Source organism: Harmonia axyridis, chromosome 3, assembly GCF_914767665.1.
Source record: "Harmonia axyridis chromosome 3, icHarAxyr1.1, whole genome shotgun sequence".
Taxonomy (NCBI): Eukaryota; Metazoa; Arthropoda; class Insecta; order Coleoptera; family Coccinellidae; genus Harmonia; species Harmonia axyridis.
The window spans coordinates 39,771,407-39,888,335 of NC_059503.1; the positions used below are offsets into that span (position 1 = coordinate 39,771,407).

Sequence of the window (116,929 nt, forward strand, 5' to 3'; positions counted from 1 at the left end):
TAGCGGATTTGTCGTCAAAATATTTAATATAAATGTACCTGCATGAGTGTAACAATGGTCTTTCGTGTTACTTGTGCATACAGCTTACTCATTTATAAGGTTCTCAGAAAGATGAAATCGAGAATATCTTTCTCTTACCCTAATTAGTCTATAGGTATCATGATACCATTGCACATGCATACAACTTAGAGAATAAGAAAAGGAAGAAGAAATTCACGGTGTGCAATATGATTTTATGTTTGTAACCCATGTATAAAACTGGGAAAAGGGGAGTTCAGGGAAGTAAGTTACAAGTGATGACCAATTGAGTTTGTAGAATGTTCAAGGATGTTTCCAAATGCTGTACCACAATAAAGTTCTCGTTCATTAGTGTTTTAATTATCCCCACGATAGCCCAAATATGTATTTCTTATCAAACTGCATAATTATCTAGAATCCTGAAATTCCGGATTAGTCGATTACCAACTCGATCGTTCAGGGTGAAAGTTCACTCGGCAGATAGGTAAATGAAATATGTATAAAGGGTGAATCAGAAAATGTTGTCCTTTACCGATGGTTTCCTCGAAGTAATTACGTTTGATTCCAATTTTATTGAAACATTTCCACAAATATGTTATTTTTTTAGATTCCTTCACCTTCACTCGAGTCGTTCTACTATCGTGTCGTGTTATTCAGGTTTCTGCAATAGTGGGTTTCGCTTTCATATGTATCGGGTTTTTCACCATAATTTGACCCCCCCTTTAACTTTTTTACTAAGAGAGGTACAAAAAAATGTTTTTCACAAAAGTTTCACGAAATCAACTAGTGTTTTTTAAAATGATTTCACAAAACGAAATATATACGGCTCAAAGCTGGTTTTCCTCATCTGCAGAATAGACCAAGTTTGAAAGAATGAATAAATAGAATAGACCAAGGCCAAGCAAACAGGGAACTCCCTAGCTAAAAGAAGAAGAAGAAGAAATATATACAGGGTGGGCATAATATTGATTGCAACTTCATTTTTTCAAATGGAACACCCTGTATATTTTTCTATATTTGACTATATATTTTTCCCCTGATTTCGAATATATAACATATGTTTGGTCTATCCCTCTTATTCTGAGTATCACAGAGTTTCAAAGTTTAAGAACCACCTGGCATGTTCAGTAATCAGTTTTCAAGTGGTAGGCTGCGATAACTCAAAATGCCCTTTTTTGAGTTATCTCGTTGGCAACGATATACGTTTCTCACTATAAATTGGAATTGGAGGATGCAACTCCATATATTCGCTTCTTGTAGCTTTCTTATTTATCTTATTATCACATAAAGTGAAAATATTTCAAATTTTTCCGCTTCTGTGTAATGCATATTCGATGAATAGTTTGATTCAATGACAAACGTACTTCATATATCGTTACCAACGAGATAACTCAAAATAGTATATTGTGCAACAAGTGCGGAAAGTCCAACTTTCTTCACGGGCGTGGAAGTTTGTAGCACGAGCCTGAAAGGCGAGTGCCGCAAACACACGAGCGAGAAAAGCACTTTCTCCATATGTTGCACACTATATTTTTCCTACAACTGCACAAGTTTCAATAATTCAAGTTATCGACTTGATTCAAATCAAAATGGCTTTCGTTGACAGTATGTGTCAATTTATTGCGTTTCCAAAGAAACGACTCAAAAGCCCAATTTGATTGGTCTACCAAGCGAGGTGTCGGCAAAGTGTCGTATGAAATAATTTTTCCCACAGTGTGAGCAATACATAGTTTTGAAGTTGAGTATTCTATGAAGAATACGCTACTTTACATAGCAGTTGTAGGAAAAAGAGATTTTTGAATTATCACAGTCTTCCACTTGAAAACTGATTACTAAGCTTGCCAGGTGGTTCTGAAACTTGAAAACTCTGTGGTACTCAGAATAAGAGAGATAGACCAACCATATCTATATATTCGAAATCAGGGGAAAAGAGCTAGTCAAATATAGAAAAATATACAGGGTGTTCCATTTGAAAAAATTAAGTTGCAATCAATATGTTGCCCACTCTGTATGTATTTCGTTTTGTGAAATCATTTTAAAAAACTCTAGTCGATTTCATGAAACTTTTGTAATAAACATTTTTCTGTATCTCTTTCAATTACCAAATTGAAGGGGGGGGGGGGGTCAAATTATGGTGAAAAACCCGGTACCTGCCGAACAGAAATCTTAAAATTTCCGTATTAAAGCACGTTCGTTGTACTTTCATTTATGCATTTCGGGAATTTATTTAATTATATGTTCCCAAAACAAACAAGTCAACAAATGGTGATTTTCTTAAAGGATCCTTTGTACATTTTCAATTGATTCCAATGCATGAATATCGCTATCATGATGCAAAATATTAAAGATATTTTTCAACAGTACAGATATTATTCAGAAATCGAGGAAATAATAGTTTCGTTAAAGTGCTCAACCAACTTCAAGAAGCAAAATTCACTAGAATTTGAACAGAAAGTTTTTCAACTGAAAGATTTGTCTAGTCAATATTCAAAAATGTAAGTTCCTATCTCATATCATAGCTTGGGGTAACGGTACATTTGTTGGTAAGATTTTTGTGGCCCAAAAAAGATCACTGAGAACCATGCTTGGTTTCACTGCGAGAACATTTTGTCGCGGACATTTTAACAGTCAGGGAATACTTACTAGTGCCAGAACTTATATTCCCGAATGTTCGCTATTATTTAAGAACAACTGTGATCTGTTTCACTTTCCCAGGTGTTTCACTTACCCAGAGAAATGTGGAATATATGTGCTGGAAACCGTTTGATAAGCTCCCGAGAAGTTATCAAAAACTCAAAGGAAACCTGTTCAAAACTTGAATAAAAAAATATTGATGAACATGGAACCATACAGTGTCGAGGAGTCTGAAATTCCGTTTTTCAAACCTAAAAGTTTCAGTTTTGAATAGGTTCTTTGTTTATATTGACGTATTTTTGTATGTTTTGATTATGAAAATGAAGTGTTGATCTCCAATGAAGAATTTCAATGCAGAGAATTCAATACCTGAAATTTTTGCAGAAGTATCCTCATTCCCTCTCTGCATCCAGCAGAGATTAAAAATGACATCACAACTGAACATTTTATCTGAATAATGAACATTATAACTAACAGACGTTGAAAAAAACCGAAACAAAATTTCCAGGTATTATGAGGATATTGACAGCTATTGTTGGAACTTCATTCTACACTATTCCCTTTGAAAATACTCGGTCGGAATTTCACCACTAATCGTTTGAATAAAAATTATGATGATTCACAATTAGCATTAGATCAAGAAACAGTTGTTTGAAAGTTCCTGCAGTTGTTTGAAAGTTCCTACAGTTGTTTAAAAGTTCCTATAGTTGTTTGAAAGTTCCTACAGTTGTTTGAAAGTTCCTACCTTAATGTTTCCAGTTGTGATTTTCGATGTTGAAGATGGTGCTTCAGAAGTTATGCCTATCAAGGATGAAGGGTTGAAAGGATAAGAATATAACTTCCTATCCAATTCAGAAGATAATGAAATTATCCGTAGAAGAATTCACTCACAATGTCTTTATACTTGGTCTATTTAAAATGGTGATATAGAACACTAATGCTTTCGGATGAAAGAATATTTTTTTTTATATGAATTGAAAATATTTTTATTATTTGAAGATGATAATCAGCGCAAGAAAAACTTAATATTGTCACTACAGCCAGACGAACAAATGAATGAATGTCTGATTTGTAAATTTTACGCCGTCTAGGATTGTTGTGTTGCCGATAGATTGCAGCAGGTCATTCAGTTTTTGCAAGCAAACTAACGTTCCGCCCGACCTGAAGAACTGCTTCAGTTATTATAATCCAGTAATGGTGAGCGATCCGAATGCATTCGTTCTATTTCATCGTAAGAATATATAACTTGATGGGTCGTCTAACAATCCCAGAAAAATTTGTGACTTCAGCAACGCGAGTGATGAAGTCAGAAACTCGTGAAACAGATGATATTTTGCCCAAGGACAACTCGATGGAAGGAAGGTTAACGTCTTGAATGACTACAACTGTACCTACGTTGATAGGACTAGATGGTTGTAGCCACTTGTGTAGCTGTTGTAAGGTGTGCAAGTATTCCTGATGCCAACGCTTCCAGAAGTCTTGTTGGATTCGCTGAATGTGTTGCCAACGAGAAAGACGATTAAAAGCTGTAATTCTGTAAATATAACATCGACAACAAGAGTAGTAAGAGGGCGAAAGTTTAAGAAGTGTCTGGGAATAATAGCCTCCAAATCAGATGGATCAGAGGATTGAAATTTGAAAATAGCTCCAACCTGGGTAGAAACGATAAGAAACTCCTCATAAATGAGTATTTGCTTACCGATTACCCGAAGCAGATAATGTTTCGCAGCTTTTACGGCTGCTTTCCAGATGCCACCGAAGTGCGGACTAGCAGGCGGGATGAAACGCCAATCGGTCCCGGAAGCAGAGGCAACATCAGACAGGGACTGTTGATGTTGAGAGCCGACAATAAACATCTTAAATCTCGAAGATAATTGTTAGTTCCGAAAAAATAAGGGCCATCATCTGAAAATATTACAGATGGATGACCTCAGCGTGCTACGAAACAACCATTGCAGCAACAAATGCAGGGGTAGAGAGTTCAGATACCAATTCCAATTTGGTGGTAAAACACATGAACACCTTACACACCCTCTCATCATCAAAGAAAAATTTAGAACTAATAGCCGAACATGAAAACAAGGAAAGACTATACACTGACGCCCTCAAGTCACCTGAGGGAGTAGGATGTGCCTTTGTTTCACATATAGAAACAAGAAAGTTCAGACTTCCAATATAATGTTCCATATTCACAGCAAAAATTATAACGATCTTGAAAGCACTAGAATACACTGATGAACAAAACAATACTCACTCCGTCACATGCACGGATTCGCTAAGTGCCCTACAAGCAATTCAAGATCTCTACTCGAAGAAACCTATCGTCATTTAAATAATAGATTTCATCGCTTCCTTGGACGATAAACACAAAAGCTCCTACCTTATTTGGGTCCCTTCACATATTGGTATAAAAGGATATGAAAAAGCTGATCAGGCAGCAAAGGAAGCTATCTCTGTAGGACAAGAAATTTCGATCATGACATATTATGATTTGAGCACCAAGTACAAGTATTACATAAAGAACAAATGGAAAAATATTTGGCAACAACAAAGATCTAAATTGGCCCTCATTGATCTCACGATATCCTGCCTAAATCCCATCATCCAACATAGAAGAGACTTGGTGACTCTGAGACGACTCCTCATCGGACACGGTCAGGTATCCCACCAACACATTAGCAAAGGAGAACGCCCCAATATGTACTACATTCAACACCGAAATTATCATTCAGCACATTATAACGGAATGCCCAATGTACAAAAACCAGAGAATACAATTTAAAAAAAAATATATAATAGAAGAAGCTCTCAAGATGAACACACCAGACAGCCTCAATACCCTAGCTTTCATTAAATCTGTTAATGTAAAAATTTAATTCAAATTAATGTATATGTTATGTATTTTTTTTCTTTTCTTTCACTTTGAATCAATATTATGTTCTACATATACATGTAACAGATCCAACACCGCTAATAACCTAGATGTCGGAGCGGCAAACTAATAAAAAAAAGTGAACACCACTAAGTAGGCCTTCGTGCTTACTGCGCCCCGTAACCGAGCTCTAATAAATAATAATGCGGAAGGGACCTGCGTAGTCATGCCCAGTGGTCATGAAGGCAGCAGAAGAGGACAAGCGCTTGGGTGGAAGGTTACCCATTGCTTGAATTCTAAATCGAGGTTTAAAGAAAAGCATTTATTGCATTTACGCAGACGATTATGTTCTGCATGGCGTCCGTCGAGTATCGAAAATTGATGATGGATATAGGAATGAGTCACTAGAGAGCCGGCGTGGAGCAGACAAATATGGGCATCATCAATAATAAGTTGTGTGAATTGACTTTTCTGCGGAAGAAGGATAGGATATTTATATTTATATGGCAACAAAGAAGTATGTAGGCGACCACCCACTCGGATGTCCTTATGTTCATCAAAATATAGATGAAGTTTGATGATCAGACGATGACGGGATTAAGGTTTTTGAATCTCAACCGAATAAGACAAGTTTTGGCTTCTAGAAGCTCGAGAGAGGATAGGAGTCCCGACCGGAGTCTACTTGAATTTCGTGCATTGAATGCAAATCTCAAACAGAAGTCAGTAACTCTTTTGAGCTTAAGAAGAGATCAAAAACACTCGAATAGAGTTGGTGGGCTCTGGGTGACTTTAAGTGACCAAGAAGTTACAGGTTTTGATTCAAGTTGCACCTCTTTAAGATTTGATGTATAAACAGAGTTTGGATGAGAGCGTAGCCAAGAGAGTCCACTCCACCATAGGGGATGATGATGGATATCTTTGGGATGTATTTTATTAAAAGCACAGTGAGCTGAATTGTCATCAGAAACGACGTGTTTCCAGCAGGAAGACAAAATTTCCAAAAAAATTTCTATTGGAGTTTTCACCTCGGATCCAAGATAACGCGACAGAGGAACCATCAGAACCTTAGCATAACCTAAGCATTGAGATACGGGAAGACTCGTGTAGTATAATGATGGCGAAGAATGGAGAGAAGATGAGCGCCACAGAGTTCCGAAGATTGTTGAGTTACAGTTTTGCAAGGGACAATTTTGGACTTAGCGGTCAGAAGAGCCCCTAATATTGACCAGAAGGTGTGGAAATGTACAGATAAACAACACCTGCAGACCCATACTTTTGATGCCTCACAAAAACCAACCAGAATATCAGAAGAAGTGGAAGAAGTTTCCGGAATGCAGATTGCGGATTTGAACGTTCGCCAGACCAGGAAGATGAAACTGAAATTCAAGGTTTCTTGAGCTCATTTGTAAGCCCTTGAGCCCAGTCCAAATTGAGCTCAAAGTTGGCGAAAAAAAACCTAGCTTAGAAAGTGACAGGAGCTAACCATCCCAACGGATCGAAGATCTTATCCATCTGACTTCAAACAGTTCGCTTGGTTTGAGCAGTGTAAGTCATGCGAACGGCATAGTAGAAGAAGTAATCCAACCTGGGGTTTAACCCAAGCCCAAGATTTTCAGAACAGGTCCAACAATAGAGGATCAACAAAAAAGAGTTCACGACAATGGTCGTGAAGACGATGTTCAAGACAAATGAACTGACGAGATGCCACACTAAGCGATACTCCAAGATTTTGGGACGTCGAAGGTTAGGTCTACTACATATCGTCTATTTGGAATGCGGGATACTCCTGAAACGTGAATCGTTTCGCATAACTTTTCAGCTGAGGTGAATAGAACGACGTCACTCGTCAGTCACAATGTCGGCTAGACATTGCCATCGCCAGATAGACTCCCAAGTTTAAACATAAAAAAAACAAGTACATCGCTTTGTCTGTCTCGGATATTCATAGGCCGCATAATGTAGATTTGAAAATTCATAACAGATAATGCTTCTACCATAATAACGGTCAATGTGAAATAATAAAGAATGTAGAAAATATTAAATATCTGGGTGTTCATTATACCTATCATCCGAGGTAGAATGAGCACGCCTATAACATCAATGAAAAAATTAGGAACTTGCTCTTTCGGCTCTATCAATAATTGGAAGAGATTTTAAATGTGAAGATGATAAGAATAGTTTATATATATTATGTAATAGGTCGAATCTATACTGAGATAATTTTTGATAGTTTGCTTCAAAAACGCTCTGAAAAATATCTTCGTCTCTCAAAATTATTCATAGAAAAAAATCGACATCTTTTGAATCTATATACAAGAAAGCAAATATCCTTCCTAAGAGAGCACTTTTCGTTCACAGTTGCCTCATCTTTCTACCAAAAATAATAATTAATATATAGTAAAATTATTGTTTATACCTTGAGTTTTCCTCTGGAGGTGTAGCCTCCGGCTTGGTCGCCCCTGCCACCTCTTTTGCTCCACTTCTCATCTGCGTCCAAAATTTGGTAATATTCTGAAGGTTGCGTAACACGGACATGGAATATTTTTTACTTCCAGTTTTAGCCCGGACCAGCTGCCGTTTATATTACTTAGTTTTTAATTAAGAGAAAAGTATTCGAAATATTTGAAATATAATAATATACGCTGTAATTTTGAATGATGAATAAATACTGATTTGAATGTCTCTAGCAAAATTATCCCATTCTCCTACAGGCTCAAGGAGTACCTATCCTTTGATGAAATATGTTGTCCACAGGCAGATTTGTCTAGGTATCTCAGGTGTACTCCTATGTTAAGTGGTCTGCAAGTTCTTCCAGTATAGGTAGCAGTTCAATCATCACTCTCAACTTTGCATAGGTATGCCACTTCTTTAGAGGGTAATCCTTCTATCATTGGCATTGTTTAGATATTTGCCCAAACTGTTAAGCCTCGTTGAAATCTCAACATTCGGACAAGCCTAAAAATCTTGACTTATCCATTCTAGATTGTATTATTAATAAAAGTTTTTTTGGCGGATGCGCTCCTAGCAACGGAAAGGAATTCAATAAGTTTCTTCGCTTTATTTTTCAGACTGAACAGTCCGGTTTATACATTTGGCATTTAGGGCACCGCCAAGGGACCCGTAAGGGCCAGAATCCACAACCATTTTGGTTCATTACCTTCAATAGGCTTTATTAGTATGACGTCACACACCGCCATTTTTGGTTCTCCTGTCAGTGTTTGGAATCCAAACAAATAAATTGTCATTCAAATTAGTACGGTGTCGTTAAAGGAATTGGCTTATTTTCATAAATAACAGTATTTGAGGAACGATTTCAATATCGAGTGATAGACAGAAGGAACGAGCTTAATACCAGTAAGTTTGAATCCTGTATCATTCCCCAGATTTTGTATAAAGCCGGGTTTATTAGTTAAACTTCAAGTTCGAACTTACTGGCATTAATCTCGTGCCTTCTGTCTATCAATTAGTAGTAAAATCGTTCCTTAAATAATCTTATTTATCAAACTAAGCCAATTTCTTCAACAACAGCGTACTAATTTGAATGACTATTTGTTTTTTTGAATTCCGAACACTTACGGGAGAACCAAAAATGGCGGTGTGTGACGTCATCACTAATGGAGCGTATAGCAGAAGACGAACAATTTTCAGAATAATAGTAAATGATTTTTTTTAAATATTAGAGGAATTCTTTATCTACGCTTACGTCTGCATATAAAATTCGGTGAATCGAATGAAATTTCTAACTAGCAACTAGAGAAATACCGCAAAGCTGAGTAGATATTATAATATGGTGGTTAGATTAGAAGTGGCGCACCTTTATTCTAAATACTTATTCCAAATATTGGCGATTCCTCTCACAAACTTGGAGTTGTTGCCGATATGGTAAATCATAACTGTGCGCATAGTTTGTAATAAAAACGTCTATTTAAATAATTAGGAAAGACTGCTTACTTTCCCTTGTTGTAGAAAATTGATTCCAGATGGGGAACAAAATACGAAAGAAACTTTAATATTTCTATTTATTCAAATGACAAATAGGACTAGCAGTGTTTCAACCTTTTGAAATGAAAATGCCCTGAGTGGATGCTAAAAATTCCTTATACAATATTTTTCACAGTAAAAATTTCAAGCACCTTTTATATTGTCAAATTTTCGAATTACTCATTAACAAGATATAAACAAAAACAACGAACAAACTGTTTTTCTTTTTCATATGACATCAAATATGATTGAAATCCATTAGATTTTTCTTCTACGTTCACATAAAGGAGAAGGTGTATTAGAAACCGATTAATACTTAAATGAAATTCAGAGCAAGAATTAATGCTGCAGTTGAAGAACTGAATGCCTCCGGATGCGCAAATCTTATGAATCGATCATTTTTGAAAATGCTTTCAGTCAAGCCAGTGGCAAGCAATTCTTACATTTAATTCAACAAAAATAACACATTGACCATAAATTCTCAGAATAAAAGTATAGAAATGAAAATCCCAAAATAAGCTCCCCGTCTTCGTTAATATGTCAATATCTTTTTTTTTCTCTTTGCTTCAAGCCGAAAAGTATATTTCATCGAAAATTTCACTTGAGAGGCTATAACTTTTGGCATGACATGCCGGGTTAGTCGGATATCATTTTTTCATAGCAGAAACGATCAAAGTTAGATGACGAAATTTGAAAAAATTAAAAAGTTGCAATCATTCATTTTTCTCAGCATACCATAGGCATTTTGGAAAAATCTTTGGTCATGTTGGGTAGGCTGATTCACCTGTAATTTTCAATCGAAAGAAGAATCACAAAATACCAATATTTGTAGATGTGGCAATCAGAAAAATGTCTAAGGTATAGATTTTGAAGATTTTCATAAAACTGTCCATATCTCGAAAACTAAGACACTTTTACTGATATCGAATTTGGAAATTCTGGTCGGGCATGACCTAAACTATCAACATACGCTGGGTTGACGTCGATTCACGGGACACCTTGTATATTGAATGATTGAAAAAAATTATAATCGATGGTATGAAATGAAAATAATTTTAATATTTCTTTAGAATTATAAGATGGAAATGGTGAAACGGAATCGTTTTTCTAATATTTTGAGCCATCAACACCACTGAGGATTTTTATCAACTTGAAAATTTCAAATGGAACAGGCTCGAGCTTAGGGGCTCAAGTGACACAAAGTTTAAAAAGTATTTCAATGTTCTTTTCAACCATTTTTTGTTTCTTCAGTATAAATAGAAATCAGAATATTGCTCGTTAATTTTGCACGCCTTTTTCGTCAATTGACAACAATTTTCCTTTTTATTTTCAACAAAAAAAAATGCTTTATGTTTGATACATCACATTGTTCAGAAGTCCAAATCCGCTCCTAAAAATAATACTAAAATGCAATTTCTGAAAAAAAATTAATGAAATTCAAAATATTTAGGATGATTGAATTCACTTCACTGCATACAAATTTCAATGGTGGTCCAGATGCTTTCATTTAGATTTACCGATCCCAATGTGTAATCAGATAAATCTGCAATGAACAGAAAAAATGTTCGAAATATAACTACTAAACTCATATGTTTCTTTAAGACACATCTAATCATTATTTGCATTAATTCCCTCTAATTTTGAAGAGGATTATTTCAATGGAATAAGGTATCGAGCAATGTGCACATTACTATGTAATATAAAACTATTTGTTCAGAACATAACTGAATGATTTATTTGGATGCTTTACAGAGTTCTTGAGGGAACCATATAAATCAATCAAAATCAATTGAAATTGTTTTCACTGTGAAACGTATTGATTTTTAGAAACATAAATTGTGATGTGAGTATTGACTTTTCGAAGTATTGAATGATTTATAATTGTAATTAAGTTAAATGGTTAAATTATGTTTTCTTGTCTCTCTTGATATGTATCCTACTTTTTTATGTGCTTCAAATAAAACGTTATCATTTCTATAAATGAAAATAAAAATGATCCCATGTTGGTAGATTATATACCCTATATATATATATATATATATATATATATATACTCCGTCGATATTATATTTCGAATCTTGTACAAGGAATTTTATCGGTCCCGACGCTCACTTATTTTCCCTAAACTGCAGGGAAGACAGACATTATTCCTGTGGTTTCGAAAATAGTCAATTCGTAAAAAAATTTCCTTTTCAGATATCAACCTCCAGCTTTAGGGAAAAATTATTTACTGTTCCAAAACTACGTTGGCCATTGTAATCAGTCCTGAATCTGTTTTAAAACTAGATGTAGTATTTTTGAGTCAATATGAAATATTTTGTGTTGATATTGGCTATAACATTAATATATTTGGATTCGATAAATGCTGATCAGTTGAGGGCTGTCACTGCTGTAAGTTTTATGGTTATTTTTCTAACAAACATCGATGATGTTCATAAATTTCTTTTATAAATTAATATTCTTCATTATTCGGGGATATCGGTTGTGGTAGTCAAGCTCTATAAGATCTATCTCATTTATTGTATCATCCCCGAATTATCAATTTCCCGTAGTATATATCAATGTCCAGTTGATATTCTTTTTTGTTATTAATAGTTTGAATGAGGATGAAATATATTTTCAAAGATCAAAAAGAAAATTTTGGATTCGATTTCTAACTACAGAACAAAAACTATAATCTTGATAATTACATATATTAAATTGCCTTCATCAAAGTATACTCGTTCAACTTCTATAATTTATATCACCAAATATTGATGGATTTTTGATTTCGCTATAGTACCTATTTCAATTCGTGGTAATCATTTAGTTATTGTTATTATTCGTATTTTTCATTTTTATTTTTTATTGTTCATTTAAAGCTGTTACATTGATTACATAACCTAATTGAATGTACTTTGTAATAAATACACTTCTTGACTCAGTTTTGGCGATGTGTGAATTTATATATAATAATTTATAACATCATTGATACTCATTTCTATAAAATAAAAAAAAATTCCAAGTGCATAAATTTTTGGAAATTTATAAATGAAATTTAGAGATTTTATTTTTAATTACAGATAGTAAATCATGGAGATACAATACCTTCAGAGTTCTATCCTAGGGACCCCTACCAAGATCCGGATATATGGCAGAAACCTTTGGGACAACTTAGTAATGTAAGATTTCAATTGTCAGAATAAGCGACGATGGTATTTAATTCTTAGGGATCACAATCTATCTCAAAATAACAAACTGAAAGTAGAAGTAGAATGTAGTTGAAGTGAATGATTGATTTTCAAAGTTCAGTTATCAGTTTTAGGGTTTCAGCGTTTCATTTTCTGCTTAAATTTACCTCCAATTTAATTAATGTCTTAGTAAATCACTCATCAGACAGAGCCAATTAAGGAAAATAATTCCTTCAATTCGGATTTAGTTATCAGCCTCCAAATTTTGCAACTGAACACACAAAAAAGCTCAATGCAGTTGTGAATTCGTTGTTTGTGATTGTGATTCATTTTACGACATTACTATAGTATGTAGTAAAAGAGAGGTATGTGATTCCAAAGAAGGAAAAAGTCTCTTGTTGTTCACACAAAGTCAGTGGCTTCGCTAGAGGGGGTCAAGAGGGCCCTGGCCCCTTAAATAATTGCTGTCGTATAAGCAAAAAATACAACATGTATTCAACGTAAACTAGATAGACCTCGAAATCTTAGCCCCCTTTAAAAACCCGACCTCCCCTTGCACCCCTTTTCTTGAGAGCTGGCGTTGCATCTGCACTCAAAAGACCCTAGTTAAGCTTAGCGGTAAGATACTTTTTCGTTTTTCATATCCGTCTAATCTCTCACAAGCTTCAAGAATCTGAATGAAATGAAAATTATTTCGATAGTCAAGGAACTGTAGATTACTCCATGTGCAGTGTACATGGAAAATAAACTAAATTCTTATTGGATATATTAACTTGGATCTACCAATACATTTTCAAATTTCTTACATTAATTTATGTTCACTGAAAGTTTAACGATGAATATAAATAACACTTCACTGAGTAAAAACACAGTTTTTTCTTGAAAATTTTTATTTCATTCGATATTATTGGACATCAGCATACATACCTAAGTCAACTAAGAGTAATACATCAACTCCAAAGTTCCCCTTACTGTCCAATACCTTTTTTGTAGGAAGATTCGTCTTTGCTTCCAAATTAGGCTTCAACCTCGGCAATAACTTCTTCGTTAAAGTCAAATTTGAAATCAGCATCCTACCTTTTAACCATTATAAAAATGGAGCAGAGTCTGAATAACACTTATCAAGTCATTGCTTTGCTTGTACAGTATTTTTCCCCATGATAAAAAAGTTTTTTATGGTTGCACGACCCTGATTTTATCCCTTTTCCAAACAACAAAACAAATGTAGCAATAGTTAACCTGTAATATCTATCCGGAGACATCTTGAGTGTCTTGTTATTGAAATCTCTCTCGAAAAAAGGAGTATTGGGAAAAACCTAGGTAATAAGTAAATTAAAAGGCTCCGATTGAAAATATAACGTCAAAATAGTTATTTACGTAACAAGTCCGGAAAATAGGGTTTTTTTGGACGAATAGACAAAATTCCAGGACGAGCGTAAGCGAGTCCTGGAAGTCTGTGAGTCCAAAAAAACCATTTTCGGGCGTGTTGCGTACAATATTTTTTCGGCAACCATGTAAAATAACACTATCGCTGCTGCTTTCCATATTTTATTGCGGTTGCGATAAAAAACATGCAAATTTTTGACAACTAATTTCATATGAACTGTCAGCCGTTATCTCGGTTGCTATGGATTCTATGATGCTTTTCCGGCCTAGTCCGGGAAGTACGTACTTTCCGGACTAGGCCGGGAAATGCTACTTTCTCAGAGAAAAAGCGTCCAGGAAGTGACCACTTCCCGGACGGTTGCCGAAAAAATATATTTCCAGAAACTGTCAGCCACGATCGTTATTAAATAATTATAGTACCAACTAACTAGTTTTTTTTTCGTTTTTATTATCAAAGTTATAGTTTCCCTTATAGTTGCCATACTCTAATCCACAGAATCGTAATAGAACGTTTCGATAAAGATGATATTTTGAAACTAAAGGTTACTAACCACAGAAATATCTACGAATATGACTCAAACTTCAACCCCTTCTCCAACTTAACCTTTTACAGTTTAACCTTATCATCAATCCCATCACTTATTACTGGTCTACTTAGAATAGCTATTTCCTCAATTTTCATGGTAATTTTGAGCGCATGATTTACGTTACTTTTTCAAATTTTTCATTAGTTACTTGGTGGAAAGCCAAAGCTTCGAAACCGTTATACGTCTTGGTTATTTTGTCCACAGTTTCTATGTCCAATTTGAGTTCGAACAAATTCATATTTTCATCGCCATATCATTGATATTTTTCTGTGATTCATCAACTTTATCGCCCATAGCAAATTTTGTTTCAAAATGATCTTCATCTATTATAGTAATTTCAAAATTCAATTACAGCTTGGAGAACAGCAATCGTTCGGAGTTGGTCAATGGTTTCTCAAACGTTACATCCTCAAGAACCCTTTCCTAAGTCTTCACTACAATGCTTCGCAAATATATGTCTATTCGGAGGATCGAGATGAATCTCTCATGTCTGCAGAATGTATAATGGCTGGCTTCCTTCCACCAGTGGGTGATGAAATTTGGAATGAAAAACTACTTTGGAGGCCCACCCCAGTTCACAACGCTCCTCTTTACTTGGATAATTCAGTGGGTCGAGGTGTATACTGCCCGAAGTTCGAAGAAGAAGTTTTGAAAGTAGTGCAAGGTAGATTTTTCAGGACCCACAATAAGGCAGAGAAAAATCTTCTGGAATATTTAACTGCTGAGACTGGAATGAAATTCCAAAATATCGGTCAGATCCAAGCTCTGTTCCAAATTCTGCAAGTGGAGCAAAACCATAATCTGACTCTCCCTCAATGGACTGAAGCAGTGTTCCCAGACCTACTCGGAAAAATAGTACTAGAAGATTCTGTATTAAGAACAAAGAATCCTAAATTGGCAAGACTTTCTATCGGGCCTTTATTCTCCCACATCCAGAGGCAATTCCAAGATATCCTCGATAACAGTCCGGTTGTTGGTGCTGAACTTGGAAACATAAGAAAATTCAAGTTGTTCGTTGCTAATAATAGTTTGATTTATGATAGTCTACACGCCCTAAAAGTGCCCCCAGTTGGTATTGTACCCTTTAGTGCTAGTCTCATTTTTGAACTATGGCAAACATCAGAAGGAATGAACTATGTTAAACTAATCTACAGAAAGTCCCCTGAGCTCCACACTCCTATTCAAGCACTGAAAATAGGTGGATGTAAGACAGCTAAATGTCCGTATGAACAATTTAATACCACGATCAATCAATTTGCTGTCGGATTTAGAGAATGGAATAAGCTTTGCAACCGTACCAGTCCTTCACCTTCTGCAAACGACGTTTATTCTAAAGTCAAACTTGATATTTGAGTTGGGCATAGATCTTTTAGGTATTTATTCTTGGCTACCTATAAATTAGATATGTACTCTTTAATTGGCTAATTATAAATATATCGATCGAAGAATTGATGGTTTTATTTCTTTATTTCAACTGATTCTTCATTCAGAGGTAAAAGACAGTGCCACAAGATTTGTATTAATTGTAAATTGCTGATTTATTGTTTTACTAGATGAAATATTGGGTTTTTTCATCTTACATGTTTGTATCTTATAAGAGCGAATTCAGGTACCATAAAAAATAAGCCAACATTGTTTGGTTTCGAGACAAGGTTTCGGTACATTGTGTATCTAGTTGAAAGCGGATGACAAAATAAATTGTTTGTCGAGGTGTTAAGACAATCCAATTCTTTATTCATTTTGTAGTCTGTCCTGTGTCTATAGGATCTTTTTGTCTCATGTTAATAGCACCAATATGAATGAAGTTTTGAGAACTTTTCATTACTTTTTCACAAGAAAACAATTGAATTTATGAGGTTGCGATTTTCACCTAAATGATTCTTTCAAAAATCGAGCCCGAAAATGTGCCATTCATTTTTTTTTCCAGCATAAAGGGATTATGAGATCCCCTCACTAGACAAAGAATTTGAGACATCCGATACAATACGTCATGAAAAATGATTGATTCGCAAAACACATTAAAATTTCTTATTTGATTTATTGAATGTATATAACAAAATATTATCACACGAAAATGGAACTATTCAGCTCTATATGGATATAATATACCCAGAATTGAAAATAACTAAACATATATTAACTATCATAACTAAAATATTTACAAACAATCTGATATTCTCGTTCTCAATATTCAGGTCTTCCATAATAGGTACACAAAATCATTTAAATTCTTTAGAGACTTTTTATATTATATCTTTATCAAAATATGGGCGTTCAATAATTTCAATTTCATCGACTATAGTGTCAATGTCGGAAAGACTATCTTAGAATTGATTATGCTGAGCCCATGAGCAATGATCATTTATTTAAGAATATTCAGGATCGCTCTTGAGCTTTCAAGACTCAAGCATTTGATGGTACTTTCCAATTTTTGTGCAGGCAGTGAGTGAAGCAAATTAAGCTTTCAATATTCTATAGTTTTTTTGATAATTCAAAAATTTCTATCAAGAGATAGCCCTGCCTATTTATTTGTTCAAATTTGACTCGTGTTTATTACATATAATATAGTTTTTATATTGCAATATCACATATGCGTTTATTTTTCTTTATTTTACTAAGGTGATTTATTGAGTTACTCACAAACTCAAATACAAAACAGTCTTCTATTGAACTATGCTAACTGTACTCAATTAGACTGGAACTAATCACGAAGCAAATATAATTTGAATATCAGTTAACTAAGCCCGAAAAATAAAAAAAAAATTTTTTTGAAGCCCCATGTCATCATATCACCAATGTATCCATATCACTACTTCACTGAGGGTTAATGAGGTTAGGACTAGAATTCCTTGAGAGGGATCTATTGTTTTTAATATGTTTCAATTCCCTTGTTCCATTGAATGTGAAAGCGACATCACAATTACTGAGTGGGTGGTTATCTAAGCTCTTGGTATCTGTAGTTTCTTCTAGAGTTTGAGTTGGTATTATCAATGCTGGTGTATTATTGTTGGGGCTACTTGGCGTGTTACTAATAATTCTTGTGTTAATATCATTAATATTGTTATTTTTCTCATTTTCCTCATTGTCCGTTTCTTGAATAGTTATATCTATATTGCTCAAATTCGGAGAAACATTATGATATAGTTTTTGTTTCAATATATTGTTGTGTTGGTTTGAAAAGAAATTTGACGTCCTCTGCACATTCCTCTGCAAGTCATCCCTAGTTTGTGAGTTCAAACTATTAAACCGTATTTCCTCATGATAAGTATTGGTGTTTAGTTGTAATCTTCCGGTACTTTGAGACTTGATCAAAGGCTTATTGGGTGGCATGTTGTTCCTTGATCTTTGCAGTAGATTTCCGTGTTTTCTTTTCTCTACGAAAATTATCTCCGATACTATACGGCGTACATCTCCTGGTATTTCTGTGACCTTTTTCTCTTCTATTAAGTCGTTTATAAAGTGCCCTAAGGTCGATATAGTCACTTCGAGACCTCTTTTTTCTGCATCCTGTCTATTCAATTCAGACTGTTGTACTTTCCTCATTGTTTCTAGTCCTTGATAGTTGGCCATTATTTGATCCAACTGTGCTTGGAGTTTCTTATTTTGTTCTTTGAGCCGTTTGTTTTCCAGGTCTAACTTATGAGCTTGATCTACTTGAGGTTGCACGGCCATCATCTCCTCTTGAATAACGTGATATTCAACTTTATATTCGAAAAGTTGCTTGCTGATATCCGTGACGTATACCTGAAAAATAAAATTTTATGCGGATTACGGAACTACTGAGAAAAATCAGGATATTTTTACCATTTTCATTATTTTCTCCAACGTTGTATTATCTACTTGAGTTAGTGTAATTTTCAGATAATCCATGATTTCTTCGAAACTAGCACATTTTATTAAATTCTCTTTGTGGATAGAAAGAAGAGCCAAAGCAACGTTGAAAACTACGTCCAAACCTTCCATGAACAGAAGATCTACAAAAAAAGATAGTAACACTGTAGTGATCCGAAGATAATGTCAAATATTATTCATTATCAAAGCAAATTCCAATTCCATTAGTTATATTAAAGGTTGAATTTTCGAAAATACTCACAAATTATGGTTATATATTCACATTCATTATTCAAAGATGAACATTTCTAGCTATACCTAAGTGATAATGCAAAATAGTAAGGGACTTCTTATAGTAAATTTATGTCCTGCAGTCAGTTTTCAAAATACGCGGAGTTAACGGATCATGTTTTTTATTTGATTTTCATATTCTAAACATTTCATAAAGATAGGTAGAAAATTGGAACATCGAAAACAACTCAAATGAAATGCATCCATTCGAAACCCATTATTAATCTTGGAAACTAAACTTGATTCCTGGTTTTACAATTGAAGATTAACCAACTAAAAAAACGCTGCAAATTTTTTGACACAAAATATCTCTCAACTTCATGTCATATGTTCCGAATTGCTAAAATGTTTAAAATTCAACCTCGGAAATATAAGAGCTAGTACTTTGTCACGGAAACTTGTGGTAGATATTAGTGACACAAAGTTAAATAGTTATTATCATCATTATCATAAGAAAAAAAAACATATAAATTTCAGTTAAATGGTGGCAATGAAACTTTCCGTTTTTAAAAATTTATTTGATTGTTCGATCATTGCTTCTCTTGAAATAGACAACATTTGATTCATCAGATTACCTATTCGAACCTTTTTTTGATTAAAATCATAATTTCAAGATTTCCTTAGATTTAAATGATAAATCGACGTATTGCTTGAACCACAGAATCACTAATTAAATAATGAATTGCTTTGATTTCAATACCTACCAAACACCCTGGTTACGAATCCCAGTGGAAATTGAGATGCAAATATAGTGAGTATCCAAGGAGCTGCATATAATGTTGGTGATATGTCATAATTATTGAAATGATCGTACAAGTCTGGTAACTTATCATGTAGAAGTCTAGACAGCTGAAAAAGCCTTATCTGGAGTCCAGTCATGTCTGGAAGGTATTGCTTCCGCAATTCTCTTCCAAACATCAAATGTCTCAGCAGGAAGAATGCTTGAGCTTCCTCCATCTGAAAAGAAGGAATTGAATATTTGAATTCTATTCATTAGTAAACACAATATTTTTTATGAGGAGACACCTAATCACTTGAAATTTAGACTCTGAGTTAAAAATAACCGAAAATGATATTTCATATTTTGTGAAAACTGGAAGAATGTAATTCATTGAAGCGACTTGAAAAAATTTGGGAACTTGAAAAAACTTTCAAGTGTCCAGGCATACCTTTTGGAAAGTTTGACGAACGTTTGAAATGGTCACAGCTATCTAAATCTAAGTGGTTGGTAAACTTATTCTGAGATTGATGATGCAGCTTATTGTAAGTAGATAAGGTATTGTGTTTTATCAAAAATTAAATATCTGAAAAATTGGTCAGTGACGGTTACTGAAATTTGAAACATGCTGGATTTTGATTTTTTTGTAAATAAATATTTACTTTCGAATATGTTTTGGAAACATAAAATAACGTCAATTTCGAAGCTGCTCAAAAAATCTGAGGCAAAACTTGTCATTTATAATAAAGGTAGGTAGCAATTTTATGTGAAACACAAAGAATTCCTTTAATTGGTAACAGAGAATTCGGTCCATTCGATATTCAAGAGAGACCAACTGAAAATGAGGAAAATTCGGGGCATTATTACACCAGAGAATAAATGCCGGAAATTTTTACGAACGGACTTTCCAAAATAAAAAAAAATGCTATATACATTAGTTGGAATATCAAAAATAAATAATAATTATTCCCGAAGAAATAAGTGAAAATCACATAATATTTAGAATAGGTTTATAGTTTGTTATTATACATATTACTTTTATAATGAAATGATAAGATATGTCATAGCTTATGTTAGAGTTGCATTTCGATTATATTGTGATCTAAATCTATATATATAAAAGGAGAAACTGACTGACTGACTGACTGACTGACTGACTGACATATCAACGCACAGCCCAAACGGCTAAACGTAGGCACTTGAAATTTGGAAGGGACGTAGCTTAGGTACCGTAGGGGTGCACTAAGAAAGGAATTCCCGAAATTCCCACGGGAACGGGAATTAGCGGGAAAAAACTTTTGTATGAAAAAATCTAAACCGCGTAAGTTAGATGATTGAAATTTGACATGCATATACCTTAGTGAATGCAAAGTTAAGTCATGATTGGATTTTCCAAAATTCCCATGGGAACGGGAATAGCGGTAGCGAGGCGCGGAGGGGGGCGCAGATACCCGAGTGAGCAACCGGAACGCGGCAGACGCGTGAGGGCAGACGTCGTTGATGGTCGTGTCAAATATTGAATTTTGCGGGCGAACTTTTTACTATTCTTGGATGGTTTAAATCTTTAGTAGGTAGTTTTCTGTTGTAGATTACTGTTGAATTTTCCAGGCGGACATTTCACGGTCTTGGATTATCTTATAATTTTCTGTTGTAGTTTCTAAATTTTGTTCTAATAATTGTAGGTTATAAGTCTTTACGATTTCTTAATTTTGTTCTTATAGGCTTTTCGCCGTTCTTGGATGCTTTTTTTATTTTCTATTGTAGATTCTAAATTTTGTTCTTAAAATAATTGCAGGTTATAAGACTTCAAGATTTTTTATTTTTGTTCTTATAGGCTTTTCGCCGTTCTTGGATACTTTAATAATTTTCTGTTGTAGTTTCTAAATTTTGTTCTTAGAATAATTGTAGGTTTTAAGTCTTTACGATTTCTTAATTTTGTTCTTAGGCATTTCGCCGTTCTTGGATGCTTAAAATCTTTATTAGTTTTCTGTTGTAGGATTTCTTTATTTTGTTCGTAAAATAAATTAAAAAATTACTATTTTTTTTCTTATTTCGGTTATTACGATTTCTTATTTGATTCTTAGTGGTTTCTTATAAACAACATAGGTTGATTTAGTTATTGTTTCTTTTATTTTGTTGGAATAATTGTCATCTTTTCGTATCTTTTAAAAGTATCTTTCAAAATGAAGGTAGAAAATATAAACATTATGTCGTCAGAGATATCACCGAGGCTTCGGTATATAACCAATACACATTGCCCAAACTTTATGCCAAGTTGCACTACTGTGTGTCTTGCGCCATCCACAGCAAAGTAGTAAGGAATAGATCTAAGAAAGACAGGAGGATCAGAACACCCCCACAGAGGAACTTCCCTGGTAGAGACCAGAGAACCCAACCTCAGAGGAAATGAGCATTTTTCTGTATTGAATTAACGGAGAGATAGTGCCACAATTAGCAGTGGAAATGGAAGGAGATGGGGCTTGCCTTTTCAGAGCTCTTTCATTCCTGATGTACGGCACTCAGGAAAATGCTTTTGCCACACGGCAAGAAGTGGTCGTTTATGTAGTAGAACATTGGGATGAATTTTCTATAATGTCTCACGACATAAACGGTGACAATTACAGTTCCGCAGAACAATATTTTGCGGATATGATTAAACGCAACACATATGGTGGATTATGTGAATTAATCGCGGCAGGGAGAATATACAATTTCGTTTTTCAAGTTTATCGCAACGGTGAATTGTATGTTGAAGTTGGTACTCAAGGTCGCCCAATAAAACGCCTTCGCTTCAAAAATAATCTATCCGACGGGCATTTTGATGTTTACCTACCTTATGAAGAATTTAACCCCATGGTGGTATTGAACGTTGTGGAACTAAGGTCCAATCAACCAGGGCTAAACGAACCGAAGGCGAAAAAGAATAAAAATAGTGAAGCACTTGATGTTGTGCCTCCTATTTGTTCTTCCGAATCAGAATCTGCAGTTTCTGCTGACCTGTCTTTAGAAATGAGTACATCATCTGTCAGGAAGACTAAGAAACGTAGGGCTAGATTTACAGACAAAACAAGAAAGATGCAAATTCATCGCAATCAGAAAAAATATGTCCAAAATAATCCTGTGCCACACAGAAACGCTACTGCTAATTACCAGCGTAAAAATCCTGAAGTACATCGAAAATCTGTTGTTGTTTATCAGGAGAAGCACCCTGAAGTGCACAGAGAATCTGTTGCTACTTATCAGGAGAAACACCCTGAAGTACACAGAGAATCAGTTGCCGCGTACCAGAAGAAGCACCCTGAAGTACATAAAAAATATGTTGCTACTTATCAGGAGAACCATCCTGAAGTACACAGAAAGTCTTCCGGTACTTATCAGGAGAAGCATCCTGAAGTACACAGAAAATCTGTTGCCGCTTATCAGGAGAAGCACCCTGAAGTACACCGAGCAGCTCAAACTCGATATAATACAAATGTAACAACACGCCCATGGAATACTAAGTGTCAATCGGCAATGTCTTATCAGCCCGAAATAGATTACGAATGTGACAAATTAGTAGCAATAGGTAATATGAGTCAGAAATGTCAATGGTGTAACGCGCTTAAGTGGAAAGACGAGACCCCTGGACTTTGTTGCGGCAGCGGAAAAGTTCAACTCAATTCACTCAGTAAACCTCCTGAACCACTTCACAGTTTACTGATGGATCTCCATCCTGATCATAAGCATTTTATGGCTAATGTCCGTAAATACAATAATTGTTTTCAGATGTCGTCTTTTGGTGGAAAACAGGTTGGAGGTGATGGATTTACGCCGACATTTAAAGTACAAGGGCAGGTGTATCATTTAGCAGGTAGTTTATTACCAGAACCTGGAAAAGCAGCACAGTTTTTACAGATTTATTTTGTCGGAGAAGATGAAAGGGAAGCAAATTTAAGACTAGCCAACTATCCGCATTTGAAGCCAAACATTGTCAAGCAGCTTCAAAAATTGTTACACGAAGTCAATCCCTATATTAGAGACCTAAAGTGTGTTATTGACAAGGTGCCTGCTTCATGCGATACGTTCAAGGTAGTTATACATGCGGAAAAAAATCCACAAGGTGCTCACAGAGGACGCTATAATAGCCCTGCTGTCAATGAAGTAGCATTAGTGCTATTGGATCAACAGTTTGAGCAACGGGATATTATATTAGAAAGTCGCAGTAGTCAACTACAACGCATAAGTGAATTCCATCGGTCATACGATGCTTTACAGTACCCGTTAATGTTCAGCCACGGAGAAGACGGTTATTCGATTGGTATATCACAGCGGGACCCCAACACTAAACTACCTCTGAAAAAGACAGTTTCAGCTGCCAGTTTCTATTCATATCACATAATGATACGGGAGGGGGAAGAAAACTACCTGCTTTACTTCGGTGCTCTATTTAGCCAATACATAGTGGACCAGTACGCCAAAATAGAGACTGAGAGACTTAATTTCATTAGGTACAATCAGGCAAAACTCCGAGCTGAGAGCTACATACACCTAAAAGATGCGATTGGTCAACAAGATGTAGAAGCTAATCAGTTAGGTCAAATTGTTGTACTGCCATCCTCATTCACCGGTGGGCCAAGATATATGCATGAGCGGACCCAGGACGCCATGACATACGTCCGACACTATGGCCGCCCGGATTTATTTATCACCTTTACTTGCAACCCTAAATGGGAAGAAATTACAAAGCTACTGCACCCAAATCAAAAATCCTACGACCGCCATGATTTAATAGCAAGAATATTTCGCCTCAAAGTAAAAAAAATGATGGATTTGATAAATAAGGGCAAAATCTTTGGTGAAGTTCGATGTTACATGTATTCCGTGGAATATCAAAAACGTGGTCTCCCACACATACACATTCTTTTATGGCTAATTGAGCACATTTCTGCTGACATGATTGACAATATTATTTGCGCAGAGATTCCGGATCCAGATGCTGATCCGAAACTTTATCAAATAATCAGATCGAACATGATACATGGCCCCTGTGGCAACTTTAATAACAAGTCTCCGTGTATGAAAGATAGCGTGTGCTCTAAACGGTTTCCAAGACCTTTACTTTCAGAAACACAGACCGGTGATGACGGCTATCCCCAATATAGGCGACGATCTCCAGGGGATGGTGGCTTTACTGTACATATCAACGGGGTAGAGCTCGACAACCGCTGGGTTGTTCCATATAATGCGGTTCTTTTGAGAACATTTAATGCTCATATTAATGTTGAGTACTGTAACTCCGTAAAATCCATAAAATATATTTGTAAATATGTAAATAAGGGGTCGGATCAAGCGACTGTTACACTGGAGGATTCGAAAGATGAGGTGAAAATGTATGAAAGTGGAAGGTATATAAGTAGTGCTGAAGCGGTCTGGCGAATACTTGGGTTTCCTATTCATGAGCGATATCCTACAGTTATACATCTGGCGGTGCATTTAGAAAACGGTCAAAGAGTTTATTTTAATCCATCTAATTTGGCTGATAGGGTATCCAGTCCACCAAAAACAACACTGACCTCATTCTTTGAACTATGTAGATTCGACGATTTTGCAAAAACTTTATTATACTGTGAAGTACCGGCATATTATGTTTGGAACAATAATAAATTTGAAAGAAGAAAACGAGGAGAAAATGTAGATGGTTGGCCAGGTGTTAAAAAAGAGCACGCGTTGGGTAGGGTTTACACCGTACACCCGAATAATACAGAGTGCTACCACCTCCGATTGCTCTTACACGAAGTTCGAGGTCCAACATCGTTTGAATCACTAAGGACTATAAACGGTGTTGTACAACCAACATTTAAATCTGCTTGCAAGGCCCTTGGATTACTTGAAGATGACCAACATTGGCGTACAATACTTCAAGAGGCAGCCCTTTGTCAGTCTCCGTTCATGATGAGAGAACTCTTTACTATTTTGTTAGTGTTTTGTCAAGTTGCAGATCCTGTCAGTCTATGGAATGAATTCAGAGAAAATCTTTCTGAAGATTTCAAAAGACAGATTGAGAGGCAAGCAGCTTGCGATGTAAACTCTCTCATGGATGAAATCTTCAATAGGTGCCTTTTGGAGATAGAAACAGCATGCTTAGCTCTAGGTGGATGCGCAATAGAAGGGTACGGATTACCAAAGCCGACTAGATCGGAAGGATTTAATAATGAATTAGGAGTATATATTAATGAACTAAACTATGATGTCCCTACATTGCAAAGATTTGTTAATACAAATGAGGATTGCTTAACAGATGAACAAAAATTGATATACAATAAAACTATAGCAAACATCAATACAAACGACGGAAAAATTTTCTTTTTGGACGCCCCTGGAGGAACTGGTAAAACTTATCTCATTAATTTGATACTTGCAAAGATTAGAAGCAATCGTGGAATTGCCATAGCTGTCGCTTCATCGGGGATTGCTGCAACTTTATTGGAAGGAGGTCGCACTGCTCACTCGGCTTTAAAGTTACCGCTTAATTTATCTATTTCGGAAACCCCAATTTGCAATATTCCAAAGCAAAGCAATCTTGCCAAAGTTTTACGTAAAGCTGAAATCATAATCTGGGATGAGAGCACTATGGCTCATAAAAAATGTTTTGAGGCGTTGAATAGGACTTTACAAGACTTGAGAGATAATAACTCTCTGATGGGTGGCTTGACACTTTTGTTAGCCGGAGATTTCAGACAAACATTACCGGTTGTACCAAGGGGAACTCGGGCAGACGAGATCAAAGCATGTTTAAAAAGATCAGTTTTATGGCCATCTATTGAAATTCTTAACTTAACTAAAAATATGCGAGTGCTCTTAAAAGGGGATATCAATGCAGGTAACTTTTCAAATATACTACTTAAAATAGGAAATGGCATATACCCAGAAAAAGACGGTTTGATAAATTTACCAGAAAATTTATGCACTGTAGTTACAACAGTCCCGGAATTAATAGATAAAGTATATCCAAATATAGCTCGAATTCAACATAAACCTATAGAATGGCTGCATGAAAGAGCTATTTTATCACCCACAAATGAACACGCCGCACTAATAAATGACGTTTTGCTAAATTCATTTGAAGGTGAAGAAATGATATATAAATCAGTAGATACAGTAATACATACAGAAGACGCTGTTCACTATCCGGTTGAGTTTTTGAACACTATTAATCCAGCTGGTCTTCCATACCACAGTCTTAGATTACGAGTCGGTGCACCAGTAATGTTGCTCAGGAATTTGAAACCACCTAAATTATGCAACGGCACGAGACTTCAAGTCAGGGTCTTGCATCGTAATATTGTCGAAGGTATTATTTTAACTGGGTCTGCAAAGGGAGAAACGGTATTTATACCGCGAATACCGTTAATCCCAAATGATCTTCCTTTCGAATTTCGGAGACTACAATTTCCATTGAAGGTATGTTTCGCCATGACCATTAATAAGTCGCAGGGTCAAACACTCGCGCTAGCAGGAGTTGATTTGCGACAGCCCTGCTTCTCCCATGGTCAGTTATATGTGGCGTGCTCCCGCGTAAGTTCGCCATCCAGTCTGGTCATTCTCGCACCACCCTCCAGAACGACCAGAAACGTTGTTTATAAGGAAATTTTATAAATATGTTTCCTAAATACATTTCTGTCTAGCTCTTATCCCGGTTGCACCAGCCACCCACCAACCGAACCACTCTTCCATGCTACTCTTTTTAGGGTTCCGTACCCAAAAGGTGAAAACGGGACCCTATTACTGAGACTTCGCTGTCTGTCTGTCCGTCTGTCACCAGGCTGTATCTCATGAACGCTGATAGGTAGGCAGTTGAAATTTTCACAGGTAATGTTTTTCTGTTGCCGCTACAACAACAAATACTCAAAATAAAAATATAATTAATATTTAGGGGGGCTCCCATACAAAAATCGTGATTTCTTGCACGTTTTTACAGATAAGGCTGTATCTTATGAACCGTGACAGTAAGACAGTTGAAATTTTCACAGAATATGTATATCTATTGTTGCTATAACAACAAATACTGAAAATAAGAATAAAATAAAAAATTTTGTACGGAACCCTTCGTGCGCGAGTCCGACTCGCACTTGGCCGGTTTTTAGTTTTCATGTGGTCAAACTTTTACTTTCATACCGACTGACATTCACATTCACACCTCTGAACTCCAGACGAAAGCCTATAGGTACTTTAGGGTTATAATAGCCTCCCCTGATCGTTTTATCCTAAATTTATAAGAAACCAAATTATCCTAAACTAATAATCTAAAAATTAATAACAATACATTATTCAGCTGAGCTACTTATACTATAACCTAATTTAAAAATAATAAAATTAAGCATTTTTTAAACTTTTCTCCAACACCCACAAAGATCTCTCTTTTATAACACGCCACGCGGACGAAGTCGCGGGCAAAAGCTAGTATAAATATATTTATTGTTTTGCAAGAAATGTTTTCATATCTTTTCGATGATCATATTGAATTAGTTATTTTCCTACAACTGCTATGAAAAGCAGCGTATTCTTCATAGCTTACTCAATTTCAAAACTATGTATTGCTCATACTGTGAGAAATATTATTTCTCACAGTACTTTCACCACACCTCGCTTGGGAGACCAATGAAATTGGGCTTTTGAGTCGTTTCTATGGAAACGCAATAAATTAGCACATACTGTCAACGAAGACCATTTTGATATGAATCAAGTCCATTACTTGAATTATTGAAATTTGTGCAGTTGTAGGAAAAGTATAGTGTGCAACATGTGGAGAAAGTCCTTTTCTCGCTCGTGTGTTTGCGGCACTCGCCTTTCAGGCTCGTGCCACAAACTTCCACACTCGCGAGAAAAGTTGGACTTTCCCCACTTGTTGCACAATATACTATTTCCTAACAAGTGTGGAAAGTGATACTTTTACGTAAGGGACTGCGTGCGCTGCGCGTCGTTCGGTCAAGCTGTCGAGTGCGGAAAAGGCACTTTACACATGAGTTTGGAGCAATATTTTTCCTACTAGCGTAATTGAAACACTTTCTCGTAGAGATTTCGTCTTGATACTGACTGACGTTATAAGAAATTATATTTTTGTGCGCTCAGTCGCATAGGGAAACGTTTGAATTTAATAATTGACGCATAGAGATATGCCAAATTGATTAATGCCTCTCTTCAATATTTACATGCGGAAAAAACGCTTGCTATTCACTTTCCGCATGCATATGCGTGCGGAAAGTAAAGAGCAGGTCTTTTTTCCGCACGAATTTGAAAAATTACTATTTTCCAATGCGTGTGGCAAGTAATACTTTCGAAACGCTAGTAGGAAAAATGTGTTTCAACTGTTAATTTTTTTGGGTTCTACTAGTTGAATCAATGGAATCCAGGATATATTTGCAAACGTTTAACGACGTATCTTCAACTTTATTTTGTAGTAATTCCCAATACTGTCTTAACAAATATTTTGGAAATCACTTGAAAAATTACAAACTTACATGAAGAAGAAGAACCCCCACTACGAAGCTGAGACCTTGACAGTAACCCACTTCGGGATCCAAGAGAGAATAAGCCTTCAGCAGGTTGAACAAAGCTAATTGACCAGGTCCTAATGGACTGCTGAAGTAAGAGTGATTCGGAAAAGTTCTGCCTGTAAGAATTGAATAATTATTTATTATTTCGATAATTTCATATAATAATAAATTACTCTTACCAAGATCGATTAAAATTGCATGTTGATGCAATGTTAGTTCTTTCAGTAAAGTTTCATATGGAGTGTTGTAATGAGGGAATGGTGCGGTATCTATTGGTGGTTTGGTCATACAAAACTGATAGGCGAGGAACTGCCATGCATCACCTCGCTTTCCTCTTGGTATACCTGTCCAAAAAATATGAATGAGAAAAAACTTGTAGTTTCTCTGACTAAGATGTCAGTAGATAGGCCCAATAAATATAGTAACTGTCAATGAAACTGCAAAACCCAGAGAGAGGAGTTAAATTTTTTTTCTTAAAACATAAATAGTATAGCAAGGAGTAAATTATTGAATTAGGGGAAAAAATCGTGAAGGTTTCTTCATGTAAATAATTTTTGGTACTTGAATATTGTAGTCACTTTTGCAAGTTTTTTAAATTTTTCAACAAACCAGCTGTTCGGGGAGATCCAAAGTCGATGTTGAAATGCCTAGAGCACGTGTACGCGGAATTTATCGCCAGCTAAGTGAATTTGAAAGAGGTCGAATTATTGGCTACGGGAGGCGGAGTTGTCATTTCGAGAAATCGCCAATTGTACGAACACAAATCCATCTACTGTTATGAGATGTTGTCAAGCAAGGTTTGATAACGCCCGACTATAAGAAGAGTAGGCGCCGGACGTCGAAGGGACGCAAATGAAGTTCAACATCGACTTATGGCCATTAGAGACCGATTTGCGACAACTCAATCTTTGGCTAATAAGAGGTTAGGAGAACAAGGCCATCTTGTAACTGTCCGAAAGGTTTCCTGCCGGATGAGGACTTGGGTTTCCTCGGATGGTTGAGCATCGCCGGCAACGATTACAATGGTGCAGAGAACGTCAACATTGGAACGTGGAATGGCATCAGGTCGTCTTTTCTGATGAATCTCGATTCTCCTTGGATGCACATGATAAGAAGGGTTAGACGACGTCGGGGAGAAAAACGTGAACTTCAGTTTGATGTTGACCGTAATGTACACCGGACAGTAGGCGTTATAGTATGGGGTGCTATTGCACATGCAAGTAGGTCACCTTTGGTTAGTTAGTTAGTTGAAACTTTTTCGAAGCGACTCATGTGAATCTTTTAACATGGCCTCCCAGATCCTTCGATCTTTCGCCCATAGACCATGTTTGGGACATCATGGTAGAAGGCTTGGAAATTTACTCCAGCCCCCGCAGACTTTGGCGGCTCTGAGACATGAAGTACAGGTAGCTTGGAATAGTATCCCTCAAGAAGAAATCGACCATCTTATTGCATCAATACCGAGACGTGTTGAGCAGCGTATAGATAATCGCGGTGGACAAACACATAATTAACAAACTTATTAAAAAAAGGTAAACTTTCGTTTTTTTTTTCCAAATTTCAATCATTTACTCCTTGCTATACTATCTATGTTTTACCAACCAAAAAAAATTAAATAAAATTTAAACAGCTCCTTCTGGGTGTTGCAGTTTCTTTGTCAGTCAGTATATATTATGGTACATATTAGGAAATATAAGTCTCTCACCTTGACGAATAGCGTTGTACAGAATGATTTTATCTACTTTCTTTCCAGTTTCTTTGTTTAATATGAGATCCCAAACTTGTGACACTTCCCTCTGACTCGGCCTCATTTCATCGTACTCCAGCTTGATTCTTTTCACTTCAGATTCCTCTTGTTTAGCTGGAACAATTAAAAATATCCTCTTTCACTATCTCATTAGAGAATTTTTGATTCGTTGGTGAAAATAATGATAAAACGCAATTTCAGCGATTATTGGTACCAACAAAACAGCAATGGTTCCTCCACAATATAGATAATCAGATTCTCATTTCTGCTGTTACTGAAAATGTATTATACTGGAGAAAACGAAAAGAAACATGTCAATGTGTTTTAGCATTCCGAATGTATCTGAAAGTGTTGACTTATGTTGACATACCTATATTTGTTCATTGGAAAAACATTTGGAATTGGGATATTGTTTTTGTTACCCAAATCAAGAAATACCCAATGGAAATTGAATGACAGTTATTCTATTTCCACTAGTTCCACTATTTAGAGTTTTCATAAGTGGTAATGGAAAACTGTCATTTAATTTCTGTTGAAATGAAGTTCCATCAAGTGAAGACCGAATCAATCCAATATTCAAAAATAACCAATACTAATTTTTGAAATTTTTACTGGATTTCACCGACAACGAGAATTTTGAAGAAAAGTATGCTTGTGAAAAGGAATCATCTTCAGGACAGTTTGATCATGACAGATTCAATTATTCAAATCATTGAAAATTGTAATAATTCATACGTTCATGGGCGCCCGCAGGGGGGGCCATGGCCCCCCCTGAGATTTTGATTGCCTCATTTTTCAGCACAACACCCTCAATATTACTTCCTCAATCCAGAGGGCATAGAAAAAAGGAAAGTAATGGATTCTCAACAATTTTTCGGTTTTCAATGACAATCATGGACGCCTTATCATTTTCAATAATTTTCATTTTGCCCCCCCTGAGAAAAATTTCTGCGGGCGCCCATGCATACGTTTGTTGATAAATCTATTAATATTTTGATTACAGTTATAGACTGCCATAGATAGGGTTCAGAGTTTCAAGAATGAAGTATATTTTCCATATTCAACAATACCTATTAAAACCTGATAAATCTACTCCTGTATTACCTCCAATACTACTACTAATTCAAATGTACTCCTGACAAATCTATAATGACAAAATAAATTGCTATTTGTATTGAAAATTGAAGGTCCTCATTGAAAATAAAAATAATACAAGGTGGACCACTGTCAATGGTACCATAGACTTTTACGGAGAACGGAAGATAAGATTTTATTGAAAATTTGGTTTCTTGGGTACACAATAATACTCTATCGATCTAAAATATTTTCAGTACTACGGTGTTGCTGCTTACATCAAAAAGTTCTAATAACGTCGTTATTTCAAATAGAACATCCTGCATATTATTACTTTTTTTGGTTTGCCGTAGCCTCTTAATTATTTATGTATCAACTGCCTTGTTCCGTTCTCTAGCGGTTTTCGAGTGATTTCAAATTTTGACTGAAATCGTAACTTCCATTCTCCTTAAAAATATTGGGTACCATCGATCGTGGCCCACCCTGTATACTTCAATTTCCAATTTTCATAGTAATATAAAATATCGAACGTTGCATTTTCCACCATTTTGAATTTTTTTCAGAGTTGTGCATCTTTTCTGAATTGATCACTTAAAAATATTTTGATGTGATCAGAAATCTTGACTTCAAAGTTCATACATAACTGACCACACTCAATAGCACACCATGTATCTCGCTCATGCTTCGAAAACGAGGTATTGTCAAAGGGCAAAAATTATTCTTTGCAGTTTATAACTAAACACCCTGTATATGCACTAGTGCTGGCAAATAACTCTTTATGAAATATATAGAATGCAGGACTTTTTTATGATTCGAGAAAACATAACTATATTATTCATAAATTGGGGTATATTAACTATTGTCGTAGTGTCATTCCATACAATTTAACGTATGCATTTCATTTTCTCAAAATTAGTTTGGTTTGATAATTTGCAGTTGTTATAAATAATGAATTCTTTGAATTGATTATTTTTAGAACTACAGTAATTTCAAGATTTCGAAGCATCAGAACATGGTGACAACCAATTGTTGATATTAAATTCATTATTATTCACTTCTTGCAACGATACTGAATAAAATGAACGACGTCATGTCACAGCTAAGGCGAAGGACTAACTTTTCGAACAAAAAATTCATATAATGCTCAATAGGACGCATTTGATAATTGATTCACCTAAATAACTCACCTCTTAGTCTTGCATTTTCTTTTTCCATCCTAACCAACAGAATTGCTTGATGTATAGCTTTCTCCCATAGCTCCCTTAATTCTTCTTTAGTTTTCTTCACTCTCATTTCGGTTTCTTTGTTGTTTGTAGAAACAACTTTTTTAAATATTGCTTGTCTCCAAGAACCATCCAAGTTCCTTGGGGATGGTTCGTCTTTGTTCGGTTTGGGAGAACCAACTTTGAAAAATCTGGAAAATTTTAGATTTCATAGTCATCTAAACTTGCAACAGAACAATAAACTTCATGAAAGAATCGAGATCTAGCCTCACATTGATTCTCAGCGATTGTGAGAATATCGACCGATTTCATAGAAGTTGTTCGACGTCAATGCTTTTAATCAGTTGTCAATTTTATCAATTGAGACCCACAAAGTATGATAATTATGATCATCATGTTATCTAATCGACTATCGAATCTTTTTTCAACTGATTAGTTAACTAACATTTTGGTTGAGAATCCTATCAAACACCAGACGAGATAAATAATAAATTCTACTTACATATCCATCATGGGTGATTTCAAAGATTTTTCTGTCTGCTTATCAGAAGAACTATTTTTGTTTGCTGTTAAATAAAATTCCGAATCCTGAGAACCGATGGTTGATGATCTAGACCTCATTCCTTCTGATTCCCTATCTGATTGATCGTTATTGGAGATTCTCGAAGGGGAATAGGAAGAGGGTTCCTAAAAAGTATGGTATTAAGATATGGATGATCATAGTTACTCCTGATTATATTTATAATAGTGTTATTTCAATTTAATCAATGGAATTATCATTTCTCATGCTTATATCATATCTTGCTACATTTGCTTCTACAGCAGATTATTTTCAATAACTATATTGGAACACTTATATCAGTAAAGAATATCTCACGAAAAATATCTATAAGCATCATTTTCTACGAATGCAGTGAAAACTATCCATTAACTTGCCAGGATTTCTCAAAAGAACAAACCACAAACCACTACAATATTTGAGACTCTTCATTATTCATTTATATCGTCAGAGCATTCAATAAAAATTAAAAAGTTCTCGAAAATCGACGATAACTCTTCTTGATTATAGAACAAGGATGCTCTATTGTTTTTCATTATTGGCAGATGAAAATTCCTCTGAACTATCATACGCAATATTTTTTTGACTTATGCATCATTGTGTAGTTCAAAAAATACTCTTCAATTTCAGGGTTTAAATCAACAGAAATGGATTGTTGCACTTACTTTGTTCAATGGAAGCTTCATTTCTCGGAGCGTAGCACTGAAATCGTCTCGACTTGCCCTTTTCTTCAGCATTTCGAATGAATTACTTAAAGATCTCTTAGCTTTCGTGAATATGGCTGTTCCACCGAGATATTGGTTCAGGAATTCTGACCTAGAATTAAAATCAAGATTTCCTTATTAGCGAAATATAATACACAGACTGACTAAGAAATTCAGTTTGAATATTTCGAAAGATGTGAATAATAAAGAAACATGAATACCTTCTAATGACGATATTTCAAATTGTTCAATGATAAAGATTTTGGTGAAATTATAAGACCTTTCAATTTTCAGAACATTTTTCAGGAAGAGGAAAACGGGACAGCAATGCTGCATTCCATCTTATAGAGAGAGAGAGAGAGAGAGAGAGAAAGTATATTTATTGCTTAGCAAATGGCTAACGACTTGCGTCTTTCTGCCCGTGTGAATTACATTTTATACAATATAACGTATGGTAAAATAACTAAGATATACTGTTTGACAAAAAAAAAAGATTAAATGTATGAGTTCACAAAAAAAAGGTATTTATTTCAATGAGTTAACAGCTACAGTGTTTCTGAGAGGTCCTTTATTACATCCATTAGTGGTTTAGTTGGGTACTTTCGTCTGTGTTGTCTGCTATCATTTTCTTGTATCGTGTTGCATTGTAGGATTTGTAGGTTGTGGGGGTTGTTTACAAATTTTTTCCCTAATGTTCTGAATCTACTCAATATTGGTTCTATCTTAGTTTTTTCATACAGTAGGGTGTTGGGTGGGTAATAGAGTGGGTTTTCGGGATGACGTATCTTGCTCAAAGTTCTCAAACTACTGCGTTCTGCCACTTCGATGTTGTTCAGGGTGGGTCTTCTAGCGTTGCTATACAAAAGATGTCCATATTCAAGCATTGGTCTACATATAGTCTTATATATCTTAGAGGCTGTTTCGGTGTTTATGCCACGATTTTTGTATGTGAGAGACCTAAAGTGCTTTGATCTAGCAATTATTTCTTTCTTTTTATTGTAGGAATGCGTTTCGAAGTTTATTTTATTATCAAGAGTAATTCCTAGGTACTTAACATGTTGTGTTGGTTTTATATTCTGTTGGAGCATATTTATCCCTGGTGACATGTTTGACAGTTTGTGACCAAATAGTATAAGTTTGGATTTCTCCGGGTTTGGCAGGATTCTCCATTTTTTCATCTACATCATAATTTTGTCACAAAGATCTTGTAGTTTTTTTATTGCTTCCAATAGGTTTCTGTTGTGTGCGATGATTGCTGTATCATCGGCATACTGAAGGATATAGCTTTCGAGATCATGTTTTATCTCTAGGATGTCGTATACATAGATGTTGTATAAAAAGGGGCGATAATGGAGAGCCTTGCGGTACGCCTTGTTGGGGAGTAAATGGTAACGAGAGATATTTGTTAATCTTGACCATGATGCTTCTGCCTTTCACATCTTATAAATATCCATTGTTTTCGTTATAAGATTGAGCAAATAGAAGTTTTATGTCTAGATCATGATGTAATTTTGTTGATATGAATGAGGGAGCAGGAGCATGTAAAGTTGCATAATTGTACAATTATTTCCTACTATTCTCGTATGTATGGTGGTCAAGGTGCGTAGCATCCGCTAATAGATTTTCTGATATTGACCAATTTGGACCCAGAAATGATATAAACTTGTAAACAGTGAAAATGGAAATTGAGGTTCATGTGATCCTCTCAATCAAAGACATTGATTATAAATTATAACTATTTATCTATGTCCACATCGTGACAATATTTTTCTAGATGTAGGTAATTGCAAGTATCTTGAAATTAATTATTGATTGTGTGACTATCGTATTTTCGTTCTGGAAAGATTTGAAGTTAATTTTCTCATAGATAGCAGTATTAAATCTGCGATCTTGGATCTTTTTGCTTTTTATGGGCTCCATGACATTGTGCCCTCCGCTACTAGAGGAAGTGTATGTTGAGATAACATTTTTACGAATGTTGATGAACGTGATTGATCTGGGTTTCTGAAATCACTTGGACATAGAGACTGAATTTGATTATGACGTAGGGACATACAGCTCTAGTGAATTAATTGAATGTAGACCAATTTCTCGGGTGGGAATGGACGCTATCAAGTTCTTAGTGGGATTTCAAAGAAGATGCCAATATTGGTACGGAGAGCTTCTATTCCTCAACTATACAACAACGATCTTGTGAGCTATGATCCCGAACCGAATTTTGTTCTGTTCCAAACTAAATCTCTGAATACAAATCCACCAATCCATATCGCTTTTTGCTCAGTACAAAACCCCAAACTTGCAAGGGTACCGACTTGTATTTTTTCCGGGGCGGCAGAAACGCTAGAGTGGGCCCTGGAACCCGATTATCCAATAATAATTATTTAGTATTCTGTAGAGTTAGCTTCTGTAGGGCGGCAAAATAGGTCTCTGCCTAGGGCAGCAGTTTAGCTAGCGATGACCCCGATTCTACATTATGCTATCATTCACCAACCAGCACAACAATATTGACTAAGCTTTGAGAATTTGCAATTTAAAAATTTTTTTGTAAATTGAATGTGAGATTCCCTTTAAGAAAATGATAATCCTAACATTTACGCAACCTAACTCACCTATTTTCAGCAGAATCGTGAACATGCCTACCCTGCTTCATCTCACAATGCGTCCTGAGAAGCATCATCAAAAACTCGTTTTGTTCAACTACTGAGTTTGTTTCAGCTCCGTTGAATTTTGTCATGATTGTTTTTTGCTCCTCTTCATCCAACTGATCTATCCTGCAAAATAGAAGATTATACACATTCAATTTTTCGCGAACCGTTAACTTACTTCCGAATTATTGCAGCTTGCGTTTTCTTATCGGATAGGTTTTCTATTTCTGTACATAGTTTGTGGAACCAAACCATGGGGCAGTGATCACAAGAAATTATGGTTGTTTTGGGCCTTGATTCGGCAGTCGTGAATGCTTGATTTATAGCTGGAAGTATAAATCAGAAAATGAAAATGAAGAAGATTTTACATCATTGCATGCAAACATTTCTATGACTTTCATTAAGTTCTAGCTTATTTAATTGAATTATTTCCGAAAATGCATCCCTCAGGAGATAAAGCCTTAAAATATGACTATCAAAAATCTATTCAATAATCTTGTTCACATTTTGTTTAAGTATTCTTCTTCTTCAACAGCCTGTCTGCATCCACTCCTGGACATAGGCCTCCCCTTGAATTTTCCAATTTTCTCTATCTTGAGCCAACTGGTGCCAACATTGTCCGACCTTTGATTTAATATCATCTTACCACCGTTTTGGTGGTCTTCCTACACTTCGCTAATGTTCTCGTGATCTCCAATGTACAACTTTCTTAGTCCATCGATCGTCTTCCTGTCGAGCTACATTTCCCACCCAGGCCCATTTAATTTCCGCTATCCTACCCATTACATCTTCTACCTTCGTTCTTCTCCTTAACTCTTCATTCCGAATATGGTCTCTCAATGATATCCTTAACATAGCCCTTTCAATAGCTCTCTGTGTCGTTCTCGTTCGATTGGCTGAGTGGACTGGGAGTGTAATTGTTTCTACGCCGTAGGTCAGAAGAGGGAGTGTACAGGTGTTGAACACTGTTTAAGTATTAAGCCATAAGAAACTACTCAAAATATTTTCTGTGACTATGTCGGAAAACTAATTTCAAATATATATTCAGAGCAAATCCCTCCAAACTAGCCCTTCAGGCCTGGATGAAATATAAACTTTAGTTGAAGTAATAACTTTTCTCATAACTCCATGCCGGTTTTCCAAAAGCCATGAAGTTTGCTTAAATAGTTCCGGTACTAGAATTTTTTACACAAGATCAAGCGAGGTACCAGGGGGGGGGTCAAGGGGATTATGACTCCCCCCCAAAACTTAATCTGCGTTTCCCGCAGACAATGTACGAAATAGTCTCATCAAAAAACTTGAAGCCCATAATGGTGACCCCCCCCCCAAATTTAAAGCTAAGACCACCGCTTGCACAAAATTATATTACACCTTGTACCTATATAAAAATTAACTCACCTGCTACTGTGTCACTAGTGATAGAATCTGATTTACACCTAAAGAAATATCCCACATATCCTTGGCCTTTCTTGGTTTCCTTACAGATAAAGCAAAAATGGTCCTTATTTACAATACCCTGAAAAATCACGTGTTTAATTTGGTACGATTCAATTGAAGACAATAGATGGTCAATTGATTTTTTCCAAATGAGGAAAAAGAGATAGATAAAAAGAAGATTATATGATATTGGTATAAAATCGATTAATTCCAATAATATTGTAATCCATCGATTTGAATGCAATGAGCTAACCGTTTAGGATCAATTTGATACTACACTTTAGTAATCTATTTGGTTGCATTCAAATAATCGAACATGTCTATAAAAGGAGAAAAATATAAAAAATGAAGTTGTACATAAATACAAATATGTAATCTATGGTACCTACAATAAACTAACTTTTGGATTGAATAATTCCTATGTCATAGGAAGTTAGTTAAAACTATTGTAAAGAATTTTAATGTTTCTCTTTCACAATTCATGATATTGATTTTGATTATTATTTTTGATCAATGAAAATTTATTTGGGTATGAATGGATGGTTTATTATAGTTATATCTAGTAATAATCTAGTAGTACTTCACATATCCCATTACATAAATTTCGGTAAAATCTTGCAAAATAAAAGCAAATCCAGTTGAAGGAATTATTTGATTTTGATTTGTTAAATTTCACAACCGTGTTAGATGCTCAAAGATAAAATAAATCAAAATACTCATTGAAACTATACGGAATGACATATGATATGGCTGAGATGTCTAAAATACTGTTGTGTTCGCCATAAAAAACGATGCGGAAATCAAGTAGAAAGGGATCAATACCATTAAAATCCAAGAAGGTTGCTCCCTTCAAAAGTCACCACTAAAATTCATGAAACACTGGTGTGCTCACTCACTCTTAAAAAACCTCAAGATTAAAGTGGAGAGTTTTGAAGGCACAAGCTTTCTTGGATTTTAATCGTATTGGTCCCTTTTCACTTGATTTCCGCATCGTTTCTAATGACGGCGGTCACGTCGTCCTTCTGTCAATGCCGTTTTGAGGTTAAATCAATAATAAACTACTTTGACAGAACAAATGATAATTTCTAAATGATCACATTGTTTGTTAATTCTTTGTATAGCACCACCTTAAGGAAGAAAAGGAACCAAGTCGCAAAAATTATCTTAAACAAAATCTAATCGGTGAACACATCAGTATTTAAGACATCTTAGTCGCCACATCAATCTTAAGATTTTCAAGAGAAAGTGAGCACACCAGAGTTTCAGATATCTTAAATATGGCGGAATAAATTTGTTGATCTTATAGTTCTGCATATAATTGCTCTTGTGGATCTAATAAATATTTAAGCACATATTCATGAATTTTTAGTATGAATTTAATCTACTTGGCTCACCTGATGGCAAGAAACACTCTCCCTGTGACTTTTATGCATTAATATTTTTTTCCTATCTGGACTTATGAGCCTTAGATCAGTCTTATCCACTTGTAAAAGCATGGTTCTATTCTGATCTTCATCGTCCTTGTTCTCTCCTTTACGACTGGCTTCTTCTACCCTAAACTTTTCAACCTCGTAATTTTCATCTGACGACTGGATCTCTGGGGTTCTACCCCCTAAATTAGAGGCTGAAGAAACAGAACGTTGGAGAGGTTGGAAAACTATGCTATCTGAAGAACTCCCTTCACTTGCTGCTGAGTCCTAAAAAAAAATTCGATCTATATTTGATACTTTGCTTTCGCCTATTTGAACATAATAATTCAGGAAAACAATATTCGTTTATAAAAGTTTTATACTCACAGCAGATCCTCTTCTTATCAACAAGTCCTCACTCTTGAGACGTCCAATATTCACTAATAATTTTTTCTGTCTTTTCTCTTTATCATGATCTCTAAATTTTTCTACTGATTCATCTATAAAAGATTCAGGTACATTTTTGTCTTCTATTCTTCTGTTTCCAACATAAAGAACCTAAAAATATTTCTCATAGGGAATTTATCATCAACAATTTCTCTTGAACTAACCTCGAAAAAGTTACTCAAACTTGGAGAAATGTCTGTACATAATGAGGTGAGGTTGGTGCTACTCAATGACTTCGATGTATGCATATTTGTTTGGTCATTCATTTGTTTGTAGAGTTCGGCAACCTGAAAATCCATTGAACAAGTCATTAGTTCCATAATATTTTCCGACAATGAACTAAAATAGGGGGAGAATAGCTTGTTTTTCTCGCAGTCGAAATTAATTTATTCATAGAAATCTCTTTCCCTGAACAGATCGCTGTATTATTTCGTCAAGAAGTTTTTCAGTTTTGGACCGGGAATGATCTCTAACGATGAGGAATCCGTTGTTAAATTGAATTCAGTCTGTTTATCCGACCGTCCGTCCTTAAATACCGAAAGACCTAGAAACTTAGAATTTCCATGTGCTTAAAGGTCCAAATCCAACTAGGGAAAATTTCATTTTCTTTACAGGGTGTCCCATAAGTGGCACGTCACAGTGACACCGGAGGTAAGTCAGCTAAAGAGGGACCTAACCAGCCTAACATGACCCCAGTAAAAGTTGCATGGTTTTCGAGTTATTACCAAATTACGTTTTTTAGTGAATTTTCACCTTTTTTAACATTGTCAGGGTCAGAATTCTGCTGGAAAGCTCTCGAAGCTTATTTTTTTGTTGTAATGGAATCTTAAATAGTTATTTAAGATGACATGAGTATGATTCTGTCAAAAAGTTATGTGGATTTCCGTAAATTAATGGATAAATCTTGATTTCAATTGCTAGCAAAACGAGAACTTCGACTTTGGACACCTGCTGTGAAAAAAAAATCCTTGAAACAAAACGAGCAAGTAACATCAAAAAATTGGGCATTTTAGACAGATTTAGAAATGGTACAATACACGAATCTTATGCCCATAAAACTAGGTATTTTCATCATTTTACCGATGCCTTACTTAACTAAGTTGAAACTAGGAACCCCGCTATCAGGTAATTTTGCCGCTTGCTATGACATTACATTTGATACCGGGCTTTGTTATTATTTGTAAAAGTCACAATAGGGAAAAAGATGGATTAGGGGAAGCGAAAAAGGAATATTATTGAAAAAAAAGGTAAATTAATTAAAAACAGACTTAACTTTCGATTATTTATTTAATTCTTAAATCTAACTTACAGTAAATGTTCAAACTGTTTCCCTCGGACTCTAATGCATAAATGACACCGTTTTATAAAATTACGATTCAATTTTCTTAAACTAATTTCCGATATGGTCCGGGCTGCGTCGAATACGCGTTCACGCAATTCTTCCTCGCTTCTTATTGGTTTTGCATACACTTTAGTTTAAGAAAATTGAATCGTAATTTTATAAAACGGTGTCATTTATGCATTAGAGTCCGAGGGAAACAGTTTGAACATTTACTGTAAGTTAGATTTAAGAATTAAATAAATAATCGAAAGTTAAGTTTGTTTTTAATCAATTTTCTTTTTTCTCAATAATATTCCTTTTTCGCTTCCCCTAATCCATCTTTTTCCCTATTGTGACTTTTACAAATAATAACAAAGCCCGGTATCAAATGTAATGTCATAGCAAGCGGCAAAATTACCTGATAGCGGGGTTCCTAGTTTCAACTTAGTTAAGTAGGGCATCGGTAAAATGATGAAAATACCTAGTTTTATGGGCATAAGATTCGTGTATTGTACCATTTCTAAATCTGTCTAAAATGCCCAATTTTTTGATGTTACTTGCTCGTTTTGTTTCAAGGATTTTTTTTTCACAGCAGGTGTCCAAAGTCGAAGTTCTCGTTTTGCTAGCAATTGAAATCAAGATTTATCCATTAATTTACGGAAATCCACATAACTTTTTGACAGAATCATACTCATGTCATCTTAAATAACTATTTAAGATTCCATTACAACAAAAAAATAAGCTTCGAGAGCTTTCCAGCAGAATTCTGACCCTGACAATGTTAAAAAAGGTGAAAATTCACTAAAAAACGTAATTTGGTAATAACTCGAAAACCATGCAACTTTTACTGGGGTCATGTTAGGCTGGTTAGGTCCCTCTTTAGCTGACCTACCTCCGGTGTCACTGTGACGTGCCACTTATGGGACACCCTGTATAACTCCAAAATTCATTTAAACTAATATGAGTATCAAGCTTAGTACGAAATTTTATTCAGATCATGTCATCAGAACCAAAGAAAAATCGAGAAGAATAACGAAAAAAAAACCAAACAAAGTTGAACTGACTCGTCAAAACATTAACAGGATCATATTAAATCCAAAAAGAATATTGCAAAAGAAATACCCAATATTCTCGCTTCGTGCGGTCCATAAACGTCGTAAGAACCTGAAACCTTTCGAGCAGAATATGGAAAATTTAAATAAACCTATTATTTTGATGCAAAATTTCATGTTGACTGCATCACCAGAAAATTTGGGCGAAATTTTTGCGAAATATAGAAAAAATAGAGAAGATACTGACGTAGACCTACTTGGGAGCTTATGAGCACTCTCTCATACGTCAGGATGGAAAGACAGGACAAGCAATAAATGGTGGCAGCTAGGGTCTACGTCACCATTTGTTAGTCGTAATGATTCTCACTTGGATGGGAGATCACAGGCCCGGTCTGGCCAGGTCGGCAGGTCGGCAATCGCCGAGGGCCCCGGCCCGAGGGGGCCCCAGCCGAACAAAACTAAACTAAACCAATTTTTAAAAATATGTTTTTTTGACAAGTTTATTTCATTTAAACGTTTTAAAATGAACAACAAATAGACATTATGGGCAAGGTTCTGTATTGACATTTTTGTCAAAATCTTTTATTTGAACAAGTTAATAAAAACAATTGATTCGATAAAACGCAATATAATTTTGAAAGGCTTCCACGATAGCATTATTCATAACGTTATGGTAGACTTTACCCAAGATATAGGAAGCATTATGTACCAATTGGCTATTTCTGTGCGATATGTCATTCGATGAAAAGTTTATGAAAGGCTTCTAGAAATTACTGTAGTTGAAGACTCGAGTGGTCTTGCATTGTACAAGCGTGTAACTCCAGAATTAACCAAGTAAGGAATTCTGGAGGCGAATATCGTTTCATGCTCATTCGACGGAAAAAATAACATGAAAGAATTACAGGCTCACCTTAAAAAGGTAAATGAAAATATGACGTATCTATCACGTCTTGAACCTAGTAGCTGATTCAGCAGTAAAGGTACTAGAGACAGAAAACTTGTTTGGATTGGTGGAAGAATCTGCAGTTTTTCTGGATTAATGTTACACGCGAATGGTAGTATGGGTGAAAGAAACAAAAAACAACATACAAACTTTATAGACTGCAAAAGTCTCTAAGGCTCTATCTTCGATAATTGATGAAAGTGTGTTGAAGGAAACTGCCAAAGATAAATAATTGACGTCAGTAAACCGTATTAAAAAAAAACATGATGGTCAGTTTGATTGTAAATCCAGACATATGGCCAGAAATTGGGTAGTTACGTAATTGGTCTCTCATTGAACTCTCATTCTTCTTCAATTATAACTACTTCCAAGGAGTACTGAATGCATAATCAGGTTCTTTCAATTAGAGATACAATAATAAATTAATCTAAATTTGCTGCTGGAGGCAGAATATTTCGAGATTCATTCAAACCTCAACAACCATAATTTAAAATTATTCAAGAGCACGTTTTGTCTGCCGTGATAGGTTCTTGTCTTATTTCCTGAAAGGGGGCCCCAAATCAGCATCTAGCCGAGGGTCTCCAGTGAAGCCAGACCGGGCCTGGGAGATCATTACGTGTAAAGATAAAATTTCCATTTATGACCATAATAGTGAATTCGACAGTAAAATTTCTTGCGAATGTTATTTTTTCTTTCCTAATCTGATGTAACATACAAAAACGCGAAAAAATTCAATTGAGTAAATTGTTCTTCCTAAATGCCATATCACACTGGGCCTTTTTGTGTAAGTATTTCTGAGCCTGATGGTCCGTGCTTGAAATGCGCGTGATTTCCGGCCCCTTTTTGAGGCTTGAATTAAGCATGAAATTCAACAGTTTCCTTTAATGTTTTTTTGCTTGTACAAAGTTAATGAACAGAACGTGTGATAATAATCTCTCGAATATTCATGTACAAAATATAGATATAAACTTGATGGTTTGCAATGAGCCCTCAAGCGAGCATCAAAAGAGCATAGTACAATAGTGCCAGACATCTTTTTTTTTTTATTTTCCGATGAATTATGATGAATGAATTTTCAGAATAGGCTAAATAAGATTGGCATCTGCTAGGCTTGTCGATACTGTACCTAAAAGCTATTACCTTCCACAAGCGTCAAGCTTAAATGCAGAGGTTTCTGATTTATCTGTGAAAAACTAGAAATTTGTTTTGAGTTGATAATCAGTAGGAACAAAATTTACTGTTATAATCGCATAATTCAACTTTTTCACCACATATCGAAATATTTTTCAACCTTCTGGGTATTTTTATGAGAAAATTGAGGACATGGTGCGGTTGAACCAGAAAAAGATCGACAAACTTTTCATTTAAGTAGTAAAATATCGGTATCTGAACTGAACACGCAGTGTCGTTATATTTACCGAAACGGTTGTCTCAAATTCGATGTTGAGTTAATTTTGAAGGCATCTCATGTAAAATGGGAGAAAAGCACTCAACATTTGCAGTAACGAACACTCATACTTGATGATAGAGTTTTATTATTTGTACGTGCTGGTAAATCGAGAAAGTTGTCATGATAATTTAGCATCTGTGACTGAAAAATGAACAACAAGTTAGATAAGTGCTACCAAAACAAAATGACTGCTTCAGAGAGATAAATTGACCAATCCCAGAGGAAAATATTTAGTAGATTATTCTGATGTAAATGTTCTAATGGTTTTACAACACCTTTTACTGGAGAATAGATTATATGCCGAATGCAAAATATTATCTCCGCAAAATGTTGTGAAAAAACAATTTTTTTAATTATAATGATAATAATAAACTTTATCTGCAGATAATATGAAAAAGAAAATACTCAAACAATTGAAAAAATTATATTCAATAATTTTCTCTGCAAAAAAAGGACTTACGACAGTAAGACTGTTTATATGTAAGCTTTCAAAAGTCCGCCAAGAATACAAAAAAAAAATTCCTGCACTGAGCATAGTTGGATCATTGAAAAAACAAATGCTGATTCATTTCCCTATACCCAAGAGATCTGCAAGAATTCTGTCAAATGCGAAACATTTACCTTATATGAGAAATACTTTCGTAAAAATCTTGCCTACAAGAAAGAGTTTCAGGAGGAGGAAAATACCGAAAGAGAAACACTCTGGCGGAATCTTCCTGGTTGGGATCACTCCAAAAAGTTTTTTCGAAACTTTGAAACTACGAGATCCTAAAAGTATCTGGATCTTAGCAAAAATATATTACACCTCCTCACTGGTTTCCTCACAGGGCATTGGCGCCTTACGAAACAGCTCATGAGAATGGGTGTAGCGGTGTAGCAGAAATTGACGAGTGCAGATACTATGGGGAGAAGAAAGAAACTCCGTATCACCTGATGACGGAATACCTCGCCATGTCTGGCCAACGCAAAATCTGCTTTGGACACGTGATTTCAAGAAGTGAGGAATTAGCCTCCTTGAGGCCATCCTAGATACTGCAGTTTATTAGAACTCTGGAACTGGAAGGCGAGCGGTAGATCACGTCGTAGAAAGAATAGCTCTGATGAAGTGCACAATAGATCATTAGGACGCAATGAAAGGGAACCTCCTTAATTAAATCTTAATCTTAACAATCTTGCCTTTCAGTGTATTTCCAATTCATGTAATTCAAGAAGAATAAAAACTACCTGATGGGCATGATAACAAACTGCTTTTAATGGAAGTCTTGCGGATACATAGATTTTCCGCTATTCAACAGAATTACAAATCCTATTATATCAGAATTCATAATCAGAAAGTCTATGCATCTAAAATTTGTCATTTCTGTCACGAGATCATCCTGTCAAGATTCACATTCATTCCGGCAAGTATCAAAATTCCAAATTTCCGTAAAAATGGGTCGATTAATGGTAAACTACCTCTTCACCCGCTATCACTTATCCTGGGCATTCTATAAGAAGTACTACGAATGCATAATCCCATCAGCTTTGATGGTAGCCGATTGTATTTGGATGGCTACCTCCACTTACCATGGATTGAAACATTATGACATCATCGTCAGCAATTCAACAAGAGACAGGCACGAGGAGTATGACCAGTTCCTGAAGTTCCACCATCACCAATGGTGGATCGCTCCAGGTTTGAGAGAGGACCATTCAAAACCCAGACGGGACCTATTTGAACTTTATACAGAAATGGAGAAAAGGTGGAAAGCTCTAGAGACCAAAGATACATGCATGAATTCTGAATAATAAAGCTACCCTTGTTCGATCCCATTATACATGTAATGTATTTTAGATTTATTTAAATCAGAGTGATTTTTCCCACAAATATGAAATAGTTTATTCGAAATTAATTCTCAATCCGATTTCTGATTCACTTACGAAGTGTCTTCGGCAAGATTTTCCATTGAGATCCAGCGTTCTGTCAATATTCACCTTTGTCAAAAAAAACTTTTAATTCGGTATCGTAACTAGATGATCTCAATAGTGTGATGATATCAATAGAACCATGGTTGTGTATACAAAACCATTTCAGACCATCAAGAAAATTCTAGCAGTATATCTAAACAAAAACCTGATATTACAGTGACAAAAGATCCGACCGAATTGGAATTTTGTGTGTTTATATAGGAGGAATTTCAAACTTCGTGCAAAATTCCGTTTGAGCCATATTCGGACGAAAATTCAAAAAAATACGGACTTTAAGACGAAATGACCGAGTTCAGGGAATGGCCTTCAGAAAACGAGACTACTAATGATGTTTGAATATAACTCCCAAGTTATTTACTCGAAGTTACATGTTCCACTAAATGACAGAAGAGTAAACAAAAAAACAAGGAAAGCACCATAGAGTAATAAACATGTTTATTGCTCTGAGGAAAGCACACACCTAATGTCACCTTTAGACATTTGTTTTTTATGCGTTCTTGAAGACCACGGAACTGTATATATGTATATTCGGTTCTTTTGGCAAAATCCGACTAGGGGTTCCATATATCAATATCGCCTTCGAAATATTATTTAGCTGATAATTCCTTGGTTACAGATTTGATCGAGTTGAAAATTTGCATTTTGTATTATTAAAACAATTTCAAGGCATCACTGAAGAATTTCGTAGAAGAATATTCAATATTTCAGTGCACAGGAAATAAGCGAGTTGGAATTTTGCATCTTCCTATGTATAAAATAATAATTTCAAGCATTGTCCGAAATTTTCTGTTGACTGCTTAGTTAGAAACAAAAAAAAATCGAAAAATAACATAAAATCTCTGTGAGAATAGAACAAATCCAGTTGAAATTTTGTTTGTAGATTGATTATAATAATTTATTATCACGTTTTAAGAACCATAGATTCTATATCTCCAAAGAACATATTCAACTAGGTTAGAATTCAATTTTGTATGTATGTGTAATAAATCAAACGAATATTTTAGCCGAGTTTTAAGATCATATATTTTCAAGAGGACTATATCTTCAGAACCCATTATATAGGTAAAATAACCACAACAATGTCATCATATTGAATCGAATACAACAATTCTGTGGGATCCTAAATGGCATATGAAAGGCGAGTACATTGTCAACATCCTTGATCCTCACAAAAATGTCACTTTTTTTGAATACGGAAAAAAGCTATAACATTGTAGTCGGATAAAATAATGATCTTAAAATGGATCACAAGGTTACCGTCCTAAATTTTGGTGTCTCCTCTAAAAATACTTCATGTATTTGAAAATATTATTCGCTTTAGTAAATAAATAAATGATGTTTTGATTTTAGAATACAGAAGAAATAAATCGAATTGCTACAAAAATTCAATCGGCTTATATGTTATTCACTTAGTAGGCATGTAGATATTTTTTGTAGTTGAAGTCATATAATCGATAATCCCATAATAAGTATTGTTTGAAAATTTTGTTATGAAGATTGAGAACTGTAAGTACAGCGACAACATATGAAGTGTTAATGTGAGTGTTCTTTAGAAACGTTGTGTTCAATTATCTTTAGGATCAAAAACGTCAAATAGGTAGCTACTTTATACTTTCCAGCAAATCTGGTTGAATCAATATAAGATGTTTGAATGCGTGTTATTTCTTTTAATTTCAGATTATTAATGGTGGTTTTACCAAAGCTAAAACTTTTTAATGAAAAATATTGCATTCGTATGTTCTGTGCTGAAATTTTTAAAACAATTTCCTATTATTTTATTGATTTATTTAGGTTATACTTGTGCAATAGTCAATGAAGGAAATATTTTTATTTTTGAATTATTAATTATCAACTACAAATTTTTTAAATGAATTTCATGCAATTAGATCTTCTAGTGCTAGACATTTTGGCGCCCCGGCAAAATAAAATTTCGCCGCCCTGCTTTGCCTTTTTATCTGGATTTTCTTTGAAGGAGCCTTTGTTTTTTTCTCAGGCATCTTTTCAGTTACATATGAAAACGTATTTTTTAACTTGAAACCATCTTCTTAAATTTATCAAAGGACGTTTGTCGATTTCGTCAAGAAACTTCCTGAATTGTTTGAAAGTAAGGCAGTTTATAGCAAAAAAAAGTGGGATTTTAGTACCTACTTAGTATTTTCATTGCTAGTTGAGAGCGTCTATTCGATCTCTTGAAGGTGCATTTTAGGACCTACAGGGTATTGTCATAACTATAGTTAACTATTATTTCACTAAAAAGAGTGGTATTTTCACTCAGAAAACATTTTGTATTAAAAAGTATGTCTGCGCCCCTACAATTTGGCACCCCGGCAAAATGCCAGGTTTGCCGGTCCTGGCGGCGGTCCTGTATTATGATAAGATCACCTCAGGCCCTACTAATTCGAAAGAAAACAAATAGAGCAATTATTGCTCTGTTTGTAATAATATAATAACTGTATTTTTGAAGGCCACACTATCCAGCAAGTCTCTCTGCACTGAAGCCAGTAACATCGGCTTCAAAGTTGATATGGGTAATTTCGGTATCTTGAACATTATCCATCAAAGTTTGTCTAGTGTACTTCGTGTTCAAAGGTACCCATATCAATTTTGAAGCCAACGACATTGGCTGAATCCCGCTTCAAAACAGAGAGACTAGCTGGATAGTATGCCATTCAAGAATGCTGTTATTATGATCTTTTGGCTTTATGATTCCAATGAAAATAGAGAAATAATAAACTATAAATAAAATAAACATTGAATGAGCAACACAGCGAAGCAGATACTTTTACGTCTAGTTAAGTATTTCTTAAGTAAAGACGATAAATACGTACCCCTTAAAAATTACAAAACGTTCATGAAGAACAGCAATAATAGTATATTATTCAACGAGCGGTAATGTAGGTCATAACTCACGCAGATGATGTTTGCAGCACGAGCCGCAGGCGAGTGCTGTAATTCATCAAGTGAGTTATGACCATTACCGCAAGTTGAATACTATACTTTATCTACGACTATATCAATAAATACTAAGAAAAAAATACAGACTTAGAATAAAGACAGAAGGAACGGGAAATAAACATGATGTGCTCGATCCCGTACAAGAGAGATGGAAACTTAGTGCTACCAATCACAATCGAACTAGCTTCGGCTAGCTCGAATCCAGTACAGAGTACAGACATAGAAATTTATTGAAAAACCCTAATAATTGCCTATAAAAATGCATTAAAATATACCAAAAAATATTCCCTGTAAACGACTACTTAATGATCTTACTGCTACACCAATCTTGAAAATTTCTTCAAACTTCTTTATATTTTTTCGAGCAATTAATTCTGTATGGTAACATTAGCTGTTTGTCTTTTGGAAATGTATACCTTTATAATATTTCATCTTCACTATCTGAATTAATCGTTTTCAGCAAAACATTCACAATAATTAGATATCAACTTAATTTGAAAACGTCAAAAGTGACATTCCCTCGGACATTCCTCCCCTCAATAACAATAATGGAATGTTCCCTTTCGGCCAATCGAATAGAAGCAGAGAAGTATAGAAGCACAGATCCATATTTTCCGATTTATAATAGTGAGTTATAGCAGTGAGTTATTATAAATCACGCTGTTTGTTAATAGATACTATTAATTGCTCAAAAGCAGTTGAATAATGAGTTTATAATTCAATAGGGAAACATATTTTAATAGTATTTTGCTACTTTATCTACTGATAAAGTAGCAAAATACTATTAAAATATGTTCCCGGGTTCAAAAGGTATGATCAAGGTAGTTTCGGGTATTAAGGCCTGTCGGTTAATAAGGCCTAAGTAACAGAAATTCAATTTAAAATGGTCGCAGGTGTTCAGAGTCATATCCATAGGTAGCAAACATTCATAAGTGACGCCTCAAATCGGTCGTGATGGGGAAGATCTCGTTGTTTCAATCAGAGTGGTATTATTCATTTTGAGGGATGATTGCGTGGCTTAAATAACAAGAAATTGACCGAATGAACTGTTAGTATCTTCTACGATATTTCACTCAAAAATTCAACCATATGTTTTATTTTCACATCATTTCATACTTCCTCGATCTTTCAGATCTGAATATTATAGCCATAATTTGAATAATGTTGTTTTTCTGTTTTTGCACAAACGTTGTCGGCGGGTATTAGGGCCTATTCAACAAAAATAAAGGAAGAAATAAAATAGAGCGAAACAAGTTATAAATGAAACCAGGCGAACTAGTACTGTCAGGGTTGTTAAGAGGACAGGATGGTAGATATGAGGCAATGCTTCAAATACGGAAAGTGGTATCATGAGGAGTTTGTTCGCTTATCCGCCGATGATACAGAACACTTTGAATGTACTGATGGCTGTTGAACCAAGAAGTTTTATTTTAGTTTTGAGAGCTAAACATGATAAAATACTAATAAGCAACTATTGACATCAGATACCAAATATAAAAAGCCTATTTTGATTATTTATGTATGTTGAAGTATTAGGCTTCATTATCCCACTGTAGTATAATAAAGCCCACTGACGAGGTTTTTGAAAATGTTTAATATTGTTTTTCTCTACAGCAGTATTTGATGTTTAAGATTTATTTACATTGAAATTTGTTGATTCATGCTAATAATTTTCATTTAGTTTCAAATCTCTTCTAGCTAGGCTTTATTACCCTCATTTACCTTTATTACATTTGTAGTTTTTATCGCTTTGTCTACTTCAAGTACCCCAAAACTTGGAAACCATCGTTGACCAGAGTCTTTTAATCATTTTTTCTTATTAAGGGCATCAACAAGTCCTTTGAACAAGTTTGCAACATCCTGACATCAGATCATTACTGTATTTTTTTAATTTTTCTTTCGATATATTAAAAAAAATGAATTACAAATAGTTCACAAGAATTTTATACTATCAAAATTATGGCATGGTTAACGAAGATATGATGAGGATAACCTAAGGTGTCAGTTCTTAAATCTAACAAAATTGTAATTACCATTGTTCTTGTTTTGGATTGTATTCCAATTTTGAAACTGAAGTGATTTGCCATCCGAAGCTTTTCTGTAAAGATTTGGGAGCTATTTATATTCGGTACAAGGATTGATTCTTATACCCCATCAATCCTTCAAAACTGAAAATCTGATCCATGAGTTCTGAAGGCGTGAAATGAAATTACAAATCGGTTACCCAAATCTTGACAATACACAATCATCAATTGGTTCGATTAAACTGAAAGTACCGCGAAATATTTAATAATCATTCATATTCATTATACAATTTTTTCTTCATACGAGTTGAATAGTAAAAAATGATGTCTTCATCATCTCTAACCTTCTTCTTATTCATCATTGCGGCATCGCTATGAGAAACATAGGGGCTGAATCCAACAGGCACACCAATCATATTCACAAAAGTTCACTGCACAAAAACGTTGCACTCGAACACTTCTTTTTCCAACCTCTACCCTCAAAACGCTTTCGAAATTCACCTGTTTAACTCCATAAATTCTCTTCACGATCGAATGATCCGCTCAACATTGAAATGGGACGTCTAGGATTTTCAGCTTCCGAACGTTATGTACAGTGTGACGTCCACATCTCTAAAAATACTCAGATATCACCCATTCAATTAGTGGCTTGTGTATGAGGAATGGTGTGAAACTCTAATCAATTTCCAATGTTTTTCATGAAACTCCTAGAGTGGGATATTGATCCGATAAGCTAATTGAGATGCAAGGGTGTTTGGCGTATGTCATTCCACGCCTCGTCTGGACTCGAATCGTTGACATAAAGGACAATATTCCATTTAAGACTTTTATGAAAGTACTCTAAACGTAGAATAAAATTGGTTTGCAGAGGTTCGGGTTTTTCAACGCAAAATGCAATCCAATTCAAAAGTAGACTTAGACCTTTAACAAGCTAAGTCTATGATGACAATATAAAATTTCTGGTACATTCTGGCTATTCCTTTGTTCAACCAAACTACAGCCCCACCTATGTATTCCTTCATATTTTAACGATATCAAAATATACTCAATGAAATTACGAAGGCATTCTCAGGCGGATTGTTTAACAAATTTAACAGAAATAGAGGAAAATTGCGGGTTTTTATCCGAATTCTAGTCTGTTTCTCACCGGATGTTTTGTCTTCTACTCCGGATGGTATCAAGACTATAAATCGACATTGGATTTATGAGAATGTGCAATTGTCCATACTCACTGTAATCGTACCATAAAGTTGAATTGAGCTTCGTACCTTATACCATAACTAGTATAAGTTATATGAGTATATAGGTAACATACATATGCATAACTAAATAAAATCTACACTGTGTATTGAAATCACACACAAAAATTAGAGATTTCTTGGATCATTTTGAGGAGAAAAATCCTACGGCTTTGTTTTTTTGTTGAACCACTGGAAGTTAAGAAAAATGTGAAAAGAAACTTTGGTCTAATACTACACTTTTTTATTATCTATAGTTTTGTCTTATCTGCTACCGATTCAGAGAAAAAACCTAAACAATTTTTTAGTACCTAATCCTCAGGAAAATCCAATTATTATAAAGATCCAGTAAATACCTAGGCTGTGATGAATAAAGTAATTATAAGTTTTGGTACTTATTTACCCAATCTGTATAATAAAGATTCGATAAATTGGTTAATCATCACAGAAAAGTAGGACTGTATATCAAAAATGAGAGTTTGCCGCCTAGGTTGATAGGAGTTTGTTTCTTAAAATTGTCCAAGTAATATCTCCTTTGTACCTTCAATTCATGAACACCTTGTATAATTATTCTCCAACAACTGGTGTCTTTTTATAGTTCTACTGAAGGTGTTTCCTGTGTCTTATATAAATTATGTCAAAAGGGGATATTTATTGCAGCAAAGTTTCGATGCAGAGGAAAAGTGTGAAGCCTTCCTAGAGCTACTCCAAATGCAATAAAAGTGTTTTTTTCAATTTTATTCTATTAATAGCAAAGTATTGATCTAAACTATATATGACAATAAAAACGAACCTTTATTATATTATGGTAATAAAACATACTCTTCTTTTGTGTTTGGATCTCCAAAATAACTCCTGAAATCAAAGCTCTGTGCCATTTAAATTTGTTTACATCACAATAACAATATTTCTAAATAAAATTTGCATGTTTCCTTGCTATAGGTAGGGAACTGTGAAATTAAATTATCTCGTTGAAATTTCAATTCGAGTTTTAAAAAACAAATTGTAGGTTGGAAGGAGAACATTTATTTATTTGGCTACGAATTCGATATTAAACATCTTCAATACTTCATTGCAGAAACGTCTCAAAACTTGTTGTTGTTGAACTTCGATCAGAATATTCATCAAGCAATGAGAAATCGGAAAAATAGCTTTGTTTTCATGGAAAACAATAATTCTTTGTGATTTGAAATATCCTTGAAAGCCTATTCAATTGATCATTGAAAGCCAAACAACTTTTCCGAAAGATACCGTCCAACGTTTTTTCGAAGTTATGTGGGAAATTGGAAAAACTAATTATTTTGTGTTTATTATCTAGAAATTGAACACAGATCTTAGAAATAATGAGACAGAGAGAGAGGAAGAGAAAGAGTTATTCATATTGACGTTGAAATGAACCCGTGCGACTTGTTTAGTAACAACCTTTGGACTTTGGAAATATTGCCAGGAGATTCTAGGAGAATCTTGCTCACAAGAATAACATGAAACCAGTCGTGTTATTCATTGGCAATTTTTTTTACTTATTTTTTGGGTATGACGAATATCGTCATGATTAATGTTGAATATTATGAGAAAATTTAAATTTTCAGATGTGTCTGTAATCAAAATGCTCAAGGTTTAATATTTCCTCACAGCACCTACTTACATTGTGAAGGGTACTGCATTTGTGATGGTCATAGCAGATATTTTGAGTAGGGATACATCAAATAAATTTTTCTATTTCTTCTGTTTCTGCAATACACCATATACGAGTATGATATTCCACATCAAGTTGAATTGTTATTCTGCCAATATTTTCTTCTCTCAATCTGACTTTCATTTCAATCAATGGTTATATAATTCGAATTCGGTTGTACGTGGTTATTCAGTTAAAAATGAAATTAGAGATATTTCTTCTTACAAATCACAGATTTTTATGGAATTTTGTCATAATTTCCTCGAACAATAATCTATATGGAAGAAAGTGAATAATTTCAATTCGCGAATAAAAAAAAAACCAAATTTCAGTAACTTTTCGTTTTTCGCAAAAATATAGACGATGTTCTTCGTACAAAGCACTGGTATATTTTTAAAATATTCGTGAGAAAAACCTACCAAATATCAAAAAAGAGGTGAAATTCTAATTCCGTGAAAGTCGGTCGTACAGTGCTTTTTATTTGTTTCGAAGAAAAGAAAGAAGATGAAGTGGATGTATACAACCTCGTACAACGTATAAAGTTTGGTAATCGTATGATCGCCAAAGGGGAAATGAATGGGTACCAAAGTTTGACCGATAAGCGAAAAAATACGTGGTGGTAATCACTCTTAATATTTAATATTATTTCAGCCGAAAAATTATGTCTTATATGTATGTATAATACCGAGCCCACTGTAAACTCGAAATATTTCATACTCGTATTTTATTATCATGAATTTCATTTTCGAAGCAGACGATTTCAATTTCAATAAATAATGAATAATTCATGTATATTTACCGGATGATTTTTTTGGAATCTACTAGAAATATCCGTCAGGCGGATATCTCCATGCGTAGAAAGTTTTACATAACAACGAACAATATTGGACAATTTACGACTAAAATTTTATGTGAAAAATTCAAACTCGAATCTGTGACGATTCGTGAAAATGTGTTTATAAAAAACTTTATTTAAACTGTATTTTTTGCCGCAGAATACAAATCTGTAATGAGAAACAGGGGTTTTCATTTCAAATTTCAAAGTTGACTCTTGTACACCTCACAAGGTGGAATTAAATGCAAGAGCATAAGTGGACTTTACCCTCAAAACCTTTACCCTTCTATTTCAAAAATTTTTCCGTGAGATGTCTTTTTTTCGAGAATTTAAACTGATTGAACTTGAATAAAATCACCTGGTGTCCGTTTATAATTTGTGTTCATAGAAGGCAGGTTGAAAAATGCCAGTGAATTTCAGTAATGCTCAAGTTAAGGACTACCCCAAACTAATATTCAGAATGAAAACTGAAATTAGACAAAAGTTTATAGAGCGGTGAGCTCCATTCAGGGATACAAAATTCAACAATAAAGAAAATTTCTCATTGTTCTCATTGTATTCAAATTGTATAGCATCATTTCTCAGAATTGTTAAATCTCCAAACTTTCGTAGTCAGTCTGTAATATTGAATAATAAATAAATAATAATAATAAAATACTTATATACCATTACAATTTGAAATACACAATAAATAATAAATATAATGAAATATTTGAATTCTTTGTTCTTGAGCATTCGTTCCTTGTAGAGATCAATTTATAATTCAATTTTGAACAGATAATATAAAATAGTCTCAAATGATAAGGTTCGATTCACTGATGGTAAGTTTGTAATCAAATTCAAGAAATTACGTCCGTCCGGCTTTTGATAAACACGAGAACTCCCACACAAAAAGTGCTAGAAAATTGAAATTTCCAGAGTAGGTCCAGATTTCAAATGCTTGGTTGATAGCCATTATTATACTAATAATTTCAGAACTGCACATTCGATCGAGATTGCATCTGTATTGAAAACAACAATTTCGTGCAAAAGTATATATTTGTCGCATTATCAGAAACATCGAAAACTCAAGAAGAATATCAACTAAAAAATTACAAAATATTTCTGTCAACAACAAAACGACGGAGTAGAAATTTTGGGTGTTGATAGGGAATAACAATTTCAAGCTTGGTTCAATATTTCTAGCTGATTACATCACGGAATCATAGAAATTTCAAGAAGAATCTTGAATGACAAATACCTAATTTCGTGTTGAGAGCGTCATGATAACCATAGATATAGAAATTTCAAGCAGACTCGAAAATAATTACCTAATATTTCAATAACAACAAATTCCACTGAGATGAGATTTTCAAGCAAATATAACAATTTCAAGCTTAATTTAAATGTTCATGTTGATCCTGTCTTATAATCATAGAGAATTAACTGACGTGACATCAGAAGCTTTTGAACGCTCTTCATTCATGCGCCAATTACACCCTTTGATATACCTATAATTTTAACACTAAATTTCCACACTGATAACCTCTTGAATGGCAATGTACCTTCTAACCTTTGCAAAGGATTCGATAAAAAATTAACTTTACTTGATTGCATGTAATTGTATGAATTGTTCTTAAATTAAAATCAAAAATTTTAATCTTTTCTGCTTGTTCAGTTCATGCAAGTGTATCAATAATATCGGTAACTTTCGTCACTCAGTATATTTTGAAGGAGGAAATGTGAGATCCAAATATACGGAATGTCTAATATTACTTATATTAAAAAAATCTTTTAATGGTTGAAAATACGTTGATGAGATGAGAATTATTCATATAAGTCAACAATTCTATTATATCCTTCATGTTTATATAGAAGCGTATCAATATTTAATAGGCGATGTTAGCCACTCCGTATATTTGGATCTCATGTTTCCACCTCCCAAATAAATTTGGCATCTCTGCTCACAAATTCCTTCCGGGATTAAATCAATCGACTTTCTCAATGCCACATGCCACCTATTTAAAATTTGTTTTATTGATTTGTTTTCATTATTTGACCGTCGAGTAGAAAAAAAAAACGCTTCGGATTGTAAACAAATCGTTTAGAACAGCTTATGGTCGAATCAATCGTGATGCTATTTATTTTTAAAATATAATTTCAATGTCAACGCAGTTCCCTCAGGCTTGTATTTGAGTTTTTGCTTTCACTGAATGCTCATTTCATTCAGAATAGATTGTTTTGTTGTTTTTTATCTGCGAGTTGCGACTACCCATTTGATCTATTTCTTCCGTAAAAAAACAATTGCAATAGATTCATTATAACTTAATTCTATAGAAACTTAGTAGTTACACCACTTGAGTTTGAAATTGATAATAATCAGCTCATCGTTACCACCCTTCAAATTTACGATAAATACTCTTCAAAAAAGGTCCCTGGAATACGAATATTGGCAATTCAATATTTCAGGAAACATTGGATCTGGATGCAACAAGTCAAAAATTTTTACACGCTTGATGAAATGCATATTAATGTAATAATATCTACTCAATTCTATCTTCTGTAGATACACAAATTTGAAACCAAAACCTCACAATGCAATTAGGTGCTCAAGCAATCCGGAAAGTGACCTGTTATGAAAAACTTGGATTATGTATATTCACAATACACTTGTGGATCCTAATAAAAAAAGTGCTTCTAGAATGTTTTGTTTCATGTTGATAGGACCAGTAAAAAAGAAGTGATGAGAACTCTTCATTTCACGTCGTTTTCCAATTTTCTCTCATATCTTGAACACAGTTGAATATATGAGGTTGCGGTCTTCACCAAATTGATTTCCTCAGAAATCGAAACTGAAAATGGGCTATTCATTTTTTTTTAGCTCAAAGGGATTCTGAGATCCTCTCACTAGATAACGAAGTCGGGATATCAGATACGTCCAGAACATTAACAGACAGTAACGTTACAGAAAGGTAACCAGACAGATAGAAGCTACTAAAATCGAATTCTACACTTACTTTTTCTGAGAAGAGGTCAGTTGAGGGCAGTTATTAAGGAACCACCTGCCATCTTTCAGGAATCGGAGATTCTAGGTTAACTCAAGGAACTAAAAACACGCAAACCAACGGAAACACAACAGTGTCCAGGGCCACCGCCAGACATATTGGCACCCCGGAAAATAAAATTTCGCTGCCCTGCTTTGCCTTATTTATCTGAATTTTTTTTGGAGGAGCCTCTGTTATCCCCCTCAAGCATCATTCCAATTGCCTATGAAATCGTCTTTCTCAACTCAAAATCACCTTGTCAAATTTATTAAAGGAGGTGTTTTCGATTTCATCAAAAAACGTCCGGAATGGACTAGTTTTCATTTTTTTGTTAAGGATTTATTCTAAAAATTTAAGTAAAATTAAACAAAAATGTGGAAGAATCATTAAAAAATCTCTAGAAATGAAAAAGTTATGGGACTTTGAAGTTGCGCTTGGAAGAATAATTTCATAGTCTAGTGTGTGACGTCACGCCACTTATACGAGGCGATTGGTATTCGCAGAGTGCTTACGAATTCATTGGTGTACAATCACTTGTGCCGTTCGTGTCGTGTTTTGTTCGTTACACGATGGCTGAAATAAAAAAAAAATCCTACAAATATTGTATTGTGCCTATGTGTGCAAACACGACAATTAAAAACCCCAATAAATTGTTTTTTCATGTACCAAATGACATGAATCAAAGGAAGAAGTGGTGCAAATTAATGAGGCGTGACTTAATTGGACCTAAAACTACTTCATATGTTTGTGAAGGTCATTTTGATGTAAGTACCTATCAGTACTAGCTGTCTATTTCTGATAATAAAAATATTAAGGTGTAAGTTAGTTTGAAATAAGTTATTGAGTAAAAATAACTTTGTCCTTTCACGAAGCCTTTTTCCATTATGGTGACATAAAAACAAAACTCGAAATAAAACTACACTGTACAACTACAAACGGCGCGAGAGCTTTGGTGCGACTAAGTATTTAAACGTAATTTATGGTGTAGCGATCACAGGCAAGTGGCGTGACGTCACAGACGAGTCGGAGACCAAAGACGTTCCGCGCTAAAATACGTAAATTTAAATAATCTATTTCTCAGTCATTTATTGATGGATTTTCAAAATTCTTTCACTGATTTATCAGTTTTGCTCCATATTTTAATTCTATCGTGTCAAATATAGTATTATCATTATCACTAAACTAGTCCATTGTTTGAAAGTGCGATGCCCTATATATGTATAGTAAAAATACGACGTAGTTCTTAAAGGTGCATTTTAGTACCTTTTTCTATTTGCATAACTATACTTGAGAGTTGAGAGCGCCTATTTTATTTCAAAAAAATTGGCTCTTGGAAATTTAATTATGTAACTACTCAACTGCCTTTGCTCTCCGGAAAAATATCCGGTTTGCCGGTCCTGGCGGCGAGTTTCCACCACGCGCAGAGCAACTGTAGAATGGACCCAAAATGTCAGCTGATATCCTAGCCGAAAACTAAGCCAAAAACAAAGGTGACAAATGGATTCTAGAACTTATAACAGATACAAATTTTTTTTTCTATAAGCGTGCGCTTTCAACACTTTTTCCGCGCTCATTTTAGTCAGAAAGGGTCACTTTCCCACACAGTGCAGGAAGAACCCCTGCTATTTCTTCTCTGCAGGTATATGCGTGCGGGAAAAAAGTAACAGGGGATTTTCCCGCACGCAAGTCTTAAAGAATAATTTAAAATCCGTCATGTCTCTATGCACCGAACTTCCAATTAACATCAAGGATGACATTACTATGCTACCGACATGCAGAATTACGTCTTTGATTCATGTGTATAGAAATAATTAATCAAATCTTTTGAGTTTCGATTTATTTCAAGCGTTTGTAGGAAAAATAATGGTCCTAACTTTTACGGAAAGTATTTTTCCCGCAGTCAACTGCTGACCAAACTCCGCTTCCGCGTTGTTCGATCAAGGGCAGTTTCGTGCGGAAAAGTACCGCACTTCAACCAGCGAGAGAGGAACTAGATGAGTTCGCATCACAGAAGTAGCTCGATATCATTGTCAGAAGCGAGACAAAATAGAAGTCATCCCACAGGGATTCCAGGATCCTAAGATACAACTTGAATCGTTTAGACTGCCCAATCAGAAACGAAGGAGTAACTGCGATCTACGACAAGAAATCACGTTCTATATAACAATGGCGTTTCTACAACAACTGGACTCACATTTATCTTAATATCAACGTCAAACAATCCACTTTGTTACGTGTAATAATGAGAATTATAATTTCACCATTAGAATTTGATGCAATCTAAAAAAGAGCTCAGCTTGCTCAAAAGGAAGCGGTTACCCTCTTGAGCACGGTGAATATTGAAGAACTTAAGGGCACTAGATAATTTGAAGATCTGGCCACCTATTCCACAAATTACCAAATTACAATTATTCCGTTCGATATAATTTGGAACGAATAAAGAATGAATCTAGCACACAGGTTTCGAACTAATAATGTCACTCGCGGAATTCCCCAGGGATCAGTTCTTGGCCCGCTGCTGTTTCTGGTCTACATATCCGATTTGCCTTCGCTGCTCAAGTCTGAGGTGTCCTTGTTCGCTGACGCTCTACAACTATGCACATACCAAATCTTTTTTGCTCCAGGAGGATTTTAGTACTTTATTCTCTTGGTGCTGCGACTGGCTGATTGAGCTCAATTTATCGAAGTGTATGGTTCTCCACTTGGGAAAAAATAATCCAAGAACAGCTTATTATATTGATGCCATCCCCCTCACCACTACTAGGAGTCAACTAGATTTAGGTGTTGTTGTTGCTGAGGACCTCTCATGGTCGGAGCATATTTTATATATTTCTTCTAGGGCCAGAAGAATGCTTGGGTTGATTGAACATACCTTTGTGATCCCTCTGTGTGTTCTGAACTCTACAAGACCCATATTAGACCTATTTTGGAATATGCGGGCCCTGTCTGGTGTCCAAATCTGATTTGGCAGTGAGAGTTATTGGAGTCCATACAAAGATGCGCCACTAGGATACCATATGGAAAGGTGCGACCGACATACGAGCAGCGCTTGGCTCTTTTTAATCTTCCCCCTTTTCAGACTAGACGGGATCGTGGTGACCTGATCGTTGCCTTTCGACCTTTGACTCAGAGATTTGGGGTCGGCATGGGTGATATATTTGACCTTGCGACTACCAACCCACTTAGAGGGCACAGATTCAAGTTGTCACGGGAAAGATTCAAATGTAAACCAAGACAATCTTTCTTCACCAATAGAATATTCCATAATTGGAACAGTCTTCCTGATGAGGTCGTTGGCGCATCTAGTGTCAGCTCTTTCAAGAAAAATTTAGACTCTTGGTGGCGAACCGGTTTGTGTTGACAGTCGGGTTTTTTTTTGGTGATATCACTATTTTCTTTTGTTTTTGAATTCCGTATTATCTTTAGTATCACACTCTGTAGTTTTTCTTTTAAAATTTGTATATGAGTTAAAAAAATTCTTTTCTGTTATATAATAATAATAATAATAATATAACATCGAATTTGGAGATTGGCAGCACTATTTATCACCTCATGTATTAATTATAAATTCATTTTGTTATTGGTTTGGTAAAATTTGATATATTTTTCAGGAGAACAAGGTTCATTATTATTTATAATAATGAGCATCTATCAAAAATGTAAAAAAAATGAGTGTTGATTTTTCACACTTTTGAAATGTGAAAAATGGAAAAAGCCACAAATGTAGCATTTTATGCTACAACATCATAATTTCTATTGGGATGAGTTGGGATGGATCAAAAATTCACTTCCTGATAACTGAACAATATTGAACCATAAGACTGAAAAATCAAAAGCGTAAATAACAGAGCATGTAAGCCTGTAAAGTCTGCCAGAAGAGAACAATAAATCATGGTCGTACACACAACGAATGTAATCAAAAGAATGCATAATAGCAGAGCACATTTACCTTCATGACCCTTTTTTAGCAAGTACATTTGTTCGATTTTATCTATTCACATTTCTATTTGTTTGATATTATGGTTAAAATAATACATTAATCATTTGCAAATTTGAACTATTCATCACTTTCTGTCATATCTATGGGTGAGTTAATGCTTTGATGTACGAAGTCATCCTATGTTTGGAACAAATAATCGGATAATAAATCCTTGAAAACTAGCAATCAAACAAGTTTTACCTGTTATGGAAGAGATATTTTTTTGGTATTTGCATGAATGAATTGAAACTAATTTCATGTTTTTTTGACGTCAACCACGGTACAGTATCTCCAAAAATTTAATTTATGTATTATTTAATTATTCAAATCAAAAATAAAACGCAAAACTATCTAGAGCTGCAATTTTTCAAATGTTGCATTTTATTAGTTTATACAGGGTGGCCATTTGAAAACGAAACAGACGAGATTACAGACGAAATAAAGTTTTTCGATAGAAATGCTCGGACAGGTCGATTTCTGTTTCGAGGGGGCCAACTTAAGATGTAGGTTACGGACGCATAGCGCTTCAACCCTTGCTGCTACAACCCCCACCCCCAAGTTTTGAATAGGGAAGATGGGGTGAGTGATACCTCAATTCAAAGGTATTTTTATACTGATTTCAGCACAGTAATTGTTTTTTCATTTTATGCATTAGTTCTCTAAATATTCATGCGTTAGTTAGTTAGGAAGGAAGCCACAGACATGGTTGTTTTGAAGCTCAAAATGTCGATTTTTCACAAAACACTACAAGTGCCATGAAAACACCACTTCATTTTCAAATACTTAGTTAAGAATATTTCAAGAACTAATGCATAAAATGAAAAAACAATTACTGTGCTGAAATCAGTATAAAAATACCTTCCAAATGAGGTATCACTCACCCCATCTTCCCTATTCAAAATTTGGGGGGAGGGTTGTAGTAGCAAGGGTTGAAGCGCTATGCGTCCGTAACCTACATCTTAAGTTGTCCCCCTCGAAACAGAAATCGACCTGTCCGAACATTTCTATCGAAAAACTCTTCAACCCAAGTTATGAGACAACCTGTGTAATCTACAGACCTTGGGAAACCCCGAAAATGCTCATCTGACATTTTTTTACCGTGTAACCTAGAGTTATCAGACATCAAGTATGTTGATCTGATTATTATATCTTCTCCGAATGCGTTGAGTGACATTTAGCACTCTCAGACTAGCTTTGCCCGAACTAAAGACAAATCAGGCGCTAGTAGGGCATCTCTGCTGTGTGCTGTTCTGTGTGCGAAGATTTTTCTCTTAAATACTATGGGGCAGTTATCCCTCAAAATGGATTCAAATCGGATTGGGGGGCTATATACTCAAACTTGTTCGAGGCATCGGTGTAAAATTCCACAGACCCTACAGGCATCTCTATCTCTATTTGGTATGTTCATACGTTCACTTGAATTACATTAAAATGTTTCATCTTTAAATCAAATAGATCAACAATATAATACTCGTGAACTTTAACTTTTTGCATGATCCTAGGAAAAATCATAGTTATAGTGTGACGTCCACCAAACTTGGAGTTCTAAACGGAAAATTTTAAGATGAATTTTTCACTTCTGAGGTAGACTAAGTCGAAGAATTGGGTCGAATTATTTTTTTCGAAATAGTTAGATAAGTTCGAGAATTTTATGTCAAAACTCAACCCCATCGATATCGAACTCCTGAAGACATTAATGAAGGACATGTTAATTTTATTTCGATATATTAATGATTAGGAAGTAAATAAATGATTTATATATAATTGTCAGACAAAATGAGAGAACCGCTGGTTCCGTGACCTGCTATGAACGATTAATTGAAGATTCTCATCAGTCCTCATTCTGATCGTAACTATTACAATTACCCAATCTAACATAATAAAATCAAACATCTTGCGTTCCTACAATTCATAACTTCTTATCTCGACTATATAGTAGAATTCTAAAATTTTTCGTCATAAGAGAGAAACAATAACATGGCCAATCTTGACCTTTCAAGATTTATCAGTTCTCAATTCTTATTCATTGAGGAATAGTGTACTGTAGAACAAGATGTTCAAAGCAAGTTGTTCGAAATCGTTAATCCTAGCCAGTTTAGTGCTTTCCTGTGTCTTCACTTCTGGTAGTGCCTACCGATCAAAGACTGTGTTCCAAAGAATCAGCACAGAAGAAAGGTTCTCCACTTTCAATTCCTTATTGCAAAACAATTCTCTAGCAAAAAGGGCTATCCTCTATTGGAATACCACTGTTTTTGTTCCGACCAATGAGGCATTTGAAAAATATAAAGGTGCTTTTTACAATGACATCATCTATTATCATATGTCAAGTGAGTTAAAAAGCTTGAGGATGATTTTCGAATCAAACGATATTCAAACATTGGCTGATGGTTATCCTCCTCTATGGGTTTCTAGAATTGAAGGTGAAATATATATTAACAACGCCAAAATCGATGCTGAACAATCAGACTATTTTTCTAGGGCCTCTGGAGGATTTTACAATCACAATCAAGTAGGTGATTGATAATGATATTTAGAAGCGATACATTCAACCATTTTTTCATTCGATGTAAATCCATCCATAATTGGAAGTAACTTTCAACTAGGTATCTACTATGAAAACGAAAATAAAAATGGGTGCAGTAGTTCTCAGATTGTTATGATCCGCCAAAAAAGTACAGGGAATTGATTCAAGCAAAAGGATTGTCCAATTTGCATTGTTGTTCTCTAACTCACGCGGACTTTGACGCCATTTGTTAGGTAGTTTGTCAACTGTGCTTCATTTGGTCATCTCAACAAGAAAACTGTAGTAAATTTTCCATTATAGATGACCTTTCATAGAAAAAACAACACTCTCTACTAATGTTACATAAGGCTAATCGAAAAGTTGTATATGAATGGCAACAGTCAGCAAATTCATCGGAAAAGGTGAAAAGTTACAAAGCATATAGATAGTTAATCAAACTATAATTGTATTATTTTCGAGTCTTATGATGGGGGTCATTATCGAAATAATTCTCATTTGCCTTTTTTTCCCTCAGCATCAAATTTTTGTGATTGTATTGTATTCTAAGGCACCTATTCCTCATAGTAAATACTGTAAAGGTTATATACAAAGATAATCAATTTCCAACTCCATAATCCTACCTACTTGTTTTTGCTCATCATGAAAATCTAGATCAAACGATACTTATACTTTAGTTGAAAGTTTCTTCAAAGGCCATTACGACAATTCCCGAAATATGGATTGAGAATATTTGTGATGGACCTTAGATTTTATATGATATATATTTTTTGATCTTTTGTTTCGTAGGCCCTCCACATCATAGATGAGGTACTGGAACCACCAAATAAGTACTTAGATAACCCTTCAGCATTTGATCTCATCTCGAACTTCTCTAACAACAAATACCTGCCTACAAGAAAATACTTGGATAGAATAAGGTACTTGAAAATGACAAAACTTTTCAAAAACTCGACCGGTAGTACATTCTTCGTACCTGTAGATTCGGGAATTGACAACTATCGATACATGATGACAGATCGATATATCGTAGAAGGCCAAATCATACCAAACCAGATACTTTTCACCAGACCGACTAAAAAAAACTTCTATTTTCAAACTAAATCCAATGGGGAATACATCTACATACTTGCATCTTTTGTGTGCAAACATGATGAAGTATATATAATAAGTAACACGATATTTGGGGATAGCAACCATCAAAAAGGAGAGCTTTGGTCCAAGGTTTTGAAAGGAAATATACCAGTTAAAAATGGAGTTGTGCATTTTATAGAAAAACCTTTAGCTATCTTCGATATGCAGTTGAAACCATTCCCATTTCTTCCGTTATTGACGAAACTCTCTGGAGATCCTGAACTAAACATGACTTACCAATTAGGAGAACAGACTAAGTTCAATGAATACCTCAAGATCAAAACAAATAAACTTCTAACTTATTTCATACCTCGTGACAAAGCTTGGAGTAATATTTTGAGTAATATAACTGATGTTGAAAGCCAAGCAAAATTGCTTGGTAGACATTTGGTTATATCTGACGTGAGGTATACCATGGAAAAACTTTGGTACAGAACATTTAAGAAAGTGGTAACGATGAATACAGTTAGTGGAGCAGTAGATATTGAAGTGTTAAAAGACAATGATGGTAATTATAGTATATTGTTTAATAACAGACATATTAAGGTACACAGACCTGATTATATATGTACCAATGGTATAATACATATAATTGATGAACCATTCCTTGATGTAAGGGAAAGGTTTGATGGAAATCTCAAGATGGATTTCTGGAAGACAGTTGAAGATTTTGTATTCTAGATAGGCTTTTAAAAAAATAAATGACTTTTTACACTCTGATGTACCTATATCTCTTCTCAAATCTTTGACGTTTGTAATCCAAAAGGATTCATGAGAGGAATATTCTTGATGATTCCCTTAAGAAATAATGATAATAAGAATCATATAAGTCGAGGATAATTATGAAAATAAAGAGTTTGTTGAACAAAGGCACATATATTCGACATTTCTGTGTGATAGAGTAAGAGAGCATTTCGCAACATAGTATGGGTGGATGCGCCTGGTCATATCTAATTGTAGATATTTTTTGAAATAAAGGAAGACAACGGAATAAATAATTTATATTATTTGAAAGATAAAAGTAGCATATTTCTTAGCACTATGTTTTGAATTACGAATCCTCTAGTGATATTAAAACTGTTTCTTCACACAATAATTCCATAAGTAACTCATTATTGCCTGGAAATTAGAAAAATATCCACTTTTAAGCAATTCCAAGTCACCATGTTGCATCAATATCCGAAGAGTGAAAATATCAGAGTTCAGTTTTAGCTCGAAAGTAATGAAGGTATGATCGATATGATCATACCACTTAATCAGGTGTATTTACTGTAATTTCCAGAAAATTGATATTTTGTACCAAAAAATCGATTGTTTTTAAGTTTTGTATCTCGCGGTGTTGAAAAAATTTGAGCTATTGGGACAAATTACAGATGTGAAGAATCGGAACCGTGTACGTAGCTCAAGAAGAACTAAGAATATTTCTGATGTTGCCTTGTGAAAGACAAGGTCTATGCCAATGCTTCGAAATCGATTAAAAAGACCTTGAAGATGAAATATTCAAATCTTACTAGAACTAGTATCTGATTTGCTACTGACATTTTCATGGTATAGATATGGTCTCTTTGTTACCTGTACCGATCAAATTATCCGATCAATTAAACATAAATAATTATACTCACATCTTTAGGATTTTGAGCTTGATACATATAACAGTATAGGAGTTTTTCATTGTCATCTTTGAGAATATATAAAAACGTAGCTCCATCAAGATCAGCTTGTGAGAATCTTATCATCTGACCGATCTTGTGTGAAAATTGTAGTTCGAAATCTTGGTTGTAAGCTTGTAAGGTTCCATATTCAACTCCAAGGCTTAGCTGAAAAAAAATCCAAATCAGTATATCAGTACATTATGAAGGTATCTTGCAACATAGTATGAGAAATTCCTTATACTATGCTTGCAATGTGGGAACGATTGAACGATCAGAATAAGTTAGGAATATTACGATAATTTCAACTTTTAGGGAAATTTTCAAAATGAATAGAACTGCTTTACTAGTCATTTCAAAAAGTTCCACAATATTCGACGAAAGTTGAAATTATTGTAATATTCCTAACGTCTACTGATCCTTCAATCATACATCACATTATGGTTTTCCCTTCTCTGGGAAAATATTAATAGATCACGAGAAAGTCACTTGGTGGTATTCCCTCTTCAACTGCAAGATACGGGGTAAGTTAACATATGCGTAACAGTTCTGACCTCAGAGGACCTCTTAGGTTCTGACCAATCAGATTCGTGATTCAGTGACGGCATTTTTGAGCGCTCATTCTTCGAACAGATTGCTCTCTTATTTCGTCACAATCTATGATTTTCGAAATATACGAAATGATCTCAAACGAATAGGTGCGATACACTGATGTATATCCATCCTCAAATTCAGTTATGTCCGTCTGTCGGTAACTTTTGAACAGAAGGAGTTGGAGAGTTTAAATTTTCAGAAAATGTTGGGATCTCAAATACCGTGGTTAGTTTTGTTAAAGGAGAAAATCCAACTAGGTTCCGTAAATATAGCACTAAGAAATGTTATGTGCCAGTTAATTTCGAAATCACAAATTCTATAAATATCATAGAAAACTCAAGAATAATAAAGAAACAAGACAATATATGCACGCAAAATTTCAACTTTGTTGGATCTATTGTCACTGAGATATAACTTTCCTGTTCCTTGATATTCTTCTTAAATTTTCGATGGTTTTGGTTAAGCTATATTTCGAATATCGAATAATAATCGAATATTCCTGAGATCGAAAGAAACACTGTTTTCCTCTACTATTTTTTTCCTATTCGAATTTTTTTTTCACTTAGTATAGCGGGCGTTCTGGAGTTGATCAAACTTTGGTGGAATTTAATATTCGAAAAAGATTCATCACATCAATCAAAAACTGTATTCCTAAAATGATTTCCTTCGATTCCATTCCATTTGCGATATATAAATAAAAATTACATTTTTATGAATTGCAACAGTCTATATCTTTTCAACCTGGTTAAATAGAAAAAATGGTAAAGGAAAAAAGCGTTTCCTTTGACCTCAGGAATCTTTGGTAGAAATATATGTTCAAGTCAAAGACTCACCCTGTAAAAAATAGCAGTTCTAAGCTTCGTGAATAATTTTGTGACATTTGCGGCTTCGAAACCATACAAAATTCAAACAGAATTACAAAAAAAAAAATTAGAAGGAACCAAAGTGCAGACAGATGCACTATTGGTGTTAAAATTATATGGTCTCCACTCCATGGGTGCAATTGACTCATGAATGAAAAAAAAAGTTAAAAATCTCCTAACTTTACGTCACTGCTCTCCTCATTTTGTTCACTTCGACATGAATTAAGCATCAATTTGCTAGGAAATAAACATATATGATAAGCTTCTGAAAACGTTTCTCCCTTTCTTCAACGATAATGACGATTTAAACTCGAGTAGATAAATCAAAACACAAAAAGAGGTATTGTTGAGTTGATTCTAATTTTCAAAGGGTCTCTACATTCGCCTAAAATATGCGATTTCCTCAAGCGAAATTGTTGGTTATTGGTTAGTTAAAGGAAATGAAGTAGCTTAGTGTGAAGGTGAATGTAAAATAGTACGTAATCATTTTGGAGGAAGTTTTTCCTTCGACTTGAACAATGAGACTTGGGAAACATTTGATAATAAACAAGATGGAATTACTTCCCATACAGTAAGTACGTCGATAGCTCTGTTGAAGCCGTTCTCGGAAAGTCTGCTCCTATTAAGAGGGAATATGGAATATTCAGCGCATTCTGATTTGGCTCCATCTGATTTCTTTTGTGTGGTTTATTGTAATTTATCTTTATAGCTCAACTAAAATTTTTGAAGAAATTAACAATATTAATAATTTCTGATGCATAAAATGGTTTGTATTTATTGCTTTGAAAAAATTAACTTATGCACCCTGTACTCTTCTCGAGCTATCAAATCCACATTTAGAGACCTTTTAATTGAAAATAAATTCACCTCTATGCACAACTATGACATATAATCATTGTTCTCAATCACCTTGACAAACAAACTAGCAAATTTATATGAAACCATGACAGTTTTCACGCCACAATTTAAAAAAAATTAAATAATTCGAAATGGATACCAGAAGATCAGAATCGAAAGCTAAAGGAAGTTTTATACATGGAAACCGTTTAGCCAGTTTCGGTGGCACCTATGTGGATAAGACAATTCCAAATTTGTCCAAGAAAGATGTGATCGTTTTAACTCCAAAGCATGTACCTGATCTTCAGGAACTGATAACACCAGAAGCGACTTTAGTGTTCGGTAGTGTTGATGTCTACGAAGTTCTGTGAGTTAATGAACAGCTCTTTTTCACTATGGAACATTGAGTTGCTTTTCACCTTACATTGCAGATACAACGCCTTTCTTTCTCTGGGTGTGTTGAGCCCAGAAGGTGAATTAGTTGGAGCTGCGTGTTTTTTGAACTATCCTAATATAAACGCTGTACCACCTTGGTGTTGGCTGCAGTGGATGCGCAACCTATTCGGTTGTGAGAGCGTTACTCAACGAAATAGTATTTGGATTCAGTTATTGCTCTGGAAACCGAAGTTTGCATCTGTATTTTTGAAGCCAATACTCCAATATTTTTTTAGCAAGCAGAAATACAAAGCCTATGTCTTAGTTGCAATACCACCTGGTGTGAAGTCAATAAATTTTTTGGGCGATAATGCATCGAGAATTCTCCCTAGAGGTAAATTGTAATATTAATTTTTGTTTTGTTTTACAACATAGATTGTTATTAGTGACTATATCGAATCACAATATTTAGCTAAGTAGGTATTTAATCTGCTCTATCAAACTTTCTGCTTTGCCTGTTAATTTTTTCTCAGCCAATTGATTTACTTGGCGGAAATGCATTATAAATATAAAAAAACAAAATCATTTCCACTGGATTCTTCAATTGTTAATAACAATTTTTTCGCCACATTGCGGCTTCATCGGGCTACATTTCTGACTAATAAGAGTGCAGAGTTTTTCGGAAACTCATCCAATCTATTGAATTTCTTCCGATAGTTTGTAAATTCCAGGCAGCAAATTGTCCGATATACCGTTGCAGTTTATGATATCCTATCGCATATTTTTCTTCCAATGTCGAATTTTTGTTCCTATATAATTTTCCGAAAAACTCTGTACTTTTATCAGTCAGAAATGTAGCCTGATGAAGCGGAAACAATTGTTGCTAACAATCAAATAATCCAGTGGAAATTATTTTGTTTCATTTTATTAAAATCGATTAATGATCACAAAAACTATATTAGATAAATTAAACATAGTTGCCATTTCACATTCTTTACCTTGAAATATTGGGTTGCTTTGAGTTTGCATCGATAAAGTATGAACCGTCAATGCTACACTGTAGAACATCAGTTATATACCATTAAATCGATATTAACAACCGTTTACATGGTATTTACTCAGACCCATTTCTACAGGTTATGTCAATCCAAGCACCTCTACCACGCTTGGTCTAATGGCACGACAATACTACATGGTCAACTACAAGATAAGAAAGGCAGTAGAGGAAGATAACGATGATTTAATTCCCTTGATAGCGAGGTTCTCGCCAAGACTTCATGAGCTATACGGCAACTACTACATAGCGGAGCTCTTGACGAGGTTTCCGAATTCAACCCGCAGCATAATTGTTGCCGAATATGAGGGTTATGCTGTAGCAGTGATCATCATGAACGAAGTGGTGAACTACGAAATCCTCAATGAGAACTTTGAGCTTGTATGTTTTCACGGTTTGAGAAAACCGCATGAAAGAGATTCATTGGGATATCCACAACTGGATGAAATTGAACTCAAGGACACGCTGTGAGTTCAATAATTTTTAAAAACAGCAGAATTTTATATTCAAACCGATTGATATCAAACATGTTACACACAGTGAAATCATTTATTTGAATTAATTTTTTGGCATTACGGTGATCTTATGTGAAATATTATAATTTTCCTATTTTCATTATCGTGTACCTTATATCTCTGACTCTGTGTCATCTACTAAAGTCCCATCGAATTGCAATTTCCGATTGCGAAAAATGACAACTCTCGAAAGCTCACATGGGGCTCTGGTCTCAAGCGTTGAGTCTGTTATTGATGATGTTCGTGAAATTGATGACAATGCTCTGGCACCTGCATCTTTAGTTTCTCCCACCTCTCTTTATCAAGAGATTTTATGCTGGATCCGTCAAAATCCTTGATCACTTTAGGAGTTCTTTCAACGTCATTTTAAAAAATGTACCAGAGCCAGAGAGACCAGATGAAAATATAAACGCCATGGATGTGCTAGGTATTATTGACCTCATTGCTCAAAATATTGTGGTTGAGGCTACTCGGCTTGGAAAGGCTAGATCAAATCAACCACGTATGCTGAAAGTGGCATTCACTACACCTGACATGGTCACCACCTTGTATTACCATGTATAAGAACATTGTTTCAGTTGATAATAAGATACCTAAGCAGATAACTGAACTAAAGGAGCTTCGTGATCGATTGAAGCCAGGGATTCTGCTGGGGAAAAAGATCTTACTATCAAATATATTAATGATGCCCCAGCTATTGTCAAAAAAGATGTCTTGCTGAAAAAAACTGGTTACCTCTTGGAGTAGACGGTTATATATTAATTATTCAATCATTAAGTTCTAAACACCGTGAACTCCCCACATCTATCCATCTTCATAATCCTTCCTTCATTTTAAGTTCCGAAACTTGGCTTCATCCCAACCATTTTCAAAGACCAACGAGAGAGGAGGGGCCTGCGCCTGATTGTCGCTTACACAGCCCTGCATGGTGAATTTGGCTTGAATCTGTCTTCTTTGTTTCCACTTGATACCAACAATTTAAGAAGCCATTGCTACGAGTTGCAGAAGGAATTTTCAGAAGATATGAGATATGTGGTGATGGTTAATGACAATCAATTCTTGTGTTTATTTTAAATCTTTCTTGCTGTGAAGTGTACTATCAGCTGATTAGAAAGACAAACCAAATTTTTTGATTTTTTAATCAAATGGCTATCGACCGCAGTCTTGCAGCCAGTTATTTACAGTTTTATATTACATTCAATTAAAAATTATCATAAAATATAAAACAACTATTATTCTATTGATTTGTGTTTTAAAAGTGGTAACTTTGCCTTTGGTTCATTGTTGTTGTGTATCAAGGGCTCCATTATGTTGATATTCGAAGAGATTTCAAGTATTCGAAGATTGGGAGTGCCGATAGTTTTGCTTTCGGTGGTGTTTTTCTTTGGTAGCTGTGAATCAGTGTGTACGGTATTCTGGTAAGTTATGAACTTTTTGCCAGGTTTTCCAAGTCTTCCCAATATTGGTTCTACTTTTATAGTTTCATACAATAGTTGGTTAAAAGGGTTGTGGAGTGGAATGTTTGGGTGTCTCAGTTTTGTAAATTTTCTAAGGCAAGTTCTTTCGGCAATTCTTATGTTTTTCATTGTTGTCTTTGGAGTGTTCAAGAATGCTGTGTGTCCATGCTACAGCAAGGGCCTACATATCATCTTGTATATTTGGCTCACCGTTTTGGTGCTGATTCCTAGATTTTTATATGTGAGCGATCTGATATGTTCGGCTCGGGTAATAGCTGTTCTCTCTCGTGTTAATTCAACTGAATATTTAATGTCATTTTGTATATTTGGAGCTATCTATAGGCCTTGTATCAGCGTCTTTTCATAGTTAATAATAATAATAAAAATAATAATAAACAGTTGATGGTAGCGCCATCTTGTTTTGACATCAGATTGTGCAGCTATGTGGTCTTAATAGCAGTTGTTACATTGAAACATCCAACGATTTGCTTCAATCTCCTGGGTTCATTTTATATATCACTGAATATTCACTGTAGGATAAAGGAATGCCAATAGCTGTCCCACATGAATTAAAATTGTATTAATCAAATATCGTATTGCAGTGACCAGAAGATCGCGACGCTCCCTCGGATAAATCAGACCAAACCCTGGAGACTTCCAACTCCGGACGAGGATGAGAACAGAGATATAGATGAAAACTGGGTACTGTCTGACTCCGCTTATAATATGCTCCCGATTATACTCGACGAAGAGAGTGACTTTCATGGCGATCCCAGATTCGAAATGGCGTCAGTGCCAACAGTTCCAGAAGAACCAGATGAAGAAGTCTGTTCAGCATTGTCGTCAGCGCTGATTTTCGATGAATACGAAAGTCACTTGTTCACGGAATCCTTGAGGGAAAGCAAGAGCGTATCGTCAACAAACAAGCTAGACACTCATATATTCCGACAATGTGAGGAATCTCTATTTTACTCCCACCATCGTGTATTCATTTTCTTCTCATCAATTCAACACAATTTAGTGTAATATTCAAATATCGAGCCGAAAATGATCTCCAACAATCAGTTAGATCTCACCAATAAAGAATTTGTGATCGGAATTTTATCCATACGTCCTCGAATAAAACTTTTTTGAATTTTAGAAAATAAAAAAAGTTATCATTTCCAAAAGTTTGATATCTCAAAAATTGTTTCTCATACGTTGTTGATATGAAACACATAAGAAGAATGAGTTACATAAAAATTCAGCCCAGTAGCTGCATTTAAAATTAAAATTGAATTCTCGTACATAACATTGATTACGTGTATCTTGCTGTTTCAACTCATGATTGAGAAAATTTCTGAAAATATCAGGATGAAGATAAAAAAACACTTTATCATTGTCCGTACTAGTAGGTACTGAAAAACACTTGAGCCAATTTACAAGTATGTATATAAAATTGTTAACAATTCCAAAATATCCTCCTCATTCATTTCATGTGACAACTTTTCAAACTGTATGAGATAGGTAGAGCTACTTGAGGCGATTTCCAACGTCTTCGCTACTAGGTTATTGTGCTAGGCGGTGTTCCCTAGTAAGCCGAGGAGCTACTACTGCTACTCTAGCTCTTATTTCATTATGCCTCAGGGTCCTCAGAACATTTCTTGACAGCTGTGTGAAGCTGGCACTCACAGATGCGAATTTTGGGTTGAAAAAAAAGTGTTTAAAAGAGCATAGATCGTTTGATATACAAGCTTCACACAGCTTTTCTTGCAGTTTAGGTACGTCTTTCGGACGGTAGCCAAGTCGTTGTGCAATTGTCTTGCGGCGATATGCATCCAACGTAAAACATGTAGAGACACAACACTCGGGAGTGACACACTATTGAAGGTCTAACCCTGGTCGTTTTTTAGTTTTAAGTTCTTTTTTTTTCTTATATATTTTCTTTTGAGTACTGATGGATTTTTTATCGCAAATATGAGGAAGTAAAATTAGCATTTTATACTATTGATGCAATAATTTTTTGGATGGTGCAGTGAGTTTTCAAGATATCCATAATATTTTAATTATTATCATTAAAAGTTTCCACTCTGAAATCACATTACTTATTTCTTCTTGAATTCATTATTCATCAGGACTATTAGAACATAGTCCTAATTTATTGGTTTTTTTCTAGTGCTGTAACTTAAAAATTATCAAGTAACTCTTTATTTAACCGAAATAAACTCGAGAATAAACTTCATCATTTGAACTCTTTTTTCAGTGGAACGGCCAGTGTCTCAACCTATTCCAAACTTTTATGGTCAGAAAAATGCCTTCGTTTTAGAGGTCGTAGCAGCAAAAGAAGGCCACGACGAGGCTCTCGAGCTGTTGATAGAAGCATCCTTTGAGAGCTTTCCCGAAAGAAACTACTGTTGTATCTGCATCCCAACTACTCATCCTCCTGTGGGCTTCCTAGAGAGATTTGTCAGGGTTCCACCCAGGGGTGACGGTAAGTTTCCACATGAGCTCTTCGTGCTGCATCGGAACGCTGTCCAACCAGAGATTCATATCCGGATGGCCATCCAGGAGGATAAGCCCTACATAAGTGATTTTCTGCTGCAAATGCACAATGTCAGCACAGTGATAGAACAAGTGAAGTTCGCATTGAGCACCGATCCAAAAAATGATAACAGCAGCAATCTATGCTTCTTAATGATTGCGTACCAGCAGATTGTGGGCCTCGCTAGTAAGTGTTCGATGTTGAGCATTGACGTCATAACAATTTTATATAATGTTCCTTCTTTCATTATTTCAGTCCTCAGCGAAAGCATCGAGTTAGATTACATTATGTCCCACTACACTATGTACAGGTGGGTTGACGAAAGATCTCAAGAGAAGGGCAGTTATGCTGTAATTGAAAACCTACTTATTTATCCCGTCTTTCAAAATTTCTCCACATTCTTTTTAACGCAGATGCATGCGTTGGCTGACTATTCTGTGATTTTTTATGTTATCACTCCTGAGGACATGTCCGCTGAGCGGCAGAGACCCATTTGCAATATAATACAACAGTTCATACCAATTACTCCAAGGATGGTACAGGATTATTCTCCGAAGTATTTAAAAGGTTAGTCCTGGAATAAACGCAACAGAAAAAATTTCTTCCAAACATTGAAATTTTGCGGAAGATTAATTCTCAGCGGAATCAGAAAGCTTTGGATGACCGATCAACTGGATGAATTCACTTTGTTCTATAAAGAGTCCAAAAATTGGGACAATACTCATTCGATTATGAGAACCTCTACATAAAAAAATTTTAGCCTTCTGTCAACATGCAGTATGAATTGCGATTAGGGCTGGGAATCATGAATGAATGATTTGAATATTCGAATAATCATTGAATAATTATTCGAATAATTGCATTTTGCATTATTCGAATAATCATGAATATTCACTGAATAATCAATGACTACTTTTCTATTCATGAATAATCAGTGAATAGTCGAGTATTCACTGAATAGTTGAATAATCAATGACTACTTTTCTATTCATGAATAATCAGTGAATAGTCGAGTATTCACTGAATAGTTGAATAATCAATGACTACTTTTCTATTCATGAATAATCAGTGAATACTCAACTATTCACTGAATAGTTGAATAATCAATGACTACTTTTCTATTCATGAATAATCAGTGAATAGTCGAGTATTCACTGAATAGTTGAATAATCAATGACTACTTTTCTATTCATGAATAATCAGTGAATAGTCGAGTATTCACTGAATAGTTGAATAATCAATGACTACTTTTCTATTCATGAATAATCAGTGAATAGTCGAGTATTCACTGAATAGTTGAATAATCAATGACTACTTTTCTATTCATGAATAATCAGTGAATAGTTGAGTATTCACTGATTATTCAGTGAATAGTTTTCTATTCAGTGAGTAGTTAGATATTTATGAAGTTACGAATGAAAGTTTGAATGATCACTTGACTCACTATTTAGGAATGATTAAAACAAAGTTTTGTGATTCACTACGGACAAATCGTTTTATTAATATTAAAATTACTGGAAATTACATAATATTGAAATTGATAGATACAATTGAATTAAAATTATTATTCATTTAATAGTAGTAGAAAAAGATATTCAGCCAAAGAAAAATTAATAAAATTTGGATTTCATCAATAAAAAAATTTAAAAATGGAATATAAGATTCTAACATATGAAATTACCAATAAAGAGTTCTAATAATAATAGTATAAGATTCTACATTCGTAAATGTAACCTTGCCTTCCTATTCCGTATGCATTGACATTTCTAGACATTGCTCTATTTCAGTGGTCAAATATTGTTTTATGTATTCTGAATTGCGAACCGACGAATCTTTATATTCTTTTAAATCTATGGTCTTAAAATGTACACACATCGACTGAGACTGAAGTAACATCCTTCCCTAACAAAACTGAATCAGAAAACAAAGTTTTTTGGAAATTCCGTATAATTGATCAGTATGTGTATTCTTGAAGAATTCAATGTTCTCAGAATCCGCTCGATCATTCTTTTTGTACCTTTAGACCTATAAAGAGTCTATGTAGAATGTAGATTGTATTGTCCCAGCGAAGGTTTTACTGCGTCTATTTAAGGATCTCTTGTATTTTGTACGTTGTCATGTGATAAAAGAATCTCTGTATTTACCAAACGACAATTTGATTATAAAAACGAGATCGTACTAATTTGAATGACAATTTATTTGTTTGGATTCCGAACACTGACAGGAGAACCAAAAATGGCGTTGTGTGACGTCACACTAATAGAGCGTATATGGCGAGAGGCAAAACACCAAAACGATTATACCACGTCGCAAAGGGTATATTCACTCATCAAAACGCTCGGTTTATTGGTTCATTAAAACATGAGTTTAATCACTGAATATTGACTAAATATTCATTGAATAATCACTGAATAATCATTGAATAATCATTGAATAATCATTGTATAATCACTGAATAATCAACGAATAGTTGAATATTCATGACTACTCATGAATAATCAAGCATGAATATTTATTCGAATGAATTATTCGAATAATCGAATAAATTTATGGATGAATATTCGAATACAAAAAGGCGAAAAAGTCCCAGCCTTAATTGCGATATCAGAAAAAATACCAAAAAACATAAACTGCTGTTGCTAGAGGGACATTTTATACTTTTGGTTCTAATCAATTTGTATCAACCCTTTGAGCGTGGTAACACCAACCACTAAAAATTATCCATTATTTTGTAGGCAAAAATGTAACCTACTTTGAAATTCGATAAATACGTTTTGGAAAACTTCAGCTTGAATTTCTCGGCGTGCTGAGCGTATTCTTACTTTCAACTCTCCTACATCTCGGACTCGGATCTGTATTTATACATAACCGACTCTGAATGTCACCATAGGAATAATCTGGAGGTGTCAAGTCTCTTCTACCAATTCGTTCCTTTGTATTTTATTTATAGGTTCAGTTCAAGGAATTAATTTATAAGGATAATATTATGAATAATCAGAATATAATAATAAAAATTGTTGCAACTTTCATTAGTTTAGACCGTGCCAAAATTCATAGAGCATCACAATCCGTTATATAAAGGGAAATAATGCCTCGAAGTAAGTGGTGGTCATATCGAACATCCGCTCTTACTTTGGGAGAAAAGGAATTAGTGAATTTCTTGAAAGAAAAAAATATACACTTTACTACATACCTCGGGCAATATAAACTATTTTTTAAAGTAGATTCCTCCTGACCTTTTTAATGGGCAGAAGGAATCTCCTAGGTTTCCATTTGAAGAAAATGAGTTTTGAAGTTTTTGTCATGACTGACGTTGATATTGAAATCGAAAACACTGTATGTTCAATTGAATTTCAAATTGACGGAGGAGAAGCATTAGTATCTCTTCTGATAAAAGCTAGAAAATTAGAAATTGTCATGCAGAAATCAATATTGGAATGAAGTCCTATTTAAAAAAATTTGAAGATTTTTTCAAACTTCAGACAAATTTTTTGGGAAAAATATGCAAATGAAACATAAAAGCAATGAAGAATTCAATGAGTAATCTGGTTATGAATGAAAAAATGGGTGTTAGGTACATTCGAAAAAAGTTGGTATCTATTATTTCCGATTTTTTTTTTCAAGAATATCTATCCCAACAGAGCTCAACATTAAATTTCAAATAATTAGCTCGATTCTTTTTTTGAACTATTTTTACCAACGGTCTTCGTGTATCACCTGGTATATGAAGAAGAGGGTTTATGAACTAGTCATGGAAAGCTAGCTTTTCGAGGGTTTCAAAGAAGAGGTTATCATCTTGGAAACCATCGACATGCTTTTTATGACTATGTACTATAGTTATGGTATGCTAGTCCTTAAAGGGCCGTTTTTTCCGCGGTTTTTATATATATGCGAATGAGGAAATTTATTTCTAGAGCGCATGTTTTATCTGCGAATAAAACGTGCCTTTATTTATTCTCATGTGAAACAACTGGCCCTAAACATTTTAGCTATTTTTTATTCTTCCCTAGGTGATCTCATGCCAGCGGAACATATTACAAAACTCGATACACCATTCTCCCTTTTCCTTTCGATGACAAGACTGTCAAGTATATCAAGAATAGAGATAAATGCAAGAATCGTTGTTGTAGGATCTGGAGACACAGCATCTTCGTTTCTCGAAACATTGATCTGTACTTCTTCGCCGGATCTTTTAGTGAGTTCAACGATATTTAATTGATTTGTAGGGTGTTTCTGCGTAAGATCATGATATTCAGCACAAATTCTCAGGATATTTTGAGAAGAAAATTTTCAATAAACTTTTGACCTAAAGGACCAGACAGCAGCCTAATGAATAAATTATCAACGGTTAATTTTTCTTATGTTATAGAATATAACCTACTGAAACAAGAAGTCTATGGAACCAACTCAAACCTATAAATAATTTTAGAGATACAGGGTGAATTTGGAATATAGCATTTCTGAAGTAGCATTTCTTGTAGGAAAACATTTTGAATGAAACATTTTTGCACGACAAATATTGCTTACCCATAAGGTAATAATTTTAGACTGGTTTGTAATGAAAATTATTGTTATATACAGAGTGAGTTAAATACACTGATCAACAATTGCTAGGGATCACTTATAAACTTCTCTTCATTTGTATTTTTTTCAAGTTATCTCGTGAATATCTGTACATTATATGTTCTCTAAGGAAAAAGTAAGATGTTTTGAGTTGATTATATCAAAGTCTTCCTCACTTCATCGGCTCTTGTTCACAAAATCGATTATTATCTGTAGGCTGTTACAGGTGGAGTGAAAAGCAATGTGGTATTTGTTATTATATCTGTTTTTTTCTCTCGTTCAAACACATAAGGTGACAATAATTGAAGAAATGAGAACAATATGAGCTTATCAGTCATGCCGAGAAGACGTTTGGCTCCTGTGCAACTGGACCAAATCATACGGTGGATACAGGAAGGTTTGTCCCAGCGAGAAGTGTCCCGGCGGTTGAATGTTTCGCAAAGTGTCGTGAGTCGGGCTTGGAATAGGTTCATCCAAAACGACTCAGTAGCTTATGTTCATGGGGGAGGTCGGCAGCGCAGTACAACAGCTGCCCAAGATCGTCTTTTGATCCTCAATGCTAGGAGAAATCCCACTTACCCGGCGTCGCGGCTCAATAGATCACTGAAAGTTGCAACAGGAGTTCTAATTTCGAACCAGACTGTAAGACGACGACTACATGTTCGTGGTTTGAGAGCACGTAGGAGGGTACAACATCCCCGTTTGAACACCGGGTTCATCGACGGCAATGGGCTGAGGAGCACCGCAATTGGACACTTGAAGATTGGAGCCGATGTTTATTTACGGATGAGTCTAGATTTCGTTTGGTCAACTCCGATGGACGTATTCTTGCTCGGAGGGAAAGAGGTCGAAGGTATGCAGAACAGTTTATGGTACCCACAACAGCTTTTGGCGGAGGTTCTATATGTGTATGGGGAGGCATTTGTTTGAACCAACGCACAGAGTTGGTTGTTCTGCAGAACACCACTATGACCAGCCAGAGATATCACGATATGATTATTGAACCCATAATTGTTCCGTTTGCGGCTGCCGTGGGCGAGAATTTCATTTTAATTGAAGATAATGCCCGTCCACACCGTAGTCGTCTGGTTAATGAAGCGCTAGAAACTCATGCTATTGATAGGATGGACTGGCCAGCTCGCTCTCCAGACATGAATTGCATCGAACAAGTCTGGTCTGAGATGTCTAGACAATTTTCAACCTTAGAACAACCGATCAATAACCTGGAGGACCTTTCTAACGCTTTACGGGATATTTGGACGAATTTGCCCCAAAATTTTATAAATCGTTTGATCGAAAGTATGCCTCGTAGGGTAGAATGCTTGAGACGAGCTCGTGGGGGACCAACTAGGTACTAGCTTAACCAAAACTTCAGCCTTCTTGTGGTTTCATCATAAAATTTTTATGTTATTCAAACACAGAATTTTGAGTGTTCCTAATAAAGTCTTTTTTTTTTCTCCAACTTTCCATTTTTTCATTCTTTTCTCAAGTGAACCATATTATCAACTGAAAATACGCTGATATCTGACTAAATTTATAATCTTAGAGCGAATATTTCAGAAATAAATTTAGAACAAGTAAGTGATCCCTATCAATTGTTGAGCAGTGTATTATTCAAAATAAAATTCGTTCAGTTCATAATTCACCATATAATTGAAAAATTCGTGTTTGAGTTTTCCAATTATTTGTCAATACTCTTAGTTCGAGCATAATATACTATGGTTCGAGTAGAATATCATAATGTCGAACAGTATTTGGTTTTAAAACAGAAAGGTTATCGGGTATGTAGTCAAACTTGAACAATTTTAGTTCTTTATTGCTTCAGCCAAGCTTTCGGACAATAACTTGTCCTTCTTCAGGGCTACTGAAAATTACATAAAGTTGTAAAAAACACACAGAATTCAATACAGCAGAACTTCATTCAAAGTGAGTCTTAAATGTTAAAAATATTTCAATGTCCATATTCAACGATAACCTTTCTGTTTCAAATTATAAATTGTTAGTCGAGATTTACAAGTAGTTAGTATTTGGTTTGTATGACTAGTTTTTGGAATACACAGGTTAATATATAAAGAGGAGCGACCGTTATTACAAAAGTTGTCAAAAAATTGTATACAATGAAAATTTCATTCAAAGTAACGGTGAGAGACACGTTGGAATTTACTTATCGTTATTTTGTCCTTGTATATACAATGGAAGACATTGTACATGGTGTCCAAATTTAATACTCACTGAGAGCATCTAAACAATTAAAGACTCGAGGAAAAATCTTCGAGGACTAGATTATAGATATCTTGATCCGTTCTCGAGTTACAAAACGTTTCTTGAAAAATGACTATCTATGATCCATCATGTGAATCATAAAAATTATTGAAAAAAACATCTTGGAATTTTGTGAGTATCTCGAACAGAAACCATCAAGATTTAGCGAAATATTTGAGATAGGCATTTTTCAGAAACGCCCTGTAACTCAAGAACGAATAAAGAAATTTGAGGCTTGGGTCCTTGAACATTTTTTCTCTGTACCTCATAGTTTTTGAGATGCTCTCGAGCATCGAATTTGGTACAATGTCTTTTATTGTACAATAACAAAATAACAATAAGCATAGATAACGTTTTTCTTACCGTTAGTTTTCATGAAATTTTCAATGTTTACAACTTTTTGACAACTTTTGTAATAAGGGTCACCCCTAAGGTCGAACTAAGTGAAATGACAAAAAATTGGAAAATTCCACAGACAGAATTTTTCAATTACAGGGGGAATTATGAACTAAACGTGTTTCGTTTTGAATAATATTCAATCAGTCGAAAATCATTACCTTATGGGTAAGCAATATTTGTCCCGCAAAAGTGTTTTTTACTACGAGTAATATTACTTTAAAGAAACTTCGATACCCTGTATCTCGAAAACTACAGTTGATAACTGTTGACAATTTTTCCATTAGGCTGCTGCCTGGTCCTTCCTTAACTTTCGAACTACAGTTCCGGAAAATGTTTTTTTTTTGTCTTTAACTACATCAAAAACTTGTCATTGAAACTTAAAGAGATCAAATCAAACCAAATTTATTCACCAAGTAATGGAAATAACAATTAAATGCACATTAAAGTTTCAATATCCTGAACATATAATAGCAATAATATCAAACAATAATCGCTTAAGGTTGTAGACTACTTCGCGCTGAAACTGCAATTCCGCTAGATGGAGCTACCCGAAAATGTTTGGTAGATTTGTACCTGATACACCCATTCTACTTGAAGAACCGCCTGTTTGGTATTTATTGCCCCTAATAAAATCTCAACTCTCGATGAAGCCCAGCAAAGAGTAAATTTGTGTTTCTGTGAACTTTAGAAATTCAGTTCAGTTTAGATACAGTGGCGTATCCAAGGGGAGGGGGATAAATTGGATCTATACCCCCCAGGAGGTTTATCCATTATATGTAACAACCTTATATATCACAATCTTATTATGAGTTAGCAGAATTCTTTGGAAAACTTCTTCAAAAGAAGGAAAATTTGAATCTTTTTTTCCTTTATCCCCCCACCAAGGCTTATATCTGGGTACGCCACTGTTTAGGTATATAATACTAAATAAGAAAATCGCTGAAAATATTGTGAAGACAGAAATTACAATGAACCACTGTCATGGACTTATTTTGAGTATGGATAATAGAAATAGCAATTTATTCGAATTGAGAAAAAATATATAATCATCTCTGGTTGTAAGATTTCACAGAGAAAATTAGAAAAATTTGCATATTGAAATTTCTAGAATGAAAAATTCGAAAATCTTTTGAGTTCTCATTTTATGCGCATTTGGAGGCCACAACACTGTGTATAGGAATATAAGATATGTGATTTATTAGGTTATTGTTGTCGGTCTCTTTATCTAGATGAGAATTTTTTATATTCTCCTGAAATTCAGAATGATTATTTGACATTTAACAAGTATTATAAGTCGTAAAAAAAATTAGTGAGGGCAATAAGAAAAGAGTAACAGAATAGCTTAAATCAACTCAAAGGGATCGTACAGAATTCCGATACAAGAAATATCTTGGAATGTATTGAGGTGAAAACAATTTTTTCCTGAAAATTTCAATACCCTGCAGCTCAAAAGTTTAGCAGTTTCAGAGATCTATTTGAATTTTTTAGAATATCGGCCCTAAGGATCAACAGCCGATTCTGAAATAAATGTATAATTAGATTGAAAGCTAGTCCGAAAGGACTAGAAATTCGATTATTTTAATTGCAGGTGACATTTACCAGCGTTGTCGTCGTATCGCCGCATGGATTAGCCCACCAGAAAGAACCCAACAGAGCCAGGGACACTTTCTTTATACATAGGGGCCACTTTAGCCATCGCTATATGCACTTGACTTCTTTAAGAGCTCATCTGAATTTCACACCTAGCATTATATCCGAAATAAAGAGGCAAGATAAGCAGGTTATTATGAGCGACGGCACCTTTTTACCTTATGACATTCTTGTACTCTTGGTTGGGGAACAGTACCAGGCACCTACCCTCAAAAAAGGAGGATACAGCGATATACCCGCTAATGTTTTCATCATTAATACTGACACTGATGCCACTTATGCCTTGAAGAAGCTCGCGGAAATAATGATTAATGATATCAATCCTGAAGGTAAAGGTATATTTTTCATTGAATTCGACTCTTCCAACAATACTACCTAAATACATTGGTGTTCCACCTGAGTCGAATGTTAAGTATCACTGGTTAAGGCTTTTGGTCCAGCTTAATTAATTGCGAAAATCAATAATATCATATTGTGAAAAATAACATATTGTTATATGTGTTTATTCAACATAAAGACACTCCTGTTGTAGGTAAGGTTATAGTTTATGGTCATGATTTAAGGAGTCATTGCGCCCTAGCAGCGCTTATCGAATATGGGATTCCAAGAGAGCTGATAGTATTCGTTAATCCCATAAGCAGAACATTCGATGTTGAGAATCTAATCTCCTATGATAATTTGATTTACGACGATCCTGATATCGAAATAGCCATTGTTAGAATACTGCAGAAGGAAGGAATTGCACTATATCAGGTGAGTCTGTTGATGACTTGTTCAAATATTATCCCAAAAATTTCACTGCTACGAAATTATGATTCCCTTTCAGTTTCCATTCATGCTTCTAAACAATTTCAATGTAGCAAAAAAAAAAGATATATTCATTTCATTTTGGACCTAACACGTTTCAACATAAATCATCAACCTTAACAAGTGATAATACTCACTACATATTAACGCCTAACTCTAATTTACGAAAGTTTGAACGATCAATCAAGTAGTTGATTAGAGTTCGAAGTCTATACATACAGGGTGGCCATTTGAAAACGAAACAGACGAGATTACAGACGAAATAAAGTTTTTCGATAGAAATGCTCGGACAGGTCGATTTCTGTTTCGAGGGGGACAACTTAAGATGTAGGTTACGGACGCATAGCGCTTCAACCCTTGCTACTACAACCCTCACCCCCAAATTTTGAATAGGGAAGATGGGGTGAATGATACCTCATTTGAAAGGTATTTTTATACTGATTTCAGCACAGTAATTGTTTTTTCATTTTATGCATTAGTTCTCGAAATATTCTTAACTGAGTATTTGAAAATGAAGTAGTGTTTTCATGGCACTTGTAGTGTTTTGTGAAAAATCGACATTTTGAGCTTCAAAACAACCATGACTGTGGCTTCCTTCCTAACTAACTAACGCATGAATATTTCGAGAACTAATGCATAAAATGAAAAAACAATTACTGTGCTGAAATCAGTATAAAAATACCTTTACATTGAGGTATCACTCACCCCATCTCCCCTATTCAAAAATTGGAGGTGGGGGTTGTAGCAGCAAGGGTTGAAGCGCTATGCGTCCGTAACCTACATCTTAAGTTGTCCCCCTCGAAACAGAAATCGACCTGTCCGAGCATTTCTATCGAAAAACTTTATTTTGTCTGTAATCTCGTCTGTTTCGTTTTCAAATGGCCACCCTGTATAGTGGATCCAAAAATGAACTAAAATTTGATATAAGTAACACCATATTCGAAACGTAACCTTCAGAATGACATTCTTTTGCATTTTAGATATTTTTTTATTATGAAATAATATTGCACTCTTCTACGGAAAACAATTGATTTTTTGGGATGTTTTTTTTCTCTCTGCTTCGTGAAGAAAATTGTTCTCTAACTTAACTGTACTCTTACATTGAAACTATTTTCTGATTCTTTTGAGGGTTTCTTCAATGACTGGGACCTCAATGTTCAAACGAACTATGTGAAACTAGTCAAATTTGAGTGCGCTCAGAGGATGCTGACACTGCAATGCAAGTGCATATTTCTTTTCACCCAAAAGTATATTAGTAGGAAGACTTTTCAAGCAATTGTGAATTCAGGTCTTGTCTTTGATGGTAAGAAAGTCTTTTTTCACTCGATGAGTAACGAGTAATAATATAAAATACAGTGGATCTCACTGACACTTAAAACATTAAAAAATCAGAAGCATATGTAGATCATTTTTTCGACATTATCAAAGTATTCACACTGCAATATATCGATCTTAAACATCCTGAGGAATCGATATATTGCAGTGAGGATACATGATACATGAAGACTTCCAATCCTATCAAAATTCAACAAACGTCAATTGTCAATATAATATTTGGATTTAGTGGAATGATTTGCGACATTATTCGGAATTTCTCTCAATTCTGTTGTTGTTGAATCGATTTCGTCAGACATAATTCATGAATTCAATGCGTTATTATAAATAATTTCAAAATTCGAAACGAACGGTTCGAATTCGAATTCCTTAATCTGTCAAATTGCGTAACAGTTACACCAACTGCCAAGATACAATACAAATGTCACTAGGATGTATAATCTGAATTTTTCATTGAATTTCGAGTTTCAACAATATTTCACTAAACTTGACTGAAATAGAGAAAATATCGTCTAATAATAATTTCGCATTCGTGTTGGAATAGGAGCCCATTCTGCAACTTGTTTTAGAATATATGTCATACCAGATTGTTATTTTAATTTTATTGCTTCGTTAATATTGATATTATTAAGTACATAATGCCATTGGGCATAATCTGAATAATTTATGGTCCTTGGGCATAATATGAACCGATAAAAAATTTTTCATATATCATATTTATTCAGTTAAATAAAATTGAAAACTCTTTAAGGATCCCATGAATGTTAGATTTCCTGCAGCAAACATGAATACAATGTCTGATCATCAATTTTAAATGAAGAAACCAGACTCAGAAGGTTTCCATGCAAGTAGTCTCAAACCTCGTATTTCGAAAATATACTGCCCTCTATCTAGATATCCTCATGGGCGCCCGCAGGGGGGGGCCAGGGTGGGCCATGGCCCCCCCTGAGATTTCGATTGCCTCATTTTTCAGCACAACACACTCAATATTACTTTCTCAATCCAAAGGGCAAGGAAAAAAAGTAAAGTAATGAATTCACAACAATTTTCCGGTTTTCAATGGAATTACTATACATATATCCATAATAAAGGTACTATACACATATCCATAATCAGCAGAGGTATTTTTTGAATTTAAAACTTTCTTAGGCGCGTTGAGCACTTCTTAGGTGAAGAAAAATCGTGGAACCGAACGCAATCCATGTGTGTCAATTTTTTAAAAATCCATCTTATATATACTCTCCTATTTTCTTTAATAGATGAAGGGAAGAAAAAAAGTGTTGCAGAAAAAAGAAAAAAAATTCACAGATTATAAAAACAATAGTTTTTTGCGGAATTCACGATATGCCTATATGAGAGAACAACAAGAACTCTGGAAATTTTAGTGATCTTTTGAAATTCAGAGTAGACGCTGGAGATAGAGATTTATTCAACGCAGCTGGTTTGAATTTGCACAAACTTGTAGCACAAGGTTATGTTGAATGCTCAATAATGGCTGGTGAAATTCTCAAGGTTCAAAATATTAAGAGAGATAAGTACAAGAAAGAAATTTATTTCCGTTGTGCCTCCCATAGTTTGAATTTAGTAATAAATGAGATCAGTAAAATGACTGAAATTCGTAATAGCATTGGCACCGTTAATGACATAGTCTTTTTTCGAGAGAGTACGTACCTTAAGAAGAAATCTGATTCCAAATATTCCTTTGTTTTGTGAAACTCGTTGGTCAGCTAAATATAAATCTTTGCGAGTTTCCGCTGAAAACTTCAATACTATATTCAAAACTCTCTTTGCTATAAAATCTGGAAAAATTTCAATGAATTCTTCAACAACAAAAAGAGCTGCTCAGTTATGGGCTGCAATAAACCCTTTCACTTTTGTGATTTGTTTGATAGCAAGTAAATATTCAAATATTTTGGAACCAATATACTCTACAAGGTGTTTCTATTGATTTTGTAGATTTTCACCGTCATAAATTTAATTATAGAAATATGTGGAAAACATCGCTCAGATGATGCATGCTTCACAGAATTTTTTTCCAAAGCAATATCTATTGCTCGGAGTCTCAATATAGAGATTGGAAAACCACGAATTTGCTGTAGACAAATGTACAGTTCTAATCATGAAGCAGATTCAGCTGAAGATTACTTCAAAAATATTCATCCCATATTTAGATCATTTGATTTCCGCCCTTGAAACGAGATTCTCGAAAGAACATATAATGCCTTTTTCTTTGTTCAATTTTTTGCAAAAGAATTCAAAATTACTAGATATTGAGAATTTCGCATCTAAGGTCGGCAATATGTATAACATTGAAAATTTAGAAAGTGAATTGAACATTTGGAATGAGTATTTATCTAAATCACAAATGGATGAAAACATAAAAATTGAAGATCTTATCGGACAATGTAAATTTTCTCCTGCTATCAAAGAATGCCTTATTCTTCCCCTTACATTTCCATGTACTACTTGTACTATAGAGCGTAGTTTCAGCACTTTGTGCAGCAGAATTAAATTTTAGTTTAGAATAAAATATGACTACTCTGTTGTATAGCGATTGAGTATTTTGTCTTCAGAATTAATATTGTTTTTATGAGTTGTTTTATGCAATTTATGATTTGTTAATTTTGATAATTTACTTATTTATTGTTTTTACAATCTGGAGCAATTCTGTGTTATTTTGAATCATATTTTAGTATCAAGTTTTAAACTTTATTGTTTGCGTCATTCAGTGTATATTTCAAGATTTATTATTATTCATTCATTATTTTTATAAACATAGTTTTATCGAGCATATATGTATATATTTTTTATTTCGTTATTACTCGTTGATTTTTCTTTATCAGCAATTATAATAATTATTTCATTCCGTTCTCCAAATTTTTTTATATTTCATTTTTTTATAAATTCTTTCATTGAATGTGACTCGTTTTGAAAAGAGTTACCGTATTATTTTACATCACCCTATGTTGTTGATGTTTAAAAAAAAATGTTGAAGTGGAAAACTTCATAATTTTTATTTTGCACAGTCCTCCCCCCACTTATGAATATAAATACAGAAATAGAAAGAAACGGAATGCTAATATCGCCTACGACAATCATGGACGTCTTATCGTTTTTCAATAATTTTCGTTTCGCCCCCCCTGAGAAAAATTTCTGCGGGCGCCCATGGATATCCTTCAGCAACAAAATGTAAAGTTACTCTTTCAACCACCAAGATGTTTCAGTCTAGTCTGGCTCCAGCTTCTGCCAGAAGAGTAACTGATGCAGACACTGACCCGTATATTTTCAGGATCGCGCAAACGCAGGTGTTTTGCAATTATACATGGGATTTTGCCAAATTTTTTTTTTTTCCAACTGTTGAAAAATACAAGGTCCTCGTCTGTAGGTCAGAAATTTCTCTCCATCCCGTCGGTGCAAAGACATTTTGTCTTCTTTACGTAACAATTGTAAAACGGGATTTTCATTGGTTTTGTCTCTGGTACATTCACCAAAAAAAATGACTTCTTGTCTTGTACGTGAGCATATTCACAAATTCGACCAATTCATGGTAATAGCGCATGTTAATATTGTTATTTACAATGAATGTCTTCTTTATCATCCAATATTTGGACCATAAATAACTCGGAGAAAATGGTTGAAAGAGATCAGTAAATTATCATAGAGTAATAAACATAAATAAAGGGAGTAGACGCAATTTTAATATGTCCCCAACATGGTTAGATTATGTAGGATTGTCATATATTTTCAAATCCACAATTTTACTATATCATTAGTATAGTAATGTATATTATATTGAATGAAATATATTCATTTGAGTGATTCCCGATTAAATATGCAGATTTGAATATTTGGAATTCGATATTTTCCGTAATAAAATTGAATTTTCAAATTTGTGAATGTAGTGATTTACTGGTATGACATAAATGTTTGTATACATCCATTCTCACATGCGCAGTTGACATCGAAAGACGATTTGTTTGTTGGTATGTGATTTTTGGGCCCTACGATTTCATAAGGTTTATTGAAGATCTCAAAACATCAATTGAGATACAAATATAAAAGATTAGCTTTTACAATCAAAAAGAAATGTTGCCATCTCGGTTACGTTTTCGAAATACACACATCGTCAAAAGTCTTGGCCCCCCTAGGTTTCTCAAGAAATAAACAATATATGTTCTGGAAATGTGATAAATATTTTCCTCTATTTCAACTGCAATATATTCAATAGAAAATCAATGCTTATTACTCTTTGCTTCATGCAAGATGAGACAAAATAGAAAAAAACTAAATTTATCGATTATTTATTTTTGATTAATTATAGTTATTCCACGACTGAATACAAATTCAATAGTCTGTATTACCACCCCTTCTTTCAATCAACTGCCCAATACGCCTAAGCATCCCACGAATCAATCAAGTCAATGAAATTTTCAGGCATATCGTTCCATTCTTCCTGAAGGGCTCTCCCTAAGTAATCCCATACATGCTCAATTGGATACATGTCTGATGAGTTTGCTGGCTAGTTCATTCTTTGGGTATTGTTCTCTTGAAGAATGTTTAGAGCCCATCGTGTTCAGTGTGGTGAGGCGTTATCATCCTGATAAATGAATTTATTCCCAAATTCGTCGCGCAGAGAAACAATGATTGCTTCAATGATGTTTTCTACGTAGATGGCACCAGTTATTGTTCGTTCAACGATAATGAGAGGGGTACTGCGATCGAATATTATACCCCAGCACAACTCTAGTGTGCCTGGACCTCTCCCAAGTCTTTCTCGTCGACTATCACTTTGTAAACCGAATAGTGGCTCGTCCGAAAAAAGTATGTTGAGCCATTGTGGTAAAAGCCAGTCTTGGTGGTGTTCTGCCCATTGCCGACGGGTAGCTCTATGCCCAGGTGATAGCCGAGGTACTTCTAAAGGTCTTCTTGCCTTACATTTGAGGAATGTAACCATCTGCTTATGGTAATGGGCGAGACTACCCATCTATAGGTACTTAAAAAATGACTTCAAAAGGCTATTACAAATACTGTTCGGTTCATTCGAGTGAAATTTGCGATATAATGGTCTTCTCTTGCAGATGTTACTTTGGGTCGACCAGGCACTGGCCTCCGGGCAACGCTGCCGGTTTCCAGGTTGGTCAAGACTTTTGACGATGTGTTTATGTTCTAGTTCCGGCACCTTATACCAATTGGTGCCATATTCTCCACAAATTTCAATCCTTTCCGTACATAGCCACGATTGATAGTCAAGTCACTACTTTCATTCTATGTGTATCCCTCAAGAAGCTATCTCGTCCTGAACGAGTGCTTAGAACTTCGTAATCTTATTGTACCTTGAATTCATTACTTTATTTTCGAAGGAAGATTGGTAATTGATTCCAATTTTCGTACAAATGATCCGAACATTTATGCTGCTGGTCCTGTGACGAAGTACTCAAGGAAATATCACGCAGATCATTTATCTCATCTTTATTACAATTCAGAAGAAGTTGGGGAGAAAATTGGCCTGCACATAAGGAATATGCTTATACCAGAGGCATACAAACCTAGGAGGTAGATAACCAAATTGATATTTGCAAAATTTTCATATATATTGATAGGTATAAAAACTAGTGGGTTTTTATGAAACAATATGTTCAAAAAACCATTGTATAAAGATAATAATTGTATAGTAGAACAGAATTTGTTTCGATAAAATGATTCCTAAAATGCAGGGTTGGAGTAAAACAGTGAAGCGACTGTTTCAGGTGCCTCTATTTGAGGGGCGACAATTTGACCCAGTTTGCAAGCCGCCTTTTCATATTTCGTGTCATTTGATTCTTAAAAACAACATGAGGTTTTTCTGCTCCGCTGCGTTTGTCAACATTCTCTGCAATAAATATCTCCAAACCGCCTTTACTAAGCCGCCTGTATATTAAATAATATATGGCAAGCAATTTGAACACAATTCCCTATTACCCTCATGGAAAAAGAGATAAAATAATTATGTATTTCACGAAGACGTTTTAATTTTTAGGTATTGAAGTCTAACCTTTTCCATTAGTTATAAATGAAAATACAAAACTTGACGTATTATAACGCTTTCAGATAGCATTCAATTGAAGATTTCAAGAGAAAATTTATCAGACAGCTGAAAAATAAAAAATATTCACAGTGAGAGACAAATGTTCTTTCTAAAATGTTCAACCAAATAGCATACGAATGCTTTACCCTTTATAATACACAATGTCAATTTTCAAACTTTCATTTATCGCTAATGGGATCATTTGAAAAATTGATTTTTGTAGATTGTGTTTGTAATATCATATTTGTAAACTGTAACTGAAGGAATAAAGACCTTTATTATTATTATTAGTATTATATAGATAGATATATTTTGAGAAAATTCAGTTAATTATTGTCAATTTCTACAATCAATAGAAGCTTCCATCGACAAGACAACGGCTTTTATTATATGCCTACACAGTATCGACATTAAAGCTACAAATGACTATTTTAATTTTTTTGATGAATTTTGTAGTTAGAGTAAAAGGACTACCGATCTCAGACAGTTGTCTTCGTTCATTAAAATGTCTCTTCCGTTCTCAATACTTAATATCCTATTTGACATCTCTCGTGCAAGCAAAAAGTCACCACAGACTATAGTATCAAGGTCAGCTTTCTGATGTATGTATCGTTTCCATGAGTTTCAAATATTTTTTTTCTTCATTTTTTTTTCAGCCTGAATATAGGAATTTAATTCTCGAAACGTTAAATTTCTGATGAATATTTGGAAAGATAGAATCCAAATTGACTACTATTTAATCTTTATACAATGATAATATGTACCTACCAAGGTATATCATCAAACTTTTCATTTCATATTATGAGTATGAATCTTTGGATTTGTAGATTCAAGTGTATAGATGAGGCTATCATTTGAGATGAATTTAATTATTTCATTCATTTCGATTAATTCAGGCAAGAAAAACCAGACAAATATCCAATTAAATCAATTAAACAGAAAGATGCCTTGCCCACGTTCACAAAACCAATAGTAAAAGTATGCACTGTAGTTGGCAGGTTGAATTATTGCCACATAACCAAACCAGGAAAACAAATACCTGCAGAGCTAGAAGTTACAAGAGCTGATTTCGTGAGTATAAGGATGTTACTGAATTATAATGTTGATCAGTACACTATCTTAAACTTCTCTTTAAATTTCCACATACCTACCTAAATTATATATAGGCTGATTCAAATTTCATTAGGAATACTTCACGAATAGTTTATTTATAGAATTCCTGGGAAAATATGTGAATATTAGATACCTAGATATATTATTCATTCAGCTCCAGAATTATTTTATCGAAGATAAAATTAGAGTTTATGAAGATGTTTAAAAACTCCTCCCCTCTTTTTACATAAAATATGACAAGCCACTAAATGATCTGAAAAAAATACATTTTTCAGAATGTTCAATCATTGAATCCTCCGAATAAGAAAATGATGTCATTCATAAATTTTTTTTTTTGACAAATAAACATTTCATTTTCATAAAGAAGATTCACAATTTTAAATAAAATATTAAAGATCGATCAGTGAGTACCTGCACTTTTTCAAAAGCTAGAATAGTAAACCAACATACCATGTCAACTAATAATTCCCGGGAGCGTATTGGCATTGTTTATTATGATGCAACGCATAATGCTGTTGCAACGCGGTGAATAATGACTGCTCTCTCTACCCAGACATTCTTACTACGTCTCAGCACAGGCAGGTGTTCAGACGTAGTAACTATATGGTATTATCATAGTATAAGGAATTCTTTATACTATGGTATTATTGAGTATAATCTTGTTCTTTTTATTAACGCGAACTGCAAAATTGCAAAATAAAGCAAATTTTAACGTGGTTGGGACTGCAACGCGGTAAACAGTGTCTCGAGAATAATAGCGTATCAAAAATACAATATTTTCTACGTCTGAACACCTGCCTGTTCTGAATCATGGTAAGATATTTCTAGGTAGAGAGAGAATTGATTGGGTCTTTTTTTACCGTCTCGAGAATAGTTGCGTATGAATAAAACAATATGTTCTGCGTCTGAACACCTGCCTATTCTGAGTCGTGTTTGGGTAGAGAGTGCATTGATTGAGTCTTTCTTTACCGTCTTTAGAATAGTAGCGTATCAATAATACAATATTTTCTATTTCTGAACATCTGTTCTGAGTCGTAGTAAGATATGTCTAGGTAGAAAGGGCATTGGTTTACCGCGTTGCAACAGCATGTATACGTTGCAGCATAGTAAACAATACCCATACGCTTCCCTGAACTGCAGAGATAGCATCAGTGCCATATTACTTTTTTCTCGTTAGTACCAAGCTTTTCATATATTATATTATATTCATACGCTTCCCTGAACTGCAGAGATAGCACCAGTGCCATACTACTTTTTTCTCGTTAGTACCAAGCTTTTCAAAAGATGCATGTCACAATTGCAGAATAAAGAGTTGAGTCTGGATCGAGATATTAAAAGTTAAGTCACGATACATTTGCTGTTGTTTGAAAAATAGATAAAAACAAATTTCGTGTATTTGTCGTTGAAGAATTCAGGCCAATTCTTAATTTTTGCGTGTGCATTGTGTGCATGTGCATCGATTTTTATCCATACAGTGTCGAGAATTACCTAACGAGCAAGAATGACATGCATGTAAGACAAGCATGTAAGCCAGTTCATGGCCGCCTTAAGAATTAAATAACACATAAGGCTCGTACTTTCTTAAGCTTGGAATAGTTCTTCATTTGCCTTCCATACTATTCTTTTTATATGAAACATACGCTACTATTCACCAAAATTAGACGAAGGTCCTAAAACCCCCAAGTCACATTTCAGAAAACCACTTTCATTCAATTTACATTTTATGATAATTGGTGTTTACATTTTTGAAATTATTGTATATATTTAATGACAATCGTGGTTTTGTGCGAATTGACCCAACATTTATATTTGTGAACAACAGGGTCAACTCTATGTAACTGGAGATCTCGACAACCTCAATAGACAAGGTTACTTCAGAATCCACATCAACGAATTCAAAGTGGTTGAGACGATCACCTGTCTAACGAAAGATGTAATATCGATTTACCTTTTTTTCGAGGTTCTATTTACTTTATTTTACAGGAAATATATGTGAACAGCCTTCTGCAGATATGGGGCAAGCATGTTAAGATGTTGAACAATCTGCAGCTAAGATTCGAGCTCATGATGGTACCGGATCTCTTAGAGTTCTTCAAAGAACCCTGGACTTGTGCTATCTATTACGATAGGTTTAAAGAAGTCAGGGAAAAGATTTACGAGACGATCGTAGAGACTGAGGTAATTTATGCAGAATACACTTCCTGCGGAGTAGTGGGATTTTCAATTAGCTCAGTTTTTTCACTGCCTGTAGACCTGGGCTCATACTATCGGTTAGCTTTCGAATAGCATCTTAAGGAAAATGTCATTTCTTAAACAGTTGATGTTCATTTTTATCTTGAAAGTGAACTAGTGCATTTGGAAATGTGTCTTGATGAAATTTGAAAAAAATTGAGCACGAAATTTCTTTTTTTGTTGTTGAAGGTATCGACTGCTACGGTCATTAACCTCTAACCTAACCATCATCAGGCATGTACAACATCCATGACCTAGCCAGGATTCGAACCCGGTACCTTCGCCACCAGTCTTCTGCCTATTGGATTTTCGGATCAATTTTTTTTTCGTTCTCTACATTAATTTGAAAAGATAACGAAAAAGAGCTTTCTGAGGCTTTTTGGATAATCAAGCGCTGAGTTGAAACTATCAAAAAACCATCAATGTTAAGTTTGCGTTTTAAAATTCAATATCACTACAAAAATCCCAGAGAATTTCATTTCAATCCATGCAGCGGTTTTTTTGGTTCATTCGATCAAATTTTCAAAAATAAAGGATCACGCCTTCTAACCATGTTAGGGAATCAAAAATAATTTTCAAATTTTGCAAATTCGTGTTGAGAATAAACTGGCTTTTTTTTGTGTTGTGAAAGTTTAATAGATGAAAAATTGAGACATGCAATAACTGAAAAGTGAGTCGATCGATTTCGAAATTCCCTTGGGTATATCGACTTTTATTTCGAATTTAATTTGGTTTTTATCATCAAGATCATGGAATGAAATCACGGAATCGCATTAGAAATAATAATAACATGTTGAATTGATTTATTTGAAGTCATAAAAAAAAAAAGAAAATGAAAAAAAAATGTTTTTCAATTTTTAAAAATTTTATTCTGTAAATTCTGTAATTGTTTTATTTTGTTATTGATAAAAATGCAGAAAAAAAAACTTAAAAACTTTATTTCTTCAATTTGTGGGTGATTATGAATATTCAAATCGAAAATCGTAATCCTTTATTTTTTTTGAAAATTCGATCGAATGAAACAAAAAACCGCTCCAGGAATTGAATTGAAATTCTCTGGGACTTTTGTGGTGATATTGAACTGTGAAACGCATACTTAACATTGATGGTTTTCTCGATATTTTCAATTCAGCGCTTGATTATCCAAAAAGCCTCCGAAAGCCCTTTTTTCATAAACTTTTCAAATTAATGTAGCGAACGAAAAATTTTTTTTCCGAAAATCCAATAGCTACTTCTTGTAGATAATTCATTCAAGTTTTCAAAACATTCCTTAAGTTTTCTGTGCAATCATTGATTATTATTCATTTATTGAAATACAACTATCATTCAACAATTATGTTGTTATTATAGTTGACTTATAACTAAGTTTTTGAAATTATTAAATGTACACTTTAATGAATTCTTGATTGGTGAGATATTGATGGTTAAAGACAAAAAGGTCCTTTTCAATTCAAAGTTCGATATTTCAGCGAGAAGTGCTCACATCGACATTTGGGAAAGAGGATATTGAATCTGAATGAACAACTTATCTCATCCATATAGTGGTTAAGTTGGAAAAAAAATCCAAGTCCGTATGCCAAAAATAAAAACTGAAAAAATTTCGTAGAAATGATTGTATTCATTAAGATGGAGCGGTACACGTTGCTTGAAAAATGTTTTCATCATGGGATCTCTAAACTAAAAACTACAAGCTTCATAAAGTTTTTTTTCAAATTGAGTTACGATCATTGTTGTCGAAAATACAGGCGTTTGAAAATCCGCTAAAATTGCGAATTTTATTTTGATCCTTCTATTTATTCCCCTAGTGTACTTGAGGAATTGGGATACTCAATAAGACACCCAACATAAGATATCAAACAAACTATTAACCTAATAATTGCTCCTTTCGATAGGAAAAATACTCTAGATTATTTAATTCTCATTGAATAAATGGAAACTCCATAAGTATAAATATCTTTTTCAGGTGGAAAATGGAAAATCTCTTGCTGATATGACTCATGCACATCTCATTAAGAATAATTGGAAACATGTTAGTACCACTAAAATTGAATTATTCCAATAATATTCATCATTTTGGAATCACAGTGTGAAAAATTTCATATTTTTTCAGTTGAAGAAAGAACAAAAATTGCAGATATTAAGGCTGTTCAACGAATCAAACCTTCGTGACAAAATAGAGGATGAGATTGTAGAATATATAGCAGCTAACACGATAGAACTCCCGATGTACGCCCATCCAAATCTCATCAGAAATATATTGCACGATTACGAGAAAAGTCCAATGTTTTCAGAATGATTTTAGCAAATATAAAAAATGCATTGTATGTACCTTTACATGTATGATTTTATGCTTAAACTATTTTGTGCCAATTAAAATTCAATCTGGATAAAGCACATTTTCTTATAATATCTTATTTTTGTGCGCTCGTCCTTGTCCCACGTTAATATAATGTGTAGAAGTCTACAACCGAAAATTGTAACTTGATATATTCAAGTTCAAGGTGCGTTGTGTTGTAAGTCTAAATGCGCCGCTTGAGTAGGGCTGCCATACGTCCCGGTTTGGACCATTGTGTCCCCGTGTCCCGGTCAGTTATTAATTTGTCCCGGTCAGTAATTTGACCGTTATGAGATTCATATTTTCTTATATAGAAAAAAAAATGTTTTCATGGAATCTCAACGGATTCCAGTAATCATGAAGCTGAAAAGCTGTTTCCGTTGCTCAAACATTATTTTTCAGAAACAGAAGGATTAAAAATATAATTATTGAAATTAGAAACATTGCCAAATAAATCACCTTATACAATCACTGCATTTTGTATTGAATCCTGAGAGGACCTTAATATTTCCATATAAAATATGTTCGCTGTCAGCGCGGATAACACAAATATAAATAAAAGGTACTCAATTTGAAGTAAAATAAAGCCGAGTTTCTTTTGAATTAGAAGAGATTTTTTCCAAAGACATCAGAACTATCGGTTGCCCAGCGCACATACTTCACAATACTGCTTCCAATTCCGCCGATATGATGTCAATTTCTGTGCAGTCTATTGGTCTTAAAATTTAAAAATATTTTTCGATATTTTCTGTAAGGTCGACCGATAAAAGGTTTTCATGAGAATGGAGAAACAACTTACGGCAATGTACTCTCATTTTAGAATTGGATGGCTTTCACTTCTTCTATATATTGAACGCTTGCTGAAGCAATGGGTGCCATTGAAAAAAATTTCTTAGCTGAAAAAAGGGCCTCAAAAGCTGTAACCGATTTTGTTTAGACTCTCTATTAGAACTTTATACTCTATTTCTACACAGTCAAAAATTTCTGATTGACGATTAGATTTAAAGGATTGAAAAATCATTAATTACTGTTTTTAAAAAAAATAATTGAGAGGATACTAAAAAACAGTTGAATGTAAGATTACTAAATAAATATTTTGGGAACCAAACAAGACAACTTTAAAACGAACTAAAGAATGATGGCACGATGACTACAATGCAATAAGTTAAATTTGACAGTGACGTCAGAGATTTTTCACAACACCCGATATCTCGAATATAATCGACTCGGCCAATGACAAAATTCGATATATTTGCATGAATGGTTTTGATTTGCTGTTCCTTAATGAAATCTAGTGAAAAAAACTGTTGGATATTTGAATGGGAAAGGTTTCACACTAGGAAAAATTACTTGAGAAAGACAAAACTTTGAAATATATAAATGGGCTAAGAAAAATGGCAACGAGGATCAAGCCTAAAAAAAAGGTACCAACCTACTTGTTTATTGTTGCACTTTATGTTGTTTTTATTGCGAGTTGATATTGTTTTTATTCTTTATGAATTATTTCATTGGATATGTCTGAATGAATGAGTCCTATTTTATTGGGGAATGTGTTATAATTCAACTACCAAGTGCAAAAAAGTCAATAATCCTAGAAATCCCGGATTATTATTAAATGAATACCTGTCAGATGAGTTTTTAATTTTTATGTGTTTTTTAACCTATTTCTGTGCCACTTGTCCCGGTCGATGTTCTAACATTTATGGCAGCCCTACGCTTGAGGGACCATCACCACGTGACTTTTGAAGAAGCTTAAAATTGTTATTCTATATCTACATACACCCAAAATCTCAACATTCTCAAACCAATCAGATGATTTTCATGATGTGATTAACCTGAAATTCGACATAGCTTGAAATTCTCATTTTATAACCATATGCGTCCAAAATCTCAACTCGCTCGATTTTTCGGTCAAGGAAATGATGGGTAAATTTCTTCCTTTATTCTTCTTGAATATTCCCTCGGTTCTAGAGTCACGATCAATGCTAATAAAATTTTCCATGGAGCCTAAAACTATCTAAATGTGAATGTAAAATTTCATTTCCATCGAATGCGTAGTTTCGGAATAATAAGAAAAACGAAATTTGAAACCACCACACTATAGAAATAAATACCCAGTCTACAAAACCGACAGAGTGGAGATTCTGGGTGTTGGTATGATAAATGTAATCTTAGTACAACATTTCCTTTTCTGTTAATATTTGTAAATATCTTACAAACATTATTATCTACCTGTAATGCTTAGAGGAATAGTACATTGCACCATGTGTCATTGGCCTAGTTGTCGAGACACAGTAATGAAAATAAAAAAACAAGTCCTCTACAAAATTTCAATTTGATCAACTCAGAAAATTCAAGAAGGATTTTGGAAAACAAAAACCCAATTTTCCCTTGATTACAGATATAAAGTGATTGAATATGTGTAAGTGTATAAAAAATAATCATTTTGAGCTAGTGTCAAACTTTCCCTTCCGAAAGATATAATTTTCAACTGAAAATTCTAATATTACGTGATTACGAAATGGAGATAAAGAAATCGTTTGAATTTTTCAACAAGGTATCATTAATGCATCTTCTCGTATACATATCACCTTTGAATAATCAAAGGTCAGTGGTATGGAGGTTTTTACAATTACTCCTCCAATTAACTCCATACTGTTAATTCAGAATTTAATAGTCCCCATCTTCATTAAATAGCTTCTATTAGTTTCATTGTTACCTACATCGTTAAGTAAAGACGTATTTTTTAAATTTATGTTTTTTGCTCTTAGATAGTATGATTATGAGGTTAATGAATCTTTCCAACTTAAATTTTAATTTTTTATTTCATGTTTAATTTCGAAGTAGAAAATTCTCATTACTGTTTTTCAGATTTCTCACGAAAGTGAATGAACTTTTTTAAAAAATTAAAAATAAAAGATTTCATACTACAGCTTTTCTAATTCGAGAAAGATTACCTTATATTGTTAGTCAACTGCCTGAAAATTCAAAATCTGCGAGAAGAGTGAATAACAAATTTAACTTAATCGAAATCGAAATAATGAACCTCAATCAAGTTGGTATTTTTTCTACGATACATTTGTTGAAATAACTAATTGCCTTTTTGTTATTCATCGTCCGTTTCCTAAGTGAATCAACAACAACAACTTTCGTATTTTACAGATATAAACAAAGAATTGAATACCTACTTATCATAATTTACACTATTGTGAAACGCATTTGCTGAAGATTGAAATTGTTATTATATAAATTACATAAATAAGTACTAATGGCTTACGAGTATCTTATCTTGGACCACAAATATTCGTAATAGATACCTGCCCTCTTATTCATTTTCTTGTAGAGAAATTCTTTTTTAATGAGAAAATTTGTGTTTATAAATTATGTAGATTGATAATGGAACTGGTCCTTATAACCTTGAGATCAGTTTGTCTGAATTCTGGTCTGTGAATAAATATTATGAATTTGGTGGACCAACGAGAATAAGATATTCTGAACAATTCCACGAAAGATGAGCGTTAATCGCAGTGAGAACGATTCGAAAATATCTTCAGTTATTTAAGATTTTTCATTCGTTTTTCTTCTTTGAACAAGGTACAGGATGGTCCAGATAATAACTTTGGCATCAGATAGAACAACTTTTTTCATTAATAAAATTTCATATGAACACTCTGTTTATAAGTGAAAAGCAGTTTACACAGGGTGTCCCGGAAAGAATGCGACAAATGGATACCATGAATGAAGGTCATCATGGAGGACTCGTATGAAGAGGTGCCTGAGTGTTTGGGATAATTAAATGATATACACCTTATGAGTGAAATTCCACAGTTGTATAACTTTTGAACTAATCGACCGAATAATTTCAAATTCTCGATGTTTGGTCACCCTTTACTATAGCCTTCCTTCAATATTTCTGAAATCCAATAAAACAGATCTGGATTAGGAAAATTTTCGACTTTTTCTATTTTCGTGGATTTGGATAACCCTGAACGTGACCATTGTATTTTTTTTTCATTTCCGTTATCACAAAGAATTAATTCATAATAGAAATTCAAAATATCAGCTGGGCACCGTCATGCAGGGTCAATAAATCTTTAACTTAACAGTAGAATTATTTCGAATATTGCAGTTTTGTCACTCTTCAGGAACATCAATTATAAATTTTTCTCAAATTGAAAAAAAACCGGACTTGCAAAATTTTAGACTATATTTCCTGTGATATTTGATCACCCTGTACGTGAACATTATGGTATATTGGTCGCAGGGACACCCTGTATTAACTAAAATAATATCGAAAACTCTCGTAGTTATACTTATTCCGTACATTTTGATGATATTTTACGTCAACAACAACGAAACAAGGTGTTTTCTCATTGATTTCTAATATTTAGAAGACTATTTCCCTCGTCTCAATTTACACCAATCACAAAGGCTCAATTTTGAATTTAAAAATGGTTTCTAGAAGTCTAGGAAAAACTGTATGACAACACCTGCCAGCTGTTTTTTAGAGTTGACCCGCGGAAAAACTTGATATATTGACATGAAAGATTTCAATATCTTTGAAAACAAGTAATTATGGTCTCATGAAATAGTGTTGTTAAATACCATTTGGACATTTAATTTTTCCAGAGAAATAAATCCCAAGAACCCAATGTAAAGTACCTAATATTTTTTCAACAAAAAGCATTCGTGCAGGTGCAACAATCCTCGTCTTTGACTCGGATTTTTGTTTTAACCAACACTCATGATTTTTGTTGAAATATTACTTAGCAAACGTGTTTTTTCGATTTTTTTTGCCAAAATTAGATGCCCTTATGATATTACCTATTATTATTACGATAATTCCATGCAGTATTTCATGTCAAAATGTGAATATAGATATAGGCTAAAGTGTCAAACATGCGAAATATCGGGAGAAAATAGGAAATTTCATTAAAATGTAATCAAAACCATTAGAGAATGATTCTAATTTTTTCTAGTCAGAGATACTCGACAAATACTCGACAACTTCATAGCCTTTTCTGTGGTATATGATAATTACTTCTTGGTGGCAATGCTGACTTAATACATATTAGGTAAGTTAGCAGAGCCACCCTCTCCAAAAAAAAAAATTAATGCGGGACCATTGTTTTGATTTCACGAGAAATATATTTCGGTACAATCTCATAAGACTTCACTGAAATTCAACAAAAAACAAATAATTCAATAGCTATCATTGCGTTTATCTTTAAAAATGATACCCAAAGATGAAAAATAAAAATAAAATCTATTTTTTAATTCACAGACCCTTGCTCAACCACAAATGAATTTTCAGACCAAATGAAAAAATTTCAGAAGATTTTGAAAAAAATCCATTAGAATAAAAAACATATTTTGTAATCGAAAATAACTCCTAACGTATTGTTTAAGATTTCAATGAAGCAATTAAAATTGAAAAATGTATCCATTTACGTATCCATATATAAGTAAGGCCAAATAAATAATTTCAGATAATTTAGAATGAACCTCCACAAAAAGTATTTTGGGATAGATATATTCGAAAATCATTCCTACGGTACTGTATAAAATTTCAATGAATCGATTCACATTGGAAAATCTCTCCATATTTTCATATTCGGAGCATACCTAAGCATATTCATGTGTTTAAATATAATTTTCCAATATACTTCTATGTAGACTTAGTAATATAAAAATTCCCTAAAGTTTAATCCTGACCATTTAAAGTGACTTTTTTCTAGATGAAAGAATTTTGCAGCCATAAATAGAAACATGGTCCTTGGTGTTGTTGTTATACAACCAGCGGAATGAATAATTGAATGAACGTAACAAACAATAAAACCATTAAACCGAATTACAAATCATTATCCGATACCAACAATTGCATTCTTCATTATTATCCATTTCTTTTACTCAGAAATTAACGTTCAACTCATCAATTAGGTAAATGTTATCGAAGATTCGATTAATGCTTTTCATTCAACAAGTGGTTGACAAATTTTAGATAAACTTATTCAGAATTTCGAGGTAGGTAATCATAGTCAAACAAAGTGGATTCTCGGAGAATTATCTCCGAGAGAATTTATCATCACGTTTTGAATATTCCTTCAATAATTATATATTATATATAATTTTAGAAATATTCAAAACGTGATGATAAATTCGTAGGCACCGCTTATTCAATCGACTATTAAAAAAGTAGTTTCGAGGAATATAAAGAAAACGTGTCAGAAAATGACTAAATATTGATAATAAATCAGAATAATGACAAGATGAGTCATAGTCAGTGTTGTTAAAAAATAAAGGTACTTTCTGAGACTGAATTTCTTTGACTTTCATGAAGATATATATCTATTTTCGCAAATTTCCGGGAAGAAAAAAATCAATAAATCTTAACAGAATGTATAATGTGTTTTTAATAAACTTCAAAAATTATTAAACTCTTAATTTGGAATCTAAGAAAAAAGACGTGTTCGGCATTTTTGTAGTATCGCATCAATATTTTAGTTGTAATTTAATATCAATTCAATACTTCAAATAGAGTAAACTGAAGAGTTTATTGTTTACACAATAAAATTTTTCATCAAATAATTGGTTCATATTAGGTACAATAATTTCACATCATAGACAAGACAGTATAGTCAGACCATAATTCTTAAAACTTCTAAGATCAAATTATAATCAGTTCAAATATTTATTTATGCCAATGAAATACAAAGAATAAACTGCCATTATAGTCGTAAAATGTAAAATATATGAAATATACACCATTCAATTGGAATTGAGCTACCTATGATATTCTCAGTGATTAGTTATAAATGGAAACGGTGATCCATAAATATTATTTCATCCAATAGATCCTATTATTATGAGTTTTCGATAGAATATTTTATCGACAACAACTAAAAACATACTAAATAATATAAATGAATTCGAAATCTCTGAAAGAGACAATCTCATCTAACTAGTAACCAAAAACAGGAAATTGTCCATTACCTGAAAACATGTCGAATTAACGAAGGACATTTAGTCGAGTTCTAGAAGTGACGACATAAAAAAATACGTCTGAGATCCCATGAAAGGTCAAAATCGAACGTCAATAATAAATGGATTTTTTCATACCTTGAAAAGTTGTAATTATCAAAAAAAAAAATAATTTCAAGTTTATGTGCCGGTTTTTTGATGAAGTTGAAAAAATTGTATGAACCATTGATTGTTTCGTTTCAACAAACAATAAAATGGAACTGAATGATTGTTCTTACATTTTTTCTACTAATTATAAATTTTTCGATATTATGTCTCTGCTTGGAGCATAGGAATACACAAGTAGGTTTTTCTATTTTAGCATAACAACAGTGCAGGATCGAAGGCAGGCTAATTTTTATCGGTTATTAGCGTTACCAATCGATAATAATAGGTATAGAAGGCCAGCCCTGATTTGATACTAAAATGAAAAAACCTATGTACTTGCCAACCCCTCTACTCAAAGAAAGTAAGCTTCTCCAGAAAGAGTTGGATATTGGAATTACCATATTTCTGTGATCCCTCAAGCCGCTTCTTTAGATACCGGAGCCGGAAAAATTGATTCCCCTTTAGATTGAAAAGAGATATTGCCTCAGAGTAATAAACATAGATAGAGGGAGCATATGTCATTTTCAGTAAGCAAATTTTGTCCCTAATTGAACTATCAAATTTGGTATGAAATTGCGGAAATGGAAACATATCAGTGAAACGATATTTCACTCAATTCGCGAGTTTCTCCACAAATAACGCACTTCTTATATCCCATAGTGATTCAACGTTCCATATTAACTCAAAATATATTGAAATAAATACCCAAATATATCAGAAATTCAGAAAACAAACTTCAAGAGCGCCGAACGACGTGAAACAGCCATTGACACTAGGAGAGCAAAAGTTGCCAAAGGATTTTAGCAGGTAGATATAGAAAATATGAAATATTCTGCTTATTATAAATTCGACAATTAGGAAAAATATCGGGTTCCAAATATTCAAATTGACATCGGGAATCACTTAAATAAATACATTTCATTCAATATAATATACATTCATAATGATATAGTAAAATTGTGGATTTGAAAATATATCACAATCCACCAACGTAATCTTACCATGTTGGGGACATGTAAACATTGTATACTCCCTCTATCTAGGTTTATTAGATACTCTATGGAAATTGCTGAAATAATACCGAGAATAATACTGCATAAATTTTTCCCTGCCAAATCGTGGTACTTATTGTTTCAGAGTAATAAATTTTGAAAATTTTTATTCTGATTTCAAAATGGATGATCCCGTGTTAGTATCCCTCCGCTAGATATGCATAGAAGAATTATAAAATATTTATTTTATATGTTTTCTTCACTTGCCGAGATATATTACGTTGAAAGAGGAAATAATAAACAAAAATGTAGAAAATCATTGGTTTTTCAATATGCAATAATAAATAGTAGGAAACCATTATATGAAAATTCGCAATGTTTTTGAGTTCTAGTCTCCGAAAAGAGCACTATGTCATTTCGCCACGATGAAGGTAATTTTAAAATTTTTATTTCAAACAATGAGGTTCGCTGACTAATAATGAGAGAAAATAACAAAAATTTAATAGAAAAGGCCAACAATAAATCAAAAGCCATGTGGAATATAATTAAAAACAAGAAAAAAGAAAATTCATCTAAACACAGTATATTAACAGCAAATGACCTAAACAAGTTTTTTTCAGAGATTGGAAAGAACACCGCAAAACAACTAAAGAACACAGGTAAATTATATAAAGACTACTTGAAGAAGGTAAAAGTAGACACTTCCAAAAGTTGCTATCTTTTTGATTGTACCGAGGAGGAGGTGGGAAGATTATTTTCAAAGATCAAAAATAAAAACACAATGGACAAATACTTTCTGTCAATGAATGATCTCAAACTATTCAGTAATGAACTGGTAAAGCCTATCAGCATTTTTATAAACAAATGTTTCAATAGTGGTTATTTTCCGGATGAGCTCAAGTTTTCCAGGGTAGTTCCAGTATACAAGAGAAAAGGAGATATAAATGAATGTAACAACTATAGACCTATATCAATACTCCCAAATATGTCGAAAATTTTTGAACTAGCAATCAAAAATAGAATGGTCAATTTTTTAGAGAAATACTCCCTACTGCACATTGGACAACATGGTTATAGAAAGCAAAGAAGCACAATAACAGCTCTAATAGAAATTATACAAAATATCACGGAAGCTCTTGATAATGGAGAAATCATGAAAATGCTAAGTTTCGATCTTAGTAAAGCCTTTGATTCAGTGTCCCATGAAATTTTATTGGATAAGTTAAACTTCTATGGTTTCAGAGATGTGGTAAATGATCTTCTAAGGTCATATTTGACAAACAGAAAACAACATGTAGCATTTGGGTCGTTTTCATCCAGTGAAACAAATGTTGAACTTGGAGTACCACAAGGATCGATATTGGGACCAATTCTATTTTTAATCTATGTGAATGATTTAAATGTTCCTGATTGTGTGAATACTTGCCTTTACTGTGATGACACATCAGTATTGATAAAAAGTAGAAACATCAAAGATATGCGAAACAAGGAGAACAATACCAAAGAATATATTGAGAAATGGTTTACCACAAATCGACTTAAATTAAATGCGGATAAGACAGAAGAAATAAGTTTTCATTATAATGCCGAAGTTAAGTATATAAAATTTTTGGGAATAAATCTTCATAGCAACCTATCCTGGACAACACATGTAGATGAGATATGCAAGAAAATCTCAAAATCAATATATCTTATTAGAAGGATGAAGCAAATAGCTACGCACCAAACAGCTAAGACTGCATATTATGCTTGTGTACACAGTCATCTCACATATGGAATTCTTCTGTGGGGTCAGTCATCAAGAGAAGTCTTCAAACAACAAAAGAAGGCTATAAGAGCATTGAAGGGACTGGGTAGAAGAGAGAGCTGCAGAAATTCATTCAGAGAAGAAAAAATACTTACGGTAACTTCAATATTTATCAAGGAATGTTTGAAGTATATACACCAACACAAGAAGTCGATGAATTTAAATCAGGATCAGCATGAGCATGATACAAGAAGAAAACATCAGTTGATAACACCATTACATCGCTTAGCCCGGACACAACAATTTTTTGACTACTGGGGGGTGAAATTCTACAATTCCCTCCCATCAAGAATGAAAACCCTGCCAATGAATGAATTTGATCGAACCATCAAAGAGTTTTTAATTAACGGTTCTTTTTATAGCATAGAAGAATATTTAAGTTCCAGTATGTTATAATATGAATAATTTGACATAACATGTATATTTTGATGTTGAATAAACTTTACTATTACTATTACTACTATTACTATTACTATAATGAAGAATCTGTGGTCCAATTCAATTGTGTTCGTTAGTCCGGTCGTAAACACGATACAAAAACAGCCTAGAAACGTGAAATTTTCAGGGTAGGTTCGTATCGAATGACGTGGTTGAGAAGTTTAATTGGCAAAACCCAACTAGGAATGGCGTTAATATGGAAATTTGAAATTTTGTTCTCTTGATAATTTCAAAACTACTGATTCGGTCCAGATGAAATTGTAAATGTAAAATAACGATATGAAATATTGTTTAGAATTTCCTATTGATTGCATCAGTATAACCAGAGAAAGTTCAAGAAAAATATCGGAAAAAACTCAATATTTCATGGCAACAGATCTGACCGAGTTGAAATTTTGGGTGTGCATATTTGAAATAACAATTTTAAGGTTCATGCAAAATTACATGTAGATAGCAATAATAGCATCATTCGGGCCATAGAAAATTCTAGCAGAAGATAAAAAAATTCCTGAAATATTGCCTGTGAATCTTTAATGACAATTTCAAGATTGATACGAAATTTCATGTTGACCGAGTTAGAACCAGAGAAAATTCAGGGGTTATTTAAAAAAAAATGCCTAATATTTTCGTAACAACAGATGGAACTGAGTTGTAAAATAATCACTTGAATATTCATGTCAAATTTTAGGAGGATCGTTTCATCAGAACTTTTCATCTACCTATACATAAAATAGTCTACAACAATGACATCATTGAAACCTAAATTTCGTTTAACCAATATATCACAATGAAAGAACGTTAATAAGCTCCTGACACTAAGTCATTACTTCTCTAGAATTATTTTTTTCTTATCGAATCTACTCGTAAACGGCCTATGGAATGAAACAAACATTCGAAATAAATGGGAAAGCAATCAAAATTTATATTCATTTTGACATAACTCAGAGTTGTAAGCTCCTAATATCGGTATTTTATATTAGATATATTGAACATAAGTTCTAAAACAATGATGTGAATTAATTTTATGCAATTTGAGGAATGAATCGGTATTTCTAAATTTTCTAATATATTCATCAATATAGCTTTCATGGAAAAAATTGAGTTGTTTTCCGATTGACAGCAAATATTGATTTTGCGCACACAGCAAAGTGATTATTCTCCTTGCGAACGAAACATTCGATATTTTTTGCCACCTTCCTTATTTCTGGAGGAGTAAGTACTTCTAAGTCGCTATTACTGTTCATAATATAAATATGTTTATCCGATATTTTTCCATGGGCTTATACATTTCCACAGCAACCAACCATTCCAACAATTGCGATTGCTATCAAATTTCGTTTTAATTTATAAGTACAGGATAAATAGGAAGATTGTGGGAATTGTAATAATTTGTGAATACAATATACTACATACATCATTATGAACAAACGACGAAAAAATTATATGTCCAACTCGGCAGCAAAGTAGATTGACTACCTTGTCTGAATTACTCGGCTATGAACTATCAGCCGCGGCAGTCAATCTACTTTTTGCTGCCTAGTTAAACAAATAACTCTTTACTGATCTGATAACTTTTGGCACCAGAGAATATCTTCCAATTAACGGAATGATTTGTTGAGAAGGACAAATTTGGAGTTAGAGACAAGGAGGCACATTTTTTTAAGAAATTCAAATCAAATACATATACTCAATTCCATCCGAAATAGACAATTTTGAATATTCTTAATTTGGCATCGATAAATACCTAATAATATATCAAAATGAAAATCGAACTCATCATTTTCCTGAAGAAAATTGAGAATTATTTCATTCATTAAAAATATTTACTTCAAGGTGAGGAATATCCCTTGCATTATTGTATACCATTAAACGCAGAAATTTAATTTATTGTTATGATATTTTTCTCAAAGAAGGGTTTGTTCTTCGAAGTTTATGGATCGATTCTCCTTGTCAGAAACATCATTGAGATATAGCCACTAATTTTGGTTTGTAATTCCAATAACAAATATTTGGAACTATTCAAAGAAAATTTTCTTGTGATCACTCTTGAGATTTAAGGTTTTGAAATTCAAAATTCGAATAAAAAACCCATTTCAACAGAAATTGATTCTCTTTGAGCTTGAATTTTACTAAAGGAACAAAGAAGAAACTGATTTTCAAAGAGATCATTTTCCAAAGAAATGAGGTTAATGAATTTGAAAAAGACAATTGTACTAGGTAGGTGAATACAATGCGCTATCTTTTATTATGATTTTCAGTTGAGGTTTTTCAGTGACATAAAATAATACTACTCAAAACTAGTACTAGTACTAGTAGTAGTGGAATACGAAATTCCACGAATATTTATTTAGGTTTTTTTCCCTATCATTTAAGTTTATATTCCTCAACTGGTCTGAGCCCGCGACTTCATTCGCGAAAAGACTATATTTAAAATAAACCTAATTTCAGAGGAACAAACCCTAAATGTAGATCCAAGCTGAGTTGAATCTCAAAGTCTCAACAAATGTATTCATTTGTTTCAGCCATTAGTGACAAGAGAAAAATATCTAACAAATTTTCTTTGTACAATTTCTTTTGTCATATCCTACAGTCATTGTTCAAGAATGCATTAAACTGTTTTTCTACTTTATTATCTGTAAAGATTTCCATTACCTTCTCGCAAAAGTCTCTCTTCCTTATCTCCGACACTATCCAAGGAAGCATAGATGAAGAAAACCTGCAGTCCATACCGGTAAACCCGAAATAAATTACCGGAATCAACTTCATCTTCGTAAGAAACTGAAACGATTCACAAACACCAAAATCAATTCAAAACCTAAGCAACCATTCTTCTCTCATCGACCTCGAACACAAAAACCGCAAAAAAGAACGATAACGAAAAACAGACTGGGATCGAGCGCGCCTTGGAATCCGACGAACAATTCTGTCGGTATCTTATGTTTAACTGTCAACGCGAATATTACCTACACGCGAACTTGATAATACATTCAAGAATTAATAGGATTCCGGTTTAGCAATTTTATTATCCTAGTCAACTCCGTTCAAACGCTCATATCGCTAATCATTATTTTCCAATACCGGTCCGACTCGTTTCACTAGCTTTCCTCTTCGGGAAATCCCGTCCCCTATGACTTTTTAAGGCGACGGGAAATGTGTAACTGACAAAGTTGGGGGCATCGAGCGTGCGCTCCGTCGAAATCGTGGAAAGCTCTTGGATTATTGATTCAATTGGCTGGTTGATAACGTGGAAAGCCGTAAGCCTTTTCATTCACACGAATGAAATGTCCTATATCGATGACTATCTCAACATTGTGACCGTATTCTAGGCCACAAGAGTTTCGTGCACTGCACGTGATATGAGCTTCGAAGTAATGAAACAGCACGAACTGAATGAAAAAAAATAAGAACAGATTTATGTGAAGTCAGGAACTTTTCAGCGGTCCTTCTTCAATGCGTCAATTGCGATACTACAAAATTGAACATAGGGTTGTATCTAAGGAAGCAATTGACTTTTTTTAATTTTTGCATGTTATACAGGTTAATTTTTTTGCATTTCATGTCAATTATGAGGTATCTCAGTCCTGTTTATGTAAATAACTCAAATTTTTCGAACTTTGTCCAATTTCAAAAATTCATAAACAATAATGTTAGATGTGACAACTTTGAGTGATACCGCGTATTGAAGCTGATTTTATGTACTTCTTGAAAATATGAACAATGATTTCAACCTCCTCAGTTCCCAAGTATCAAATATGACAGTTGGAAATCACTGTGGAAAATGACGACAGCACTAACTGGAAGAAAATCAAAAGCGAATTGTTACCAGCACTGAAGAAGGAAAATCAAGTAGCTATCACAGATGAAGAAAATGCAAAAATGTTTGTAGAATCTCTGGAACATCAATTCAAGCCTCGATTCAAGCCGAATCCAAAAATCAACGACGACCAATTCAACCAATCAGTCGAAATACACGGAATACGGAAATATAACAGACGAAGATCAGAATGAGATGGAAGAAGATTCAACAGAAGTGACTAAAGAAGAAATTGAAGAAGTTATCAAAACATTTAAACATAGAAAAGCACCCGGAACAGACGGAATACTCAATCAAGCAATTAAAAACTTACCAGAAAAAGCTCGAGATGAAATCGTTGAAATAGCCAGATTCATACTACAAGCAGGATGTTATCCAAACAAATGGAAAACGGCGGATATAATATTGATTTGAAAGAAATGAAAAGACAAAAAAGACCCAAAGAATTATAAACCCATAAGCCTATTATCGGCAGTTAGTAAAGTAAGGTAGAGAACAAATTAACCTCTACAGATACCGGTGCAATTTTCTTGGGTATAGAAATGCATTTAATAAAATGTGGCATCGCCGGGGTCTGAAATATAAAATGAAGTTGATGAAATTTCCAATCAAACTTACGAGATTGATACCATCGTACCTGGCAAAAAAAAAATTTAGGGTGAATATCGATAGTACCAGGTCAACGATCAGCGAAATCGGAGTTCCCCAAGGATCGGTGATAGGACCGCTCCTGTTCAACGTATACATGGCAGACATACCGAAAATGAATATATGCAACATAGCCCAGTTTGCAGATGACACTGCCATATACTATCACAGGGAAACAATCACTAGGCAGTTACAGATAGACCTATATAAACTGATGGAATACTTCAAGAAATGGAGATTCAAAGTGAATACATCGAAAACAGTTGCAATCTACTTCGGAGGAACAACAGCAAAGAAAGAGAAAGCAGGAAACGTCAAAATAGAAAACCAGACTATAGAATGGAAAAAGGAAGCAAAATATCTGGGATTGATACTGGATGAAAGAATGAATTTTAACATACAGATAGAAGAAAACAGAAAAAAAGGAAGGCAATTGCACGGGAGACTGTACCCGCTGCTCAACCCTAAAAGTGAACTCTCTTTAGAAAACAAGCTGAAGATAATAAAAAATAGTGATAATACCAAGCATTACGTATGCAGGAGTTATCTGGTAAAATACGAAAGGCAATAATAAGCATCAGGTGCAAAGTACGCTAAATTAAGTAATCAGAACAGCGGTTGGCGCCCCATGGAATATAACTAACCAACAATTCAGAGAAGAACAGAAAATTGAAACTATTGAGGAAATAGTCAACAAACAAAGAAAGAAGACAATAGAAACGCTGAAAGAGCACGAGAATAAGGAATTAAGAAAGACACTACAGATCAAAATAAGAATGACAGATAAGAGAATACCTCTTCAAAGAACTAAATATAAGAAAAAAGTGACATGAAGTATTGGGGAAAGTCTCCTGATCAGACAAATGTAGAAAATAGGAGAAATTAAGTTAGAGGCATAGGGAATGTAAGATCCGAACCTTAAACAAAAAGAAGATCTGAGATAAAAAAAATCCATGGCAAATTTGTAGGGCTTCCAATCCAAAGTTGATGGGGATGAGGAGGTTAAATTCGAAATACAAAGTGATATATTTTTAACCTGAACACTTTAAATGACAAATAATGAGTTTAGTCCTGGAATACTGAAATGATTAATATCTCTCTGACTCGAACTCGTTATGTTTCAATAACATCCCAAGTTTTAATAAATTCCACCGATAAGTTTGGTTCTGATGATGGTTTCATTATTTCCATGTTATGCAAACTCACCCTGTAGCTTTCTCAGGAAAGCCAGAAATTAATTTTTTGCAGTCAATCCGTATTCACCTAGTTCGATTCCTCAAAGAAAAAATTGGAAGAATAATCAAGTGCCTAATCAAATTCCAAAATATTAATTTCACGGAATCTCCACGATTCCAACCATGAAATTCAAAACCTTGATACTTAATATGCAGGCACTACCTCTATATGGTACTTAGTTATGTTATTTTTTTTTTTTTTTAATTTCAGATTTTAGGAATAACAAGCACTGGTTAAGTCTATCAGTTATTTAATTTGACCTAATTCCCTTTTTGATATTTTAAAATATTTTTCAACGATTTAAGATATTCTGTGATAATTGAGTAATCATAAACGCTCGTTCTTCCAACAGATCGCTCTATATCATTTCGACACAAACCTGAAATTTTCGAATGGGAATGGTCTCAAACGAAAAGGTTCGATGACACAAATTCATGTAACATAATAACAGGTCATTTGAGAAATCCCCGGTCTACCATAGTAAAACACATTTTCTTGGCAAAATTCGATGTTATTATTCAACATAGTTGCCTCCGAGGGCGATACAGCGATTATAGCGATCTTCCAACTTTTCGATACCATTTTTGTAGTACGATTTGTCTTTCGCTTCAACATAGGGCTCAGTTACGGCGATTACTTCTTCATTGGCGCTAAATTTCTCCACAGCGAGCATTCTTTTGAGGTCTGAGAACAGGAAAAAGTTGCTGGGGGCCAGATCTGGCGAATACGGTGGATGTAAAAGCAATTCGAAGCCCAATTCATGCAATTTTGCCATTGTTTTCATTGATTTGTGAAACGGTGCATTGTCCTGATGAAACAGCACCTTTTTTTCATCAAATGAGGCGGTTAATTAACAATTTCATCCTTCAAACGGTATTATAATCGCTATTGATGGTCTGGACCTTTTGGAGGTAATCAATGAATATTATACCTTGAATACTGATGCTATAACCATGCCAGCTGACTGTCTTGTTATTCCTATTATTAACAAGTTGTAGCTTTTGATCGATTGTTATCTCGCGCGGCAATTTACCCAATATTTCTTCGACCATAAAACCGACATCGTTAATAACGAGCATTCATTTCAATTCGTGGTCAAGAGTGCTGAGGAAAAATTCGAGTTGATTTTCTATGACAACGTTTTTCTTCGATTTTTCCGATTTTTGTCGAAACAAAAAATCAGTTTGAAAGTAGGTACATCATTAGTAACTGTTTGTAACAAAAACATTTTTGTTTTCAACCTAACCTAAAATATATCTCTCCGAAAATGCGAAGTTTGCACACACATTTTCAAAAATTTTTTCTCTTGCTTTATTACACAAATATTTCGTTTGTAAACTTAACTATAATAGAAAAACCGGATCCCTAAACTACGAAGTTAGCACCCAATTTTAAAAAATTTAATATTTTTTTGCTGCCAATTGTACTTCTCTAGAAACTATTTGTAACACAAAAATATCGTTTGTAACCTAAACTATGACAGCACCCCTTAACTTCGTTTAGGAATTTATTACAAATCATTTACCAGGAACAGTCTAGGACACTACATTATACCATCGGCCGCAGAAATGATGGAGCGCTAGAATTGTGCAATAATATTACCCATAAAATTTTGATAGTAGATAGTAACAGTGATGCTTGACGTCTACCTGCTATTGTAAAGTATTTGAATATAATGTTATAACAAAATATTATTTTGAGAATGAATTTTAATTAAACCATGTGGGAGTTCATATTCAAAGGTTAATCAATATTCAAAAGGTGAATTATATCCAAGGGCGTAGAAATGGGGGGGGGGGGTACTGGGGGTAATTACAATTCCCCCCCAAGATCTTCAAAATATAAAATTTTAGAAAT

The 116,929-nt window shown here is 34.2% G+C and overlaps 4 protein-coding genes across 12 annotated transcripts; 3 read left to right on the plus strand and 1 right to left on the minus strand.

Annotated features, from left to right (window-relative positions):
- Window positions 1–11,045: 11,045 nt before the first annotated feature.
- Window positions 11,046–16,098, plus strand: LOC123675024 (testicular acid phosphatase homolog). The gene is made up of 5 exons (XM_045610253.1): window positions 11,046–11,199; window positions 11,258–11,348; window positions 11,702–11,896; window positions 12,568–12,666; window positions 15,003–16,098. The coding sequence occupies exons 3-5, from the start codon at window positions 11,813–11,815 to the stop codon at window positions 15,999–16,001; spliced, it is 1,182 nt and encodes a 393-aa protein (XP_045466209.1). The 5' UTR covers window positions 11,046–11,199; window positions 11,258–11,348; window positions 11,702–11,812; the 3' UTR covers window positions 16,002–16,098.
- Window positions 16,099–16,666: 568 nt separating this feature from the next.
- Window positions 16,667–112,482, minus strand: LOC123675022 (TBC1 domain family member 1). Of its 3 annotated transcripts, XM_045610249.1 has the most exons (17): window positions 112,027–112,482; window positions 68,007–68,201; window positions 40,431–40,553; window positions 40,207–40,377; window positions 39,805–40,107; window positions 38,372–38,489; window positions 37,152–37,299; window positions 36,938–37,099; window positions 34,290–34,440; window positions 33,568–33,752; window positions 33,030–33,256; window positions 30,727–30,882; window positions 29,201–29,365; window positions 28,986–29,137; window positions 19,475–19,727; window positions 18,453–18,622; window positions 16,667–18,392 (listed from the first exon to the last, which is right to left on the minus strand). In XM_045610249.1, exons 1-17 carry the CDS (start codon window positions 112,138–112,140, stop codon window positions 17,463–17,465), a joined length of 3,723 nt encoding a protein of 1,240 aa, XP_045466205.1. In that variant the 5' UTR covers window positions 112,141–112,482; the 3' UTR covers window positions 16,667–17,462. The 3 variants fall into 3 exon arrangements, with proteins under 3 accessions (XP_045466205.1, XP_045466206.1, XP_045466207.1); XM_045610250.1 differs by lacking the exons at window positions 68,007–68,201; window positions 112,027–112,482 and adding an exon at window positions 52,324–52,631; XM_045610251.1 differs by lacking the exons at window positions 68,007–68,201; window positions 112,027–112,482 and adding an exon at window positions 51,989–52,147.
- LOC123675023 (fasciclin-1-like) lies at window positions 64,715–67,098 on the plus strand. Its single transcript, XM_045610252.1, has 2 exons — window positions 64,715–65,238; window positions 66,040–67,098. Exons 1-2 carry the CDS (start codon window positions 64,783–64,785, stop codon window positions 67,063–67,065), a joined length of 1,482 nt encoding a protein of 493 aa, XP_045466208.1. The 5' UTR covers window positions 64,715–64,782; the 3' UTR covers window positions 67,066–67,098.
- LOC123675021 (cilia- and flagella-associated protein 61-like) lies at window positions 69,218–99,065 on the plus strand. Of its 7 annotated transcripts, none has more exons than XM_045610244.1 (16): window positions 69,228–70,694; window positions 70,759–71,096; window positions 71,839–72,223; window positions 74,331–74,680; window positions 75,971–76,435; window positions 76,505–76,816; window positions 80,260–80,444; window positions 85,062–85,452; window positions 85,656–85,876; window positions 87,059–87,233; window positions 92,749–92,818; window positions 94,226–94,400; window positions 96,265–96,375; window positions 96,426–96,620; window positions 98,638–98,703; window positions 98,785–99,065. In XM_045610244.1, exons 1-16 carry the CDS (start codon window positions 70,480–70,482, stop codon window positions 98,968–98,970), a joined length of 3,840 nt encoding a protein of 1,279 aa, XP_045466200.1. In that variant the 5' UTR covers window positions 69,228–70,479; the 3' UTR covers window positions 98,971–99,065. The 7 variants fall into 7 exon arrangements, 5 of the variants coding, with proteins under 5 accessions (XP_045466204.1, XP_045466203.1, XP_045466202.1 ...); XM_045610243.1 differs by having other exon boundaries at window positions 69,229–70,694; window positions 92,626–92,818; XR_006746737.1 differs by lacking the exons at window positions 92,749–92,818; window positions 96,265–96,375; window positions 96,426–96,620; window positions 98,638–98,703; window positions 98,785–99,065 and adding exons at window positions 93,786–93,931; window positions 93,986–94,101 and having other exon boundaries at window positions 69,218–70,694; window positions 94,157–94,285.
- Window positions 112,483–116,929: the final 4,447 nt, after the last annotated feature.

Coding starts and splice junctions, on each gene's coding strand:
- LOC123675021 (XM_045610243.1), top strand. CDS start 70,480: ATGGATACCAGAAGATCAGAATCGAAAGCTAAAGGAAGTTTTATACAT. Junction 85,877..87,058: donor AAGGAATTGCACTATATCAG/GTGAGTCTGTTG, acceptor GATTCTTTTGAG/GGTTTCTTCAATGACTGGGA. Junction 94,401..96,264: donor AAGTTACAAGAGCTGATTTC/GTGAGTATAAGG, acceptor TGTGAACAACAG/GGTCAACTCTATGTAACTGG.
- LOC123675022 (XM_045610249.1), bottom strand. CDS start 112,140: ATGAAGTTGATTCCGGTAATTTATTTCGGGTTTACCGGTATGGACTGC. Junction 40,554..68,006: donor AAGCTCAAAATCCTAAAGAT/GTGAGTATAATT, acceptor ATGGATTTTCAG/GTTGCCGAACTCTACAAACA. Junction 37,300..38,371: donor CACTAGTGACACAGTAGCAG/GTGAGTTAATTT, acceptor TTATACTTCCAG/CTATAAATCAAGCATTCACG.
- LOC123675024 (XM_045610253.1), top strand. CDS start 11,813: ATGAAATATTTTGTGTTGATATTGGCTATAACATTAATATATTTGGAT. Junction 11,897..12,567: donor AGTTGAGGGCTGTCACTGCT/GTAAGTTTTATG, acceptor TTTTAATTACAG/ATAGTAAATCATGGAGATAC. Junction 12,667..15,002: donor CTTTGGGACAACTTAGTAAT/GTAAGATTTCAA, acceptor ATTCAATTACAG/CTTGGAGAACAGCAATCGTT.
- LOC123675023 (XM_045610252.1), top strand. CDS start 64,783: ATGTTCAAAGCAAGTTGTTCGAAATCGTTAATCCTAGCCAGTTTAGTG. Junction 65,239..66,039: donor GATTTTACAATCACAATCAA/GTAGGTGATTGA, acceptor TTTGTTTCGTAG/GCCCTCCACATCATAGATGA.